This window comes from Primulina tabacum, chromosome 1, assembly GCF_025594145.1.
Source record: "Primulina tabacum isolate GXHZ01 chromosome 1, ASM2559414v2, whole genome shotgun sequence".
Classification (NCBI taxonomy): domain Eukaryota; kingdom Viridiplantae; phylum Streptophyta; class Magnoliopsida; order Lamiales; family Gesneriaceae; genus Primulina; species Primulina tabacum.
In genome coordinates this window covers 56,855,645-56,983,522 of record NC_134550.1, presented here as the reverse complement: position 1 = coordinate 56,983,522, position 127,878 = coordinate 56,855,645, and the positions used below count along the sequence as shown (strand labels likewise).

The 127,878-nt window shown below is 36.2% G+C and overlaps 18 protein-coding genes, 2 long non-coding RNA genes and 1 pseudogene across 29 annotated transcripts in view; 5 read left to right on the top strand and 16 right to left on the bottom strand.

The window, feature by feature from the left end:
- Window positions 1-6,404: 6,404 nt before the first annotated feature.
- On the bottom strand, window positions 6,405-10,694 carry LOC142553198 (jasmonoyl--L-amino acid synthetase JAR4-like). Of its 3 annotated transcripts, XM_075663288.1 has the most exons (6): window positions 10,506-10,655; window positions 10,238-10,358; window positions 9,493-9,809; window positions 9,306-9,407; window positions 7,662-8,449; window positions 6,405-7,103 (listed from the first exon to the last, which is right to left on the bottom strand). In XM_075663288.1, exons 3-6 carry the CDS (start codon window positions 9,795-9,797, stop codon window positions 6,565-6,567), a joined length of 1,734 nt encoding a protein of 577 aa, XP_075519403.1. In that variant the 5' UTR covers window positions 9,798-9,809; window positions 10,238-10,358; window positions 10,506-10,655; the 3' UTR covers window positions 6,405-6,564. The 3 variants fall into 3 exon arrangements, with proteins under 3 accessions (XP_075519403.1, XP_075519381.1, XP_075519392.1); XM_075663266.1 differs by lacking the exon at window positions 10,238-10,358 and having other exon boundaries at window positions 10,506-10,694; XM_075663277.1 differs by lacking the exons at window positions 10,238-10,358; window positions 10,506-10,655 and adding an exon at window positions 9,925-10,007.
- A 3,220-nt stretch (window positions 10,695-13,914) lies between these two features.
- On the top strand, window positions 13,915-15,145 carry LOC142514222 (uncharacterized). Its single transcript, XM_075619755.1, has 3 exons — window positions 13,915-13,929; window positions 14,035-14,263; window positions 14,595-15,145. The coding sequence occupies exons 1-3, from the start codon at window positions 13,915-13,917 to the stop codon at window positions 15,143-15,145; spliced, it is 795 nt and encodes a 264-aa protein (XP_075475870.1).
- A 4,952-nt stretch (window positions 15,146-20,097) lies between these two features.
- LOC142553182 (mitochondrial adenine nucleotide transporter ADNT1-like) lies at window positions 20,098-24,657 on the top strand. Its single transcript, XM_075663245.1, has 8 exons — window positions 20,098-20,487; window positions 21,293-21,341; window positions 21,444-21,607; window positions 22,193-22,230; window positions 22,748-22,860; window positions 22,963-23,076; window positions 23,613-23,960; window positions 24,304-24,657. Exons 1-8 carry the CDS (start codon window positions 20,330-20,332, stop codon window positions 24,385-24,387), a joined length of 1,068 nt encoding a protein of 355 aa, XP_075519360.1. The 5' UTR covers window positions 20,098-20,329; the 3' UTR covers window positions 24,388-24,657.
- Window positions 24,658-25,596: 939 nt separating this feature from the next.
- Window positions 25,597-28,283, bottom strand: LOC142553177 (uncharacterized). The gene is made up of 2 exons (XM_075663232.1): window positions 25,900-28,283; window positions 25,597-25,817 (listed from the first exon to the last, which is right to left on the bottom strand). The coding sequence occupies exons 1-2, from the start codon at window positions 27,800-27,802 to the stop codon at window positions 25,666-25,668; spliced, it is 2,055 nt and encodes a 684-aa protein (XP_075519347.1). The 5' UTR covers window positions 27,803-28,283; the 3' UTR covers window positions 25,597-25,665.
- A 764-nt stretch (window positions 28,284-29,047) lies between these two features.
- LOC142553164 (arabinogalactan protein 20-like) lies at window positions 29,048-32,703 on the top strand. Of its 2 annotated transcripts, XM_075663201.1 has the most exons (4): window positions 30,759-30,900; window positions 31,528-31,588; window positions 32,261-32,378; window positions 32,493-32,703. In XM_075663201.1, exons 1-4 carry the CDS (start codon window positions 30,818-30,820, stop codon window positions 32,597-32,599), a joined length of 369 nt encoding a protein of 122 aa, XP_075519316.1. In that variant the 5' UTR covers window positions 30,759-30,817; the 3' UTR covers window positions 32,600-32,703. The 2 variants fall into 2 exon arrangements, with proteins under 2 accessions (XP_075519325.1, XP_075519316.1); XM_075663210.1 differs by lacking the exons at window positions 30,759-30,900; window positions 31,528-31,588 and adding an exon at window positions 29,048-29,232.
- Window positions 30,216-32,327, bottom strand: LOC142553173 (uncharacterized). The gene is made up of 2 exons (XR_012821910.1): window positions 32,176-32,327; window positions 30,216-31,581 (listed from the first exon to the last, which is right to left on the bottom strand). It is a non-coding gene; the product is annotated as an uncharacterized LOC142553173 (long non-coding RNA).
- Window positions 32,704-32,844: 141 nt separating the features above from the next.
- Window positions 32,845-36,958, bottom strand: LOC142553146 (mitochondrial carrier protein MTM1-like). Of its 3 annotated transcripts, XM_075663179.1 has the most exons (10): window positions 36,488-36,957; window positions 35,894-35,968; window positions 35,524-35,637; window positions 35,086-35,145; window positions 34,832-35,002; window positions 34,593-34,683; window positions 34,375-34,466; window positions 34,154-34,303; window positions 33,718-33,776; window positions 32,845-33,306 (listed from the first exon to the last, which is right to left on the bottom strand). In XM_075663179.1, exons 1-10 carry the CDS (start codon window positions 36,716-36,718, stop codon window positions 33,174-33,176), a joined length of 1,176 nt encoding a protein of 391 aa, XP_075519294.1. In that variant the 5' UTR covers window positions 36,719-36,957; the 3' UTR covers window positions 32,845-33,173. The 3 variants fall into 3 exon arrangements, with proteins under 3 accessions (XP_075519294.1, XP_075519287.1, XP_075519302.1); XM_075663172.1 differs by having other exon boundaries at window positions 34,375-34,683; window positions 36,488-36,958; XM_075663187.1 differs by having other exon boundaries at window positions 34,375-34,683; window positions 35,894-35,963; window positions 36,488-36,722.
- A 699-nt stretch (window positions 36,959-37,657) lies between these two features.
- LOC142520267 (ethylene-responsive transcription factor CRF6-like) lies at window positions 37,658-38,782 on the bottom strand. Its single transcript, XM_075623270.1, has one exon. It carries the CDS (start codon window positions 38,671-38,673, stop codon window positions 37,771-37,773), a length of 903 nt encoding a protein of 300 aa, XP_075479385.1. The 5' UTR covers window positions 38,674-38,782; the 3' UTR covers window positions 37,658-37,770.
- A 1,798-nt stretch (window positions 38,783-40,580) lies between these two features.
- Window positions 40,581-43,774, bottom strand: LOC142553190 (ubiquitin-conjugating enzyme E2 28-like). The gene is made up of 4 exons (XM_075663256.1): window positions 43,433-43,774; window positions 42,425-42,552; window positions 41,984-42,088; window positions 40,581-40,954 (listed from the first exon to the last, which is right to left on the bottom strand). Exons 1-4 carry the CDS (start codon window positions 43,500-43,502, stop codon window positions 40,811-40,813), a joined length of 447 nt encoding a protein of 148 aa, XP_075519371.1. The 5' UTR covers window positions 43,503-43,774; the 3' UTR covers window positions 40,581-40,810.
- Window positions 43,775-44,163: 389 nt separating this feature from the next.
- Window positions 44,164-47,337, bottom strand: LOC142553138 (putative glucose-6-phosphate 1-epimerase). The gene is made up of 8 exons (XM_075663161.1): window positions 46,320-47,337; window positions 46,088-46,162; window positions 45,771-45,827; window positions 45,521-45,684; window positions 45,164-45,298; window positions 44,876-44,978; window positions 44,675-44,774; window positions 44,164-44,505 (listed from the first exon to the last, which is right to left on the bottom strand). Exons 1-8 carry the CDS (start codon window positions 46,428-46,430, stop codon window positions 44,297-44,299), a joined length of 954 nt encoding a protein of 317 aa, XP_075519276.1. The 5' UTR covers window positions 46,431-47,337; the 3' UTR covers window positions 44,164-44,296.
- Window positions 47,338-47,981: 644 nt separating this feature from the next.
- LOC142553130 (common plant regulatory factor 1-like) lies at window positions 47,982-52,659 on the bottom strand. The gene is given in 13 exon segments (XM_075663149.1): window positions 47,982-48,414; window positions 48,416-48,541; window positions 48,668-48,793; window positions 48,921-48,998; window positions 49,202-49,452; window positions 49,734-49,782; window positions 49,921-49,984; window positions 50,153-50,313; window positions 50,541-50,621; window positions 50,729-50,821; window positions 50,936-50,980; window positions 51,219-51,297; window positions 52,516-52,659. Coding segments are annotated over 12 exon segments (1,203 nt in total). The 5' UTR covers window positions 51,279-51,297; window positions 52,516-52,659; the 3' UTR covers window positions 47,982-48,345.
- Window positions 52,660-58,574: 5,915 nt separating this feature from the next.
- On the bottom strand, window positions 58,575-60,451 carry LOC142553123 (eukaryotic translation initiation factor 1A-like). The gene is made up of 2 exons (XM_075663137.1): window positions 60,087-60,451; window positions 58,575-58,941 (listed from the first exon to the last, which is right to left on the bottom strand). Exons 1-2 carry the CDS (start codon window positions 60,339-60,341, stop codon window positions 58,759-58,761), a joined length of 438 nt encoding a protein of 145 aa, XP_075519252.1. The 5' UTR covers window positions 60,342-60,451; the 3' UTR covers window positions 58,575-58,758.
- A 549-nt stretch (window positions 60,452-61,000) lies between these two features.
- Window positions 61,001-64,280, bottom strand: LOC142553115 (uncharacterized). The gene is made up of 3 exons (XM_075663125.1): window positions 63,569-64,280; window positions 62,876-63,001; window positions 61,001-62,713 (listed from the first exon to the last, which is right to left on the bottom strand). The coding sequence occupies exons 1-3, from the start codon at window positions 63,932-63,934 to the stop codon at window positions 61,238-61,240; spliced, it is 1,968 nt and encodes a 655-aa protein (XP_075519240.1). The 5' UTR covers window positions 63,935-64,280; the 3' UTR covers window positions 61,001-61,237.
- A 7,696-nt stretch (window positions 64,281-71,976) lies between these two features.
- On the bottom strand, window positions 71,977-74,948 carry LOC142553100 (F-box/kelch-repeat protein At3g61590-like). 2 transcript variants are annotated; one of them, XM_075663107.1, is made up of 2 exons: window positions 74,589-74,948; window positions 71,977-73,424 (listed from the first exon to the last, which is right to left on the bottom strand). In XM_075663107.1, the coding sequence occupies exon 2, from the start codon at window positions 73,404-73,406 to the stop codon at window positions 72,189-72,191; it is 1,218 nt and encodes a 405-aa protein (XP_075519222.1). In that variant the 5' UTR covers window positions 73,407-73,424; window positions 74,589-74,948; the 3' UTR covers window positions 71,977-72,188. The 2 variants fall into 2 exon arrangements, with proteins under 2 accessions (XP_075519222.1, XP_075519229.1); XM_075663114.1 differs by lacking the exon at window positions 74,589-74,948 and adding an exon at window positions 73,954-74,576.
- A 5,803-nt stretch (window positions 74,949-80,751) lies between these two features.
- LOC142553087 (uncharacterized) lies at window positions 80,752-82,991 on the bottom strand. Its single transcript, XM_075663086.1, has 2 exons — window positions 82,567-82,991; window positions 80,752-82,447 (listed from the first exon to the last, which is right to left on the bottom strand). Exon 2 carries the CDS (start codon window positions 81,639-81,641, stop codon window positions 80,880-80,882), a length of 762 nt encoding a protein of 253 aa, XP_075519201.1. The 5' UTR covers window positions 81,642-82,447; window positions 82,567-82,991; the 3' UTR covers window positions 80,752-80,879.
- Window positions 82,992-83,019: 28 nt separating this feature from the next.
- On the bottom strand, window positions 83,020-84,363 carry LOC142553093 (uncharacterized). Its single transcript, XR_012821901.1, has 3 exons — window positions 84,335-84,363; window positions 83,492-83,817; window positions 83,020-83,065 (listed from the first exon to the last, which is right to left on the bottom strand). It is a non-coding gene; the product is annotated as an uncharacterized LOC142553093 (long non-coding RNA).
- A 69-nt stretch (window positions 84,364-84,432) lies between these two features.
- On the bottom strand, window positions 84,433-87,258 carry LOC142553077 (protein ABIL1-like). Its single transcript, XM_075663077.1, has 9 exons — window positions 86,839-87,258; window positions 86,234-86,316; window positions 85,789-85,939; window positions 85,614-85,713; window positions 85,427-85,516; window positions 85,248-85,332; window positions 85,085-85,137; window positions 84,902-84,978; window positions 84,433-84,742 (listed from the first exon to the last, which is right to left on the bottom strand). Exons 1-9 carry the CDS (start codon window positions 86,929-86,931, stop codon window positions 84,575-84,577), a joined length of 900 nt encoding a protein of 299 aa, XP_075519192.1. The 5' UTR covers window positions 86,932-87,258; the 3' UTR covers window positions 84,433-84,574.
- A 6,877-nt stretch (window positions 87,259-94,135) lies between these two features.
- On the top strand, window positions 94,136-95,510 carry LOC142520259 (putative membrane-associated kinase regulator 6; annotated as a pseudogene).
- Window positions 95,511-114,854: 19,344 nt separating this feature from the next.
- On the bottom strand, window positions 114,855-116,583 carry LOC142520249 (WRKY transcription factor 22-like). Of its 2 annotated transcripts, none has more exons than XM_075623254.1 (3): window positions 116,031-116,583; window positions 115,771-115,881; window positions 114,855-115,607 (listed from the first exon to the last, which is right to left on the bottom strand). In XM_075623254.1, exons 1-3 carry the CDS (start codon window positions 116,522-116,524, stop codon window positions 115,181-115,183), a joined length of 1,032 nt encoding a protein of 343 aa, XP_075479369.1. In that variant the 5' UTR covers window positions 116,525-116,583; the 3' UTR covers window positions 114,855-115,180. The 2 variants fall into 2 exon arrangements, with proteins under 2 accessions (XP_075479369.1, XP_075479372.1); XM_075623257.1 differs by having other exon boundaries at window positions 115,771-115,883; window positions 116,036-116,583.
- Window positions 116,584-118,331: 1,748 nt separating this feature from the next.
- On the top strand, window positions 118,332-120,958 carry LOC142553057 (uncharacterized). 3 transcript variants are annotated; one of them, XM_075663064.1, is made up of 7 exons: window positions 118,332-118,443; window positions 119,423-119,521; window positions 119,606-119,668; window positions 119,739-119,786; window positions 119,878-119,931; window positions 120,358-120,409; window positions 120,509-120,958. In XM_075663064.1, the coding sequence occupies exons 2-7, from the start codon at window positions 119,438-119,440 to the stop codon at window positions 120,550-120,552; spliced, it is 345 nt and encodes a 114-aa protein (XP_075519179.1). In that variant the 5' UTR covers window positions 118,332-118,443; window positions 119,423-119,437; the 3' UTR covers window positions 120,553-120,958. The 3 variants fall into 3 exon arrangements, with proteins under 3 accessions (XP_075519179.1, XP_075519173.1, XP_075519167.1); XM_075663058.1 differs by having other exon boundaries at window positions 120,358-120,415; XM_075663052.1 differs by having other exon boundaries at window positions 120,358-120,421.
- Window positions 120,959-123,380: 2,422 nt separating this feature from the next.
- Window positions 123,381-127,878, bottom strand: part of LOC142553049 (uncharacterized) — a 7,995-nt gene continuing 3,497 nt past the window's right edge. Inside the window, exons 6-10 of the mRNA XM_075663040.1 lie at window positions 127,876-127,878; window positions 126,828-127,262; window positions 126,054-126,135; window positions 124,396-125,958; window positions 123,381-123,759 (exon numbers count right to left, since the gene is read on the bottom strand). The exon at window positions 127,876-127,878 is cut by the window's right edge and continues 314 nt beyond it. Of these exons, the coding sequence (XP_075519155.1) occupies window positions 123,608-123,759; window positions 124,396-125,958; window positions 126,054-126,135; window positions 126,828-127,262; window positions 127,876-127,878 (2,235 nt within the window). The 3' untranslated portion in view covers window positions 123,381-123,607. The remainder of the gene's footprint in view (window positions 123,760-124,395; window positions 125,959-126,053; window positions 126,136-126,827; window positions 127,263-127,875) is intronic.

Here is a 127,878-nt window from a genome sequence, read left to right as displayed (position 1 = left end):
TGAGACCATTTATTATTATTGATTAAATATATAATAAATACACGTCTAGTGGGGAATATTTCATCCTACGCACTGTCCATGAAAAGATCAAAGACCCAAATTTATATACACATACATAGGGTCCATCAGTTTTTTTAAAATCAATGACCCAGATCATGTGGGGTAGTGTGCAACCTTCCCATCAACATTGTTCGATTCTATACAATGTTTGAAATCTTAAATTGTTTCTATACATTTCATGCATCCATTAATTAAATGTTACTAGCAAAATTATTTAATGAGAAAGAGTTTGACGAATATTTACTTAGTACCCATCGATTGCGTAATTTATATCAATTCGGCATTTGAAATTTCCTTAGCTATTTTTATTTTACATAGACACGATGTCGATGTGGAAATGGATCGTAATTGGATAACATCATTGGTCGATCCATTATATCTTGTATCTTCTAACGGATTTATCTATATCTATATACTTATAAAAGTGTTGATAAAGGACATTGTTTTTCAATTGTGTAATGACAAAATTAACCGTCTATACACACTTCAATAATAGAACGTAACTCCTATATTAATTTTATCAAATAATTCATCTTTATACTACATTTAAATGTTTTGTCATTTTAATTTTCTCTCTACATTTTTTTCCAATGATTTTATTGTAATTTTGTAATTATATTTTTATTACAATTTCTAATTAAATAATAAATTATAGTATCACAAAATTATATATATATGAAAAAATTATAAATATATGTGCAATAATAGAATAACTAACATATTTTATGGGTTTTTAACAAAGAATTGAAAATAAAGAGTTTAATTTTGATTTTAAAATATAGTACGATTTCCACAAAAAATATGAAAAAAAAACATCTATAACGAATATATATGTTATAGGCATAATTATTTTATTAAATTGTATAACTAAAAAATTACATGTATTGCTTGTAAAATCAATCATCAATCAAAACTTTGAATATGTAATTAATGAAAAGAGATTTAATGATTAATAAAAAGACTCTAAGTTATTTTCTACTGTAAAAATAATATATGATATAATCTTTATAATAAATATAATTATAATTATCATTGATTAGCATTTGTCAAAGTATCGGAATTTTTACATATGATATTTAATATCTTTGTTTAATTATTTTGAAATCAAACTAATTAATTAAATAGATACAAAAATAACAATTTTTTATGAAAGTTTTTTTCTTTTTGTTATATTTCAAATTTTAATTGTAAAAATCATACCAATAGTTTAAAATCTATATTTAATAATTATTATATGAGTTTATTTGATATTTACCATATAATTTTATTTGAATGTGCATTTCTTTACATATGTTGATTTATTTATTATTTAAAAATTATTTAACAAAAAATTGATTGTCATCAATGTTAGTCTACGAAAGATCGATATAAAACTAAAAATTAAAAAAAATCTTTAGGATGTTAAATTAAATATTATGAGTTATGTTTTACTATCAATATTACTATTTCATTTGTTTTAATATTGTTTTTATGAGTTAGTCACATTGATTTTAAATTGACAATTATTTGTCTTTAGTATGCTTCGCTTTTGCAGATTATGATTTATACATTGATAGAATCCATAATTTGGTTGATTTTTAGGTTATTATGCTTTATACGTGGTGTTTGAATATATAATTTTTTTAAAAAAAATTTGTTTCAGTTTATTTTGTTCTATATATTATGTTCATTACAATACATTATATAACATAAAATCAATTGCTTGAATTTTAATTTGAGAAATAATTTTGAAAATAAGTTATATAAATTCTTATAAATCGTCTAATATGATAAGAAATTAAGCTCAGATAAATAACAAAATGATTCAAATTGTTTTTTTAGAAAATCAATTTTTTAAAATTTTTATAATATAATTAATATTATGTACAACACACGTGCATCATGCTAGTATATATAAATGTCCACTGTGTTGCATACATGACAATTATTTCAGAGTTGATGAATGAGTAATCCCTTCACTTGCTTGGACAAATAAAACATTGCTAAAATCCCATTTCTAAAAAATTTAAATATTTATTTTCACATTGAGAATGAAATTGATAATTTGTTTTTTAAAAAACTGTGAATTAATTGAATAAATCCATGCTGGGGAAACTGCTAAAAAATTGGAGAGGAGTTGCCAGAATAATTCTTCTCGTGTGCAATCGAAGTCAATAATAATTAGTCAATGGATGATTTATATGATAATGTTGGGGTGCAATATTCTGACCAAATAATTTTGGTAACATCATTGGTCGATCCACCGAGTGACGTAGAATCCAATAATAAAGTATTAAATAAAAATAAACAAATAAGAAATCGTTGACTTGACCTAAGTACATCTACAGGCTGTGCATAAGTCGTGCCTCCGTCTCTAATTATTAAATCAGTAAATATTTATCTAAATAAAACTTTGAAAAGTATTGGGATCCATTCATTTGAAATCAATAATTTTAAAAACATTTTAATTGTTTGTATAATTTTAAAACGGTAGAATTCCAATCCATATATTCTTATGTTGATATAATAATTGTCTATGTCAGATATATCGATCGAAGCATGATGTTTGAGTTATTATACGGTTTAAAATATTTAAGTTGCACTATTATCACTAGTTATAAGTTTTGTTAAAACGACAAACATTTGATTTGCATGAGAGCAAATGTCACGAATTCAATTCTCATTGATTGCAAATAGTGTAATTATTGACATGAAGTTTGTTGGTGGAATAATTTTCATTGTTGGTATAATGATTAAAACATGATGTTTGAGGATTACACAATTACTATTAACTATAGATTTTGATAATAGTACAAGTATTTATCCATAATCCTTCCAAATTTATCGTTTTACACTAACAACTTTCTTAGTGGACGCCCGATTGTTATTTTCTTGATAGCACTTAATATATTTACAGATTTTATTTTAATTTTTTGCTGCATCATAAAATATTTTTTTTCGCGAGATGTAAGTATTTGAATTGAGAATTATAATTTATTTTAAAAAATAAAGAACGAGTTTTAAATATTTAAAAAAAATATTTACTGCGGTGTTCTTGTTTGGGCCGTCAAATCTGGATCCACCAATCTACAACCTTCTCTGTCCTCTATATGTCGGACTAGTAAATGTGGGCTTCGGCGAGAGCCCATTCCTTAAAAGAGATTTTTTGTTAAAAAAAAACAAGAGAGAAATGAGATATTGGTTTCCTAATCCAATTACTTTTAAACTTGTCCTTTCATTTATTTAAATAAACAAATAAATAATATATATATCTAACATACATGTAAATATACCACTTCAATTGTGAATTTTCTTATATGTCCTTGTTCATTTAAGTTGGCCAATTAAATTATTAGGTTATCTTAAGGTTTTTTTTGTAATTCATTGTCCATCTTAAATGAATTCGAACATTAATACACATTCCTCTTTATTTCTTAAATTAAGGGTTTTTTTTGTAATTCATTGTCCATCTTAAATGAATTTTGACATTAATACACATTCCTCTTTATTTCTTAAATTTTATGCCAAAAAAATTATTTTTTTACATTTCCTTGTTCATTTAAGTTAGCAAATTAAATTAATATATCTTTTTAAGAGTTTTTTTGTGATTCATTGTTCATCTTAGATATATTTGTACATTAATACACATTCTTCTTTTTTTTCTTCTAAATTTTAAACTAAATTTATGATATAATCTTTAAAAAAAATTAATCAATATAATCCTTATAATAAATATGAATTATATTGATAGTTTATTATCATTTGTTATATTTTACAACTTTACATATTAAAAAAATGTACAATCTAACATATAAATTTTTTAACTGAGTATTACATATTATTTTATTTATATATGTTTTTTACTATATATATTTATTTGAGTGATATTATGTTAAAATTTTATTTCTCTAAAATTATTAATCACCAATATTAATTTATAAATGATTGATTCTGATATAAAATTAATTATCTATAATATGTATTCTAAAAAAACATAGAAAATTAAATAAATCCGCAATGTTTTAAAAGTTAGCAAAAGCAAAAGTGATATTTACCTTAATAACAAGTTTAATGATTTTATTTTAACATTATTATGATAATTTAGTAAATTAAGAGAATTTTATTTGACGTTTGTATATGTGTACTCTATTTAAGTAAATTTTAGTTTTGATTTTGGTAAAATTCACTATTCATGTTAATTTTATTTTTATTGTTTTTTATTTTGAATGATATTTGAATGAAAAATATTTTTGCTGATTTATCATTTAAGAGAGCTATGTTATGTCGCGGATTGAAGTGAATATATATGATTTATTGTCATGATGTATTTTTATTTATTGTGTTTTGATATATTTAGATTGATAAATACTTATAAACATGATGTTATTCAAACTGACTTTAAACATTATCTAATTCTCGTGATTTTATTTTTCATTATTAGTCACCTACGTGCATCGCGCGTGTACATTCCTAGTATATATATATATATATATCTATCTGATGACGTTGATGATTTGATATATATAATTTATTTATGAACCATCATATTTCATAGCTGTTCAATTCACTAATAATCATTTTAAAATTAGATTTCACATAAATCTTCTAATTTTCAAATAAAATACCCCAATTAAAAATATTTCAACCAAATTATAATTGTAACACTGCTAATAGACTAAAACTAATACCCACTTATATTTTTCTTTAAACTTTACGACAAAAATATAACAATAAATCGTGATTTTTTTCAAAAAAAATTATATTAAAAAATTCAATTTTTGGTCTTCTAGTTATTATTTGATTATTCTTGTGAAAAGACAAAAAAATGATATAGGAAAAATATATGAGATTACAATTTATAATAAATATTTAATATAAATGAATAACAGAGTAACATATCCTAACAACAAAAAGAGAGTGAGTATAAAACACATCAAAGGAAAAAAAACTGCATATTGCCTTAAATTTATACCAACGCAGGACATCTTTCTTCTCGACGAGCCCATTCAAGAGTTTGATAACACGACATTTACGCAAAAACCGAACCATCTGTTGACGAAACATCTGCATGCTTCGGTGGAGGCGATATAACCCCGACGATGTATCGAGTTGAGTACTATTCGACTTTCTTAATCCACCGAGGTGCGGCAATAGCATGAAATTGACCGATATTCACATAAAAAGTAATATTTTTTCATGGATGACCCAAATAAGAGATCCGTCTCACAAAATACGATCCGTGAGACTATCTCACACAAGTTTTTATCTTCCTCCATGCTCTTCATCCGATTTAGAGTGTTTCTTGAAGTTTTATACAGTTGTTGAGAAGGAGACATACAGATGGGGGAGCGTTGGCGTCTTTTGTTTTCATGTAATTACCCACTGCTCAGATTGCATGGATAGTTTCAAAAAGCTCGCCCAACCAAATGCATGTTCGGATTATAAATATTAAATTAATAACTCTTTGTTAAAAACAAAATAAAAAATCCATCTGGATTTATTTTTAATGTTGCGTGAATTATAAACACCATTTTATTAATTTTAATTAAGATCTTGGTTGCGTTTTAAACTTATCATTCAAATCTTCGTCTCCAAATCAAATGCTTTATTTCATGCGAGCTCAAACTTAGTGATTGTTAAATTATGAAAATTTTGCAACCTTTGTCACGTAAGTTAACTTATTTTTGAACCAACAACTTATATTTTTTGTTTTAGTCTTTTTCATCGAAAGCCTCTAATTAAGCTCACCGAATATTGCTAATTTAACATTTATGTTCTCTATCGTGATTTATAGTATATGTCACACACATTAATAAAATTCATTTAAGCAAAAATAATGAGAAAAATAAAGTAAAATGACACCAAATATTTCAAAATTAAAGGAAAAACAGCTTGTTGTTTTCCTATTCTTTTGTTAGGTAAATTTTAATGTCTCGTGTATATAGGTTTTGTTTTAGCTATATTAATTACGTAAGAAAGAATCATCAATGTCAAATAATAAAATTTGATTGATTTAGTATGGTTTTAATAGATAAAAATAAAATTTCGACAAGTTACAAAATTAAAAATCATAATATATAGACTTAAATTGTTATTTTCCCTTAGATTGTGGCTTGTGTGAGGCATTAACGCGTCGAATTAAATTATGCAGATAAATTAGCACAAAAAAGTACAACGTAATTCTAATCAAGTGTCTACACGTAAAAATAGTATAAAGCATTTTTTTTAAAAAAAAAATTATATAAAGCAAAGTGTCTATACATAAAAATAGTATAAAGCATTTTTTTTAAAATAATACAAAGCAAACCAGTTTTTTTTATGGTTGGCATATAAATCATTCGTGACACGGTTTCACAGATAGCGAGTTGATTTTAATTTCGGGATTGATCAAAGGAAAATAAATGACATAGTGGCATATTACATGATGTAATTCAATTTTATTGTCGTATGAAAGTAAGGTTATCACTACTAATGCAGGCCGATATTTTACATGCAGATAAACTAAATGAAAGCAGCAACTTCAAACTAATATGCAGTGCTGAAGTAGCTCTTGACGAAATTATTAGACAGTATTTGAAGCACAATCTTGTTTGTTGGCCCCACGCATCGCGGGGTTTTGAACTGATTAACAGCGGATCCTAATCCAACGTAGTGATCCAAGATCTTGTGAAAAGTACCTCTCTTCACGATTCGGAGTTCGAGGGCTCCAATGGTGTTCACCTTCCGAGAACTCATGTACCCTGCATCGACAAATGATCTGTCCAAACAGTTGCAGCATTCTTGGAGGATTTCATGATTCGGGTCGCCACTAGTTTCCCAGAAGATCACATAATGGGCAGGATCAGTTGATGTATCGACCTGGCTTGTAAAATCTATGACTTCTTGATTCTCCGCAGATAGCAGCTTGGCCGCGGCCTCAACTGATAGCTGTAGATCCTTCTCGGTGTTCTTGTCAATGTTGATTGTGAGAAGGAGATTTCTCCTGCAAACAAACTGGAGCTCGGGAGTCGAGTTGTGGAATCCTTTAACTTTCACTACGTCTCCTAATCTGTAACGGTACAGTCCTGCAAGAGTGCAACTTATAAGCATCATCTTTCAACAAACTTTGCGGTTGTCACTTGTCACACAAGCCAATGGTTCAGTACTTGAGCTACTCGAATAAATGTTACCGCCGACGACTTATCAGAATTAAAATATTTGAACGGTATCATTATTCTAGATGTAACTATTTGTGATAGTAGGAATCGTTCAACCCTCCGGAAGGACCCAAATGTAAATAACAAATTAGAGATGCCACCGATGCTGTTCATGCGATGTCTTTCATACAAAGGCACTAAATGTTGAAACAAGTATAGTTTTGCTTGCACAGCTTGTTTTGTCACGTGAAAATCAATCTTATATAGGATTAATAATAAAGAATAAACTATGGGAACACCAAGACCTGGAAAAGATTAAAATATGCCATCATACCATCCAACAACCACATGGCAAGCGGGTATCAGGAGTTAGTAATCAAAGTATGATTTTTTTACTGCCTTGTGATTAAAAAAACAAAAAACTGGTCATCGAGATAACGTAAAAAACAGAGGGGCATGATTAAGAAAAGAGAAACAATTGAGCACCTGCAAAATTAGTGACAATGACTTCGTACTCCTCACCAACCTTTACTTCGGTTAGTCCAACAGGATTCGGCTCGACGCTGTTAAAATCCTCGTTCAAAGGGATGAATTCAAAAAAACCTATATTAGGAAGCACAGCAAATGTAGTTAGTTCTGGTGGTAACTTTGGGTTGACATTCACTCCAATCCACCCTTCAGAGGATCCATAATCAGCACTTAATAACGGCAAGTTTCCAGCGTAATGCCGCAACTTCATTAGATAAGGCTCCATGGAACCTGTCATGATTCCATAAATATATTTTGTATTTGGAAACAACTCTGGGATCAATCCATTCCAGTTGCTTAATCCCAAGATCTTGTGAGAAATTGTATTTGCCGATTCAGGATCGGGCTTAAGAATCTTGGACACTGCCAATCGAACTGATGGGACCGTGATTTGGGTACTGAGAACTCCTCCTCGGATATCACTGACAAGTTCTTCCCAAACTTGCTCAAAAGTTCGGAAGGCGTGGATGATGCTGTGGGCAAATGTGGATGAAATGACTTGAACTTCGTCTCGGAAGATTAGCCCACACAAAAGATGACAGTATAAAGACTGGTGAAAGTCAGGGCCGAAGATCACTTCGTCGGGACTGCAAAATGGAATCTGCATGTCCCTCATTGTTTTCTTTATTTTTGAGTTACGGTACACATTAGTGGTGGCGGTTCCAGCTGCTAGTCCACCTTTTGTCATGAATTGTTTGCTACTGAAAATGAATTGTAAAGCTTTTCCACCCGCGATTGGATATTCTCTGCAAAAGTAATTTGTTCCACTCAAGCTTAAGTATGGGATACCGAGTGTCAGAAAGACACTACAGGAAAAATACTAAAGTGAGCTTGCATATGCATTTCTGTCCCGAGGTCAGAATTTACAAAACAGACCGAACCTTTAAATCCACAGAGGAAACTTTTAATCAACACCCATTCTGGCCAACAATCGTGCAGGATGGTAGACATAACACCTAGACTGAAAGATTGTGATTAAAGGAAGATCCATGTGCGAGAGCGGGGTGGGACTGCGCGCATGCAGTTCCTTGAGGTGAGGCGTTTGAAGGGGATTTGGGATCGAAACTTGTAATCTTAGTTAAACTACATATAAGATTAATAACTTGAGACAAGGTGGAAGCGACCGGATTTTATTCTCATCGGGAGCAACTAGCATTTTGGAATTCCTGAAGCTAAATATCATTTGAAATACCTGAAATGATCGACAATGGAGCAAATCTTGACATGTAATGTCACGTTTGATACTGTGAAGGCTATACTTCAACATAAAGAACGCTAGGAAAGGCAAAAGAAAGCAAATGGAATGCAACTGATTCAAACCTCATGTGATGAACGATATATATTCTGACATTCGATTTTTTTAAAAAATAAAGAAATTTTTTCAAATTAAAATTTTATACACAATTACTACTTTTCTTGTCCAGCCCAGTGTGAGCAAAAGAATTGAGTTCTGACTGCACACCTAGGATATTCAAAAATGCGAAAGAAATTTGTCTAATCAGAGGACCTCATGGATAAATTCAAATAACAAACAAAATAAGGTTCCATTAAGCCAACCTACAAAATTAAAGGGCCGGGATCAGTGGACACCATCAAAATTACCTGTTTCTAAACGCAAAAGAAGTCTTGAATATCTGCAGGGTATTTTCCATCAATTCATCATTAAAAGGCACAAACTTTGGCTTCCCTTGTGTTGTGCCAGAACTGCAAGAATCTCAAATTTCACCCAACTTCGAAAACTTTTAAAAACCCGTAAAGAGAGACGATGAATCCAGAAGAAGATGGGTACCTCAATGAAATGGTAGTAATTGGTTTTCCAGTCAAAATGGGTGAATTTTGGCCGTCGGCGATTCGCTGAATGTAAGATTCCAAGTCCTTGTGGGTGACAAGGGGGATACAAGCCCTGAAGCTTTCAGGATCAGTTCTTCCATTGAGACCCCATTCTTGCAAATACTCAGCCTCACCATTTTCTTCCAATATTTTCTTTAGAGCTTCCGTCTGAACTTCTCCAGCATCCCTTGTCATCGCTTCAAATTCTTCTATAACTGCCTCTGGATCAAATACTTCCTCCATTTTATCCAACATGTTAACCATTCAATTGAGCAACTGTAATTTAGACACAAATTCTTGTAAGATAACAAAATCTTGAAACGGGAAAAGAAAAGTTTACAAGCAGCTAGCTAGACATGCGAGAGGAAAATTAGCAATTATGAAACTTCACTGAGAAAATTGATGGGAAAAGGTAGAAAGAGAAGTAGTTGCGGCGGAACAAAGAAAGAAAATTATTTTATTACCATAAATGTAAGAAAATGCTATAAAATAGTACACGAGAATCAAAGGGAAAGAATTCCAAGGATCGAAAGCACGATGTGACGAATTGAAAAGACAGCTCGAGTGAGTGAGATGAGATTGAGGATAGCTTCTAGCCATCATCAACACATGAAAGCGACAGGATTTCATTTGAATTGTCAAGAAAATCAACTCCGGAAAGAATAACATCTAACTTTAAATATTCATCATGTATTTCTACTCACATAGTATAAACATGAGAATCACAAACTGTCCAAATAGCTTTTCCAGAAAAGTTATAAAGCAGCAACTTCAAGAAAGTCATACACAACCTAAAGTGCTTCTCCCGTATTGAATCTAACTACTCTGAAAACGACGATAAAGAAAGAGGATAACCCACACCATATATGTACAGAAAAAAGAAAGAAAGATTAATAACTAAATTTATAGATAAAAAGGTCTGAGCAAGAATATAACAAGAGAGTCAGAAAAGTCCATCTACAAACAACTTACAGAATTAGTAGTGTGCGATAATACAGAAAAGATCAGATTTTTCTTCGTGGGTAAGATGCAAGCGAAAGTTAGAGGCATAGAAGGACTTGAAATTTAATTGGAAATGGAGCTTAGGAGGCTAAGAATTGGAAGAAAATGGTGTTGCCAATGGGAGGTGAATGTGCGTGTATAATGAATGTATATATAGACATACACACACACACAATGGAGACATGTTTGTGGGGCAGAGAAATACCTAAAATGACCTTGTGTCAAGATTGGTGATGCTTTATTAAATATAGTGGTCATGTATTTCACTGCTATTGGAATTATCAGTTGACACTTGACAACTGAATGAAACTTTGAAATTTTTTTATTACTGTGTGTAAGCACATTAAAGTAATTACATATACAATATAAACATTATAGATAATCATATTTTTTTCATGTTTTCAATGAAATAGTACTACGAATCAACTCGATTCATATATGAATTGAAAATTAATAATTTGATATAAAAAATAATATTTTTAATGAATAGAGTCAAGTAGAAGATATGTATCAGAAAATTGATATCTGAGATAACAAAAACTTGTGTGAGACGGTTTCATGTGTCGTATTTTATGAGACATATATCTTATTTGGGTCATCCATGAAACAAATATTACTTTTTATTGTGAATATCGGTAGAATTGACATGTCTCACAGATAAAGATTCGTGAGACTGTCTCATAAGAGACCTACTCATCTGAGATAGTCTATGTGAATTTTTATATGTTTTTTATGAAAATATATATAGGAAAATTTCAAGTAACAATAAAACAGGTCATAAATTAATAATAAATACTTGAGGTTATTTTTTTCCCTCTAGATTATATGGTCTATGGATTATATGACATAAATAATGAATTATAATTAGTAGATTTTTTTTTGTTTTTTTAATGAAAAAATATATATATAGATGGGTATTTCAACTAACAAGAAAACACATCATAAATAAAAAGAAATTATACATTAGGTGATATTTTTTCCTTATAGATTATATGGTCTAGGTGAATATATGACATGTATATATACGATGAGTATGTATTATGTGAAACGGTCTTACGGATCTATATCTGTAATATGTGTCAATCTTAATAATATATGTAGTGAAAAATAACATTTTTCACGAGTTGGATCGAATCAGATATCCATCACACATTAACGCCTAATAAGAATTTTTATAATATACAATATATCAATTCAATGTGCCAACTATTTTATGTTGTGTGATTTTAATTAGTTTCTAAAATATCACGCCATCAAACGAGTAGTAAGTGGTTATATTATAATGGTTTGTATACGTTGTTACCCAGATGTTTTAATTGGAACATTTTTGACAAATTTTACAAGGGCCTTCAAGATTTATGTGACCTTTTTTAATAAAAATAATTAAAATTGAAAATTACGCTTGAATTCGAGAACCCATAACTTTGGGATTTAATTCCAAGAATCAAATATTATAATTCGTACACACTACGTCGTTAAAGCATTACTAATCGTACAGAGACATGTATTAATTTCACACACTCATGTTCACACGTACCTATCGAACTTCAGACTTCTGACCTAATGGACAACAAAAAGATTTAATCCACGTCTTCATTAATAGTTTATATGTGTTCTGTAGGACCGAGCGCTTGCCGTTTTAACCAAAACGTATAGCTGATGATAATCGTGCAGCACAAATCTTTTAAACCGCACAGCAGCTCAAGCACCACGGCTCGATCGCTCTACCAAGCATGGACAATTATTGCACCCAACAATCTCCCTCCCAATATGCACTCCTTGCAATCAATTAGAATCGAACTCGTGACCTTGGCTCTGATACCAATTGTAGAACCAGAGCGCTTATCGCTTTACCAAAAGCTATAGCTAGTGGTAATGGTGCAGCTCAAATCTTTTAAACTGCACAGCAGCTCAAACACCACGGTTCGATCGCTCTACCAAGCATGGCACAATTATTGCACTCAACATGTTCTTTTCATATAATAAAATTATAGTAAATAAAACTAATAAATATTTCACACTTAATCTCATGATAAACCAACTTAAATTTATAAAGTTTGAAACTTGACTTTGTGGCTTTAGTTCCGTGCGTTTTAGAACCTTGCTCACAAATGCGAATGAAACAAGCGAGCACTCGTAAGCAAATTGTTGTCGTGTGAAACATGATTAATGTATTCGCGGGAAGAAACTAAGGAATGTGCTTAATAGAGAGAGAGAATATAGCCCGTTTTTAAGGACAAGTGGCGCCACGATCGAGGATTGGATGTGTTTTGAAAATATGTACATATGGTGAGTGGGAGGTCAAATTAAAAGTGGCACACTAGTAAGAGGAAATGCCCACATACATAGTGGAGTTCGTGCTTTGTGGAAGCCAAAGAAGGGACTCTATCTCAGCGGGAACACCTTGCCTCAGCCACCCGATTTCAGCTGCAATTATGAATGCCAAGAACCTTGATTTTTTCCTTTTTTTTTTAAAAAAAAAAGAGCATTGTGTTTTCAATTATGTATGTTTGATTTGTCGCGTTCTTGATCGTTTGTGTTATCAAAATTCAATATTGGTATATCTTTCGATTTTTTACAATTTTAGTCTCTCTTCATTAAGAATGCACACTACACACGTCTAGAGACGAATCCACAAAATTTTATTAGGGGAAATTTTTGTTAACGATAATTATTTATAGAAAATATAAAAGTTGATAATAACTTCTAAACAAAAATGTAATTATAAAAAATTTATTTAGTAAAATAAAAAAAATAAAATTTTAGTTTTGAAATAAATTGTGTAGACAAAGAAGTTATAATATATAATATCAAGAGTATGTCTCTTGTGAGACGGTCTCACGAATCTTTATCCGTGAGACGGGTCAACCCTAACGATATTCACAATAAAAAGTAATACTCTTAGCATAAAAAGTAATACTTTTTCATGGATGACCCAAATACGATATCCGTCTCACAAAGTACGACATGTGAGACCGTCTCACACAAATTTTTGTCTAATATCAAAGTTCTCGATGTTTTATCCATGAAATATTTACAGCATTCAAGTTTGAGTAAAAATAATAATATTAATTAAAGTACAAATGAGAATAAAAAATTTAATGTATATATAGGGAGGCAAGGCTGATCCTTTATTTCCAGTCCAGATACGCTCGCCAGTAGAATCTTCAAAGCTAGATATTTTCCTAGAGTGGATTTTCTTTCAGCCCAACTGGGCCATAATCCAAGTTTTGTATGGAAAAGTATCTGGAGTTCTCAATCATTGATGAGGATAGGGTGCCGACGGAAGATAGGAAATGGAACCAATATTAATGTCTGGAATGATCCTTGGCTACGAGATGATGCAAATTTCAGAATACAAACGCCTATAATCCCTAACATGGAAGAGCTGAGAGTATCGGATTTGATGAGTTCAGACCATCAACAATGAGATATTGGATTATTATGTGAATTGTTTAATGATCGAGATGTCAAAGCAATATTGCAAATTTCGTTGCAGGAGACCAACAATCCAGATTTTTGGGTATGGCATTATAGTAAGTCTGGGAAGTATACTGTTAAGTCGGGATATTGGGTTGGCTTGGAGAATAGCTCTTTGAGTGAGGAAAATGGAGTGGCAAGAGAATGGGGGAAGATTTGGAATTTACAAGTCCCACCTAAAGTAAAACACTTTTTATGGAGGGCAACCAGAAACTGTCTCCCGGTCCGAGCAAGTCTTCAACGTAAAGGTATTCAAGTTCCTCTTACATGCGTTCAGTGTGAATGTGATATTGAGAATACCTGACATATATGCATTACCTGCCCAGTTGCCCAAAGCTGTTGGAGTGAAACCCAACTTGTGTCAAGTATAAACTCATGTTCATCTCAAGCTGAAAGCCTTGTAGAATTCATATTTATGATGCTGAACTCGCTAACTACAAAAGAAATGGGCAAGGTTGTTAGATTTTATGGAGCTTATGGAGACAACGGAATGAAAAACTGTGGAATAATCAACAGAACACACCTACACAGGTGGTGCATTTTGCACTACAGAATTTATATGATTGGTGGCAAGCACAGGAAAAAAAAAGAAAGTAGTGCATCCCAACTCCATCAGTGTTGATACCAGCTGCAAGAGATGGCATAAACCTCCTGCTTCCTTCCTAAAGTGCAATACAGATGCTGCGTTGTTCACTTCAAGCAACAGGTTTGGACTTAGTGGTGTGCTGCGTGACGAAAATGGAGAGTTTATAGCATGCCGAATGCAACACAACGCTGGAAATCCTGCTGTCAAGGAATGTGAAGCTCTTGCGCTACTCCAAGCTATTACCTGGATCAAGGAAATGGAGCTTGCAAATGTGATTTTCGAGCTTGACGCGAAAAATGTTGTCGATGCCATAAAAAATCCGATAGATGATGATACGAAATTTGGATCTATTGCGCGCCAATTCAAATCTCTTCTAAATCAAGGAGTATTGCTCTCGGTTCAGTTTGTTTATAGACAAGCAAATGCAGCAGCTCATGCCCTGGCCCGAGCGGCTCATTTATATGCTAGTCCTTCTACTTATTTTGAGATCCCGCATTGTTTGATCGAACATTTGGATGATGGTTGTAGTTCTTTACATGCTTAATGAAATTTCCTTAAAAAAATTATATTTACTTATTATTTTAATTTGTAAAATTATTGTAAAAATGAAAGAATTCTTATCGATTAGTGATTTGATTAATTAAATAAACATATTTCGTGGATAATCCAGATGGTGAGTATATATATATATTTGATAAAAGAACATTTTAAAAAAATAAAATTGAAGTGAGTGGCTGAGGCGGGGCTGAGCTTGGGGTGCCTTCTCCCCCCGGCTCCGTTAGACCATCTTTGAATACTTCAACATTGTATTGGTGTCATATCAGTGTAACATAGGAAAAAATCAATATTACCAAAAAAACAATGATATCGGATTATTACTTAAATTTGTCAATATAGAAAAAAATCTCAAATATGAACACGCACAACAAATTTTTTTTATTTTTACCCATAACCTTGATTTAACTTATTTAATTGATCGGATTAAATTATTTTTATAATAATTGAGAGCGTTTAAATATGTTTCGGTTTGCCAATGGTTTAGTCTCTCTCCCGGTTGTCGCCTTCTTTAGTGACTTGTTAGTCACCTAACACTAAAATCTCAAGTTTGAAACGATACATCAAGTTCGAAATCTAAATATAACAAAATACCACACCCCTGACTAAAAAAAAAAAGAAAAAATCGGTGGTTGGTTGGTTATTTTGACTATTCCGAATCTCTGATAATTATCGATTAGTTTGGTCTTTTATGGAAATCGAGTTGTCATCATCACTTCGTGTTTGGTGGGAATTTCGATTGTCATGGTGAGTCAATGAATAATTTTGGCTTCTTTGTCGTTTAATGATGGGTTCAGAATTAGCAAAATCAATGGGATAAACAAACTTTATTGATATAATTATGGTCGGACAAGATATGTTAAAACTTGAGATTCGAAGTTTAAAAGAATTGGACATGCATAGCAATGATGTTTGAAGATATTTCAATGTTATTCAAGTGATAAATTATGAAGAGGAAGTCAAATCGAGACCCCGGACCCGACCTACATACTTACTGCCAAGACGAGAATTCCAGAGTACCTCGCGCCCGAGCGGTAACATCTTACTGTCAGAGCGCCATACGTACTGTACAAGTTCAGAAGACCTGGCGCTCGAACGGCAGAATCATACCTCCCGAGCACGCCGCCAGCATGAAGAAGACCTAGTTTCCTAGTTTAGAATTTTAATTAGTTTGGTAACTAGATTTTGCAATATTTTGGTTTTGTAAACAATATATACACGGATTGTACACACTTTTGATAGATTATTGAGTTTTAATACATTTTGTGAGTTTTTCTCTCCATTAACTTTGTATACACCTTTGTGTGTTTCTCAAATCAAACTTATCAAAGTTTAATACTTTGTGGCGTTTGTCGATTGTTCTCCACTCGAATTTTCAAATACGAGTTCTTTGAAGGTTCGTTTGAATTTCAATTGTTATCTTCGTTAATATTTGTTGCTAAATTCTTCGTAATTTAGATATGAATATTACAACCTTACTTGTTCAAAAAGATCGGGACAACACAACCGTTTCTTTGTTCATCGAATCAAGGGCGTGACTCTGTTTTGAGCGCATTTGTTTTTCGTGGTCGAAAAATCGCATCAGTTATTCATTAGTTTTCATGATTTAAATCCGATCATACTTTATATATATAAAACACCCTCAAGTATATTGAAATATAACCCTACATAAGATAATTTTTCAAATTGAAAAATTGACCAATAACCACATCGTTGCAAGTAAATAACTTCTACAGTTCACATTGGTGCAATTGATTGTATTTTCTAGATGGCCAAAACCCAAAAATATTCATTCGATATAATTCAACTACGATGACTCCAAATTTTACGTTGAAAAAAATAAAAAAAAACTAAAGTCTCCAAAACAATGAATAATTTGTCCCTGAATAAACATTTGACATGATATATGATTTATACAAGCAACTGTATTAAATACGTGGCTGTATATAGTCCACGATAAACTTACAATGCAATGGATTACTCATCTATACTATTTTATTAAGTTTGAGATACTTAGAATAACTAACTTTGGTGTCATGGTCTGTTTTAATAATTATATATATTAATAAAATGTTAAAATTTTAATGCAAGTTATATGTAGTTATTGGATAGAGTCATTGTTTCTTGGGATTTAGGTTATTGGTTCAATTCTTATTGATGTCATTTTTTTATTTTTCAAATATTTTTTAATTTATATATCAAAATTACAGTGTAGTCTCTCATTATTTCTTATAATTATATTTTGATCCTCATTTAAATATAAATCAAATGAATTATAAAAAAAATATTATACAAGCACGCAATGTGTGCGTCAGTTACTAGTTATAATAATCGCTGCTGGCAATATTCAATCTGGGATTTTTCAAAAATAAAAATTAAACAAATAAGAAAAATATAAAATCTTGTGGGATATCATATTTTCATGTCATGGTCCAGACGACAATATCTCATCGAATCTCAATTTGGTTGCCAATTTTATTGTCTGTGGTTGAACATCGGCATGCCTATACAAATTGATATATGAGGCCGAAAGTTTTTCCATTATAAATATTTTTCAAAATGAATAGTTACATTAAGTCGAGAAATTAATATTTTTCGATAGACAAAATTCAAGTTGATTTCAAAGATATCATCACTCATAATTTTTCCCATGTCAAACCCAACATCAATTAAATCTAAAATGCAAACACAAAAAACTGTGAACCGTAGAAAAATAATTGCATGACTTTGGAGAAAATCATCCAATTGCCTATTTTGACGTGTTTGTAGCCATTGGCTAATGATTTAAATAAAATATTAAATAACATAGTTTGTATATTCCGACCATTGACAAAAGAAATATAGAGGGAAAAAATTAGGACAAAACGCTATTACTGTAGTCTTCGTAGCCTTTCGCTCTCAGGACGGATAATAACAACAAACAAGAAAAGAAAATTTTAAAAAGAAATTAATAAATAAAAAAAGAAAGAGAGAAAAAGGAAGCAAAGACAAGAGAATACAGCAGTTTGCATGACTTTCCGTTTATATTATTGTACTTCCTAACATACATGCAATAATCTTGAAACTATATTTATAAAAGACGAATATATTGAAACTATCAACTAATACAATTTGGGCAAAAAATATAGTGAAATCAGTTCAAATGTAACTTAAATTCGATAATCTTGTATGCGAAATCATGCTAAAAAAATCTATTTGATCTGTCAGAAAAATTCAGAAAATATTAATAAATAAATGTCAACTGTCGTGATCTTTTTGTATTAAAAAGAAGAAAACAAATGGTAACTTTATGTCGGCTAAACTATTTCCCTTTTCGCCATCTGCAAAAATAAGCGCCGGAATTTGTGATAGTTGACAAAACCTTCTATTAATGCTGTTTAGTTGGCTTGGATAAGCCTTAATAGTAATATATTAATTAAATATATATATATATATATATATATATATGATATAATCTCAGATTGAAAATTTGTTTCACAAAATTAAAATATAAAACCGTCTCACGAGATTTTTGTGATCATTATGTGTTTTATTCAAATTTTTCGTTGCGTTATTATGTTTATAGGTGTTTGGTTTCTTATTTGCATGCCGTGTTCTTGGAAATAAGGGGAAATGGTGTGTGAATTAATTCGTTGATAGAGATAATGCTTGTACTTTGGTCATTTTTCGAAGCATTTTTCTCTGTAAAAATAATATTGGTCGATTTCTATATAACGACAATCGTGGAAAAAAAAGGAGAGTAGAATTATTGATTTCAATTATTTGCAATTAGACACGTCAAAGTCAAATGTAATTTTCTTTATTAGCAAATGAGTAATCGGACAGAGTAATTTACATTAAAAACAAAATTTAGAAACCCAAAACTTAATTGGATCCATTGCCAGAGATTGAATTCCATGAGCCCAAAGTTGCACTACAAATAACATTTTGCTTTTTGTTTTAACAAATATAGGGTTTAGGGAGTGGTGACAATAGTACAATTAATCAATGGAATCAAATAACCAATTATGACTAATTACGATTGACTATTAAAAAAAAAAAAAAGACATAAACGCACATAAATGAGATATTCTAAAATGAGCAATGTGCTTATCTACAAAATAAAAACGTGAAACAAAATTCGAAATGAGTAATGTTTGAGAACAAAAATGAAAATCAAAACTCAAAAGTGAAAAGTGTTTGATAAATAAATAATTTAATTCTAATTTTTTTTATCAGCATCTCACTAACTTTTAAATTTCAATTAAATTAAACAGAAGTTAATCCACTAATTCAAACAAAATCCATTTTTTAACCCAAAATCCAAAAACCACTATGATTAGTGGATACTACTTAGATTATATCACATCGTAAATTTTAAATAATAAATAATTTTTTTTTTAAACAAAATGTCGTGGTTATGGTAATATAACGAAAATATTCTACAAAGTTTTGGTGGATTATTTGCGTGTAGCGGCAAGCCCACCACCACAACCAGATCGTTTTTAATAAGTAAGTATTAAGAGATGCTCACGTGTTGTAGGTATGTATTATTATTTTTAATTTGATTGAATAACACTAAATAATTAACACGAAATTATTTTTAATTTAGTAGAGTTGTTCGATTTAAAATAGGTTTTTTGTTTATGTTTTTTTATATGTGAAAAATATAGAGTGATTTAAAGATGTTTTTTTATAAGATAGTTACTCTATAAGTCTCACCCTTAATAACATAGTACAGAATTATAGATAATATAGATTACTCAAAATTTAAACAATCAATTAGTATGAAGTGAAGTTTGACTTATCTGTTGGTGCTAATTTGGATATGTGTTTAATTTTAATTTTGATGATGAAAATGTTCAGACAGGAGAAATCGAATCTTGTTTTACAAGGGAATCACACACAATTCCTCTCTACTAGTAATTAATAATAATGGTAATTATTTATTATCAAAACAGATAACGAAGCCATCGAGAAATGAAGCTTTGACCTCTCCAGCAGAGCGCCGTCACACATAAAAGCCCGGGCAACATTGGCCCCCAGATTTATTTTTCCCCCGCCGCCGACGGCCGCCTCGAAATCGACGATATGATTCATCTTCGCTTAGAATGAACGCTTCGATTTGATCACCGATCGGAGGATTCTTTTGTTTAATTTATTAAATTGTCTTGCGATTCTTTTGGAAGAGTTGATGGCGTCGGAGGAGGTGAAGACGAGCGAATCGGCGGTGTCTAAGATTGTGACTCTGGCGGAGGAGGCGAAACTCGCCAAGGAAGAAATCAAGCCTACCAAGTATCAACTTTACAGTATTTGCAAATCTCTAGTTGCTGGTGGTGTTGCTGGAGGCGTGTAAGTGATTTTCTGTTTATTATATAAATGCGTGTGTATAGTCCGTTGAGAGTCTGTTTAATACATGATCTTCTTATTGTGTTCTTTTGTTTATACTGTTAAATGTTTGTCATGGTCCTTCGAGCCCTTGGTGGAGAATACAGATGGCCGAAGAGTATATTTATAATAATCGAGTAGAAAATTTGATAATTTGCGATAATTGTGACCCACAGGGCTGTGTTCTAGATGTAGTCGCATAAATCCATCTTTCTGAAGTGCTTTGATGGTGTAGTCTCGCTCGAATGTGACTCAAATGAACAAACAACCAAAGTGCACAGTTCTGGTTATATGTGCATTTCTCGTGCCTTAGAAAAATAAGTAGCTGCAAAATTTTCGAGCTTTATATTTTATACCATTCCTCACAATTAAGGGTACCTGTCTCTTTTACCCACTCTCTCCTCTCTTTATCTGATAGAAATTAATCTGCAAGGAATTAAATTCACTTGGAAGTCGGAATGATGAATGTGTCACATAATTTTTTTTTAGTTGCTTGAAGTGGATGAATTACCTGCTCAATCTTGTGGTACATTCGGGCTGGAAGTATGCATCTGAAAATAACCAATTGAGAAGATATGTTTTCTCTACACGTGAGTGTAACTGAGGAGAAGACAGTCATTTGAAAGGCGCATGAGTATTGTTTGGCTGTTAGCTCTGGCTGCTGGATTTCTTTTCCTTTTCTATTATTTTTTCCTGATTGACCGGCTACTGAGTTTCTAATTTATGGTTAAATCAACGCATGTGACTGACTTGCTGCATGATCTTGCAGGTCGCGGACAGCTGTAGCTCCATTAGAGAGATTGAAAATTTTACTGCAGGTTTGTTTTGTTCAACTTATTGATATTTTCATATCCTCCATTCCTTCTCCAGCTCTCCAATCAGTGGCAAAGTTACATCACATAAGTTTAACTCTGCATCAGGTTCAAAATCCACACAACGTAAAGTACTGTGGTACTATTCAAGGCTTGAAATATATATGGAGAAGTGAAGGGTTTAGAGGAATGTTTAAAGGCAATGGCACTAATTGTGCTCGAATTGTTCCAAATTCAGCAGTAAAGTTCTTCAGCTATGAGCAGGCTTCCAAGTATGACCCTTAAAAAAGTGGAATGTGTATGCACTTAGTTTTTTCCCATCGAAAATATTCTGAAATCACACATCTACTGTTCTGATCTTGGTCTTCTACTTAAATTCATGTTAGCTCGTCCTTTGTTGGTTTATCGAATTCAGTATTGCTAATTTATATTTCTGGATCAAACATGATATAGGTGTTGCCAGATTTGGTTTATGGCTAGGCTCTTGACTACCACTGACCACTGTTAACATGCTTCACTTTCTTATCTTTCTTGTCCGATTAAGTTGTTCTTGGAATATTAAACCCGTTTAGCTTGTCCTGTTAATTCCGAGTGCGGGATTGGTGATACTTGATAGTGCTTTATCTTACATAACTAGGGACTCTGTTCTTTTTGTGAACCTGCCACGGAAGAGTTTTAGTTAACCTTTCTGATTGTTAGCGTGTGTAATTTGATTTGTTTTGAGGATTTTAAGCTATTAATGTAATGAGGCATTAATATGTGCAATGCAACATAGTTGGAGCTAATAAAAATTCCATCCAAATTAGATGAGTTTGTCATTCTCCATGTAATTTATTGGATTTGGTTTCTTGTTGCAGGGGTATACTATATCTGTATCGTCAGCAAACCGGAAATGGTATGCTTTTGTTACTATATGTAGTTGGTAATCAACTAGTTGCACACACATATACGCATATTGGCATTGTATTTTATGCTAATAGCTACCATTTGAATCAATGGTCTAGTTTTGATTTGTGGGGTGATAAATCTTTTGACTTGTTGAATTGTCTATATGGATCTTTCGATCTTTGTATAAACATAACCAACTCACCAGTGAAGTAGAGAAACCTGGGTTAACCCAAAAATGAGTTGTGAGGTCTCAGGGACACTGAATCTTCAGCTGTTGATGCTTTTGACTAACTAGTTTCGCCACATTAATGATTAGATTTCTTATTGATTTACAGATATTCTACTGAATAGTACAATGTTTCATTATCTCAGCAATCTACGTGATCATTGTCATCTCAATATCCTAAAATTAGTGAAGTGCTTCTGGCATAAAATCTGGACATCGTTTAATTTTTCTGCAGGGTGGGGATGCATAGGTAGTATTTAATATGTATTGATGAATTTCTTACTTATTTGTTTTGCAGAGGATGCTCAGCTGACTCCTTTATTACGCCTGGGAGCAGGAGCTTGTGCTGGAATTATTGCCATGTCTGCAACATACCCAATGGACATGGTTAGAGGAAGAATTACTGTGCAGGTATCTCAAACACTCCTTAACATGAGCTTTTCGGAGATTGTTGAGCTCTTCTGTTAACGAATTTTTCCAGCTATATGACTGTTATTTTCTTCTATGCTGCAGACTGAAAAATCTCCTTTCCAGTACAGAGGAATGTTTCATGCTTTATCAACTGTGCTTCGTGAGGAAGGTTTTCGTGCTCTCTACAAGGGTTGGCTCCCTTCTGTCATTGGTGTTGTAAGTCCCGGCATCATATGTACTTTCGTATCTCTGAGTATTGCCACAAATTTCTGACAGAGTTTTCCTTTTCCACTATGTGATGAAGTGAAGATCTAACATGCATGTTTTTCTTTTGTTAAAACCAGTAACATGCTCATATTATGCAAAATAATTTAATCAGTGTCACAATTGTACTTAAATGAGTGCATTTAGCATGTAAGAGTTGTCAGAAAATCAGAGATGATATTTCCTGAACGATTAAACTTTTCAAATTGGCTATTAAGCTGAAAAAAGTCCGGACTTTACAGGTTAAGAACTAGTGTTTACTATTTCTAATGATTCTGTGAACTTGGAGATGTGTAAAACGTAGTTTACTGCCTAGTTGACCATATAATGATTTGTATCCCATTTCAAATGATATTGAACTGCTTTTGAAAGGGAAGATTGTCATTGCGACCGCATGCATGTTATTTAGCATCTTTCTCTTGCGATTTTGTTTTCCCCCTTCTCTTGCTTTTTTTGGGAAACTCATTCTCTCCTTTTATTTTTCTTAGGTTCCTTATGTGGGTCTCAACTTTGCTGTGTACGAATCTCTAAAAGATTGGTTGATTAAATCCAAAGCCTTTGGGCTTGTTGGTGAAGATGATGAATTAGGTGTTGCAACAAGGCTTGCATGTGGGGCTACAGCAGGCACAGTTGGACAAACTATTGCTTACCCACTCGATGTTATTCGTAGAAGAATGCAGATGGTAGGATGGAATCATGCTTCTTCAATTGTCATTGGCGATGGTAGGAGCAAGGTCGCCCTTGAATATACTGGCATGATTGATGCTTTCAAGAAAACTGTGAGGCATGAGGGTTTTGGAGCATTATATAGGGGTTTGGTACCCAATTCAGTAAAGGTTAGTCTTCAATTATAAAACCTTGAACTTCCTGATAATGACTCTGTAAGAGGAATCTTGGTTTGGTGAAAGGATTGTGTGCTTAAAAATAAATGACTTGAGCATCATGTTGCTTGCACATAGTATGTGAAAAACGATGGCCAAATTAGATTATATCGTCTGTTATTTTTGAATGGCAATATGGTCTTGTCGTTTTTATAGTGCGAGGCATGTAGTAGAATGAGAAATCCGTTTCTGGTTAAATTTTCCTGGCATTTTCACAGGCGAAAATTAATCGACCATACAAGCATTTGCTTTTTTTCACCAGTTGCTTGTTTTACTAAATATTGCCATGCCTGTTCAGGTTGTCCCTTCAATAGCCATTGCATTCGTGACATACGAACAAGTGAAGGCAGTACTTGGGGTAGAGATTAGAATATCTGACTGACCCTGAGAGAGCTTTGACCTTCATTCATTGGAGTTGGAAAGAAAAAGGATCAACCGATACGTCCTCTTCTCTTCTTGGTGATGGTCCTATTCTGAGTTTTTGTTCATTAGTCTTATTTTACCTGTTTAACAGTGCCTGCTTTTTCATCTGGGTTGGTAATTTAGCTGCTTGGTCGACTGCCTGTTTCGATTAAGTATTAGCTAGTGTAAACATAATAATGCAATAAACCCCTCAGAAAAAAAAAGAATAAAACAATAAATATTGTTTCCAGCTTGCTCGGTATGTAGTTAGCTTCTGAATAGCTTTGTATTTTGATGGACAAATCTTCGTACTCCTGGTTTACAAGGTTTCGTTTTCCCGCCTCCTGGCTTCAGGGGTATATCAGCGCTGTCTCGGGTAATGTTAAAAGTGTTATGAGTTCAGAAGTTCACCCTTCAAATTTGAGATTCAAAAAACACGACTACGTCTCTTTTCACATTGTTGGATGAGTTGATTTAGCACACGCTTTAAAAATGTATAGATAAAATTATTTACTTTTTACCTTGCAATTGTTGCTTATAATTGGCATTTGATTGAGTTGCAAAATTCCATCCAAAATATTAAGTGATCGAATAAAGAATGGCGTTCTCTTCTTAAAAATCAGTCAATTTTGCAGAAAGAACATATAGTCATGGACTCATATAGAGCTATCGTTTTTCAAACCATTGCCACAACGAAAGATCATTACGCTGCTTTCATTCTCATATATTTCTGTAGGTACAATTGCAATGTCTTTGCTGTGGATGCATGCCAAGATTCATCTTTACAGCTGCAGTAGCTGACAAAATGAAGTTGACTCGCCAAAAACAAAAATTCATCTCCAATTTGCTTGCAAGCAATCTGTTCTATACAAGTACCGATAAAAGAAATTTGAAGCACTCAATTCAGCAGAACTATTGAATTAATTATTCATCACCAGAAACTGCAGAGAAAATTTTTTTGCAGGACATAATACCATCATCGTATATTATGATGTTAAAATCGATGTCAAAAATAGAAAGTGTGCAAACAACATAATTTGGCCTATTCAACTGTATTATTGGGTAAATGTACATATTTTCACGTCATACGCTCGAGACAAGATGACAATTTTCGAGCGTTGAAATTGTATGGAACACGGGGAAAAACCTAACCAGAGACGGAAAATCGAAAGTGACAAGGCTAGAAATCATTAGCTGTACCTACAAAAGTGTTTCTACTTTGGTTAGGATCAAACTTCTATTCAAAGGGCATGGCAGATCAAGACAGTTCGGAATCTGATACGTGACCGGATGTCCTCCTTGTTCTAGGACTCATGGTCATCAACTGACTTTCGGAATTCAAACGCAAACTGATACTACGTCCCCTTGGTGTTATTGGTGGAGGTCTCACCGACCTTCCCCTAGGCGTCCCTGTTAAAACGGTTCATAAAAATTTTCCCTAACAGAAGAGAGTAAAAAAATGCAACATAAGAGAATTTGGTGAATTGATAACCTGGTTGTTTGTTGGTCTTGACTTCTAATGATTTCTTTGATAATGAAAGCTTCCTGATCATAATTTCAGGAGAAGGCAAGGATCTTCTTTCTGTTGGCGAAGCGAAGGGGTCCTCCACTGTTATGTTCTCATCTCCATATGCTGAAGTTTCTTCACTGCCTGATTCAGAGTTATCTCTGTGAGTTGCACAGGTTCTCTCCCGCTCCGTGACTCTGTATACAAACATTTGGAATGGGATTTGGGATACAGACTGAAAATTTGAATACCCCATATAAGGAAAGCTTTTTACAATCCCTGCCTCGATGTCGACAAAGTCCACTGGGGGCATTGGCAGGTCTGTTTGGCTGAGTTCAGGATTCATTGCCAAGAAACGCTTGATATAGCGAAGAATTCGACAGAGAGATGAGAAACTAGGCCGTTGACTCGGATCCGCGTGCCAGCACTTCTTTGTTAAGTTTGTGATGTATTTAGGCGAATGAAACGGGAATAATGGCCTCTCTCCTGCCCTTATGTTGCGGCTCATTTTATCTCCTTGAAGATGGGCATCTTCGAAAGGGACTTTACCAGTTACAATCTCAAAACATATCATCCCAAAACTGTAAACATCACACTTCTCTGTATACTTAAAGTTTCCTCCATCTCCAAAATATCCCTGCTCAGATAGTACTTCTGGAGCGTACCAGATGACTGGAGGTTGTGCATTCTGATTTGTGGAGGTCTTCTTCTGGTTGAGACTAATAGAAGCCGATAGGCCAAAACCCGATACTTTGGCATGTAAGTATCCATCCGAGTTGCCATTTCTTGCTTTTACAAGTATGCTGGCAAGGTTCAACTCTCCATGGTAGATTTTCTTTGAGTGGAGATATTCCATGCCTCTCGCTATTTGCAGCATTAGATCAACTGCAACCGGAAGAGAGAAAGGTATCCGTTTTCTTGCCCCGCATATTTCCTTGATATAACTTGAAAGGTCTCTATTCATGAGTTCCATAACCAAGAAACACTCTTTCTTTTCCTCATCTGCGAAGCTGCAGATAACATGCATTATGTTCGGATGAGAAAGGCTTAATTCCTTTGAAATATCAGGAATTAACGGTTCGATATCCCCAAAGAAGTGCCTTAAAGCAAAGCTTTCACCGAGCCATTGAATCTCTTTATATTGGCTTCCACTCCCCAACCGCCTCCGTACCTGGTAATCTTTGGAGTTCACTAAAGTAGAGGAAGGTAACAGTTTATCCTCTGTCGTTTCTGAAGCAGTCAAGTTTGTCAAAAGAAGATCTGCTAGACGGTTATCCCTCTTCGAAGTTAAAGAACCTGATCTTTTCTTTTCTTGAATCATCTTTAGCAGTAACCATCTATCTTCGTTCCAAACCGAATCCAAATGAGTACTAAAATCTTGAGAAACCAAGTACTTATTTCCAAATTTCCACTCAAAAATTCTGGGGTCTTTCCAATCTTTCTGATACTTGAGAGAATAAACAGCCTTTCTCTTCTGTATCTCATCTTGATCCCAACCCGATATCTCCCCAGCCATTTCGATTGCTTCAATGACCACCGGAATGCAACTGAGCAAGTTGTGTATATGAAACTCAACACAGTCGGCATTCTGATAAAGATAAATGGCTTTAGCCCACCAGTCCTTCGGTTCCAAGCACTGCCTGATGTAAAATTCTCCTTCTTTGAATGTTCTAAGCAGATCCCTTAATGGATTTTCAATGATTTTCCATTTTGTGCTCTTCTCTTCGAATCTCAGGTTTTGTTTCATTTCCTCTGCAATTGTGTTATATCCTGAATTGAACATATCAACCAATAAACAGCATTGCCTCTGGTTAAATATGTTGTTTTTGAATACCATCAGAGCATTTAAACTTCCTACGGCCTCTCCAATCTGCCTGAATTGCTCCATTCCTGATATTACACACAGATCCAAGGATAGAATATTTGACGATGGATTTGGATTAGCTACACGTTGATGCCAAAATAGAATTTTGGAAATGGATCTATATGCCTGTCAACCAGCAATCTGATCATCAGGAACCGAACAACCTATTCGATCATTGAGATGAAACTGAGCTTCTTGGCCCTCATTTTGAATAAATTGTATCATTCAGGACATCAAAGGATTCTAAAGGTTCAATATGTGATCTTGGTTGAATCTACAATCGGGAGAAATGAAAGAAATGCAACAAGATTCGAGATTTCCAATGTATGTGTCCCCAAAAAGAACACATGGCAGATTTTAAGGATTGTTTTTGGAGGAGGCTCAGCGTGTCATTTAATTTGCATGTTTGGACCATTTAATTTAATACTAGTTTTTCTACAAAACTAATAGAAATGGGAGAGAAATTGGGTTTCGGAATCGAACCATTTCATTGGATAATCTCTCAATATAGAGTGCGTCAGGGGTGTCAATTCGGGGTCGGGTTGAGCAACAGTACTATTCAAACATTACTCAACCCGAACCCAACCCGAACCCGAGCTAACCCGAAAACTCTCAACCCGAACTTGAATCCAAATCAACCCCATCAACCCGTATAACCTGATTTTGAATTTTTTTTAAAAAAATTAAATAAAATTCAAAAAAAATAATACTTATATTATAATTTAAACATAATAATAAAATCTCTCTCATATATATGATTTAAATTTGAAAATTTAATTGTAGAAAAATAAAATATATTTACTAAATCAAATAAATTATTATTTTAAAAATAAAAAATATTCAAAATAAATAATAAATTATAAAATTTATGATATAAATATATAATAAATATTTTTTCACACATACAATATATAAAAATATAGGCAATATTTATTAATTATATTTTTTCGAAAAAAATATAAAATTTTCAGGTCAACCCGGGTTGACCCGAATCCAACTCAATCCGATCATTTTTTTCGGGTCAGCTATCGGGTCCAACCCGATCTGACCCGAACTCGAAAATCCCAAACCCAAACCTGATTTTTTTCGGGTTAAATCGTGTTGGGTTGGTGGGTCGTGTCTGATTTTGACACCCTAAAGTGAGTTGAATATTAATTTTGGACCATTAATTTCTGCAAGTTCAATGCCATTTTTCTTTATTAAATTTTTTTTTTCAAAAAGAAAAAAAAACCAATACGCAGATTTTTTATTTACTATGTTTTGTGTTTTTTTGCCACAAATACTAGCCTCAACTTTCACATCAATTCTGACTCCTATTTAAACTACATAACCGAGAGTTGTCCCTAATCAGATAACCGAAAAGTCCTCGTCAAATTCGATGTTCAAGCGAACGATTTATCCTACAGTTTGCCGAACACGGTGAAGGTGGACATCTGGGGATGCAGCGGTAGCGGGTACGTTGTCTCTTCGATTCTTGACAAGCTCTCAGGTCAGGTGCAACTCACCTCTGAATCACAGCTCAAAGTTTGAATCTTGATCCATTGCAGATGTGTTTGGGTGAAAATATTTAGATGGTTGCATGATTTTTGGAGCAAAAGGTTGTTGATTTGTCGGTTTTTGGAATGGAATATTGTTAAGATTATCACAGAGCAGCAACGCCACTGTGCCGTCTCTTGCTAAAGTCTTTAAGGCACTTCATATATAATAGCTGTTATTATATGCTTTATTAATTCACTTGAATTTAACATCAAAATTCTTGTTTTAATGGTGCCTTTTTACATCTATTTTCTTGGTTTCAGTTGTATATGATGCTTTAATTCAACATTTATAGAGATAAATTCGAACCATTTGAAGCTTCATCCCGGTTGAGTTTCCATTTTTTTCCCAGACTTCAGACATGAATTGTGTCGTCTTGCGTTAAGAAAGATGACCCATTTGGTTAAACTGAAGTTGCAAGTTAAGAATCAGAAACTCTTTGCAAAAAAGTAAATTTAGTAGATGACTAGTCTACGTCTAGTAGGAGGCAGCATTTAATGGGCTATTTTTTTGCTTTAGGTTTTTGTTTGTTGTAGAGAAGAAGTTTTATCAAATTTTATCGTTGCAACTTCCTTTGCTATCATTGTTCTCCTTCAAAAAGAATTACTTGTAAACACTAGCCTGTACAGAAAGACAAGCAAATAGAAGGCCCGATATTACCCTGTGTCGGTTATGAAATGATTTGAGTCACAAAAAGCTTCTCCACAGCCTCGCGTCTATGTCAAAAAAGGCAATAGCTAATATTGGGGGCATCATTCAACTCAATACATGAGCACTTTTATTAAAGATGATAATCATAAGTCAACCAACAATTAGTATACCCTGATATCTAATAGGTCAATTTACCAGATATACACGAACACCAATATGAGGCAGGTGCAAAACCAAAAAGATCCCAGAAGCACCTGATTCATAGCCGTACCATGTACCAGTAAAGTGAGAAACAAATATCCATCCACCGCAAATTATAAAGCTTTCTCTTCGAAAACAGTCTAACATAGCAAGTGTAAATATTTGCCGATAGTAGAACTTCTATGGTTCAGCACCCTAGGTCTTGGCCTCACCAGCAACCCTTCTTGATATGATTGGTAATGACACTGCTATTCACACATGCCTTGCATTCTCCGAATTTATCTGGATAATGCTTGCTTTAAGGAGAAAAGGACAATTTACAGAGTACGTTTACACTTCAGATACAAAATCATTTAGCTTTAAAACATACCAGATCATTAAACAAGCTTTTTAGTGTACCTGTCTGCACAAAGGTGGAAGTAGTTATTATTTGGGTATATAACAGTTGAAGAATATTTTTTAACTTTCAAAGAAAAGTTGCTAAAAGCTACATTTTGTGGCTCCATAATTTCGGTTTTCTTTAGCGTTTTCAAAAGTTGAAATAACTGAATTAACATCAATATGAAATGCCAAAGCATATTTTGAATTTGGCTTCGTACTTCTTATGACTGTTAATTAAAAGTTCATTTTGTGCTGCTACGATAATAGTCTATGATGAGTAGCATATTCCTTTTTTTCAAGATTTGGTGCAATATTCATCAGCATGGCTCGGATTGCCTTGGATGGCATTTCAAGTAAGTTTGAGAAATGACCATCGTGGCTACATTTTTTGATGGATACAATATCTCAACTTGTTCTGTAGTTTTGAATAGGAGCTCCACCGTTCTGTTAGTCTCGTGGTTCACGAATATGTGTTTTGATTGTTGGGTGACCCATTTTCGAGAAGAAAATATTTTGATTAGTATGAAACAGAACTTTCCTTAAAACTAGAATTTGCCTGAGGATTGGTTGGAAGATTGAAGCATCATTGGGCTTGCTTTATATGGTCGGTGCCTGGTTTTCTATGTCAAATCTTTTTCTTCCGCTTTCTTACTGTCTATTACATTTACTGCTCACTTTTTTTGCTATTCACCTCCTAAATATTTCATGTTTGAAAGAAAAGGTACAGAATAAAAGCAAAACGTTTCACTTCTTTCTTTTCAACTGTTATATTCCACATCCATGGCTATGTTGCTGACAATGGTGACATAATGTTGCTTCTTGTCCATTTATCCTCGGACTCCTACTTTTCATGCTGTCCTAGGCTAGGATCTTGTTATAGCTAGTCCTTGGCTTTTTTATGGGACTTAAGTGGTGTTGACCTTGCACATTTTCATCTGTTTTTGGTAATTTTTATCTGGGTGATGCCTGTGCATATGTAGTTTGCCCATGACAGCAAAAGCAGTCCTGGAAAGTGTCGGTGGGGCGGAGACCATCTTCCTTGTAAGCAACTTTGTAACTTGCAAGAGCTATTGATTTGTGTTTTTGAGAAAATACGAGTGGCTGGAATTCATGAACGTGATGTGTAGGAAATGGAAACTATAACGTAAGAATCCCACGTAAATTCTGACGAAAATTTGTTCGAGCATTCATATTTTGGCGAAAAACACACACATAGAGAAGGAGAGAGAGAATACGTGGATGAGTAACAGTAATTATAAACTTTGGTGTGGCAAAATTCAAGTTCGAGTCAAAGGGCTGCTACTATTGCCAGAATACGATGTGTTTCTGCCAAAGCTAAATCTTGGCTTCTTTTTTTTAGGTCAAGATAGCTAATTCTTTCATTTGAATTAACTTTTATTTGGGAATTTTCGATATCGTTGATAACTTACTCTTGTTGAAGTCAAGGATACGGGCCCTCGGGCTTTTGCTTTAGTATTTTTTTAAGATTTTTGAAATAGGAAGTTGAAAAATGGAAACTATGACAAAAATGAATTTTGAAATTGTGGTAAAAAGGTTGTTGGTCTGACAGCAGCAATTTCTCATCTGGCATTATCAGACAGAGGGAGAGACAGAGAGAAAGGTGGCACATGGCGGGACCCCTGATCTCTCTCTCATCGATAATGAACACCATAAAAACCCCTTCAACGATTTCCTACTCACGTTCATCGTCAGATAGCAATGGCATGGTTTCACCTCGGATTAATGGCGATCTTCGCGTTTCCCTCCGGCAATGTCATCCCGTTTTCTCGAGCGCTGGATTTGGCTCCTGCTCCGGGCCCTTCCAGCGACGGTACGTACCATTTCTTGCTGCCAAAATTCGTTCGTTCAAAACCGAATCATAACTCACAAAGTATGTTTTTGTTTTTCCTTTCTATTCTGTGATTGTGGGTGAAAATATTTGCAGGCAATGCAATTGATCAAGGGATATCCTGTGTACTGATGTTGGTGGCACTAGTGCTCACGTATCTCATCCACCCAATGGATACATCGTCTTCCTACTACTTTTCCTAAGAGTTGGTTTCTTGTACATAAGATATCGATGGATTGAACCATTTGGTTTTTGTTCAATGCAACTCTTCTGCTACCCATTTCATGCTCGAGTATTTTGTTTTTCATCATTTCATATTCCATGTTTTCCATCATTTCATATTCCATGGCATAGTATATTGCAATTCCATCTCCGAAACCTGCCTTAGCGAACGAGAGTTGGTTCTTGTTAAAGTGCTATGATATTAGTATGAGTCTGCAAAAAAACGAGATAAAAGATCGCAACTTTATTAACCACCAAAAAACTAACATACAACGCTGTATTGTATGCAACTGTACATACACTTTACATCTCCAACAAGATAAGAATTGAAGGCAATGCAACGACAATGATCCAACTGCCAATTCATAAATCAAGCCAACTTCCCATATGCTCATTTGTATCCAGCCAACTCCCAAAAGGAAGGTTAACTGGCTTCAAAACAACCATATCAAATGTTCAGATGAATGCATCAGCTGAGTATATATATCAAGTAGTATCTTATTCCTTAATCGATGTCATGAATTCCTGTTCAGAAGTTAGCAATCTCTTCCATATTTACTCCGTCAACTGTCTATTATGTAAGGCATGCTTTACAACTTCATAAAAAGATACCACAATCCCCACCGAAGGACCGGCTCGAGCAACTCGAGGCCCAGCCCCCGTAAATAATCCCTTTATACCTCCATCCCTACACAACAAGCCAAGGGATACTTCAGAATAGTCGAGGCTTTAAGCAGTAAGATATGATAACCCTAGCAAAATTCAAAAGAGAGACTATCCTTCCAATCTTTAGTATACCAATAAAAGCATTTTTGCTATATTGTTGCGACCGTTCATTATGAGTAAGAAAGAGTTGGATGAAATTTTTGCAAGGAATGGTTTCTTGGAACATCTTTTACCAGTTCATTCATGAATCCAGTTTATGGAAATTGACCGAGACAGAAAATTCTGAATGTGATGCATCAAAATAGATTTCATTAATGGCCAAGAACTTTCATCGGGTAACAACTTTTCCGCATGCGTAGGACTTTCTTTTCAAACTGTATAATGTCGAGATGTTATGCAAGAGTATGAAAGTGATAGGAAGTCTGATTAATACCTCCAGATTTCAACCAAAGTCTGCCTCGTGGTCATCGTCAATACTCGTTTGGGATCTTTCTGAAACGCCAGAGCATAAATAATCACAGTCGAGAAATGGAGGAATCACTAAAGAAATCATATTCAAGCAGATGTTGTCCATGGCAGGATTAACTTTCGTCTATAGATCTAATCTACATCCCCCTGCATTTCATATTTGGTTCCTGTCTCAAATTTTTCACATGCAAAAACAATCATGTGGCGGAGAAGAGCAATACACGGATACCACCAAAGAAAGGAAGAAAAACTAAAAAATTATTGCAAAATCAGGACTACTGATTACCATGCATTACCAAAATCTTGCATCGATTAAGTGCTAAATGTGCTCTCTGATTTCAATCATGCACCCATTTTATCAATCAACCATTACAAATTTAATATTAAAAAAAATTATCAACCTCTATTTGTCGCCGGGTGCGAGCAACATCTAGAGGACACGTGCTAGCAGCTGCTATGCTTCCTGCCACAAAACCTGCGCCGAAGTTTACCCCAAGGACACTGGGTAAACTGGCTTCATTACCTATCCCACTCAGAATTCTCCTTCGGAACTGCATAAAATGAGTAAACATAAAATATCATGACATTATAATTACACTCAGCGCGGAAATAAAGTTCTTACTGGCTCAAGCAATGACCAGCAAACAGCAGAAAATGGAACATCGCGCGCTAGTTGTGCGCCAAGCCCAGTCCATAGGATACGGTAGCTTTGAACTGTTTCAATTTTAACCATAAGTATACTGGTCCAGTAGGGAGAAACTGGAAATTCTCTTCCAAACACAATCATGAAACATATAGTTGATACAAACATAAAAATATAAGCTACAAATGATATCCTACAAGCTTGAGGATTTTTGATGTTGGAGACAGCATCTATCAAAGTTTTCCACACTCCTGGAGGTTTCACACTAGCTTGGTTGTGCTTGAATGCCTGTGACCAAAAAGATCGCCATAAATACACAAAAGAATGTCCTTGCCAAAACAAGTCTCCAATATCACATATACATGATTGGTAAATTAGGTGTATATTTAACATGAAAAGATGTGCTCTTTTCCCCCTCTTATGAAATATAAAGTACCTGCATACGTGTTCTGACAAGCTCAACGGGATAACAAGTTATGCATGCTACAGAGCGTGCTAAGGAACCAGCAACTAGAGGAGAATATGGAGTCATCGTTGGAGCATTCTGCGATGTAAGCTCTTCCATGTAATTGCAGAAAATATCATACAGAGGCATATAAATTCCCACCTACAAATAAGACACAAAAGGACTTCAGCATGAAGTCGTAAATAAATAATTTGCCCACCGTAGCATTTAAGAAAGAAACTTACAGTAGGGACTGCAAGGGCTAAACTGGCATTAGTTCCTGTCCACAATCGTAAGAATCCTTCCTGGATGATTTCACGTTCTTAGCTCATTTAACCAAATGAAGATAAATTTGGAAATGCCGAATGTTTTAAAGCCTCTAGATAAAACCAACATATATTTTAGCGCTTTGATAAGTTATATTCATGATATGGTAATAGTTCTTATATCCGTTTTCCATATAAATGTGGTATTTGAAGTATAAAATTAAGAGAACCTCAAATTGGCAAGCTTCAGAATTTATACTGACTTTAACTTGATTCAATTTCCATTTAGATAAGAGAATTGCTCATTTCAAACCAAAATAATATTTCTGAGAATGAATTATGAAGTCAGAAGACACCATAAGAAAATTTTGAAGATGCTTCAGATGAATCAAATGAAAAAACAATTACTTCACCAACCTGTCGCATCACTTTGTAGAATACATCCAAAGTTCCTTTGTATCGGGTGCACTCAGGGGAGCATGTTGGTTGGGTGAAAGCTGATGATGGCATATACTTCACGTCTTGCAACATCTGAATCCAAGAATGGGGTCCAAACCTCTATCAAAACATAGCTTGTGATGAAGGGAAGGAAAGGACTATTATAAGTGACCCACGAAGTGGAAGAGAACATAGGAATGCAACTAATAATGTTTACTGATGAGGAAGCCTAGTGTGCTACAAACATAAGCCACGGCGATGTTTACAAATTCTGGACCAGGAATCCCTTTGCAACTCGAATGGTTTGATGAATATGTGCATTCTGTACAAAAAATTTAGGCTCTCATACCGTGCTTGATGCAAAGCATGCCATTTGATGGAAGCCATCACAGGGCACCCCAGCTGCCTGAGCTTGCAACCTGACCTGGAAAATTAGCATATAAACTAAGCAGAAAAAATTATCAGCCAACACAAGTCTAATGAACAAGAAAGCTTCCTCTGTCAAAGCAAAAGGAAATCCACTTTGCAAATGCCACATTAAAAAAATCCAAAAAAAAGGACACACAACCACATTGAAGCACGCCCAACAAACCCATGAGAATCTGAGAATCTGATGCACAAGGGAGAACTGTTAGGTAACGTAGACTAAGAGGTTAAATGAGTCCAAAAGGGCAAAATCTGAAACAGAGAGGATCAGGGAATATCTCCAAACACAAGAAAACTCCACCTGGCAAATTTTGAACCTCCGGCTAAATGGGGGCCTTATGGCCATTCACTAACATTAGGTATCCATAGAATAATCAAACAATCAAGTAAAATGCATCAAACCATTTAGCTCGTAAATTAAACCCCATGGCATACTCAAAGCTAATAAAACTACACACTCTCCCCATAAAAAAACAACGAATACAAAATTCGACAAATGCATCATTTCGACAAACACCTTGGCAACATCAAGAGGGTTGACGATGATTGAAGATATCACGGCGGCGCCGGCAGCAGAGAACGCCCTCTCCCCAAAACTCAAATCCGCATCAGAAATCTTCGGGTTCGATGATCCTTTGGCTAAAGATTCCTCTTTCACCATATTATTATCATTATCCAATTCCATTTTTCTTGTAGCTGTCGCTGCTCCAATCCATGAAGGCAGACCTTGTCTGGCTGAACCCACCATTAAAAATCAAATATCTTCCCCCAGTTTCTGCAAGAATTGAAAGGAAATTACCAGCAAATATCAAGTAATTAATCGGTTTTCTTATTTAGAATTTGGCACTTTAATTTTCTCCAAAATAATATTGCATAGAGAAGAAAGAAGAGAATCTGGGAGAGTAAGAAAGGTGTGATTCGTGGCGTGGAAACAAGGGAGCCATACGCGGGAGACGGATCAGCGATTTCAACTTGTCCAACTCGAATCACTATTTTAATTCCAAGGCGGTGATCAGCAAACAAATCGAACCAAGTGTAAAATTAAATCGATTCGCATGAATCGGTTTTAAAATCAATTGTATAAAAAAAAATTGTACGGTTTTTTTTTATAATACGTGAAATCGTGTAACATGAGCAAGTATTTTACTTAATTGTATTATAATTAAAACATTTTACTATACAATCAAATAAAATATTCACTCTGCTTTCATCCATTATCACTTTCTACATTTTTCAAACTACAAAACTAATTCAATATAAAACTCAAAATTTAAAATTAATCATCTAAACTAAACCGAAATTCATGGTTTAGTTATAAAGTTTTCAAAGTTTGACTTGGTTTGAAAATTTATTTGAAATTGAACTAAACTGTAATCACACACATGCATTGAGATTGATCACTGTGATAATTGGATAGTTTTCTTGTAAGACGATCCCACGAATCTTTATCTATGAGACGGGTCAACCCTACTGATATTCACAATAAAAAGTAATACGCTTAGCATAAAAAATAATATTTTTTCATGGATGACCCAAATAAGATATTTGTCTCACAAAATACGACCCGTGAGACCGTCTCACACAAATTTTTGCTGTGAAAATTTAAATAAAATCTTAAAAAAATTAAACAATTGAACATCATTTAGAAATATGATCAAGCATATTAATGCATGTGATTGTTGTAGATAAATTGCACAGATGATACAAATACATCTACTCGACCAGGCTTCAAATACCAAATTACAATCTTTAAAACTCAATATTGACAACGGAAAAATCCAATGACTGCACAATTCAGAATTATTCATCCAAATATGTAAAGAATTCATTCACATCCCATGCTGAAGATTCGAAATCATCAAATCCATCAAACTTTTGCTCCACAGACCTAATTTCCTCGTAAACTATTGGCAAAGGAGATCGAAAATCAAAGCAATCTTTCAAGAAATATTGATCCAACGGTAGATAATCGTCCATCGAGAAATCCATTTCTCCCGGTTCAACCATTTTTTCACTAGCGTTCTTGGCCTCGGACCGAGCTGGATCTTCGGCAGACCGAACCGTGTCATGATTGTCGCTAAACCTCGAAACAGAGATGGGTGAGCAATTTTTCTCGTGACAGGATTCCTCCTTGCCGGAATCATAGCCAGAAACAGAAATCAATCCGGAACCACTCGCCACCGATGCCCTCTCCGGAGGTGTTATGAAGTTTGTAAAAGCTTTCGGGCCGTGTATTCGGATCGCCGCTTCGTCGTAAACCAGAGCTGCCTCCTCCGCCGTATCGTAAGTCCCGAGCCAAACCCTCGTCCGCTGCATCGGATCACGTATCTCCGCAGCCCATTTACCCCACGTCCGCCGCCTGACTCCCCTGAACTTCTTCCCCTCACCAACCAAACGATGCTCCTGCATCGGCCTCTGTTTCTTCTTCTTGTTCTTAACATTTACGCTGCTGTCATTACCATTTATCTCCATCCTAACTTCATTCATAAGCTTCCTCACTCGCCAATAATGGTGGTCCCTTTGACTTTCATCGCCCGAAGAATCGGTAGCTTCGTAATCAGTAACAGAAATTCGCACCAAACGTGGCGTTTTGGAGCTGAAGCTACCTTTGCATGTCTCCTTCAATGACGGCGGAGAAACCACCTTCGTGGTAATGGTTGTATGAACTGAATACTTGATGCGTTTCGTGTCTTTTGGAATCATTTCTCTGTTGTATCAAAAATCTCTGAATTGTCACATGAAGAAGTTGAAAAGCAGCGAAAACGGGACGAAGATTATTGAACTGAAGACCTTGAATGCGTAGAAGACGGATTAAATTAATTAACTCTGAGAAAAATGTATTTATTTTCGAGAAGTGACGATGAATGAATGAATTTATAAGAGTCAAAAAGGCCATGAAGAAGTCACGAACGCATTCAAAAAAAAACATTACAACACCGCGATTCGATTATGAAAAAATATTATTTTTAATTTCAAAATTATTATTTTTTCTTCTAGATATGGACAGACACGACCGATAGACTCATTCATTTTTATTAATTGATTGATTTAATTTGAATTTTTCAAAATAAAGTTCTCAAATTCTTTTTCATAGTTGATAAAGATAATTTGTTCAATTAAGAAAACGCACTTTTATATTTTATATATTTTCCCCCTTATCTTTCATTACGTACGTACGGTTGATGCTATAATTTTCCGTGATTGTCTTCCAAAAATAGTTAATAATAAATATTGAAGTTAGGTGTGCTTATAAATAATCAACCTTTCGAGTTAGAATCATTCGTACTTGCACCCCAAGCATGTTTCTTGCCATGCATATTTACTATAACATAAGAGCATGGAATTCTCTTTTATGCAACTAAATTAATGTATCAATTGTTATTTTAATTGATTGTATAAATTATAATCACAATACAAAATTTCACCCCAAGTTGAGGAAATATTTTGTGCTTACAACTCTCACACACTTACGTAAAAAAAATTAATAGTTTTATTTTATTAATCTTTTTTTTTATTTAATGTTTATCAGACACACCAAAAGAAAACGTATAAAAGGTCAGAAACATGCATAAATTGTCCCCGGTGAAATTATTAAATCAAAGATGACCAACAACCTACACCTTTCTGAAATGAATAGGTTGTGAAATGATATCATACACGTCAATTTTGCTCAGACTTATTACATAAAAAATAATATTTGTTCATGAATGATCTAAATAGAATATATATCTCACAAAATTGATATTTGAGAATGTCTCGTAAGAGTTTTTATGTTCTAATTTTTTTTTTTCCAAATTTTAGAATATAGTTTAAGGAAGACTGTTATGATGATGCATTGAATTCGAACTAATAATAGAATAAGCTTGGGCTTCAAGCAAAAATATTTCATTGGCCGACTCCAAGTTGATGCCACATAAATTATAAGCCCCATCTTCATTGAATTAAACGAGACGACTTCTGTAGTAATAATAATAATAATAATAATAAGCCGACTTCTGAATTATTCGGAGCAGTTGAGATTTGTTCAAAAAAATTAAGCATTTTGAGATAATTTGTCTTTGTTCTTTCTCTCTATTTTTTTTTTTTTTGGGTTCCTTTCACAGCCATATTACATATTACAAAAACTTACATGAGAAGTCTTCACGGATTGTATTTTGTGAGACAGATCTCTTATTTGAGTCATCCATGAAAAAATTTATTTTTTATGCTAAGAGTATTGATTTTATTGTGAATATCGGTAGAATTGACCCGTCTCACAGATAAAAATTCGTGAGACAGTATCACAAGATACCTACTCATTCCATATACATATTTTCTAATTTAAATTGAATAATTAATAAATTCATATTAAAATAATATATTCCTCTCAAAAGCAAGAATTTTAACATAAAAATAATATTTTCATAAATAAAATCAAAAAAATATTTATATGATAAAATTAACTCATAACACGATTGCATAAAGTTTCATGATGTCAATTTTGATTGTTACTCTATTTCAAGATTATGTTTGTGCATACATACCATTAAAGCGTAGTATAATGGCATGTTGGCACACTCTATTTTGAAAATTTTAATTCAAGGGTATATATATATATATATATATATATATTGAGCAAAGATGATCCTTGAATCCATTACAGTTTTAAGATAAGAACCTTGTTATTTCAACATTGAATTAATATAAATAAAGTGAGTCGACCTTACAGATTAAACATACTGAATAAATCATATAACCAGTCAAATATTACCAACAACCATTTCCTATAAACAATTCAAACCACCATTGCATCAGTTTAAGCAAAAGATAAAGCGACACAAACCAGCAGCCACCAATGAGACTAACCCATGGCATACTTTTGGGTCCAGCTCCTAGCAGTTTGCTCGTACTTGGATCTATCTGTCTTGTACATATGAGCGATTTCTGGGACCAAGGGATCGTCCGGGTTTGGATCCGTCAAAAGGGAACAGATTGAGAGTAAAACCTGGAAATGAAGCGAGGGAAAACCATGATCAAAACCACAGGAAATAGACATGAATTCAACTTCAAGAAACAGAGATGATGACTCAAAAGCGACCATGATAACCAAGAATTCTGAGAATATAGAATAGAATTTTGATCCGCTTTTCCACCAATAATTCATCGTTATTAGATGGCAAAATCCATATCATATAAATAAATTGGTATCAAATGGATCCTATATGCGCCCTGAACATGAGCAAAACTCTCTAACAGTCTTTCGCAAATAGATCAAGATCAAATTTTGGGTCAAACCGTCAAGGGCTTGGGAACCAAAGGGCAGTCCATCCTCCGTTTGCAGTCGATGTCCCGGCTTTGTCCGTCGACAGCTGAATGACAAATCTTTCACTCACTGAGAAGTGAAAACCTGTTACTAGAACATCCTGAAGACGGATGCGCAGGAAGCAAAAGAGACAAATGATCGAGAATATTATCGAGGAGAGTGATAAAGGCACAGAGACCAGTCCTAAAGTTGATCGAACTGTTAGGAGAGTCGATGTTGGCTAGATGCAGCGTCAGTTGAAGCTATGAAGCGCTACTTCAAGTCAAGTTTCGATCCTTCCACTTTTAGTTCATTGGGCTCTCTGAAATCTTAAGTTCTTCTAGAATATATATTAATTAAGTGTATATTTGTAATAAAATGTTAGAAATGTTTTTTTGCCACCTCTACCAACTCAGTCTTCATGTCTACCACTGCTTAACGGGCGACTTATAAGTTCCATCAAACATATGAGTGGTATTTAATTAATTGCTTATAAATATAAGATTCGGAAAAATTTGAGAGCCATAAGTACCTACACAAGTACATGCATACATTTGTGGCACAAGTGGCCGTGCATATTGTGAGTAAAAATGCCTTTCATAGTTCAGAGCGCCAAAATGCAGATTAAAGAGTCTCGTGAATTGTGTACCTACTAATACATAGAGGCTATCTACAACAAATATAAACTTGGCACAGCCGTATAACACAAAAGGATTCAAGCAATTAAAAAACCTTGGAAATCGTCAAGGCAGGACTCCACTGCTCCTTCAAGATGTCAAGGCAAATGCTACCATTACTGTTGATATTTGGGTGAAAAACTTTTGTCCGGAATGCAAACTACAAGAGTCCAACCACGAACAAATGGAGAGGTATGTTCGTTACAATTTCAACAAAAATATCACGCGGTGTACGTGAAAAAAAAAGCTTGAGTTCGTATGATGAGATACATTGTTATATGTGCATGTCATTTGTGTGTGTGTGTGTGTGTGTGACCAGCCCTCTACGTCCAACAGAATCTAAAAGGTTGCATCGAAAACAAAAGGTAAACAGAACATTCTTACAGATATTTACAATATCAAATGATAAAGTAAATAAACGTCCAAAATTGTTTTCCTTTTGCTAATAGCAAGTCAACAAACCAAAAGCTCAAAATATATCTCATTAATGTCATACCTTTGGAGGTTTAAATGGGTAGTCAGGGGGAAAATGAATAGTAACTAAGAATACTCCTCCTGCATAAGGGCTGTCTTGTGGTCCCATTATCGTAGCTTGCCAGTGAAACATGTCCTCACCAACAGGTCCTGTTACATGTAACAACAGAAAGGAATATCAAACTTTGATCCTGAAACGAAAAAGAACGAAGGAAATTGCAGGTGCCGAAAGCTTGTTCTGCCATGAATATTGTAAGAATAACCATGAATACTTACATGAAAAACCTTAAAACCGTCTATATCTGTGTTAATACTCATAAAACAAATAAAGGAGGGAGATTACAACTCAGCAATCAGTTTAAAAAAGTAAAAGGATTTGTAAGTGTGATTGGGATGAAAATGCATACTCCGAGCAAATTATAATTTTATGCAAGATCCATATCAAGGTTACAAAGTTCTGTTGGTTTTTCTATGGTCAAAGATGTGGAAATATAGTTGAACTGAATCTACTTTCAATCGATTTTTACAATGAAGTTTCGGTTGGGACAAAGAAGACTCAACATCAACACACCCACAAAAAAAATTCAATAAATCAATCATTTAAAAACAATCATCAGTACCCTCCTACTGAATGTTTGCCTGCACAGGAACAAGCACATATTATTGATAATTTTTCTCACTGTTTTTTTTTTAAAAATACCAAGAAGCCTAATAAGAATTTCACAACCAAGGAAACATATACATACACAAATAATTACAACTTGATCTCCACCTTAATAAACACGAGTGAACATCGCCAAGCCCACAAACAAAATTTCAGGGGCAAGATAATTTTTTTACTTGCCAAAAATGGTCAAAACAACAAAATCACGCAAACCCAACGGGCAAAATGTTAATACACATGCGGATCAACATCATAATGTCTTGGATCAAAGCATAATAAGTCAAAAAGCACAACCAAAAACAGAACATAAATAAGCCCAAAAATGAAAAAAGAAATTACAAAAATCTTGAAGGGTCCAAGATTTACCAGCACTGCAGGAGGTAGGAGGATCCTTCTGCAAATCCTTGAGCTCCTTCAAGATCCGTTTCGAAGCCATCAAGCAACAAAAAAATTCGATCTGTTGGATACTTTGACCAAAAGAAAAAAAGAAAAGAAAGATGACAAAGGGGATTGCAAATGTATGAAGGGAATTTAACGTGCGTGTTGCTAATGAAAGAAAGAGGATGAATGCTTGGCAAAGTTTTCTTTTTCTTTTCTGGTCGCTGGCAGCTGCTGATTCTTGACGCTACCAGACGACTTTAAGCTGAATAAATGCTTATATTATTTTACATTCGTTTTGAAACTTCAATGACAGTGGAGCATTTTCATTCCAAATATTTACATAACATATAATATATAATATTATAAAGAATGTGAGCATTCATGAAGATCTCTGCGAATATATTTACAGCACACGTGTGACATATTTTGATTTACAAAAGTTTACTATTTTCTTAGAGGATTCATATATTATTATTAAATACAGATTCTATATTCAATGTAGAATACGTATATTGATATCACACAATATAGGAGTATTTCCTTGAAATTTTTTAAAATTTATTGTTTATATATTATTTTCTGCATAGGAATTTAGAAGAAAGAGTGCCTATATTTAATTTAATCTCTTTGGTCTTTGCCATCAATGATATACCATAACTTCAATGCACTAAATAGGCTATATTTTTCCAATAAAATTCACATAACCATACCAAGTTTGGGTAAAAAATAAAAGAAAAAAAAAGAAATCGAAATGATTCTCAAATAGAAGCCATCTCGGAATACTAACTAGGACTAAGCATTGACAATATAATGAAACAGATTTTTTATTGTTTTGAATCTACACAAATATCAGAAAAAACCGAGACCATGATCAAGGTTATCACTGCAAAAGCTCGAAGGTACAGCTGCAAGCTCAACTCGCCCCGTCCATTCTTCTCCTGGCTTCAAAGTGATGTTCTTTTCGAATGATGCTCCATTGATGCAAATCATCTGCCTGTATTCTTCGTCACCAAAATCTGGCATGGCTTTTGATTTCTTTTCCCATGGATTCCATACGGCTACACGAAAAAATAACAGGTTTGGGAAAGTTCACGTTTTAAGGTTTCAAGAAGTGGATAATTGCCATATACGAAAATTAATTTCTCGATCCATTTGATGCTCGAAAATAAAGAAAATAGCTGTCAGCATAACAAATTCATCTTCGTGTGGAGACGTATTGTTTCTTACCAACATCTGGTAGCCCTTCTTTTCTCATAATATACGTTCTTTTCCTCTCATGATCAAGAACGGCAACACATTGTTGAGAGCTGAGATAAACCCGATCTACCTGAAAAGCCAGAAGAAAATATTCCCAGAGAAACGATTGTGCAATGTGTGTGTCAATGATAGAGGTGTCTGAACCTATGAAGGGTGTCGAAGAAATGGCACCTCTGATTCAAATGTAATGGCGTCGCCTTGTTCAGTAAATCGTTCTCTTTGACAAAGATTGTCCAAGTAGTCCAGAGTTTCCAAACCTTCTATCCTCACTTCACTGTGTATGTATCATACAAGAATATTATATAATAATGCCAAGCAGAATTTTTACATAATTATTAACAATTTCAACTCAACCCATTGTTCACTGTTTGCAAATGAAATGATGAAATGAACAGATGTCACACTATGTATCCTCATGGAATATGAATAACGAATGGGATATTTCAAGGACTAGTTTACCTTATGTCGGAAACGGATAAATAGGTATGATAAGCAAAAGAGTAGCTGAAAGGTTTCTCGTCCATGTTCCTGATGCGAGATATCAGTATCAAGTTTCCATTTGATGCCAGAGACACTCGAAGACGAAACTGGAAACTGGTCAAAAAGATGATATCTTAGGACAGGAAATATCCCTCTGCTAATCAAACATGAACTCACAAGGCAAAATATTTTAAGGTGCTATCTATAATAAATTATTGTCCACTTCCTTACTTTACAATCAATCGAAATCCCTGATCAAATTATCAAGGTTTCAAATATGCCACAGCACAATTAGACGAAAAGTAAAATACCAAGCTCATAACTTGAAAAGTTTACCTATGAGGCCAGCATTTCAGATCTTCTTCAGCTGGTATTAGCAGTAAATCAACGAAGGATTTACCCAGGGAGTCGTTTGGGGGCAAAGGAGGAGGATCATTTTCGATTGTCCAAATTCTGTTCCTCACAAATCCATGCTGCTCTATAGATCCGCAGTTTCCAAACTAAAGCATTCCATGATACATATATCAACTTGTATCACATAGTCCTTAAATCATACAAGATAAATGCATTTAATTCAATGTTTTACCTGGGGAAAACAAACAGAGATTCCTCCTCGCATTGCTTTTGGAGACTTAAATATGGCCTACATAATATTTGAAAGCCGACAAGAGGGATGTCGTTATTGACAACACTAAGATGCAACTAAAGGAAACCGTATTGTTAATACGTGTATATAATAATCTATTTCGCCTTTCTCTCCTTTAAAGTCATTTGTCAATACATCAACTGCCGGGCTTGCTAGAAAAGGTTTGTCCAAAAATCTTCATTTTTTACACAACTTCGATGTTAGAAAAATAATTTTTGCATTAAAAAAGTTGGTCGACATCCTGAAAGAAACCTCACCTTACTAGTGGTGAATAGAAGTTCTTCACCTCGATTATTCCTCCATGACAGCACTTGTCCTCCGTGCAGACTGACCTGAATTTTTCACACACAGAAAACTACAACTTCAAGAAAATAGCTGATGCAAACAGATTGAAGTTAAAATCAAACGAATCAACGAAAGGTTACACAATGTCATAGATTTTCGTATGCAAAAAACATCGCATCAACGAGCAAGAAGCACGAAAACTACTTGTGCAGATGCTCCTTGAGGATTCCGAAGCACAACATGGTCGATCCCATTCCAGTCCTTTGTTAGTTCAAATGCCGCTCTATGGTCCCAAACTGCTGCCGGATGCCCCATTCTTCAAAATGCAGGAGCTAAGAAAATGTGTTTTTTTGTAGTCAAGTCACCGAATTAATAACTAATTACCCAAAGTTCTACTTAACCTCTGGAATGGTAATAACACCAAAGGGTACAAGCTATCTCCAACACCTTTCTTGTGAGAATTTCGCCAGCTAATAAAGCAAATTTATTGCCTTCCACTACGGCTTTCAACAAACTACCTCAGCTTCTCTAAAACCCATGGACCTTAAACTTCCCAAATATTCTACAGATCAACAGATATGCCTTTACCACCCGAATTCCACTACAATATAGATTTAGCGTTCTCCCACGGAAATTTTAATCGTACCAAATCTCTCAGAAAAACCCATAAAAACCCTTCTAAACGATCAAATGAAGCACAAAACTTACCCAAACGTACAAATGCACCCCATTGAAATCTTACAAAACACCCATAAAACAGTTAAAACCGAATAACAAAACCCCCCCAACTCAAAATTCGTATCCAAATCCCACAACACCGATAACGCTTAACTAGAATCAAACCTCCGTCGACTCCACAAAATTTCACTGCAATTCGTTGGACTTCAAACGAAACCGCTCATGGCTTCACAAACAGCTACTGTGCATAAAGCTTTAAACTTTTACAGATTCAAGAAAGCCCATCTCAACAAAACGAACAAATAATCAACCTCCAAAAAAAAGAACCACAAAAATGCAGGTTCATACAATGCACACAAAAATACCGAAGAGCGGTGTCAACTCTATGTTCATCGATCCTTAACGATGTGAAAGATACATTATAAAGTAAAAACCATTAACTATTTGATAGACTGAATTTATTCCCTCCGAGGAAATAGTAGGAGGTGGGGATACGTGTAAGTACATGTGATTGTACAAATGGTCGAGGCGAATTCGAGAAATTTGATTTTCTTTATCCAAAAATATCGTTAGAAAATCTAACCAGGTCCAAAAAAAAGCAGCTAATCTAAATGAGTCTTATTATTGGAGTCAAAATTGCTACGTAACTTAAATGATTTGATAGGCGAAAAAATAATTAACTTTGGAAAGAAGAAAGAGCATAAAATATAAACTGGATAAAATTTGTCAGGTTCTGAAACACGATAAAAATAATAATTTGAAATAATTGGAAGGAAATAAAAAAAAACACCTTTAAAAATTACCAAGTTTACTTTCCAAATTTATATTAGTGATATTTAAGGGAAAAATTATTATCACAAAATTAAAATTTATTAATTATATTCAACTCATAACAAAAAAAAAATGAAATTATATATTTTAATTTTAAACACAACATTATAAAATAAAATTATTTCAAAAATAAAATATTATGAACTAAAATTATGGAGATGATATAGGCTACTCAATAAATAAAAATACAAATAATTTAATAATATATATACATGTATATATATACTTATATGTTTATTTTTTTTTATTTATATATATAGCGTGGGCGGGTTCGGAACAAGTAGTGGAATACCAAAACCCGCCCAGATTCACATGCCGACTCGTTGTCATCCCTAATCCCTGTGACTGGACAACTACTTTAAGAAATGGAGGGGTTTCATTTCACTGGTAGATGCTAAATAATTCCCAAGGTTTACCTCTCCATTAAATCTATATCAATGATACATTAAAGAACACCAAATTAGGGCAAGCCCAGAAAATCACCTCCATTGTTTAAGAGCTCTTACACAAGTATATATTATCAGATGTCATGTCTTTCTCTTCTTACATATATAAATCAACTAATCCTTAGCATCCAACCTTAAAAACGCATGCCGGGATTGCCAAGACAAATGATAGTTGCAGTGAATAAATTAGAGTTTCGAGTTCTAATATCACTTTGCATTTGATTGCTATTTGTTAAAAATGATTTAAGAGAGCTGTGCTCTTGGAAAGCTAGCAGCTACAGCAACGGCCCTCGAATAGTATCAAGAAACAGATGAAGCTTAGCTCCAGGACTTGTATTATCGTACTGAGTCACCATCCTCGTTGCTTCTGTCGGTAGTATTACAGTTATTGTTCACTCTTGCAAGTAGGTTCACCGTGCTAACCGGTTTCAGCCTAAAATTAGACGTCTTTTTAGCATCTTTTAGCTTTTCCTGCGGATTAGATCAGAGTCTTATATTTTGGGTAAATATATATGAGAGTGTGTGTGTGTGTAACATGAAATTGATTGATCATCAATAAATACTAAATAGAGACCGAATGCAACAAAAAGTCAGTACCATTAAAGTAGCGTTTTCAAGCTTCAGTTTCTCGGAGTTCTTCATTAGTTTGTTGAACTCGGTTTTGAGAGATGTATTCTCGGAAGTCAGTGCTCTAACTTTAATTGCTAGTTCCTCGGCCTCCGCCTGTACAAAGAAAATGTTGAGGTGATATTAGAAGCTACAAAACAGAAGACATGACAGAAAAGGAATCACTTAGTGGGCAGATCTTATAGATCTTGTTAAAGTAGCTAAAGCTTGTGATTTACCCCACCTGTTTTCTCAGTCTTGATCTTCGAGCAGATTCTCGATTAGATTGTTTCCTCCTCTCCCGTTTAAGTTCGCGGTCATTCTGCATCCCAAAATTCCAGTTTTTTATGATGAAACTAAAAAGTATATATCAAAAAGTTCACAAAGTGGCACCCACGGGAACACTACACATCATGTCATGCATGATTTGATTAAAAATAATATTAACATTGATAAACGGTAAGGCACGAGGCATGTTCAAAGAAGAGAGCGACATCGAGAAGCTATAAAACATTCAAAACACACCTGTGACCAAGTTTCACTTGGGATCAACGGCTGCTGAACATTGGTTGGAGTTGTGGGACCGGATACATTAAAATCAGAAGGATTCTTGAGTTCCAGCGCAGTGTTCATATCGACATTGTTCATATCGACATTTGATTCTGTTTGCACATTAGTTGAAAGAATTACATCTTTCACTTTCTCAGAGCCTTGACCTGCAGCCGCACCAGGTACTATACTTCTGCTCTGTTTCCGATCTTTGCCACTCCCAGCCGCTGTCAGGTTAAAGTTTGGATTGAGCATGAATTCTAATAAATTTAACTTCCGTAGCCACCTCAACTAACTAAAAATCTCACAAGAAACATGTGTAGGGATCATCTTATCATGGCAAGCCTGTGTATTTAGTGGTCCGAGTTCAATATAAAATCAGGATAAGAGTGGCTGGAGAGTTTCAACAGGCTTATCCTCTCCATTTTGCATGATCCATGTGGGATGAGGGTTAATTTGATGGGATGGATTACACTCAAGACATATGGTTTTACATAAGAAAGCTTACCACTGTTAGGAGATCCTTGTCGACTTCTTTTCTTGCCGCTTGGACCATCCTATTAGATTAACAGAGAAAACTTAACAGGTCGAACACTTTCCAAACAACGCAAATAAATAGCATAAAACTATATAACAGGTGGAATTCAATACAGTAGAGGGAGAGAGAGGAAGAGGGGGGGGGAGGGTTCCCTCACCAACGTAGCTTTACTGTTACTGTTATTCGCGTTGCTTCCATCACTAGAAGCTTCAGTCTCCTCACTGCATGATTTGAACCAAATTTGGCACTTCAGTCCATTTAACAGGTAAGGTAGGAAAGACCATTAGACGAAAAGCAGATGGTATCTGTTACATTTGTGGAAAATGCTAAACTACTGGTGCAACATTAACCCTAAATTTTAATGTCCTGGATTCAAGTCGTCCATATACCTTTTCGTAACTCTGTGGCCACCTGCAGTGTCATCATTATTACTATTTCCATTGCCTATTGACATTGCGAAACCATCAAATTCTTTCAACTGCTTCACAAAGTTTCCGTCCAGATTCCCGAATGTTTTGGCAGGCTTGTCCGTACTCAAAGCAGTACCACCCTATAAACCACACAACATCATCAGATATAGTTCTGGGACACTTGTTTGAACCTTTTATCTTGCACAACCGAATAACCGTGGAGCTTAGTGAGACAATAAAATAATCCCATATCACTCCAGAGACGAGTGGGTGAAATGCCCTTCATTATTTAAAAGAGTACTACAAAGTGCACATATGAATGATGACCGATGCAAAAATTCTGAGTCGAATAATATGCGGAACTTACTATATGAACTCCAGGATGTGCATAAACTCCTCCATGAGCATAAAATGCACCATATGGAGCTCCATAATGAGGGATCATAGACTGGAAGGGTTCAAGCATGAATCATAACAAAATCTAAATTAGTAGACTACTTAACTAATTGATTAAAAATAAGATTGGCCTTTGCACCCCAAAAGTCTAAGTGATACCTGAGGAGGTGCCCACATATAAGGGGGAGGAGCATGAGAAGTAGCGACCGAGTTTATATACGGAGGTAGAGCAAGTCGAGGACCATAATATGCCTGGAAATTAATTGAGAGTAACCGTTGCCAAAAATCCTTAAACATTTATGAGAAGAAACTTTTGCACCATTAACCACAATTTAAAGAAACATAATTCATGGCTAATGCAGATACCTGCATTGCAGCCCAATCAGGATAGACATGAATGCCATTCTGGTCCTGAAATGTGGTCACATTGAAAATCTACTTAGAGATCATCGTGATATGATTACATAAAAAATGTAAAACAATCACAGAATAAATTTTTTTAAAAGCATTAGTCTTTATATGAATACTTCAGATTTGTCCAAATCCCTACAGAAATATCTTCCGGAAATCCAACAGCAAATAGAGAAAGATTTCAACAAGAAATTCCTGTATGACCTTCTTTAACTACTAAGATACTTAAGATGCTCACCATTGCAGGTGCAACTATCGTTATCGGGTTGGAAGGCTTCCTGTCTTTGCTATCTTCCATGATATCTGATACTTAGAGCCTGCAAACATGGTAGCAAAAAAGGATACAGCCGAATGAGATGACTAACACCAATTTCTGCAAATATGGAATGCTTCCATGATTTAAAAAATCAAATCGTAGTGCAAGCAGATGCACAAAACTCCAGCTATACTATCGCAATTTGAGCCAAGTAACTAACTATTAGATGACCACAATAGAACTTCAAACTTACGTACTACCCATGTTGGATTTCAAGTCCTTGACAAAATCTTTCATCATCTTTCCATCCATATCATATAATAATAGAATTCAGATATATCATACATGAAATCCACAGGTTTGAATTCATTCCAAGCTCATTATTGAAATTCATCAAACCAAAACCATGCAACCTATGATGGTTGAAACGATAATATACGAAAAATGTTAAGAACAAAGGTCAAGCCGTCTTCATTTGTGCTGAGACCACATGAATGGAGTAGAAGTGCTCTCATTCCAGAGCCTAGAACTTGTCACACGACTCACATGTCCAGTCCCATAGGTGATGAATTGCAACACAATACTATGTTGCTACTTCATTCTCCATCACAGTCAAAGATTAGTCCTTCGAAGTGAGAAGGAAAGTAAAACTAAGGAACTCTAATTCCCATCACGATGACCATTGTGTAACAACGTGTACAAAATTTTGAGTATTAATTTCAACTATTGTGTCACAAAAAAAAATCGCAGTTATTCACTGAACCGGTCGGTCGAATTGCCCCCGATAACGGCTCTACAGAGAAGAAGAGCCAACAGGGACTCTCTCGTCTTTCCAGTTTCCACCACTTCCATCCAACCATCTATTGCTTTTGGTTTTAGACTTTCCACTCCAAGACAACCAAGGATGTAATGACAAATCTACCCTCATCAACCACCAAAATTCCAAAAACCAAGGATCCGAAAGGTTTCCCACCAGCGACTGTCAACACCCACGACTCAGACGTTCATATATGAACTGTTTTACGAAATATACCCTTTCTTGATCAGATAAATCAAAAATCAAATCTTCACTTTTTCAAGTCTAGATTCTTAAACTGAATTATTCAAATTTCACTCCAAGAAAAACATCAGCCGCAGAATCACGACAAGAAACTCGAAATTCACATAAAATGAACTGAACCGGGAAAAAACGCACTGTGATCAGCCAGCATTAACAAAAGAAAACCACAATAATTCCACAGAATATGTAACCATAAAATAAACCCAAAAATAGAATTACCACAATTCGAAGCGACCAGTAAAGAAGAAAGCTATTTAGCTGCTAAACTGCAAACATGTTTTTCTCTCTCTAAGCAGGAGTATTTCCAGACAGAAAAGAGAGAGAGATGGGAAGACGGGAAGAAAGTGAAGGCTTACGCCAAGGCACCAAACCACGTCACGCAATACGTGTCACCTTCGCAATAACTTGTCCGTATACATCCATGTGGCTGAATATTTGCATATATAAATAAATATACAAACTAATATTATTTTTCTCTTTAATATCAAAACGCATTTATTTCCCATAATTGGTTTTATTTCAACACATTGTAAATTACATCGATTGATTTAACTATGAAATTATATTACTCCGAAATTTCATTATATAGTCAACGAAATGTTTCGTATCAGACATCGGAAATATGATATTATAAACTATCTGGAGTCCATTATTAATTATATGATATAGTTTGTAAAGATGAGCTGAACGTGTTTGCTGGCCAGATGTAATAATAAATTTTTTTTTAAAAAAAAAAGTGAAAATCAAGTCATCAAAAGCAGCGGACTGTAGAAACTACGAAGAAGTTGGTGAGCTGGCACCAAGAAATTCGAGCTGGCTTGATGATATTTATTCCAACTCATCTTCTACCGAACACGTGTCTGCAGTTGGCTCGATCTACGCGGCCTATTAGCCAGCTTCCAATTCGGCCCACTTTATTTCTTATTATCCAGGTTAAATTCAGCGATATATTATATTAATCGAATTATTTTCGATAAAATAAAATATGACGCCAGCAATAAGTGTAGGCCGGAGGTAGTGTTTTGGAAACTGTCAAATTAATTGGATTTGATGGAGCCTTTCGGATCCGGACTGGGCCCCAGATAGTCATTATTTTTTCATATTAATTAGGATTATTTTCAAATTTAATCAATAACTTGTCATTTAAAATTACATTATATTAATAACATTTAAATAAATCAGATTTAGATTTAAGTTTTAATTTATTATTTTATTATAAATAATAATAATAAAATCAAAAATTCATTAATTTCAAATTCATCTTTTCAAATTACCTCGTTTCACATATTCCAAATAAATTATGATTTACCAGTGTTCTAAAATATCCGTTTAAGCTCCGTTCAAGCGCGCTTAAGCTTGAAACTCGACAAAAACTCCCCGCTTCGAAGAAAAACAAGAAAAAATGGTTGAATTGTGGTTTGAATGAATTAAACATAATTAAAATGTTTAATTAAATGTGCTTAAGTTTGCAAAGCTTGGAATCGACATTTACGCTTCGAGGCATTTTACGTTTTTTAGAACCCTGTGATTTTACCCAGCAGTGGATCGTTGATTGCTTAAGATTCCCAATCATAAAATCTGATCCAACGGCTAGAGTGAATCCACGTTCCATGCTTATCAGATGGAATGTGTCTATTTCAAAAAAGGAAAAAAAAAATGGATACGTGAATAAGCGGGGTCAAGTTAATAAAATAGAAGTACTTGAACTTACGTGTAACATCAACAGAGGTTGGGCAAAGTGGGGTCCACAAATAATGGATCAGTGGGCCCTCACTTGTCGTCCACATGTGCTCGAAGCACGTGCTTATTTCTTCTTCCCCACTGTGCTGCCTGTCCTGTCCCCGTCACCTCCCGCTTGCGTGTAAGATCAGCACAAAGAAACCAAATCATAATCTGAATTTATTTACCTCCAACTTGTTCTATTAAATATTTAAAGGATAATTACACATACCTCTCTCTCGATTTGTCACATTTACAAAAAAATGTTAGTCTTGCTTAAATGTCGAATTTATCTCAATGAGCTTTATGAAATATAACAAATAAATTCAATAAATTTTAAAGTTAAAGACACCTTGACAAATTTATATTTATCTTAGAGTAGATCTATTGTGAGACGGTCTCACGAATATTTAGATGTCAGATAGGTCAATCCTATCGATATTCACAATAAAAAACAATACTCTAAGTATAAAAAATAATACTTTTTCATGGGTTACCCAAATAAGATATTCGTTTCACAATATACGATCCGTGAGACCGTCTCACATAAATTTTTCTTTTATCTTAAATGATATCCTTTTAGGTTCGTATTATCTTACATTTTTAAGATATAATGTTACAAATCATCGGATTCATTTGTCATTTTTCACAAATTTCGAGAAAGTGTTTATTTGTTCATTTCACATGCTTCAAAAAAGATATATGTAATATTTAAATAAATTTGAAATTTTTTTGTTATTATGACAAATATAAAAAAAGATAGATGTAACTAAAAAAATTGTCTATTTTAACGTTAAATATATGTTAATGGGCTACCATCCTTTTATATTGGACCCTTCATAAGCCCAACTAATGATCAAATGGTAGAACAAGAAGTGGGAAAGACATTTATTGGTGATGTTATAATACCCCATCATATCTATTATAATAACACTTTAATTTTCTCACATTTATTTAACTTAACACTCATTATTAGTGGGTCTTATTTTCCACATCAATCTTTACTCTTACTTTACATTAAATAAATATGTTTTCAATTTTATTTATATTTTTTAAATGAAATAAATAATAATATTAATTTAAATATATTTATTATTTGAAATAATTTCTTCTTATTTTATGAGTCTAATTTATTTAAAAGTAAATTATTATTATAAATTTTAAATGAAATAGTATAACATAAGAAATAAATAATACACTTTTGGAATATGTAAAATATCAATTCAAAGATTGTTATTTTACTTGTGGAGTTAGAGCTGACGCCTGAGTAATTTGAATATGGATGGAGACATTTTAGAGGACATAAATTTAAGTCAATGTGTTTTTTTAATGGTGTTTTTATAATGAAGATTAGAGAGCACAATATGTCTATATATATTGTTATTAATATGCAATGATTATATTTCAATGACTAATTTGCAACAACTATAGACATGGATGTTCATGAAAGATAAGTTGTTCATATGTCATTTACGATGTGTCATTCGAAATGATTGTGTATTCTTAGTTGAATTTTGGCTAAGACAATTATTACTTTCAAATCTTCTAATTTGAGTTTTTTTGTTTCACTTCAATTTTGACCTTTTTTATGTTTGTATACATAGTAAATTTTACAAACATATTATCAAAATTTACTATCATGCCCAAATTTTCTCCGCATTTTATTTTTTTCGTTGTCTTCTAAATCATTGGACAAGTGTCTTATTTTAAATTTACATATAGTTTCACATCTTAGTTGGATGATTTGTTGTTTGCCCCCAATTCTAAGGTCCTCTTCTTTGTGTCAACAAGGTGATGGATGGAGTGCGGAGTAAACATTAGACGAACTTTTACAATTCTCCATACATGCTCGAGATTAATGCAATGTCATTATCTTTCTTGCGATATTTTCATGCACAAGCCGCTATATATCTTCATCGATGTGGCCGCTACGATATGTACTATAAACGCTATTGTAAATTGTGTTGAAGCGATATGTATAATTTTGGATGGTATTTTGTCAATGCAATAGTACAACACTTTCATTTTTTGCTAGATATACCTGCAGGACGATTCTCACAGTAGTAACTTGCAATATGTTCCTATAAAGCATCTGTCTTTTGATAATTGTCGATGATTGGATCATCGCTAGTAGTGACAAGCAATCTCGTTAAGAGCTCCTCTTCAACGTTTCTCCATGTTTACCACTTTCTATTACTATCAATGCCTGAAAAATCCGCCTTCTTCACATTTGCGAGTTCAAATGGGGACTCACGCTCGAACAATCGAGTCTCTGGGACTGAAATCATAGTGGGGCCACTTATTTTCTTTCGGTTATGTAACAGGCATATCGATTGCATGTAGATTAGAAAATCCATAAAATGAAGGCGACGTGAAATATCAATTGCTCGTATTTTGCAAATATTCTGGTGTAAGTGTTTGATATGGAGCTCGTGGGCAGTTAAGCAACAGATTCGAAAGATTTCGAATCACTTGGACATGTGGACTATATAGATAATTTGATGGAATAGAAGTATATGGATAATTTGATGAAATTTATAAATTTTGAGAAGAATTATTTGAGTGAAAATTTCCAAGTAATCCATTTTGTAGGAACTTGAAATCTATTGATTTATTTAATCAAAAAGTAACAAATATAAAATGATAGATTTTAAGAGCATCGAAAACAAGTGAGATGAATTTGTTACTATAATTTGAAATTCTTACCTCAAAATCCATAATTATGTGCCTTAACAAGTGCTACTTTTGTATCAAAATGCTCCCATGCTAATCAAATTAATATATTTTGAAATGAACATAATTTATATATAACTTTTCTGAAATCATATATGATAAAAATCTATTCCTTCACTAGAAGTATAGAATCTTGGACTACTAATTGATCGAATACTAATCAGCTCGAAATCTTTTTGAATGATATTCAAGAAAAAAATATTTTAGAAAAGTTGATAGAATTGAGAAAATCCTCCTATCTCGTTGAACTCATAAAGAAATACCCGGAAATACATACATATGGAAAAGTTTCATGCAAGAATCTACAGTGTTTTAGTAGTAGGATTAAGAACCTGAGGATTTCGTGAGGGTTTCGGGCTACCATTCGGCATCTCAGATTCGCCGGTGTGCTTATTTTCTTCTTTGATTCTTAGTTTTCTGTTGTGTGAACTTATCATTTCTGCTTCAAATCGCCCAATGTGTGTGTTCAGAACGATTCGTGTTTTCAGAATGATTCGTAAGAAAATATTCCATCGTGAACCCTTAATTTATTCCTTTTGAGTTCTATTCTGTATTCAAAATCTGATGTATTCTTATTTTTTGAAGATAAAGTCCTGTTTCCGTTTTGATTTGTTAGCTCGTGGGTAGTGTGTACGGCAGGCAGGCATTTCTGTATAACGCCAGTGTTGCTCAATTGTACTCCCCTTGACTCAAATAGGTCACACCTTTTTATGTGGCCGTGATATCAATGTTGAATTTTGATAAATTTCCTGGACTTTCTTGTATTTCGTGGATTTGATTTGAAGGTCTCGTCTTATTTGCTTAAAAAGGTAGAAAAAGAGGTGTTTTGGATAACTACCGGGTTGTTGACGCGCAAGACGATGAGCTTAGCCTTGGTCAAGAAATTGAAGCCCGTGAGTTCATCATTGGACTCTTTACGCTATCAATTCTTGCAGAGATGTTCCGTCAGCGGAACGGCAAAGGGTAAAAGTAAGATCAAAGCTGGGCATCCATTGAAAGATCGAAAGTTACTACAAAAAGGGGGCAGCTCAAGATTCCTCTGAAAAAGATTGACCCAGAAAGAGGAGTGAAATGGAAGAAATGGTTGAAAAATTCTTGACCGCCACTCCACGACTCAGATTCTTGAAACCTAAAGAAAAAGCTAGGGAAGCCGAACGAGACAAAATGGGGCTAGTAAGCAAGGGTAACGAGCAGGTAAAACACGAGCTAAAAAAACTGGGAAAGGATTTCGAGTCGTCCTTTATCATGGGAACTCCCGGAATGGATTTGATCAGTTTAGGTATAGTTGATGCTGATGAAATTCTGAAGTATGAGCTTACTGTTGAGGATGCGCGAAGACTTGCCAAGGAGTATAGTCGGTTTCGATGAGGAAGCATAGGGTGAGGCAGACTGCAGAGTCCACACTGCTGAGGTTGAAAAAAGAAACAACTGAGGTGCTACCCGAGCACTTGAGGGCCGCTTTTTTGGTTCCAGATTTGACTCCTTTTCCCATTAACCGATTTATGGCGACACTGACACCACCAATTTTGTTTTTTTTTTTTTTGCGATGTAATCATTGAAGCAAATCTTTAGATTTTATTTTACAAGTAAAAAGTTCAGCTGCAGACGAGAAAACAAATAATGGGAAGGACTTAATTAATAGACCTTGTTGAGCATCGCAGAAAGCCATGGGTAACTACAGATGATACGGGCTGGTGAACCTTTATCATGGCATGATTATGTTTGCAAAATAAAGGTTTTCAAACCAACTAAAATCAAATATTCAAGAAATAAGCGGAACATGTAGCTCGCCGGTGAAAAAAGAAAATCCAAATAACTCAAAAAACTGATACACGACATAGAAGCTACATATTATTGCATCCTCCATCAATGTTCGTACATGAAAATAGAAACACAAACACGAAACTCTAATAGTGCACATGTATAAATTTGTATCAAAGGAGAAATACGAGGCAACCGACAGTGAGGGCATGACGAAAGACAGTAGAAGCTCTATCCAATACAAAAGCACTAGAGTTTGTCAATATCCTCATCCTCGAACTCGATGTAATCGTCACCAGGACCATCATCTTCCTCATCAAGTCCACCAGCGATACCCTCGTTAAGCCTCGTGTTCTCAGGCAGCTCACCATAAGCCTTCAATAATCTTGCTTCATCTGGCATGTATTTCAGGATTACATCGGCCTTATCATCCTGATAGAAACCAAGGCAGGGCGAAAGATTAGAACATCAATCAATTACCCAGTACATTTGATCACCGGGCAAAATATGAAAACTCCAACAAATGAATTTTTTTGCTTATCCCCTTGAATGGAAACAATGAATAGTAATTTCATTCGAATTAATTTTGAAGTGTTCCAGTTCAAAGGCTCAAATTTAACCCGATGGAAACATGTTTTACTTCGTTCTTGTATTTTCAAAAGGAAAAACGTTAACTACTCTTGTCAGTCTGAAATCCATAGAACACACTCCTAAAAAATTGTACATTTTTTTGCTGGCCAAACCACTTACTGTGTACTCCAATACAAAAGCAAGCAATAGAAATGGCGAAGAATTTCAAAAATTAACACCAAAACCACAGTAAAACACATCAAGAAAAAGGAATAGAAACAAACTGAACCAAACTCAACCCGAGACATACAGAAAGAAAAGATTTAAAAAAATTCTCGAGGGAAGAGGAAAAGATCAAAATAAATCTTTTCTCGGAACTTTGAACCCAACACAGCAATAATTTGCAGAAGGTAGCAAAGTCATACATGCTGGCGGTCTTTCATGATCACTGATCAGGGGAAGGGGAAATTGGGAGAGAACAGAATCATCTTGGAATCCAGTCGAGGATCTTGTGCCCAGGTCATGGCAAGGTGCAACCCTTCTATAAGTGGTAAGCATGCATCTTGGTGTACTTTAAGGCTGAAGGAGGTTTTTAAAAGATTGCGTATTTCAAGTGAAATGTAAAATAACTGATTCATGTTTTTGTATAAACATAAATATTTACTTTGTTGTTGTGAATGAGCCATTTTAGAATTTAATTGCCATAACTACTTTTATACATTAAACTAAATTGTAAAATGCCATTCTTTGGTCTGGCTCTCGATCAAATAACAAGCGCAATTGGGCTTTGGGATAGTCTCCAAGGTCTGCGCACTTAATAGCTACGAACGAAACACTACAACAAGTAAAGACAAACCCTAATTCACAAATACGAACGAATTACTCAAAAAACGTCACAGAATTGGCAGAATCAAAACAGGCATTGGAACTCCAAACATACACAGAACCAGCTACCATCTCAAAATCACAAGGAAAAACACACAGTTCAGAGAGAGAGAAAATCATACTTGATAATCGCGAAGTCCGACGAGGATAATGTCACCGGCGGCGATCCAGACTTTTTTGTGCATCTTCCCCCGGATATGGCAAAGGCGCTTCGCGCCATCGATGCACGTAGCTTCGCATCGGCCGTTGCCGAGCATCCGCTGCACCTGCGCATATTCTTGGCCATCCTCCTTGAATACTAGCTCTCGCTTCTCATCATCAGCTTCGTTCTTCCCTCTCTTGCGATTCTTACCTCCCTTACCCTTGTTCTTCGGCATCGCGGCGCACAGAGGCGTCTCTCTCTCTCTGTAATTCTATCGTAACGTTGAGGTTACGGTTCCTGTTTGGAGTTTCCTGCCAACATTTGTGGGCCCAATCATGACATATGCTTTGAATTTAGCTATCGACGTCTAGATGAGTAGTCCATTGGCATTACAATTTACTAATTGGGCTTTGCTTTTCTTTAGAAAAATATAATAAAAGAAATGAAATATTCTAAAATTTGAAATGAGATTTACCCAGTCAAGTGTATTTGAAGTAGAGATGTAAAATAAGTCTGTCTCATCGTATTTTAAGTGGATTGAATTAACACTGTCGATTGACCCGCTCTGCCTGACCTCGATATTCACAATAAAAAATAATATTTTTAGCATAAAATATAATACTTTTTCGTGGATAACCCAAATAAGATATCCGTCTCACAAAATACGACTCGTGAGACTGTCTCACACAAGTTTTTGCTCTTAATTGCATGTTAGGGACCGACTCGTCTAATTTAACCGAATTAGGTGTAAAATTGATTAGACATTTCATTAAAATAAGTTGAGTTGTTTTTCAACCCCACTAACTTGTTTTGACCTTAAGTAAGAGAGCTTAATAATACAAATCAATTTTTTTTCAAAAAAAATTATGATATTTTTTCAAATTGTTTTTCAAGATGACCTTCAAACATAAAAACAAGGCGATACTTTTCGCATTTTATTTTGTTTTGTTAAAGTAGAAGAAAAGCTTGGAGTTCGTATTAAATTCAATCACAATGTGGATATAAAAGTTTATCGGCAAAAGGGAATCATTTTCTCTTTTACAAAAGAAAGGGGAACCTTCGTTTCACGTGTAGTTCTTCTCCACCTAAGCTTTCGACACTTCTACCAGGCACATTCTATTCTTCACAGCTTCAGTCGACTTGGGACAAATCTTTGGAAGCTCTGGCACGAGGTCGTTGGTGCTCTAGCCTCGCCTCCAGCAACTTTGCTTTCAGTGTATTGGACTTTAATGTTCGATCATGAAATGATGAAGATGATTCAGAAATGTTGGGATCTGCTGTTGTTGCCTCTGATATCCACTTTTTTAGAGGACTGTAAGGATCAGTAAATGTAGATGGATCAAATAAATGATCCATGTAATTATCCTCGTATTCAAGTTTCTTGATTTCTGATGCCCAAGAATGGTTTCTGGATGTCGAAACTCTTTCTCTAACTTCAGTTTTTCTTCTTATTCTTGCATTGTATGTCTCATCTGTGTTTCCTGCGCTTGCTTTTGATGAGTCCTTGTTTCCAAGTTGGTGCTTCCTCTCTCTGAGAAACTCTTGTGACCGAGCTTGCACGCTATGCCGATTGAAACCACCCTTGACAGCTTTTCCTGATAGGATGATATTCTTTGTTGCTTTCAATCTATCCTTTTCTTTGGGATAATCATCTGAAGTGATTTCCACCTCTTGCCGCCTGTCAAAACCATCTTCATTCTTCAAACTTGCCACTCTGTTTAACCGCGAAAAATGGACACCGATACAATCAGAATCTTCTTCATTTGCATTCCAAGGAGCACTCGAGGGGTCATTCAAGTGAATCGATTCAAAAGAATGCCTGAATATGTTACGTTTGCTAGCACTTTTGGAGGATACACAATCACATTTCTTAGCACAACCAGTTCGTTTTGCTCCAGGAAAGATTTCAATTTCAGAACTTAACCTGTCCAAGACCGAAGTCTTTTGCACATTATTATCATCTGCTAACTTCATCTGCATTCGCTCGTCTAGCCAGGCTTCCGAAACATGAAGGATCAATCCACTATCGCCATTCCTACCAATCTGATCCACACTCGATTGTTGATTCAAGAACCTTAACTGTTGTTCATATTCTCTTATGCCGCTTGCAAACTCATCACAGAGATCTTCAACCATGGCCAGCCTTTTCCTCTCTAATTCAAGTTCTTCCAAAGCATCACGTAATAAAATTTTCGTTGCTGAAAGTTCTCGAACCCTCTTATAACTAAGGTTTTCTGAGTACTTTCTCAATTTCCGTTCATCTTCTAACTTAACCTCCACCGACTTAACTAGATGTTTGACCCGATCTTGCTCCTTATTCTTCCTTGAAACTTTATTCCCCGCCACTCGTGTTGATGTGTCATCCAATTCCTTTTTATCCCTTCTCTTCCCTTGCAGTACTTTGGTTCGTGACTGGGATTCGTTCAGTTCTCGTTTCAGCATGTTTACTAACGACATATCTAAGGCATGCCTTTCTTCGAGGCTCCAAATTCTGTTGAGTACTTTAAGCAAATCTGTGGAGGTCTTCAGAGTATAACTCGACTCTCCCATTTCACTGTTCGAGTTTAGAGACCAGTTTGAAGTGAATGCAGTTCGACTGGGAACCATCTGATGGGAGCAAAAGATTACACACACTCATAAGAATTTTTTATATAGACCTCTTATAATTCAAAGATCGCAATTAAAATGATGGGTAAGTAAAGAATGAACTAAATATTTGAACATCATGAAAATACGATAGGCCCAGCTTTGAAGAAAACCAAAATATACCTCCAATGAGCTTTGATAACTAGATGGAGACACAGGCTGCTGAGCTTGCTCAACCCTCTTGACCCTTTGGTTGCGTTCTGCCAGCAACAATGCAACTTGATTTCTCAAACTAACGCCGCTGCTTTGCTGTCATATCCAGGAGTAAGAAAATTAGCATGGTATCCGGCCAGAATACCGGAGACAACCAAGGCAAGAGGTCACGGTACTCCGAACAGAGCAGAAAATCGTGTATTTAGAAATAAGTAAAATCGGCATAACAACCCATTCTTTGTTCATATCTGAACTGAACAAGAAACTTCACAAATACAAGCTCAAAAAAGAAAAAGGAAAAAAGAAACTCCACAAATAGTACAAAACAACACAGAACAAGAACAAGAACGTAAAATTCTGATCAACACCGTTGTTCTTCACAAATTGGCAACCATCCAGCTGCCACTTGGTAGTTATGAATTTAATGCGTTTACTCATATACGGAACCAACAAAAGCTGATTCTTCACAGCAAAACTCTACAAAGAACGTCGCCAATCAGATAATTAACCTAATGTTAGGCTCTAGAGTCGTAGTCTAAGAACAAACAAATAGAATCACAAATTGCATTTGAAATCTTGATCTCCACTCCATTGACAGTATGCATTCAAGAAACATTATATATCAAGCGCTCAAATGCAAATTAGAGGGTTTCAGTTTTTCACCTGCTCCGCAGAAGTTTCTGCCTGTGCTTCACCCACTTGTCTAAAAACTCCACAAGCTTCCTCTCCAAAATGATTCAATCCAGGGCCATATTTGCTCATATTAGCTACCCTGAGTTTGGGTTGAAACTGCACCTCCCAGAGATGGGCACCCAACTTTCTCGCTGAAAGATCTGGCTTTCTGTTAGTTGGGAAGTTGGAATCTTGAATGAGCAAGCCGTCAGGTTTAAGTAACCCAAAATTCCATGAAGGCGAAGGGGTGCAATTTCCCTCCATTTTACCCACAAAAATCCCGCGTTTCCACCTCCTCCCCACAAAAAATACTCCCCATTTACTCTCATCTCCCTTCATCTTCCCTCCCTCATTCATTAAATTCTTGACACTGTTTCTATACAATACAATTATACATGCAACCAGACACACACCGACAGCAAATTGACAGGGACTCTTCGTTTCTATAATTTCTGACACAAAATAAATCTTTCTCGACACGGGTTTTTATTTTCTTTAATAATTTTAGCTTCAACAGCATATTTTTAGATTTTTTTTAATACCCTTTTGCCTTTTGTGATATCTCTCTCCTCTGCCTTCACATTATTGTGTTTGGCTTTACAATTCAAACCCTCATTTGTCTCTGTAGACTGTACATTTATCTCTAAAATTAAAGTTTCTTGAACGCATTCATTGCATGCTAAAAATGCTGTGCTCAGAAGTCATGCTAAGTTGCTCAAAAGTGGAATGAGGGTAGAATCTATGGGGGTAAGATTAAGAGGGTAAATGTACTAGCTTTGCGGTAAGGGGTGATCCATGCCACGTGGCAGCTCCAACGGATCTCTGTTTTCTTCGACATGGGTTGGCCCATTTTGGCTTTTATCTGATCCTTAAAACGCTTACAAATCTAAATTTCCAGACAGCTAAACGTGGAATTTTAAAAATGAAACATCATGCGACGACATTATGCATTATACACTGTAGACGTCAAACTTTAGCATGCAATGTTCTGCGTTTTTTGCGCTTCTGAATCTCGCCTAACCCTATTTTCATATTATCGAATATCTAGAGGGTTTTCTATCATTTACAAAATTTTCTGGTTGAGTCTCATGTTGGTCTCACGTGCGGAATTTGAGATAATAAAACCAAAAAATAAAGAATAAACTGGACACCGAGATTTACGTGGAAAACCCCTAAAAATTATTAGGGTAAAAACCACGAACAAGATGAAAAGAATTCCACTATAATATTTTGTGATGTACAACTCACTCACTGTGTTTCCAAAGAGAACACACACTCTCTTAATACAGGAGAACAAAACACCTCACAAATATTATAGAACTAAGCACTCAAATGCTTATAAGATGAGAGAAAACTCGAAGAAGGGATAATTTCAGAATGAAGAGAGAAGCTCTATTTATAGAGCCTCTTGGCCGTGTGAATAAGCGTTAAAAACGCATATTCAAACTTTCCACGAAATTGCATAGCCAACCACGCATCATACTTTTCCTCACACGTTTTTATTTTTCTTTCTTTTATTGGTCCCCCCTACTTTGCCGACATTTCTCTCACTTGAAGATTTGATTGAGAATCAAACACATCTCCACACATCCTTTCAATCTTGTCATTCCATGCTGCTTACGTTTCCGTTAGGCCACTTAAAGATCTACACCACTCAAACTTATCAGTGTTCACTGGCTTGGTCAGAAAATCGGATATGTTATTTTTTGTATGAATCTTCTGCATATCCACGCTTCCTTCTTCTACTACTTACTGTACAAAGTGAAATTGAACTCCAATGTGTTTAGTCCTGGAATGAAAGGCCGGATTCCTTGCGATGTGCAAGACACTCTGACTGTCACAAAACAAAGATATTTTCTCTTGTTTGTGTTCGATCTCCTTCAATTCTTGGACATGATCTTTTTCGGGGCCTGCTACCAACATGTCGTCCACATACAACAGCAAAATGATATAATCATCACCAGACCTCTTGAAATACGTACAAGGGTCTGCACTCAGTCTGTTGTATCCAAGGCTCATGATATAGCAATCAAATCTCTTGTACCAACACCTCGGCGCCTGTTTGAGACCGTACAGAGATTTGTTCAACATGCAAACCAAGTTCTTTTTGCCTTTTTCCGCAAAACCTTCTGGCTGGAGCATATAGATTTCTTCTTCAAGATCTCCATGAAGAAATGCCGTTTTCACATCTAGCTGTTCTAGATGTAGGTCAAACACCGCACACAATGCCAACACTACTCTGACTGTTGTAAGTCGAACCACAGGAGAAAATATCTCATTGAAGTCAATGCCTTCTTTCTGAGCATACCCTTTTACCACCAATCTAGCACGATACCACTCCACTTGGTTATTGCCATCACGCTTGATCTTATAGACCCATCTGTTTCCAATGGCTTTCCTCCCTCGTGGTAGTGAAACAAGATCCCAAGTTTTATTCATGTCTAATACCTCCAACTCTTCTTGCATTGCTATCATCCACAAGGATACATCTGAGATTTGAATAGCCTCGTGGAAACTCGATGGCTCACCATCCTCAGATAATAGACAATATGCAATGTTGCTTTCAGTGACATAATCTGAAAGCCAACCTGGTGGTCTTCTGTCTCGAGTTGACTGCCTCACATTGGAAACCTCATACTCAACATGCTCTTGTTCTTCGTGCTCTGGTACTGCTTCACAAGAAACCTGACCTTCGTCCGTCTTATTTTCCACTTGAAATATAGTAGTTTCTGAATTCAATGTGCCTTTGTCTCACTTTACTTTATTTTCCTGGAAGATAACATCCCTGCTGATGACAAGCTTGTGAACAGTAGGATCCCACAAGCGAAACCCTTTTACTCCATCAGCATATCCCAAAAAGATACATTTTCTGGATTTCGAATCCAACTTTGATCTTTCTTGTTCATTGTACAGAACGTACATCAGACTTCCAAATGTATGCAAATGAGAATAATCTGTCGGCTTTCCAGTCCACATCTCCATCGGAGTCTTCAGATCAATCGCCACTGAAGGAGAATGATTGATAATATAACAAGCTGTTTTGACTGCTTCCGCCCAAAATGATTTTTCTAGACCTGCAGTCCTCAACATAGCTCTTGTTCTGTCCAAAAAGGTTCTGTTCATCCGCTCTGCCACTCCATTCTGTTGAGGTGTGTAAGCCGTCGTGAATTGTACAAAATGCATCAAATTCATTACTGGTATATTCTCCTCCATTGTCATTCCTCAAACACTTGATTTTCTTTTCAGAATCAAGTTCAACCCGCGCTTTGAAATCTTTGAAGATCTGGAAAACATCTGATTTATTCTTGATTGGATACACCCAACATCTCCTAGAGAAATCATCAATAAACGAGACAAAGTATCTCGCTCCTCCTAGGGATACAACCGGTGCTTGCCAAACATCCGAATGAATCAGCTCCAATATGCTTTTGCTCCTGGCAGTAGAAGTGTCAAACTTTAATCTGTGTTACTGGAAACACAATGCTCACAAAAAGGTAGTGACACTTTTTTAAGTCCCGGCAGCAGCTTCCGTTCTGAGAGAATTTTCAGCCCTCGTTCTGACATATGCCCGAGCTTTCTATGCCATAACACTGTTAATTCTTCTCCTGAACCAATTGATGCAACAGCTAGTTCTGCCTCTTTATGTATTTCTCCCAAAAGTACATACAGATTTGCAGCAACTTTTTCCGCCTTCATAATCACAAGCGAACCCTTCACAATTTTCATGATCACATTCTCGATCCGAGTTTTGCACCCGATATCATCCAATTGCCCCAAGGACAAAAGATTTTTTGTCAGTCCCTTCACATGTCGTACCTCCTGTATGGTGCGAATGGTGCCATCAAACATTTTAATTTTGATAGTACCGACCCCAGCGATTTCCAAGGCATGATCATTTCCCATGAATACAGATCCTCCTGAGACTGGTTCATAATGATCAAACCATTCTCTCTGAGACTTCATATGCCACGTCGCTCCTTAATCCATAATCCATGTGTCACAAAATTTGTGTCTGCCTTCTGCAATTGTTGCCGCTTCGCTGAATAATATTTCATCACTGCCTGAAGTACTAGCCACATTTTCTTGAGAACTTTTATCGATACTCGTACACTCTTTCTTGAAGTGCCCTTTACCGCCACATTTAAAGCAGTAAATATTTTTCTTCTTACTTCTTGACTTTGAACAACCTCGTCTTTGGCTCCCACTAGAGTCACGGTCCATAAATCTTCCTCTTATCATTGATAAAGCCTCTGTCTGCTTCGAATTTACCAACCTATCTTCCTTATTCTTGCGCCGGCTTTCTTCTCCGAGAACCGCAGTTAAGACATCGTCGAATCTTAGAAAGCCCATAAAAATATTGTTGGTAATGTTGATGATAAGTTGATCATATAAATCTGGTAGACTTTGAAGTAGAAGCTCCACACGTTCATTTTCCCCTATTTTATGCCCCATGAAAGTGAGTTGGGCAAATAGAGTATTTAGTGTGTTGATATGGTTGGTCATCGATGAAGATTACGCCATCTGAAGAGTATAAAGCATTCTCTTTAGAAAAATCATGTTGTGTAGCGACTTGACCTCGTACATCTTTGTCAGAGTATCCCAGATAACTTTGGCTGTTTTTATCTCAGAGATACTTGACATTATTTCGTCTGCTATAGCCAAGTGTAAATTGACAACAGCATTGTCATTCATCTCATTCCACTTTCCATCATCAGTAATCTCCGTCGATCTATCTCCAATAGCCGCCAAGCAATTCTCCTTTCTTAAAACTGCTTGTATCTTTATTTTCTACAGCATAAAATTGCTTTCATTGAACTTTGCTATCTCGTACCTTCCCGCCATTATGTCCACAACAACTTTAGTAGACCGGACAAAATAATCCCACCTTAAATAAAAAATCTCAAAAAATCTTTTCTGATGTGGAAGATCAGTTTAGGCTGCAACCAAAGAGCATACTCAGAATTTTAAGAAATTTTAAATCAAGGATCTGATACCACTTGTTGGTCTCACGTGCGGAATTTGAGATAATAAAACCCGAAAATAAAGAATAAACTGGACACCGAGATTTACGTGGAAAACCCCTAAAAATTATTAGGGTAAAAACCACGGGCAAGATGAAAAAAATTTCACTATAATATTTTGTGATGTACAACTCACTCACTGTATTTTCAAAGAGAACACACACTCTCTTAATACAGGAGAACAAAACACCTCACAAATATTATAGAATTAAGCACTCAAATGCTTATAAGATGATAGAAAACTCGAAGAAGGGATGATTTCAGAATGAAGATGGGAGCTCTATTTATAGAGCCTCTTGACCGTGTGAATACGCGTTAAAAACGCGTATTCAAACTTTCCACGAAATTGCATAGCCAACCACGCATCATACTTTTCCTCCCACGTTTTTATTTTCCTTTCTTTTATTGGTCCCCCCTACTTTGCCGACATCTCAGTTGTGTTCATTCTTTAAGTAATTTTAAACTTTTTATCTGTCACTCATCTCGAAAACAAATTGGTAAGTTTAAAATGATAGATTCCAAATCAATTATTTCAAATTCCTCGATTTCTTTAGACGAACAAAAATTCTATTACTCAAATATTTCTTTAAATCAAATATCTTCTTCGAGTTAAAGTGCATCTTTATGTTTGTAGATATAGCAATTGATGATACCTCGGGATGTCCCGGGACATGGATAGTACTCGGGTAAGGAAAATGGATTATTCCCGGGTCGTGGGCGATCCGGGTCAATAAGACGACAATTTGAGTAGAAATCCGGATCTCGAGCCGCCCGGGACATTGAAAGCACAGCTTGACATGGAGAATATGTGTAGCGGCCAATCAAAAGGCCGGGCCGTTGAACACCCGGGACATAACTTCCCCGGACATCCAATAGCCCGGGCTCTCATGTTAGTTCTCTGGAGGCATTCTACCCAGGCCACTTCGATATGAGTGCCGCATTTAATTATACCGACAAAGTAGGGTGTGGGCGGCCGACCTATCTCTGACACCAATCCAAGTAGTTGACAAAGTCAGGTATGCTGGATGTGACTAATATGAAAATTTGACATGTCATAATAATATGGTATTATCAGCCGTCCTATTATAATTAATGAGCAGTACAATGAACGAGGTCATCATTACATCTCCTACTATAAATACCAGGTTTTTTCTTTGCATTTACTCTTTATTCAGATCTTAAATACACACATTTATTGCTCATTTACTACACACACCAATATCACAATCATCACTTGGTTACATTGATCTTTTTTGCTTGAATCATCCACTGACTTAAGCATCGGAGTGATCACGCCGGATACCCCTCCGACGCCCATTCACGTGGTTACTTTCTTGGTCGCAGATCCTCTCATCTATCCCAGGAAGTAAGCTTCTGATCCAGACGTCTTGCTCTTATTTCTCCTAACATCTTGATAGCAGATTCGGTGGAACATCCGACTCGGCTCTTCCATTCGACCCGGATCGTATCAGTAATGCGATGCTTCGGATAAGATACGATAGATAATGTAGATTGCCAGGTAAATCATTTATGCTCCCTCTTTACCCACCAAACTCTATAACTCCCAATAGGTAGTATATAGTTCAGTTTATACATTTATTAGTAATTTTTTTTCTTATATGTCCCTATTAACTAAATATTAGATAACATTCAACTACTTTTTTCGATATAATGCACAAATATTTTAATGATTTTCTTAATCTGTGTGAAACAACAAACAAACGAACTCATATATTTGAGAGGGACAGAAGAAAATGAAAGAAATTTCAAACTAGTTTTCTTTACACCTAGATATATATTACCACAATAGCTATAAGCTTAATATTGAAACTGATGTTATGCCAGTTGATCGATAAAATATGCAACACAATGATGATTACTTCTATTTCCATCTGCCCTGCAAATATTGGCATATGAAACAAGAATAAAAACATCAACTGACACTTGGATTTTTGCCGACAATGTCCCCCTAGATATACTCAAATCAGGTACTGGGAAAATAGATGTGGAATTTGTGTGAATATTTTTTGTTATTCAAGAACTGGGGCGGGAGGTACTTAAGGAGAGACAATATAAGATAGCCAAGACAATGAATCTGTTCAATGTTGGTGGTGCAATCTTTTCCCCACAACTTGAGTTTGGCCCCAAGTCACCCAGAGTTTATATCTATATTTTCAGTTTTTTTTTTCTTTTGAAAAATTTAAATCTGAAGTTAAAAAATGAACCAGGAGCACCAGAATGTGCATGCATTTTGTGGGATAAAAAAGGTTGAAGGCAGTGGCCATCACAGTGGGCCTCCTTCAGACTCACCAAAAAAGACTGATAAATTAGGGGACCAGCCCAATCATATATCTTAGTTGAAAGTGGTCCAGACAAGACAAACTTCACATTCCGTGTCTCATTACTAATCCCACTCGAATCTTGAACTATTTGAATTGTGGACGATGATATTTTTTTTTTTGTTTTTTGAAAATTTAGAAAGAAATCTCATGCGATTATTTGTTGCAGCATATAATATTATTATTGTTATCATATGAAAATGGGATTGAAGATTTTAAAAAAAGTGACGGAATTGCTGCAACTACACGCCATAAATGAGCAATATAATGGACAGTTGCGGATAGAAATGGTCCCAAGTGGCACATGCCATAATCAAGAAAATGCACCCGTGATTAAATCTCCATGTGCGATGGCATTAAGGTATAATAAACACATAAAACACACACTACTCTGGTACAAGTGACTTTTTAGCTGCAGATGAACAAGAGTGCGGTAAACAGTGACCCAGAAGATCTGATGGCGAGTTGGGGCCAAACGCATACCTTTATGTCACATATTTGGAACGTTTTCGTTTCAAACATATAACTAAAAACCATTGGGTTCGCCAATGAAGTAGCAAGGAGAACTTTCGCATAATTATATTGTCATGTACTATATGTGTGTGAATGAATCAAAATCGTTTCCTTTATGATTCAGATGACTTGAACCGCGCTTGTACATATTCGAGCAAAGCAACTCCTATATATATGTGTGTGTGGGTATAAATCATTGTCAGCGCGCGTCGGCGAGCATATAGTGAATTAAATCAACAAACAGGCTCAAGTCATGATTTGAAACAAAATAAGATTGGGTAAATGAATCAAACTAATTTAGTTAAACTTGAGCACAATGTAATTTGTTTTTTGAATTTCTATGATTCAATCGAGCTTAAATACAAATATATAGACACTATTTTATTTGACACGATACTTTTGTGTAAAACTATAGTTGAAGTTGCTGTGTAACACGTAAATTCTGACTTGACATGGCAAATGAGAGTAAAGAAATTTCATTTCATGAGTTCCATGATTCCATCTAGCCCATATAAAGTTCTAAATGTAAAGAATAACGATATTCTTTCATATAGAGTTTTTAGCAGCCTCATCAGCTAATACATCAATCTATAAGACTCGCTGAGACTTTAAATCAACATTAACCGGAAAAACAAGGAGTTGAAATCATTGAATTATCATATATTTATATAATATAAGAAAATAAAAGTTCACCCGGCAGTGTGTGAGATACCATGCCAATTTCAATTCAAATCAGAACTAGGGAGTGATCTCCAGTCTCGGTTCAAAACAGAAACCTGTAAAGAGCTGAAGAGGAAATCGCTTTGCGACAGGGCATTTCTGCGACCACTTCCATTGCTTCTGGTTAATGTCGTAAACAAGAAGAGCAGGTGCTCCGTAACTCTGGATGTATATAAGGTCATCCGTCCCACTGCTAGCAAAAACATCATCAAACTCTCCGAAACCTTGAAAATATTTATGGGGCATTCGGGCTGCTTCTTGCCACTGCGTGCCGTTTAGAACCCAAATCCCAATTCCCTTAATGATGTCGGGTCGATCCTGTCTCCCAATGCCACCGACCATTATCAGCTTTTCCTTCAAGTTCATCAGACGGCCACATGTCAGAGAACATGGAACCGGGATGAAACTCCTCATTAACAAACCGTGAGGGGATCTGTTTCTCAAGTTGTACATGATAAGCCCATGACGATTCTCAGGAGCACCACCTCCTGTCGAGTAAATCAAGAAGTACAATACCCCATCACAAATCACACTCTCATCACCAGCTCTCCACCCCGTTAAAATCTCCGATAGAGTTGTCACCCATGTTATCGTCGATGAATCATACAAATGGATAGAGAGATCCCATTCAAAGAAGTTTCCAGGAACTTGCTTGGATTTAACAATAGAAACCATGTAATTATGAGACACATGGTTGAGCGAAACTGCCAATGCGCTGTAATCCGAAAATTTCGGACCGGGAGGCTCATTGAGCTCTTTGCAACATTTCGTTACTGGGTTACATACGTATAGCTCGCTTCTACTGTCATTATCCATGAAACAAACTAACCCACATGACGAAGCAATAAACCAACTTGACGTCTCAATGCAGGGGAGGTCAATACCATACCATTTCCTAAGTATGGGATCGTATGCATATCCAACAGGTTCATCTGAGCTGGTGAACATAAAGTACCAAGGTTTCTGAGCCAAAACATGAGAACTATTCCACAGAAACCTTTTCGATGTAACTATCTCATGCCATCTTTTACAAACACATCCTGCCCTAAAAATGCTAGCAATCGGAAGATAAGCCAATATTCGTTCTAAGAGATCATCAGGCAAAATTAAATCGACAGAAACAGTGGCAACTTCTTTATCATTTTCGTCATTAAACTCTAAGAATGAATCAAACTCCACCGTGTCACTGGAAAAGTTATCAATGGAATGGCTGACCCATGAGGTTTCACCTTCCATGACAAAGAATCTGCGAAACTGAAACAAGAATCTCCAGTAAAATTAAACAGAAAGAATTCATATTTTAAAAGAACATTGAAGGACTCCGACATCTAAAATTGTGTCATAGAAGATTCAAAATAAAAGGGACATTAAGTAGTATACATAACATGGAAATTGGGAAGAAACCAATTAAAAGAACTGATTCAGTGACAGATGTCACACATAACAAGAAATGAAAGAACAGATTAATATGGATAAAGATTTCTATAACATGTGAAATCCTAACCTATTTACAACTATCAAGGAATTAAAGCCACTAAACGAAATTTAAGAAACTGAATCCTGCTTATGCTAGGATCTCCCGGAAATGGGAACAGGAAATTTGAATAGCTCAAATAAAAATGAGGTGAGCACATGAAATAGGCAAATCTCAAATAGCTCAGTTTCTGGCAACTAAAATCCAAATTATATTAATTAACCAAAACACAAGAATACCATCACAAATATAAAGTACAGCGCAATAGTTAAATTTTGGACATAAGATATCAGACTAAAGTCTTTGTACCTATTTTGGGAATAAAGCAAGAAATATGCTTCTCGAGGCTGCAAAGAACAAGTTAAGAACCTAGAGGCAGAGGAGAAGATTGACGAAAATCTTACCTAGCTTTGTTTTATAAGTAAATATAAGAGGTAATCTGAGATTTAGAAATAAGAAACCAAATACTTAAAAAATGCCTTTTGGCTGAATAAAAAGCTTGCCTACAGCCCAGATCACATTTACAAGCACTGCTTGTTTCTTTCCGCGTAAAGATAAAAACATTCAGGGAGGACTGCACAGTGGATCTATAAAAACAACCCTTTTCGCCATATATATCAGCACCAATGAGATTGCATTATTTATATTCAGAAAACAACCATTTCATCAAATTTATTATGCATTTAATAAAGAGCAACTACTTTCAGAATTTAGCACATCAATCAAAATGAAAAGAACAGGTCACATAGTCTCTTGAGGGGGCAAACCAGATTTAACAATAGTTAGGTGAAAGAGAAATTACACCAAGAAACACTATGAAATGAAACATCAGGACACCAAACAACCAAATGGAAAAAAATTGTAGGCTCCCACACGAACAGATCTCACAAACACCTTAACAAACCTACTCCCAATAGAGGATAAGAAACAAATCAAGATTATACCTTAGCTGAAAAATCCCTCCTTGAAACAAAAGGGCCCTCCCAGATTCCTCAAGATTTTCCAGAATAAAGGTCAAAACCCGTAACTAAACACAAAAAACTAGTATTTTGCTCCGAGCAAAGAAGCTTAATAAATATTGAAAGATTGAAAGGGAAGGGGGGGAGATCAGATAATCTTCACGAGCAACTGGGAAGGCTTGGCCAGGTAAACATGCGTTGCATATTAAATATAACTAGAATTCTACAAATGTCACATAGGGACAGAAATGAGGGGTCTGTTCCTTTTACGTTCAACTGATGTAGCCTAAACAACAGGAAGTAAGAAATGGAAGACGAAGGCGCTCTTTTAATAGGTTTTTTTTCTTCATAAAAGGGATTTTGGTTTCGTTGACGTAGACAAATTTGAGTATATAAAAATATTTGAATTGTATTTTTATGGACTTTTCCGTTATAAAATCGGTTGTATATATGACATCGGGTTTAACTGGCTCTCTTCTTCGGATTCGATCTTCCTCTCCGCGTGTGTTCTAATATAAAAAAATCGATTGTACATGTAACATTATTTTTATTTTATATGTATTTGTATTTATCTAATTATAAAGATGTTTTACATAAATATTTTGAATAAACTAAAAATAAATAAATATTAATTAATAAACAAATTAAGAAATAATTATCGAAGTAAAAAAATGTATATTTAATTTATTTGAATGAATGATGTCATATATAGTTTCAATTTATTAAATCACTATTATGTGAGTTTTTTTAAAAAAGTTCATTTATTATACATGATATTTATTATATATTCAGATACGTTATATTTTTAAAATATTTTATTAAAAATAAAAATATTGCTGATTTGTAAAATTTATATTCTTCATAATATACAAAATATAACAAACTATTTTTTTTTAAAAAAAAACATTAAATAATATTTAAATTTTTTAACGTCAGATCCACTTTATTTTGAAATTCTGACTACGCCCTTGGAATGAAATACCAAAAACATGAGTGAGTTGTTTTTGACCACATTCAAAAGGCAAATAATGCTGTCTAACTCATCAACACTCATGCCTTCACCATTTCTTCTTCAAACTATTCTTCTCCTTTTTCTTTCCTTTTACTTTGTTCTTTCATTATTTTTCCTAAAATAAGCTAGCTGCTATGAAATGAAAGAAAAAGTGATTTTCCAACTTAAATTTAAAATGTATATACATAACAAAATGTTACATAATTTTTTAAAAAAAATTATAAATTGAATCACCAAATGTCACATATTCTTTTTGGTTTAACTAATTGGAGTCCATTACTTGTTAGTTAAAGCCATTTCGTCCAATAGACATGCTTTACCTAACCTCTGTCCACCCCACGTTTACTTTTGATGCAAGAATTGGATATGCAGTGTGGCAACCTCATATTATTATTTTTTAAATAACATTTTTTTTTTCTTTTCAGAATAATACAATTTTTTTTTTAAAAAAAACATAAGCTTATGATTATTTAATAAAAAAAATAAGAAATCATTTAAAAAATCTAAAAATTTACATTGTTAATTAATAATACCAATCGACATTGAAATTTCAATTATCAAGAAAAAAATGTGCACACAATCTTGGACTTTGCTTACCTACGGACAAAAAATAAATGACAAAAATTTGTGTGAGACGGATTCATTGGATCGTATTTTGTGAGACAGATCATTCATGAAAAAAATTTATTTTTTTTTGCTAAGAATATTACTTTTATGAATATCGGTAGGGTTGACTCATCTCACATATAAAGATTTGTGAGATCGTTTCACAAAATAAATTGTCAAACATAAGAAAATAATAGGTAGGAAATAAAATTAGTAAAATCAACTCGATTTGAAATTAATGGGAATAAATATATTTAATATAAGGAAAATATTAGGCGTACATTTAATGTTACACTCATTCTTACGTTTTGCGTAATAAATTATAAAAATACCTTTAAATTCAATTAGATCTCTTTTATTTTCTTTTTATTCGATGGTACCCTTTGAATAAAAAAATATATGTACAATTGACATAGCTCCTCCATCAAACTCTTATAGGCTACATCCTGTGAGATTCTTTTGTTTCCTAGTTTCAAATAATTAGATTATTATTATAAAATATATTTTATATTATTCTTATAAAATTTAAAATATATAAATTTATTTATTTTGTAGTCTCGAATAAATTAGTTACCATGATAATTGATATAAATTTGACTTTATATAAGATAAATTTTGCATATTAAATTCTTTAATTAGTTAAATATATAATAAATGACTAATTAAGTGGTTGGTAGGTGAAAATTAATCGTGTCTTATATTGAGTATCTTGTGCTAGCCTGTCTCCAGCTCCTTCAAAACTCCACTAATTCTTTTTAATAATCTCACATTTAAAACAAAAACATTGAAAATTTTGTGTAAATAGGTCATGTCACACCCCGAGCCCGCACCTGCGTGACTGCACAATGGGCCTCTATAGCAACTACTTCGTATTTGTCATCGCTTTTACGAAAATGATTAACACAAGTTGCTATATAAGTCCACTGTAGCTTATTATAAATTCATTTTAAATCTTTAAATTTTAAGATGTGGGACAATGATATCACATGTTCGTTTGCCGAATCCTAGTAATAATTTTAATATATCGCCTAATTTTTAGTTAAATATACCGACACTTTGAGTGGCTTCCAGTTTAGGTATTCATATAATAGATATTGCAAATAGCATATCAACTACATAAAAGGTTATGTGAACCCTTAAAATGGAAAAAATTGATGAGTTAGAATCCCAAATCTCGTTGATAATTGGTCCTTTTTTGGGAAAGTGTTTTTTTATGTCCAATTTCGGGTTTTAGCTGATTTAAGTTGTCAAAATTTTGTTTTGGTACACTAACTTTTAGTTTTCAATTATTTTGATTCAGTTAATGACATGATTTATGATAAATCATAAAATTTTGATGTCACTTCATCATTTTCGATGTCATACCACCATTTTTTGGTATCACATAATCAATTGTGTCTAAATAACTGAAAGGTAAAAGTTAATTTACGAAAACTAAACTTTGAAATTTTACTTGACAAAAAAAAAAAACACTATTTTCCTTTAATTTTTTGAGTAGGTCTCCAGTGAAACATTTCACATATATTTTTTCATGTGTCGAGTTTTATATGAGATTCGTCTCACAAAATCGATCGACGAGATGGTCAATTTTTATCATCCTCGATTTTATATTTATATTTGTTTGAAAACAACCCTAATTTTTCTAGGCCATGAAAATCCAAACAACCATTTTTCTAATCATCCACCCATCCATCTATTGTGGGCATGGATTACTTTTGAAACCAGCATGTGGATAGGCAAGGAACTCTAAAGTAAAAAAGATGCACAAATTAGTGAAATCTACATAACATAATACATGTGCTACCACATGCTTTGATTCATGCACCACCATAGCTATGTCACTTTTAAGCCATCGGGACCAACTTAATTAATCCCCACTTCCATACCTATATATCAATTAATGGTTTAATTATAATTATCTCGTGCTTTCATGGCGAGACATATATCGGGTTCGAAATCCATTAACCTCTCTTCAATTATATATATATAATAAATTTGGTAAAAACTTGTGTGAGACGATATCACGGGTCGTATTTTGTGAGACGAATCTCTTATTTGGGTCATCCATGAAAAAGTATCACTTTTTATGCTAAGAGTATTACTTTTTATTGTGAAGATCGGTAGGGTTGACCCGTCTCACTGATAAAGATTCGTATGACCGTCTCACAAGACACCTATTAAAAAAAGTGTAGTATAATAATATCGATGATACAAATAGGATGGTGCCATTGGGTCAATCTCGAAGTCCTATTTTCCGAGGGGGGGAAATTACAGATACGTAAATGACGATCGCATTTTATGGTTGACAAATAGTGTATTGCGACTGTATTAATTATTATTTTTTAAAATTAAATTATTAGTTTGTTTTTTAGTTAAACCAACACGAACTTAATCGTCAGCATCGCAACATTGTCGATCGATTTTGATGCGTGAAAAAACTAATTAATTAATCCGCATGCTGACGTAATATAAGGAATATTTCATTAACAAAAATAATCAAATATTATTATGATCAGGTTTTGGAGTGGCATTGATTATTCATTATTATTAAGTTAATTTGATAGTCATTTATTATTTTAATATTATTAACTTTAATATAACAGCAAGGAGAATAGAAGAAGAAGAAGCTATAGGAATATGCCATCCAATAATGTCAATCTCGATTGATTCAAAGTCCAGCATGAAATATCAAACTACTTAAATCATATATATGTTTGATAAGACTGGACACACACGCGATGTGCATTTACGTGAACAAATATGAGGTGATGTCTACCTATTTAAATGTGATGAAACTGTACATCCGATAGATGAATGTCATTTATCGTCTACAGTGAGTGTCCGTCGAATCTTTAGAGCAAAAATGAATTAATTTAATCTTAGGATGGCATATTTCTTGATACATGAGGCCACAGTACTGTACTGAATTGTGGGAAAAATTTAAGCATTTTTTTGTCAGGGAAACATGCAAGCTAGTGTGTTCTTCAGAACATTTCGAATAAAATGTATAAAACCCAATATTTTAATACCCAAAATCTCTCTCTAATTAAAACTGACTCATTTCTCACTACACTTCCAGTTTTACCTTTTTATTTTCTTTGAGAATACAAAGTAATTTGGCCAAAAAAGCATCCACGTTCGATCAACAAACTGACAAGAAAAAATACCCACATGAGATGCAATATCAATGAATGAATAAATAAATAATCTTTATTTTATTGTTATTCAGGGAAGCATATAACATTTGCGTATTCTCAAGAGACAAAGCTCAATATTTGATGTTTATTTTTGCCATTTTTATTCACTCACGACTACCAACTTTCCTTGTGTGGCGCACATACACACACACATATATATATATATATATATATATATATATGGCTTTGCGAGACGAATATCTTATTTGGGTTATCCATGAAAAAATATTACTTTTTATTGTGAATATCGGTAAAATTGACCCGTTTCACAGATAAAGATTCGTGAGACCGTCTCACAGAAGAACTATTTTGTGTGTGGTCGTACTATTGGTGATTGTGATTTGCCGGGTCTTCGTAGCATTCGTCCACTTAAATACTATTTTTAAAATTTTAAATCTTGGATAAGATTTTTTTAAATCATGAACATATAATCCATCCAACAGTTCCAATCGATACGAATGGTTTCAAGGTCAAAACCATACCCTCATATCATTATTAAATTACATTAAATATTAAAAAATTTTCTTTATCCTCGCTCCTATTTTCAAGATTTTAGAATTTTTTTTAAAATTGGTAAATATAAGTTCATTAATCAAAAGTTTAATCACGAGATATACCATGCACGGACAAAACATGCAAACAAGAATCAAGAAAATCGGCAACAAAAACAAGTTGCATAGTGTATACCAAAGACTTTAGAATTTGATGTTATCATTATGCATACACTCAATTTCATTATGTCTCCATAACTAATAAGTTCATTATTTTACCTTTAGTTTATTTTTTAATTCAATAAACTAATTTATGGAATGGAATGAATCTTTCGGTGACCTAACAAAAATTTGGAAGATGGTGGAAGATATCGTCATTTGTTGGCGCATACTAAAATTTTGCCATAGGAGGAAGATGTGTGCTTCACCGATTCAGATTCAAGAACACAAGCAACGTCATATCTTCATAAATATTTACTTTTTATAAATATTTTAATTAATACATTAAATTTGAATAAAATATGTTCTTATTTGAAATTTTCAATGCTCGAGTTCTGAATTTTCTTCCACTTCACTCACCATCAAGCTAAATTATCGAAAAACAAGAAATTAAGCTTACATAAATTATCTTCGCATTTATTGATTCAAAAACTCATTTTGTATTTTGTAAGCTAAGAAATTTTAGTTTGGATGAGTGGATGATTCTATATATTCTGAAGAACAAAATTCACTCTTTCTTTTTTCCCTGAAAAAAAAGACTATATATATTCAATATTTGAAAAGAAATATTTTCATTTTTTAAAAATAAAAATGTTATTATTAAAAAATATTAAATCTTGATGTGTCTATAACCATTGGTTTATTCGAACTAAACGGCCAACTGAAAATTTTCCAAATTCAGTACAACTGTCCGCCGCTACTTTATAAAATCTCAGCCGTCAATTTCTCATTCGCGAATCCGGAACGTCCATCAGCCATTCTCTTCGAAAGAATCTGCCCATAACTCAAGATCCCTATCCGACGGACAGAAAGGAATCTTACTTTGCATCACCAAACCGCAAAGCAATCCCCCACCGTTGGATTGGTTCCCTTTCTCCTTTCCCGCCCTTTCCTGGACGCAATTCCAATCCTTCAAGGTCGTTGAAGCCGTCGAGTCGGAGCTGTCCGAGAAGTCGCAAGACTCACCACCGGAGCTCTGCTTCGACCCGGCGCGGCTCAGCCTTCGCCGTCGCCGGGACTCGCTCTCCTTCTTCTCCATCAGTTCACGGAAACTTACCGCCGAAACCTTATCCAGAACTCCACATTCGGACGAATCGTAAACCGCGGCTGCAATATTGAGAACTCCTTGGAATCTACCCGACGGCCGGCGGATCTGAACCGCGGTGAATGAAGGGGTTCCTCCGCCACTGCGCCTGATGGGATCCATTTTCTTAAGACACGTGCTAAGCAGAAATCTGACCGTTCCAATGAGGAAATCTTTAATATACCCGACACCGAAGATCTCAACAGAAACGGCGGACGTATCGCCAGAAATAAATTCATCAGAGACGCGAAATAGGAATTTGTCGTTCCAGGTAGGGTTTTCACCACCAAGGGAGTCGATCCGGGTCTTCAGCTTGGCGGCGGGGTTAACCCAGGCGACGGCGTAGGTCTGCAAGCGGCGCAAGTTAGTTGAAGGCGGCTTCAGTCCCTGGGCTGAGATCAAGTTAATCTCCAGAATCTGCGTCTCCATCGGCGAAATAATGTCTCGCCACAAATCAGTGCCTTTTCGCAAGAAATATTTCCATCGAGAACCGCATTGCAGAGAGCTAGCAGGTGAAGAAATGGGAATAATGAGTAAAAAATTTAAAATTTGTGGGCTTGATAACTAATATGGCCTCTCGAAATACAGTATTGAGTTGTTTTGGGCCGATCTTATATTCTATGGACTTAATCTAACCATGTTTTCACCTAGGCCCATATTTTTAGCCCTTGTTCTTCAGTTCTTTACCAGATATATAAAAAAGCCGTGCCGGATAAGATTTGATAAAAATTCAATTAGAATTCGCGATAAGAAAATTAATTTGTCGGTCGAAGCTCATATTTATTGGGGAAGAACTGGTGTTTCAGCCTTTGTGATAGAAACTCGGTTACAGTTGTGACCCATCGCCCTAACATCAAAAAGTTCCCAATTTCTGATAGAGGTCTTTCTCAAATCCAACCAACAAAGATTGGATTTAAGCCTTTAACTTATTTCACCGTTCAGGAATGAAACGAAATTTCATTCATCTGTTCTTGACCAGACTAGATCAACTTCTACATCAATATTGCAAAATGGAGCTTAAAAATTCAAGGAACTTGCTTGTTCCAGAAGCATATCATTTTATAACACCACCACTTCTTCACAAGTAATCTGAGTTGAAATCAGCAAGCTTCAAACAAATGCCACCTCAAATGACAAGTTCCCAGGCTGCTGTGAAGCTCCTACTTGTTCACATCGACAACAAGAACCGGAGACTTTTGACGTCCAAACCTCGGTCATAAATCAGTATCGTGGAGCTGCACAGAACCCAAACGTACAGCATAATCAGACAAAAGATCCAAATATACGAGTATACAGATCTAAATGACGATTTGTTATGAATAAAAGGAGAAGTATTTTCAATGTTCGATCCTACCTCTGCCAATTGTTGCTTTGAGTAGCCGTTCAATGGAGTACTTATGCTTCGTGATATACATGATTGATACACCAGGTATCTGACAACATCCTTATATTTTTAGGTAAAATTTTAAATTTGTAGTAAACAGGACTGACAATGGACAGTAAATGCTAACTCAGAAGTCTCAACAAAACAAGTCAAACGGAAGGATAGAGCAAGTATGTTGCAATTCAGGATAGATTCGGAGTTCAAAAACAACAGCCAGTTATATGATTGCATCAATGTGTATAATAGAGAACAAAAGATGAGCCCTGATTAAAAACAACAGAATCATATGACTGCAAATTTAAGTCGCACGTTATGATAAATAGACATTCTTTTATCAGATATAAACCTACAACCCAATTTATTAGCAACTATTATAAACGGATAGAAACATGCACCAATTGAAGAAACTCATCCACCAGAACTTACATTTTGCATATAAGCAGTCCATCATTCCTTTCTCCAAATCCAACTGCATAAGATTCAAATGGAAGGTTAAAAAAGTAGGTCGATTATCACAATACTATTAGAAACTGGATAGGAATGACCGACAACCCATAAAACAAATAAGATGATACACAACAGCATGGCTTCAGACAGCATGACAGATACACATAAAGGAAAACCAAATGATAGAACTGCAACGCAAGCCTCTATTCTCTCAAGTAGCCAGGTACAGAAGTGGAAAAGGTGCCTAAAATCCCTCCAAAAACTATGAATATTTTTCTTTGTCGAATCCAAATAACAAACATCCAAATCATCACTTACTGTACGAAATAACACGTACAGGAAAAAAGAATCTAATCACATAATCACGAATCTCTCCCAATCCTCAGTAATCCAGAAAAAATATATAATTTAACATTACAAGAAAGAGAAGAAAACTTCTAGCTCTCACTTTATTTTGGATGGAGAAATTAATGAAGTTAGTATCAACTAAGACTCTGTATGGCGGACCCAAAGCAGTGTTGTGCTTGAAGAAAGAGCTGATGAAACCTGAGGCCAACAGTCAAAATAATGCACCACCTCAAAAAATTCAACCAGAAACTTCCGAACAAAACTGTATATCTTATAACAAAAACATAGAAATAAAAATATTCACAAATTAGATAAAGTACTTACACATTTCTCGGAAGATTTTCCTTGCTCAAGTCTTTCTTATTAGAGTTTAAGACCTCCTCTTTGTAACTGAAGAATGTGACATGAAGTACATTAAAATCAATCCTCAGAGAAATCATTACTGTGATCAGACAAACGCATATAAAAATGAAATCTTACTGTTTAATTGCTTTATGGGAGATGGTTTTCTTCACTACGGCAAATTTGGGGGTTTTCTTAGCTTTTCCCATCTTTACAATGATCAGCGAAGACGGAATCGATGATAGTTCAACAAAGGGGTTTTCAGAAGGTTTTAGTATCAGGCCAAACCATTTCTTTCTTACCGGCCCAGTTCAATTTCTATCATATTAAAATATCGTGATTTCGATTTTTTAAAAAAATACCGCAAGTAAATTCCTTTTTTTGGTAATTTATTTATTTATACATGACACTAAAGAAAAAATATTTAGTATATGCTGAAATATTTTTCTAGCCACAATAAAAAATCATGAATTAATTAATCTTAGTTTTTGTTTTGTAGGGTCTATGTATAATCTTTTTTACGGAAAAAATCATTTTTCTCCAGATGAACTTTTAAATCCACTCTTGCAGGCAACGGGCTTGTTTGAATTGAGAAGCTCACCTGAAAACAACACGCACTTTGGTTTAAAGTGCCAGAGCTGCAAGAAGAACCAAAGATGGGATGGAGAATTTGGGACTGTTGTATTCTGCTCAAGAGAATTCTCAAACATCTCTCACTTGATGATTTATTGATTAATCCACAAATAACAATTAAATAATGTTTGACCAAGAAATGACAAAGCAGCACGTTGAATATGAACAAATTTCTACCAACATGGTGAAATATGTGGCGAAAGTGATACTATCCTAGAAATAATGCATTTGTCTTCAACTTTTGATGGGTCTTTGGCTTCGAAAAGAAAGCTGAAAGTACGCTCTTGCTACGACCAGGTGGACGTGGGCGAACATTCTCCCTTGGAATGTCGAAGGATCTAAACGGAGGTATAGGTTTGGAGCCCTCCAAAGACTCCTGCAAAATAAATTTTTTCCATCGGTTTCACAGTTTTGGACAAAATCGGCAAAAAGCTATACAAGAAACACCAAAGTTCATGATTTACCATCATTCAGATGAACTAACATCAAATGAAGAAAGAAATCAAGAATGACTTCTATAGAAATTGGATATTACCCGTCGTGTAACCCCCAGTGTTTGCATAGCCACGGTAGAAGCGGACATGGATTTCATCCAAGCTTTGTCATTCGTATCTACTTGACAAGGAACAAGTTTTCACAAAATCAGTAATGAAAGGTTAAAATCTCTCATCTTTTAGTCAGATTCACAGCAAAGCTGAAAAGTATGGTTTATGCATACCAGATAAGTTGATTGCTCTAGATGTTTTTCCACTCGTTTTCGAGTCCTCGGTGCTGCAAGGGTAGGAAAATATTACACATCCTTCGTGCTGGATCAACTTCATGAAAAGATAGGAGAGATTTTTATTTAGTCAAAACCAGGACAAAAAACTTCAAGGACTAACCTCATGATACCACGTGGAAAGCCTTTCAAGGTTGATATGGTTTCTGATGCTAAATGCCAAGAGAGAGTAGTTGCAGCAGAAGCAACTAAATCAACAGGCAATTTGAACACATAACATTATTAGTTTATTACAAGCTCTATATAACTAAGAGAAGTTATAACACTTGTGAAATCAACCACCTGAAGGATAAAGGAGACCTCTTGCTTGCATAGGTTGCCTAGGATCTGTCTGTATCTGTGGGCTGAAGTGCACCTTCTTGTTGACAGAGTCTAGATTAGAATCAACAAAGATAGAATTTGATGAGAGGCTCAAAGCACTTGAATCTTATAATAGGCAAGCAGTATTCAAAGCAAGCATTCATCTTACTTGGCAAAATGTAATGTTTGTGATGCCTTGGAATGATAGCTAATAATTGCTGCTGCCTAAGACCTTCTTCATCCGTGAATGTTTGGCATGTTAGAAGTTGCTTAAAAAGAAAAAACTTATTTGAGCCTCGATCAACTTTTAGAGAAATCTTCAGTAAGATAATAGAAATATTTACCTGATTTAGGCATGTGACTTTCAGATCCATTGATGAGATCTCCAATGTCTGTTGCTCCAAAACATCACTTAACTTGTAGGCAACAGTACCAAGGTGGTCAATAGCATTGACAAGAGCTCTTACAGCATAGTCCTTCAAATTATCCAGCACCCTTATAAACAACAAGAGGATACACAGAGGTAAATTCATGTGGCAAAGTAACATTACTTCTCTTTCCCAAGGAAAGAGGAAGACAAAGATATCATGGTCCAAAAAAGTTGTCATACATGATCCAATGAAATACGCTATCTGGAATTAAATATCAGAAGAGCACCACATTTCTCCATTACTTACTCTTTACTTACTCTCAATAAAAAAGAGCCAAAGACAACCAATTGAACACGGAAAGACCTCCGAAAAAACAAAGTTGAGCAATATCACATAAGATAATCTGTTGAAGTCTTACATTTGCTTCTGTTCACTATGGAGATACGATTTCTCGCAATACTCTGCTGCAGAATGCAGTTGAGGCCGAAGGTTCTTGAGTTCCTGCAGAGCCATGATAAACAGTGAATAACCCTTTGCTAAAGTGGTGGAAATTGTGAATGTATAGAACCCATGCATGAGCATAAAAAACGCAGAACGCGGATATCATACAGAAGCACAACTGCTATCACCAATATTGAAAATCATCACCTAAATCTACTAACGCGATGTAGAACAGTACACACTTCCCCATTTACACAACTCTGGATTTCCCATCGCTGACATGCAATTTTGCACCAAAATAATCATCAATATACAGGGAACAAAAAAATTGAAGAGAATCGAACTCAACGAAGGTGATTTACATATCTCAACTCTAAATCCAGTCGCAGAACTCTGACTCAAATTTACTTTCCTTCTGTCAACTAAGAAGCGAAAAAGACAAAATGAAGTCAAACTAAAGGCAAGCACAAATATTCACATCCATATACTAATCTACTCCCAGATCTGATCAAAATTTTCCAGCCAAAAACTCAAATATGATAAGAGTAACACTAGTTATTATCATTATTGCAAGAGAATCACCTGTAATGCCGTCACAAAACTCTTGCTTCTCTCCATCGACACCTCATCAAACGTCTTCGGTTGATTCCCCATCCTAGCTTTCTCCACCTCCATAGAACTCAAACTCAACCAAAACAAAAAAATAATAATAATAACGCACTCACAATAGCAGAAACCTCATCCAAACAGCTATCATCACACAGAAATTACTTCATAGAACTCATACAGAAACACATTTATCAGGCAATAATTGCCGGAATGAAACGTCAACAGCGTAGATTTGGAGTTAAGCGAGATATTAAACGGGTGTAGGTGGGTCAGCTGAAGTGTGTGTCGCAGAAGCAACCCCGGGAAGTGCGTTGTAGTTGTGCTAGTTGGGTTGGACAGATGGGGAAACCAAAGAAGCGACGTCGTTCCAAGTGAATTTTCTAAATTTCTATTTCTGCGATATTAAAAGCGTGGGACTTGGGAGCTGATCCAGATGCATTTCACAACATTTCCTAAATTTTAGGTTCTTTCTATATTACCATGATTTTTTCGTAACATTCTTCGTAGATGATTTCATGCCCGGAGCGGAGATGTAGTATAATTAAAGTTGGACATTTATCTTATATGTGGTGTCCATTTAATATATACGGGTCGTATTTTGTGAGACGAATCTCTTATTTTGATCGTCCATGAAAAAATATTACTTTTTACGCTAAAATTATTACCTTTTATTGTAAATATCGGTAGGATTGACCCGTCTCACAGATAAGATCCGTGAGACTGTCTCACACTAGACCTACTCATATATTAATAAATGTCCATTGTGCCATTCACACAATCGTTGTGGATACTATTATAAGTAATATATTATGAATAAGTACTTAATAAAATTTTTGTGTGGTAATAGATATTCCAGTAGTACTTGTTGATTTCATGTTCAAGAAAAATTATATGATCAAAATTATGTTGTGGCATAGAAAAATGCTTTATGTGCTTCATAAAGTAAAAATAAGCCTAGATCATCTTATTAAATCCACGTCTAAGCCAGTTGAACCAAAAAATAGACCAACAAACCAATACCGTCGCGATATAGATGAGTATAATAAGTGGCTGGATCGGGATACGCTCTTTACAATTTTAAGTTGCATGCAAGACACTTTGATCAGAAAGTTCGAAAAATATCACAATTATGAGAGGCATTGAAAGTTAAGCATGATACCATTTCGACTACTAGATTGAGGAATTTGGCTATCAAGTTTAATCAATACATACTTCACACTAAGCATTTAATGATCCGACATCTTTATAGGCCGAGGATATGATTAGAGAACTTTTGAACGCCAGTTGTGTAGTACTATTAGACGAGCAACAAGTCTTGGTCGTCCTTAGGTTGCTGCTTGAGCAGGCTTGGGACATGTGAAACCCGTGCTACCGCACATTGAGAAAATTCAAAATTTAAACGTAGTAAAGAACTGAAACAACCCGTCAAGGTGTTCTTGGCCAAAGTTTGCTGCACGGTCAGTTACATATTTTCTAGTTTGTAAGTTTTTATGGGTTGTGCTTACGACCAACAACCCAGGATACATCCATGTTTCAGAAAACTCCTAAAAAAACAGTTACACGTGAAAGAAATCAGAACATAAGATCACATAAAATTCTCTTTTTTATTCGTATAAAACTCTCTCGTTCTTGTTTCCTTTCGTTCTTTTGGAACATTACCAGCGTTTCATAGGGTTTAGAGTCTTGATTGATTAGATTGATCTAGTAGTAATCGAAAGCCAACAAGATTCACGTAGATCAAAAAAAGTTTGTAGACGAGTTCAAAGATCCGAGGAAAATCAAACTTTCAGAGTAGGTATATCAAATGATTGATTCTATATTTGTTTTTGCAACAGCGGTATTAGAGTGACGATAACTCGATTTTCCCAAAAACATCTTAATTTATGATTTAAGATATCATATTTTTAATATACGTGTCAAATGTTGCTCGAATGATTACTTGTTTTTTTGGCAGATAAAACATCAGGAAATATGTTTTTCACGGTAGTCATGGTCGTTTAAAAGCCATCGATAGTTATACCCGCTGTCTTTGTCCATGCCACTGCTGGAATTCTACGATGTTTATTAAAAAAAGGCAATAGAAAGGAAAAGGCAATGCCTTAAATTAGCGACGAAGCTTCTCCGTATTCATATACAGCCATCCATTGCTCCGCTGCTGGAAACCGGAAACATGGGCTGTGGTTGTGCCCGAAAGAGGCCGTGACGTTGTTGGCCAAAGAAAATCCGGATGAATTGTGGCCCATGAATAAGACGTGCGGCGGCATTCAGACAAGACGCCGATGATGGATGGTGTTTTTCTTCTATCTTTCCCTAATTCCTCATGGGCCTACGATTTTGTTTCGATGGGTTTCTTCTGCGCCAATAGTTTACTTATATATGGGCCATTGTCCTTTTTCTATCGGTTTCTTGATTTAATGACGTATATAATTGTATTGAGAGAATCGATTTATGACAACTCAAATTTCACGAATATCTTCACGGTATAAATATTGGTCTTTGCACGGTGCTTATATCCTTATCCATATGCTCTTTAAGTAACTTCTCATTTTGCAGTTTTTATGTGATGAGATTTTTTTTTTTAATGATGTGATGAGATCTTGAAAACAATAAAAACCTTGATTATAAAAATAGTATATATCAAAATTTTTAAACATTTCTTAACTGCATAGTATCGTAGCTGAACAATTTGATAGTCTCTCTAATCACAGTGTTAGATCGGTTCATTTATGTTCTTTTCTCCAAAAAATCTGTTAGAAGCTACTCATTATCCGTGCAACCTCATGATAACGACGAACACCCCCCGCCCTCCTCGGTTCAAGGCGTCACATGCCCACCAGCTTTTGTTTGGTTTGTCTCCGAACCACACCACACTAGAAGAGTTCGTCTCTGATACTATTTGTAATGTCTCAGATTTGACGATTATACTCACTATATCAACACTGGTATTTTTAGCGTGCATATGTTCTTACTCACACGCTCTCTAAAAACTTTGACTTTAGAGTTTTTATTTGATGAGCTCTCGAAAAGAAAATGAATATTGATGATATGAGTAATATCTATTAAATTTTTAAGTCATCCTCAACTACACATCTTATACTTGAATAATTTTGGAATCTCTCTCATTCTGATGTGGGATTGGTTAATAAATGTTTCATTCACCTAAAAGTCTGTCAAGAGCCATTTATTGTCCATGCAATCTTACAGTACTGACGATCGATCACCCTTGCGCTATTCGGTCTACACATGTTTAATTTGGGTCCTATTGAAATTTTATGGGGTAATTTAATTTTGATTCTAATTAAATATAATCGAGGAATTGAATGAAATATGAATTTATGTCCTGGTTATATTTTATTGGGCAATAAGATGACTGGATTTCACGAATAATTTATTCTATTTCTGTAGTAAATTGGAGATTTAAAAGTTCTTGAGTTTAGAATCATTTTTAATATGTTTACTGTAAAAATCATCATGGCTTAAGAAATTTATATGATTTATCACATTATTTGATTATGCGTTAAGTGACTTTATTTTTGAAGTCATTGTATATAATGCGTGATTTATTGCATTCATGTCAATCATGACTTTATAATTTGATGTTTACGATATGTCGTAGATGTGATTGCATTTATTTCAGTATATAAACTTTCCTAGGGGTTATTCGGTACGATATGCCGAGTTTTTCAAACAATTGTATATCGTAAAAAAAATATGATATTGAAATATCGGATACCTTATCGAAATATTGATATACCGGAATTTAGGTAATGAATATATTTATACCGATACCGTATCGGTATATCGAAATTTCGGCACGGCATCGGTATACTGAAATATCTAAGCCCAACACAACAAAATAAAAATTGAAATCTTAAAATTCCCTAATTTATAAATGAAATTTTCGGTATTTTGGTATATACTGAAATATCGAAAACATTTAAAATCCATACCGCATACCGTACCGAAATTTTATGATACCGTACCGAAAATTTTGGTATACTGTTCATTTCGGTTTCTTCGGTATATGTCGGTATGACATGTGCAGTATACCGAAATTTTCGGTATTTTCCCCACCACTAATTACTCCCTGAAGTCAGTCGAAACTTGCTTAACAACACACAATCTTTCCTCTTCGATCTATCTTATGTTTATAAGGCCATTAATCCTATGAAGGACAAGATTCGATAGCAACTCCTTGGCATGCCCAAAAACTGTAAAAATTTATATATATTTGACAGCCCTTGATCTAGTGTGAATTCAAGCATGAAAACAGAAACAAATATCAGCACAAACAATTATTAGCTAGTCCGGCCAGATGAAAATGACAAGTCAATAGTTGGATGTTGGTTGAAAACCTAGTAGGTTCGGTTCGCTATTATTTGCTTTAGTACGTGGGTTTCACACCAACAGCTAGGGACCCTTGTCTCCAGCTCTTTTGTTCCTTTTCCATTTACAAGTATTCGTTAATTTGTTACTGCATATTTAATGTGAAAAGAACAAGACCTTGCTCTTACAATCGTGCGATGATTCTAAGTTCAAATCAGTGACCACTAGCAGCATAAGTGGTGGATGCCAAAGTATTGGATTTTATTTTACCTTGAGTGTACATGTCACCTATATATATTCTTATTAATCATATAATATTGTGTGAACCAGATATTTTCCGAACGATATATAATGTTGTCCATCATCCGTGTCAACATCTGTGTCCACCATTGAGCTAACACTCGCACAATTTTGATATGCTTAATTCATCACGTGAAATAGGTGAGTGTCGACTCAGCGGTGAACACAGAGATGAACATGTTTGATGAACATCGTATCAAAATTTTATATTTTGGATTGGAAGTGGACATTATAGATTGCTTAGATTTTCTTTTGATATTTCAACATGAGTGGATCATATATGTCTGTGTATCTTATTTTTAGATTTATGGAATATGTTCATCTTTCACAATAGTCCTGTCATCACCAAGATTGAGCCTTTTGGAGTACTGTTTTGACTGCATGGGACGTTACCCGCATTAATACTAAATATTTTTGGGATTGAAACTTAAATTTTTTATTAAAAATATATAAACATTACACCTTCGTACATTTATCTATAATAAAACAATAATAATTATTATTATCTATAATTGTTTGCTAAAATATATAACAAGATTAGGGAAAAAAAATTTAAATAGTAAATTAAAATTGCACTATAAAAAAAATCCCGACATAAATCATTAATCTTTCAGTGGTACTCCAGAATTATTTTGGATTGTGCGTACAATTTCAAGTTATTAAATGCGATTCATACGAACAAATAAGGAAAAATAACATAGTTAGGTGCGAAGGGAAATAACTTTTTGTGTTCATTAATTCATTCGATTTTAGATATTTATCCATTAATATTTCAAATTTTGGGTTTTTACGATCTTATTTTTTCGCTATTTTGGTAAAATTGCTAACACGACATTGAACAAATAAGCAATTTTCAATTCAACGGCTGCATTTTTTGGTGTCACATCATCAATGTAGCAAAATAAGATTGAAAGCCAAAAAATTGAAGTTAGTGCAAATAACTAAATTTCGAAAACATAGTGGATCAAAACCCAGAATATGAAAAAAAAACTAAACTAAAAAATATTATTTTTTCATACAAATTATATATGCATGAGACATTAAACTCTGAGTACTACGGCTATTTTTATTAATTATTAACTATATTTTAATGCATATACTAGATTATTACAATCAGTTAATTTCAATGGCTAATGTTTTAGTTAATTTTCAAATACAATTAATTATATTTTTATGTAAAATCAATATGTGTGCATGGTTCACTATGTATAATTAATCTGTGAGGAATGATTAGGCTAATTTTTTTGTTGGTCCTATTGTTTTTGTGCAATTTTGATCATCTATATTATCAAATTTCAATTTTAATCTGTATTTTTCGATTTTTTGAATTAGTATTCATTTTTCATTTGGAGTATTGATATAAGACTACACACATCAGCGCCGCATTGGCGTACATTAGTTTCACGATGAAAAAATGACTAAAATTTCAAAAAAAAAACATTAACGGACTAAAACTAAATTTGCTTATATATATGACCAAAATCATAAAAAAGCAGATATAGATTAAAAAAAATACAATTTCCTTTTTTTTATGCTACGACTTTTTTTTTTTTAATACAATGGTAGGCTGAATTTTGGAAGCATGTAAATGGCAACTTCTCCTACATTACATTAAATGTTTGGCCCAATTTGATTCAATCTTTCACATAATTAAATCTCCTGAAACTAATACATTGTTTAATAATTGATCCAACCTTTGATTACATATTGACAACTAAATTATACGTTCATTAGTCATTATATATCAAAATATCTCTTTCTATCATTTTGTCAATTCACAAATTCACCGTACCTTCGACTCAAAAAAGTACAATATATTAAAAAAAAAACCCAAATTTTACCAACTTAATTAATATATCGGTCAGTCGTATAATATCTCGAGGGCCCGATATTGTCCATTATTTAAGGATTTAAACTATGATATATAACATTTGAGTTAAAAAAAACTTTTAACAATGGTCGATGAATAAGATAAGGTAGGTTGTTTTATATATAGAGTATGTTTCTTGTGAGATGATCTCACGAATCTTTATCTGTGAGATGGGTCAATCTTACCAATTTTCACAATAAAAAGTAATACTTTTAGCATAAAAAGTAATAGTTTTTCATGGATGACTCAAATAAGATATCCATATCACAAAATACGACATGTGAGATCGTCTCACTTAAATTTTTGCTATATATATATATGCTAAATTGATTTGACAACCTCTGACTTTTTGTATGGAAACAACATTATTTACTCGGAACATTTAATTAAGGTCCCTTGATTGGCGCGGATTCTCCATTTTTATTAGCTTATAAAATTGAGGGAAAAATGTTTTTTGGTAACGTATATTTGCTATATATGTCATTTTGTTATTATATATTGATTGCACTTTCATTTTTATTTTTTTTATAATTTTAGACATTTTTTCACGTGTATATTTGTTATCTATGTGATTTTGTTATTATATGTTGAACTTTCGGTTTTATTCTGATATTTTTATTTTTTTTGACGATTTTAGTTATTTTTTAAACGTGATATGTTATAAAAGCGTGTACCTAGACTAAAGTTCGATTTACCAGATTCTTGTTATATAACCATCGAACATGCCATGTGGGGAATTGCTTAACTTTAGTTATTACCATATATAATGCAGCAAATAGTTATGGGTTACCATGAACTAAGGCTATAGTATTGAAGTCAATTCAAAGCATTTCTCGCTTAAATTTCCAACGAAATATCAATATATAAAGCATTTAATTTTGTGACCCTAATTCATCCTTGCTTTACTTACACAGCACTTGGTTCTTTTTGCACTATGGAGAATTCTCAATCACTAACAGCGACTGAAAGTTTTTCATACAGTTGGTTGATAGACAGAAAGCCATCTTCTGTTGACGAGTTTCTCAGCAACTTTACGCCTCGAGTCATCGAAAGATTGGGAGAAAAAGAGGAGAATTTCAACTTTGATGTTCCTGTCACAGCGTTTCCTGTGTCCCTAGTTCATGCCGATGAGATTTTCTCAGATGGGCATATCATGCCTTTGTTTGTAGACAGATCAAAACCCGAAGTGTTTAAAGAGGCTTTGATATCTACCCCGCCATCACCTGTTTCGTCTTCAAAAGTAGTGCTCCATTTGTTGTTGACAAGAACCAGTATTACATGCTGGGGAGATGGAGGAAATCATCTAAAAGGATCATACAAAAATGTTTTGGGTTTGTGAAGCCGTTGTTCGAAACGATAGGGTGCTCGAGAAAAAGCAATAGAGTGGATGATCTTGAACGAAAAGTGAATGAAATTCAAAGCCGGGGGGACTCACTCGAGACGTCACCTAGACCAAGCTCGGCTTATTCGGTTGTTGAATGGGATGATCTCAAGCAAATTGGCAAGAAAGTTGATCTTTACCATGCGCTTAAAAGGGTCAAGAGTTTGAGCAGTTCACCGCAACCTTCACCTCGTTTGAGTCCATCGAATTCTAGTAATCTTCTCAGTATGTGTGATGTTGAGAGCTCAATCCATGAAGCAATTCTATACTGTAAAAGATCAATAGGTAATAAAAATTCTACATATTTTAGCTGATTCAATTCTTCATATGTTTTAGTTTTCTAGTTGCAGATTTTTGTCAAGTCTTGATTGATATAACATTCTTTCCAATATCTCAGAAAATTGAAAGGGGGCAAGAAACAAGAACGCGAAGGAGATCAGTGTAAAGAGATTCAAGAAATGCAAAGCAGGAGTGTTACAAGAAAATGCTTGTAGAACACTATCTTCGGCCCTTCTTGTTTTACGGCTTGGTTTAACCAGTAACTTTATTCCCAGAACTTACAAAAAGAAAGGAAAAAAGAAAAATAAAATCCGTTGTAGAAATCTTCCCACTGTTAATATTGGGAGAAATTTGTTAAAAAAAAATGAATAATTTCTTATTAAATGTCGTAACAGATTAGACTATCTTCGGCTTACAGGGTCCTCACATGTTTCTATTCTCTCTTTTTGTTACTTTGTGGGAATTGTTATTCATTTTTCGTGAAGCTCATTCAAAGAAAATGAAATTTGGGCCACCAGCATTGGTTTTGCATGTGATGCAATTTACGGTAACTGAGGTAATAGTTGAAGATCCTGACGTTAATTCTGATACATTTGATGTTGAATCTGATTCTTAGCTCCGAAAACCACGATTTCATCGATATACGTACATCTATAAATCAAGTCTCCTTTTCATGTATATAACATATAGACATGATGTAAGGACTCCTATTCAATCAACTCATGGGTGCGCAAAGATCTGCGTGATCATAACTTGTTAAAAAATAAAAATAATTTTGGCAGAGAATGAATACTTTTAGAGAGAAAAGATTGGAAATTTGGGACCAAGAATTCACAAAGAGCTTCTGGTCAATTCCCACTTTGTCCATTTTTCAACATCTAACCATCTTTTTTAGTTCGCAAAGGAGTTTCAGAAAGAAATAGTATATTACAATATCATGAATCATCACAACAATTTTACAAAAATTATAATCTTTTGTTAAAAAAAAAAAAGGATTCCCGGCTGTGCAAGCAAAAGAAACACAAGTTGAGTACAAGATAACAACTAGAGAGAGACAAAGAGGACCATGAGGAAAAATGTTACGATAATAAGCCATAAAAACACCATCATTTTATGTTTTCTTGTGCCATTTTTTATTCGTCTATCCTCGTTACACATGGTTGTATCTTTATCCATTTTTTATGAAACAACACGATTATTAGTCAAGATTATCTTTAATTTGATGATAAATGCATCTGAAATTAGACAAGATTATATTGAGGGGACCAACCCTCGAAGACATCCTACTTGTCCTCATGACTAGATGTTCTTCTATCTTTATCTGGACCAAACTCCATGAACAATGACTCGACTTTAGTCGAAAACTATGTGACGAGAATAAATTAATATAAAGAGGAAAATGACTTACAGATCGGTTTGACATGATTCCCTTCCTATTTCACGGAATCCCCTCTATTATGTCGTCAGTTAGAAGAAGTTTGTTAACATTTGTTCCGCGGGAAATATTGAGAAAATATTAGTCTAAATGTCAAAACTCCTAGCAATAGTGACGCGTATGTAGCTTGAGTTATCACGGATGATGGATAGTTAAATTTGGAACGGAGCAAAACGAATGAGAGATTAATAAAATGTAGCTGATTTCAGCGAGTTTGGGTTAAATGACTTTGATGTGAGAACTTGAACAGAAACCTCAAATGAAGATTTATCTCTTTCTGCCAAATTTTACACCAATTAATCTAGACAAACAACATTTACTTGGCAAGAACAAAGACACTATTTGGCTCAAAGCAGGGACCAGAGACATTGGTATCAGAAAGAACAAATCATGTCTAAAATAGCGACTTTCGACTTTTGCTTCTGCAACAGAAAGTAGGGCAACTTTAACCAAGGTGGTCTTTCACATCTTCGTGGTTTACGCGTGACACATGTTCTTGTTCGAGTTTAGGTTCAATGGATTGCGATTGTGTATACATTTTCAATAGCGATGAAAGTGCTGCAAATGCAAACAAACTTAACATTACAGATATGAGACATGGATATCTAGTACACACAAGAGAACAAACACAAGAAATTAAAACATGGCACGATGAATATTTGCAGATATTAATCCATGGCCACTCATTTTGGGACCATTTTGTTTCTTTTGCTTTTGGGTGTCACATGGAGTAATTCCTGTTTGATTTTATGGGATAATATACAAATGTTTTGCTCCTCTGAAATGACCGGAAAGCCCAAAATGTATGCATAATATGATACAGTATTTGCACCTACTACAAAAGATGAACTGGACGAGAAATATTTTCTGTATTTGTAATAGATCGAATAAAAATGAAAGAAGCAGATTTATCTTTTGTCCGAAAAATTGGTCAACTTAAAATTAAGAACATAAAGTAGGGTGTCATGAGTTGGGCCAAGAAAAGGATTACATGATTTAGGCTTGGAAATTCAAATGCAACTACACTTCCCAATCTTTCTCATATAAAGTTGACAATTTAGGCCGATTTGGCATTAAAGTTACCTTTCAATCATGTCTCGTTATCATCAATAAATTGGAATTAATCAAGAAATTTAAAACAGGTTTCAATCCGTCGGAAATCAGAACCGAACAAGTGTAAATTTTTAGTGAAAAAATAAAGCAGTAGAACAAAGCTTATTCATGCCCACTAGAGTAGGACGATTTAGCTTGGAATTTGGCGTATGCTACGTAGCCTAAGGGTTCAAAAAACGAATCAAAATTGGAAATTTGAAGCGTCCTTTGATAAGGCCAGAAATCCATCTACGAAGGCATACACACTTCGTATTGTTAGAGAGGGCTCGTTAAGGAGTCCATTCTCCTCCGCTGGGACCGTCCATTAAATTAATAACAAAATGTCCAAAATTGGAGAATCTGACCGGAATATTTCACTCCGGTTCGGCTATCAAAAATCAAAATAGATATTTGATATCTCGAGAATAGGTTCGGACTACTCTCGATAGCCCGCGGAAATTCGGACCTAATATTCAGAGAGTTTCGGAAGATCATATTAACTACCAGAGCTCATCAGGAGGTCGTCTCATTCACCTGAATCCGTCAAATCATCTAGGGATTTGTTCGAGACTCCATTTATCCAGATTCGTTAGAAGGCCATCCGGGAGCTCATCCTAGCCGACTTCCCATACTTCCATAATCTCGTCGTTTGAGCTCCCGGGCCGAACCCATTGGGCCACTTCAAAAGTACAATGGGCTGGTTATCTAATGGGCTTTGTCTCGTTTTATTTTTTATACCCTACAAGTTGAAGACCATTATGCATCCCTTGGTTTAGCTTTTTCATGCAACATGCCACTTTCCATATCCAAGCCTGTCATTTCGAAATAATTGGTGGCACGAGCCCACGAGTTACATTTTAGTTATGACCAATTTCACTAATATTACAACTAGTTATTTGAAACTTGTATTCTAAATATATTTGGATAAAATAAGTTTTTTGATAAATAAGAAAATTGAGAATGAATAAAAACAGATAATATAATTCATACAAAAAATACAAGATTTATTTCCAACCACTTGACTTTAAACTCTACACTAAAAAGAATATTTTCAAAATATTTTATATTATTTTACTCACAACAATTAATTTATTCCACAAATATTTTTAAACATGATAATTAAAATGTCAATAATGTCTTAAAAAATTCTATATCAATATTCATTAGAAATTTTTTTAATAAAATTTACAATTTTGTTGAAATAATCTAATATTATTAAAATTTAAAATCAACACATTATAATTAACCATTATAACAAATAAATTCTAATAAAAAATGCAAAAATTTAATAAATAAAAATTTGACGCTATTAGTAGAACATTATAGCTTTGCATCCACCAAGTAAAATACCGGCGGTTTCCAATCACACTAAAAACTAAAATGGCTGCCCACGCCCAAATATTTCTTCAATTTCCAAATGCACCCTCCTTCATTGTCTCCTCCGCCCATCGGAGTACTGAGACAGTGGCACCAACTCCTGCAACGGCGTGGATAGCGGTGTGGGCAATGGAGAATTCCGGCATACGGGACACGAAGCGTTAAGCTTTAGCCAGGCATCCACGCACGTGACGTGAAAGTTGTGCTTACAATCCGGCAACATCCTCAGCATCTCTGCCTCTCTGTAATCGCACAAGCAAATCGAGCAAACGGTGTCGTTTCCCCCGTTTCCATTTCTCCTCCAGAACACAAACTTCGGGTAGGAGTTGATAACCGCCTGCTCGATCCCCACGACGACGTAATTTTAGGATCTATAAATTTATGTCAAACAAGATTGTGTCATGAGTTAAGGGTTGACTTCAAATCTCTAGCGTGGAAAGGGAATGGAAGTTGAAAGCAGGATGATATTGCTGGAATCGGTGATGCTAGCTGGGAGATCAGATCTTCGCTTGGGGAGTTCAGATCAAACCTTGGTACGCTGGCTGGGAGGTCGGCACGTCATCCGTGGAGCTCAGATCCAGCACCTCGAAATCAAGAAACACAAACAAGAGTGTTAGAAGGGGGCCGGAAGGTTGTTCTGGCGCAGCCCCTCCGACGCTCAAGTCAGAGAACGGAAAACTGAGAGAGTAATGTGTGTGCATAGAGAATGTGAATACGTGAAAATTGAATGAATATAAGAGTCAATGAAACCTGGTATTTATAGGTGAACCCCAGAGTCCTAGTTTTGGTAGGTTTATATTTTCAGAATCTTCGGAAGATTTGATTAGATTCTGCCCCGATTTGATTTAGATATCGTGCCAGATTTAATTAGATCTTTTAATGGGCTTTTACCTTTTCGGGCTTTGATCTCCGTGGGCTACGCGCTTAATATCTGATTAAGAGCTTTCGCAGGTATGCGCCCGCCTGAAGCCAAGACCGTGAGAGAGCTCGGCTCGGGAGCTCGGCCAACACGTCTCCAATCGTCCCAATATCGCCATGTCGGAGGTCGGCTCGGCTTCTTGTTGGGAGGTCGGCCGCCCTCTCCAATCGTCGGACCTGCTGATTTTAGGAGGTCAGCTCGGATGACCTCCCGGATGACCTCCCATGGGCGACTTCAAGTGCTCCTCTGAGTGCTGGGCTTCCCCCGAGATGGGCTATCGAGAGCGAGCCGAGCCCATCCTCCATCCGGGGGTATCACGAGTCCCTCCCCCAAGTCGAGCTGACGTTGAAAACCAGAAGCTCGTAGTGGTATGAGCTCTCGGTGGCCCATGATTACTTTGAGCTCAAGATCATTGAACTGTGCTGAGCTTAAGATGACCGAGTGGCTGGGTGAGCTGACGTTATAAATCAGTGGCTCGTGGTTGCGTGAGCTCTGGGCAGCCCTGGGCTATAGTGAGCTTAAAAGCTTTTGGACTGTGCTGACCTTTTGTGATAACGTGCTGGTTGTCCTGCTGTGAGGGGCAAAACCTTTAGCCGAGCCAAGTCTTTGGCTTTTTTGACTGTTCTGAGCTTTGTGCAGGGCCGAGGCGCTCCACTTTTGGCCTTGTAGGCTACCGACCTAAATATGAACCGTCACTGCCACCTGTCAAGCCAACGGCTAGTTGCACACTTCTCGAGATGATCCTAGCCGTCCACGTCACCCGAAATCAACGGTTCGATCTCCTCAAGGTCCCTCTATAAATACCATCCAACCCCACTCGACCAAACTTTACATTTCGATCCCTCATCTCGGCTCCGACCCTCCAACAGAATTTCAAACCATATCTTAGCTCTCCCGATCTTTAGTAGGTATTGTTATTATGGTTTCCCCCGCCCATTCTTCCCTGTCGACCTCCGAGGGGCTATTCCGAGAGGTGGATCGTTATGATCCCCTTGCGGAGGTCCTCTCGGGGTCAGATGCGTGTCCTGAGACTGAGGGGGTCAGCCCCCGCCTTGTTACTGGTGATGATGGCGCAGCCCTGAACCAGCTCAGCCTAAGTTACCCCGAGGAGCCGATCAGGACGTCCGACCCTTGGTTTGAGCTCCATCCCTCGTGGCTGGATGTCTCGGATGAGCTCCTCATCCGAGCTATCTCTTACGCCCCTGCTGATTATGATTTCCTATTCCCTCACTCTGAGGAGCGAGCTAACAACCCCCCTCCTGGCTACTATACCTTTTATCAGGACCAACTAGAGGCTGGCCTTCGATTTCCCTTTCCTCCTTTCTTCCAGCAGCTCAGCCAGTTTTATCAAATTCACCTCGGCCAATTCACCCCCAATGCTTTCCGTACCTTGTGTAATTATGTAGTTCTTTTCAAAGCCTTAGGCTATGAAGTCGACCCTATTTCCTTCTCCCATTTTTACCTCCCTAAGAGGTCAGAGGAGGGCCCCTTCTACTTCTCAGCTCGACCGAACTGTCAGTTTTTCGAAGGGGCCTCGAGTTCTAATAAGCACTGGAAAAACCACTTTTTCTTTGTTCATCCCTCCGATCAGTGGGACATCTGTTCTCAGTGGAGGGTTTCTCTTCCTGAGCTCCCATGTCCCCTCTCGGGCTTTCGTAAGAGCAGCACCTTTCTTGGACCATTCGGGGCAATCAGGGGTCGGCGTTTCCATACACCCACGCTCTTAGCCGAGGACCTCTTGAGTTATTATGGGCTCAGCTCGGCCAAAGTCACATCCCAAGGCAACGAGGGTATGGAATTTTAGCCCGGCCTCTGCTGATCCCCCAAGCTTCTCTTCTCATTTTCATTTTCATTTTTTTTTTACTGAACCGCTCTTTTTGTCTCAGCTGCCAGAGTCATGAATGCCCTCATCAAAAAGGCTGAGGCCCGGAGGCAACAGAAGGCCAGCTCGGCTGGCGCGGATAAGGGCAAAGCCGTGATTGCTGAGGCCAATGCGGAGGTCACTGTCGTTTCTACCGCTGAGACTCGAACGGTTCCCCCAAGCTCTTCCTGGAAGCGTCGAGCCCCCGAGACCCCCCGCTCTCATGGACAATCGGTAAGCAGCGGGGAGCATGACCCCATCCAAGCTGACGTTTTGCCAATTCGGCAGATGAGGTCAGCCACCTCCTCGCAAGTCCTCCGCTGCCGCACTAATTTGTACGACATGTACCGAGAGGACCTGTGCATCGTTGGGGCAGGGCCATCTCCTATGGCCGGAGCTGTTCTGCGGGACATCGCGTCGAAGGCTGACGCAGAATTCCTGGATGGGCTAGACTGGTCTGAGCTTGTCAGGAGGTCCACCAACGCCAGTGCTGAGGTAATTTACTTTAGGTCGACTCCTTATGCTACTTTAATTTGGCTAACATATCATCTATGCAGGCCGCCCTATTGAATGCCGAGGTGGCATTCAGAGCTACTAATTTCCGCAAGCAATCCTCCAAGGACGTCAGGTCCTTCCAGTCAACCTCTGCCGAGCTTGAGAGCAAACTCGCTATCCTAACCGAGGCCCTGGAGAAGGAACGGGCCAATTCAAAGAGGAAGGAGGCGGATATGCGGGAGGGCTTTGCTGCCGAGACCCTGAAACTGAAGAACGAACTGCGCTTGGCTGAGGTCCGCCGGATGCTGCCCAGGAGGAGATGAGGGCCGTTAAGGAGGAACTTAACGTGGCGCAGCAGGAAATTGTTTCAGCACGAGCTGACCTCGCCAATGGGTCTGAGGTCTTTAAGGAGGGTTTCTTTAAGTCCGAGGAGTTTTGGGACATCGTCGCTGACAAAGCCCTCAATTTCGTTTATGTAGGCTTCGATGGTGCCGTGGCCCAGTTTAGAGAAGCTGGCTATCCTCCGGAGGGGACCTCCGCCGATTTCCTGGACGCCAAGAAGGTTGTGGAGAACCTTCCTCCTGATGTATGATCAGGAGCCTCCCACCAATATGTACCAAATTTGTGCTGAGTTTAATTTATACTTTATTGTGTTATGATTACCGTCTCTAGTGAGGGATCAGCTAGTCATTTTTAGGTCAGTCCCAAAATAGGAGACTGATCGTCGTGCCGAGAGGTCGGCCGGGACGTTAGAGCTCGGTCCTAATGCGTAACAATGATTCGGCGGGGCCAAATAGAGAGGGATCGGCTGGCGCTTGGAGCTCGGCCTCACGCTTAACACAATAATGAACCATTCGAGCCACGCTGAGAGAGGTCGGCTGGGCTCTTGGAGCTCGGCCTCACACTTAATAAAATAATAAACCAATGAGGTCACGCTGAGAGAGGTCGGCTGGGCTCTTGGAGCTCGGCCCAACACTTAGTAAAATAATAAACCGATGAGGTCATGCTGAGAGAGGTCGGCTGGGCTCTCAGAGCTCGGCCAAACACTTGACAAAATAATAAACCAATGAGGTCACGCTGAGAGAGGTCGGCTGGGCTCTTGGAGCTCGGCCCAACACTTAGTAAAATAATAAACCAATGAGGTCACGCTGAGAGAGGTCGGATGGACTCTTGGAGCTCGGCCCAACACTTGATAAAATTGTAACTTGGTAGGATAAAACATCGATAAGCTCGGCTCGGCCATGGGAGCTCGACCAGCCCCTTAACCATCATAACTTGGTAAAAATAAAACATTGCTGAGCTCGGCTCGGCCATGGGAGCTCGGCCAGCCCCTTAACCATCATAACTTTGAACCGTAAAATTTATGCCGAGCTGAGGTGAGCTAAAGGACTCCTGGACTGACTGAGGGTGAAAACCCTTATCATACTTGGCGTGACCAAGATGAGTTGAGCTCTGGGCTCTTCACCCTTATCATACTTGGCGTGACCAAGATGAGGTGAACTCTGGGCTCCTGAACTGATTGAGGGTGAAAACCCTTATCATACTTGGCGTGACCAAGATGAGATGAGCTCTGGGCTCTTCACCCTTATCATACTTGGCGTGACCAAGATGAGGTGAGCTCTAGGCTCCTGAACTGACTGAGGGTGAAAATCCTACATACTTGGCGTAACCAAGATGAGGTGAGCTCTGGGGCTCCTGAACTGACTGAGGGTGAAAACCCTTTTCATACTTGGCGTGACCAAGATGAGGTGAGCTCTGGGCTCCTGAACTGACTGAGGGTGAAACCCTTATTATACTTGGCGTGACCAAGATGAGGTGAGCTCTGGGGCTCCTGAACTGACTGAGGGTTAAAACCCTTTTCATACTTGGCGTGACCAAGATGAGGTGAGCTCTGGGCTCCTGAACTGACTGAGTATGAAAACCCTTATCATACTTGGCGTGACCAAGATGAGGTGAGCTCTGGGCTCCTGAACTGACTGAGGGTGAAAACCCTACACTCTTGGCGTAACCAAGATGAGGTGAGCTCTGGGGCTCCTGAACTGACTGAGGGTGAAAACCCTTTTCATACTTGGCGTGACCAAGATGAGGTGAACTCTGGGCTCCTGAACTGATTGAGGGTGAAAACCCTTATCTGCAATAATAATAATTTCTAACAAAAATGCATAATTTTATTAATGTATCTGAATAAAGCACTCAAAACCTGACGTCCTTGCATCGAAAGTAAATGACCTGAACAAAAAAAAAGAACTAAAGTTTCTAACAATATCTAAGCATAATATTTGCGAAGGTGATAAGCATTCCATGGCCTCTTCAATTTCTTCCCTGTCCAGTCTTCTAAGTAATAGGCACCTGAGCTGAGCTTTTCCACCACTTTGAACGGTCCGTCCCATTTTGGATCGAGCTTTCCGACCTTCTCTTCCTGAGCCTTCTTCCAAACTAGGTCTCCAACCTGGAAGCTCCTCTGAATGACCCTCTTATTGTAGGTTTGGGCTATGCGTCTCTTGTAAGCTTCCATCCTTATGGCCGCGGCTTCCCTCTTCTCTTCCACGAAATCCAAGTCTGCTGCTCGTCTCTCATTGTTTTGCTCATCATAGAATATCATGCGAGGCGTCTCTTCACCGATCTCCGCCGGAAGCACGGCTTCATTTCCATAGATCAGGCTGAAAGGCGTCTCCCCCGTGCCTATCTTAGGAGTAGTCCTGTATGACCAAAGCACGCTGGGGAGCTCTTCCACCCAATTACCCTTTGCGTTCCCAAGTCTGGTCTTCAGGCTCTGCACTAGGGACCTGTTAGTGACCTCCACTTGGCCATTGCACTGAGGGTAGGCCACAGAGGTGAAGTGCTGCTGGATCTTCATCTCTTTACACCAGGCTTGGATCCGGCTCCCTTGAAATTGTCTTCCATTGTCAGATATCAACTTCCTCGGGACCCCAAACCGGCAAACAATGTTCTTCCAGAGAAATTTGAGTACCTCATTTTCAGTTATCCTAGCCAAAGCCTCAGCCTCCACCCATTTTGAAAAATAATCTATAGCAACGAGCAAAAATTTTTTCTGAGCCGGGGCGGTGGGAAAAGGTCCCACAATGTCGATCCCCCATTGGTCAAACGGGCAGGCTGCCACGATACTTTTCATTAGTGCAGCTGGTTGATGTTGGAGGTTAGCATGACGTTGGCTGCTGTCGCATGAGATGACGATGGCTAGAGCGTCTTTTAACATAGTGGGCCAGAAATATCCGGCCAAGAGTGCCTTCCGCGCTAGGAAGTAAGATCCCAGGTGATTTCCGCAACAGCCTTCATGAATCTCCCTTAGCACATAGTTAGATTGCTTGGGACCCAAGCACTTGAGAAGAGGCCGAGAGACTGACCTCTTGTAAAGAGTTCCGTTGATCATTATAAACCGAAGGCTCCTTCGCTTCATCTTGTATGCCTTTTTCGGATCTTCGGGGAGCACTCCATCTTTCATGTAATCCGATAGCTCGGCGCACCAGTCATTGTCTTCGTGCTCAAGAGAGGGGTAGTGCAAAGAAGGACTTAGTTCTACTTGGACTACCACCTCTCTTGATTTCCAACTGTGAAGTGAGCTTGCCATTTTTGCGAGGGAGTCGGCTCTCTCATTCTTCTCCCTGGGGATCTGTTTAAAAACCAGTTCTGTAAAGAGTTCTTTAGCGGCCTCCACTGCTTTTACGTATTCTATCAGTCTTTCATTCTTGATGTCATATGATCCATTCATCTGGTGGGCCACCAGCTGAGAATCAGAGAAGATGTGGACCCGAGCAGCTCCGACTTGTCGTGCTGCTCCTAGACCCGCCAAGACCGCTTCGTATTCTGCCTCATTGTTGGATGCCCTAAAGTCTAGTCTTACCGCTAACTTTAGTTCATCCCCTTTCGGAGAGATCAATAACACACCAACTCTGCTGCCTTCATTGGTGGATGAACCATCCACATATACTTTCCAAAGATCTTCTATATCAACATGCAAAGTCTCAGCAAGAAAATCGGCCAAAGCTTGTGCCTTTATTGCGGTCCTGGGTCCATATTGAATGTCATACTCTCCCATTTCGGTGGTCCATTTTACTAATCTTCCCGAGATATCAGCATGAGTCATTATCTTCCCGAGGGGACTATTAGTGAGGACCATAATGGGGTGAGATAGAAAATAAGGCCTTAGCCTTCGAGCTGTTGTGACCAAAGCCAGAGCGAGCTTCTCCACAACTGTATATCTGAGCTCCGCTCCCTTGAGGGCATGAGAGATGTAATATACGGGGCTTTGTTCGGTGCCTTTCTGTCTGACCAAGACTGAACTGACAGCCATCTCAGTGGCCGAGAGATAGACATATAATGGTTCCTCCGAGGATGGCTTGGCTAATATGGGGAGCTCTGCCAAATGCTTCTTTAGATCATCGAATGCCTTTACGCATTCTTCATCCCACTCGAACTTCTTAGCTTTCCTTAGGACTCGGAAGAAGGGCAGACTTCGATGCGCCGCTCTTGAAATGAATCGTGACAAAGCGGCGATTCTCCCGGCAAGCTTCTGGACCTCCCGGAGATTCCCAGGAGGTGTCATAGATTGAATAGCTTTTACTTTCTCAGGATTGGCCTCAATTCCCCTTTCCATTACCATGTACCCAAGAAACTTCCCACTCTTGACCCCGAAAGTGCATTTTTGGGGGTTCAGTTTTAGCCCGTAAGATCTTAGAGTGGCAAAGGTCTCCCGGTGGTCCTCTATGAGATCAGCTGAGTTCTTGGACTTTATAAGAATATCATCCACATAAACTTCCACATTTCTTCCGACCTGGGCTGAAAAAACTTTGTCCATGAGCCTCTGATAGGTGGCTCCCGCATTTTTTAACCCGAAAGGCATCACCACATAACAGAACGTCCCTTCGGAGGTGATGAAACTTACTTTGTCCTGGTCTTCCTCTGCTAGGGGGATCTGATGGTATCATTGATAAGCATCCATCAAACATAAGTACTGATGACCCGCGGTGGAGTCAACTAGTTGGTCTATCCTCGGCAAGGGGTAGCAGTCTTTCGGGCAAGCCTTGTTAAGATCTCTAAAGTCGACGCACATTCTCCATTTTCCCGAGCTCTTGGGGACCAAGACCACATTTGATAACCATGTTGGAAAAAAGACCTCCCTAATATGCCCTGCCTTGAGGAGCTCGTCAACGTGCTCTTTTATCACTTTGTCCTTCTCGGGACCAAAATGCCTTTTCTTCTGCTTGACTGGCCGAGCTTCAGGAAGTATGTTGAGGCGGTGTTCCATTATCCTGGGGCTGGTCCCACAGAGCTCTTGTGAGGACCAAGCAAATACATCTAGATTGGTTTTCAAACAAGTCAACAGATCACGCTTAGTTTCGGGATCAAGATCAGCCGCCACTCTGACACACTGTTGGACCCCTATTTCTACCGTTTCTGGATCCTCTTCTGATGTAAGTTGAACCTCTCTTCTGGAGGTCATATTTGGTTGGGTCACAATCATCCCTACTTCGGTCCGAGATCTTTTGACTTCCTGCCTTACCTCATCTACATAACAACGTCGTGAGGATTTTTGATCTCCCCCCACGACTCCTACTTCATTCCCCACAGGATATTTCAGCTTTTGATGGTAGGTGGAGCTTACAGCTCGGAAGTCGGTCAGGGCAGGTCGGCCAAGGATACCATTGTAAGAAGAAGGGGCATCCACCACAGTAAAACATGTCATTTTTGTGATGCAGTGCGGTCCCGTCCCTAAAGATAAAGGGAGCATGATTTGTCCTACAGTTTGGAACGCATGTCCTGTGAAGCCAAATAAAGGCGTAGAGATATGATCAAACTCGAAACCTTCCACTTTCATTTGGTCAAGGGTTCTTTTGAAAAGAATATTAACTGAGCTTCCGGTGTCAACAAAGATTCTTGCGACGTCATAGTTGGCGATAGTAAGAGTGACTAACAAGGCGTCGTTATGAGGCGCCACAACACCTTTCAGATCATCCGGCCCGAAGCCAATGATGGGGTCATCTTTGGGGGCAAGGTCTAACCCCAAACTCTCCAATCTCCGACCATGAGCCTTACGAGCTCTGCCTGAATCTCCGTCGGTGGCGCCGCCCGTTATCATATGGATTATACCTCTGGTCGGATCATTAGCAATCTGCTGGACCTGAGGTCCTTGATGTCGCGGGGGGTCATCTCGACCCCCCCGGTTGGGTCGGTTCTCCCGGGGTGGTGGCCTCTGATTCACCCCAGGAGGTCCTCGATCCCTTCTATCATCTCGGAACCTTCCTTCTGATCGGGCTAAGAGGTTCTTCATGTGAGTATCTCTTTGCATGATTCTTTGGACCTCTTCGCCCAATTTCTGGCAATCATTCGTAACATGACCGTACTCTTGATGGAACTCACAGAACTTGTCTGAGGGAGGTAAACGCGGCCCCTTTTTGGCTTGTTTCGGGCGCTCCAGCTTTCTTCTTTCTTCGCAAATCGCCATAGCTCTTTCCAAACTCATGGCCAACGGGGCATACGGGAAAGGTCCAGGACCTCGGCCCCTTTCCTCTGTTCTTTCTGCAGGCCTCTTCCTACTTGGTTCCACTTTCTCCTTCCCCTTATCTTTATCACCGGGTCGGATATCCACTCGCCTTTGCCTTTGTGCGTCCTCAAGGTTTACATATTTCTCAGCCCGGCTCAGGAGCTCATCATAACTTTGGGGGGGGTTTTTTCACCAAGGAATTGAAAAATTGCCCCCCTCTTAGCCCTTGCGTGAAGGCGTTCACCAAGGTTTCTGTTGCTGCCGCAGGGACCTCCAAGGCTGCACTGTTGAATCGCCTAATGAAGTCCCTCAGCGAATCTGCATCTCCTTGTTTTAAACTGAACAAACCTAATGACGTTTTCAAATATCTTTTGCTCGTAGCATACTGGTTCATGAAAAGGATGCTAAATTCTCGGAAGCTGGTAATGGAATGTGGTGGGAGCAGATCGAACCACCTCTGAGCGGGTCCTACCAGGGTGGTGAGGAAGACCCGACATTTGACACCATCTGAGTATCGCAGGGCGGAATTGCTAAACCTCCCCAGGTGTTCTTCAGGGTCAGTACTCCCATCATAATCTTTAATGGTCGGCTGACGGAAATTAACGGGGAGGTCCTCATTCAGTATTTCAGGAGAGAGTGGGCTTTCTCTGTCCAGCAACGGAGGTCGGCCCCCCATTTGCCTGCCAAGCCTTCTGACTTCCTCCCAAATGGCTTCTATGTGCTCGGGAGGAGGGGGAGGAGGAGGAGGGGGAGGTTGTTGTGGCGGTGGTGATGGAGTCCGGTTTCGACGGAGGGCCTCTTCCACAGACCGATTAATCAACTGGGCCAACTGGTCTAAACTAAGATCAGCCACGCCTCTACCTTGACCCCCTTCAGGACCTCGATTGCCACCTGCACGGCCCTGGTTGCCACCTTCAGGACCTCGGTGGCCACCTGCATGGCCTTGGTTGCCACCTTCGGGACCTCGGTTACCACGTGCAGGGCCTGTTCTTCTACCTGTTCGTCCCCACATGTCTACGTCTTCTCAGTATTTTCCCACAGACGGCGCCAATTGATATTGCTGGAATCGGTGATGCTAGCTGGGAGGTCAGATCTTCGCTTGGGGAGCTCGGATCAAACCTTGGTACGCTGGCTGGGAGGTCGGCACATCACCCGTGGAGCTCAGATCCAGCACCTCAAAATCAAGAAACACAAACAAGAGTGTTAGAAGGGGGCCGGAAGGTTGTTCCGGCGCAGCCCCTCCGACGCTCAAGTCAGAGAACGGAAAACTGAGAGAGTAATGTGTGTGCATAGAGAATGTGAATATGTGAAAATTGAATGAATATAAGAGACAATGAAACCTGATATTTATAGGTGAACCCCAGAGTCCTAGTTTTGGTAGGTTTAGGTCTTCAGAATCTTCGGAAGATTTGATTAGATTCTGCCCCGATTTGATTTAGATATCGTGCCAGATTTAATTAGATCTTTTAATGGGCTTTTACCTTTCCGGGCTTTGATCTCCGTGGGCTACGCGCTTAATATTTGATTAAGAGCTTTCGCAGGTATGCGCCCGCCTGAAGCCAAGACCTTGAGAGAGCTCGGCTCGGGAGCTCGGCCAACACGTCTCCAATCGTCCCAATATCGCCATGTCGGAGGTCGGCTCGGCTTCTTGTTGGGAGGTCGGCGTGGGAGGTCGGCCGCCCTCTCCAATCGTCGGACCTGCTGATTTTAGAAGGTCAGCTCGGATGACCTCCCGGATGACCTCCCATGGGCGACTTCAAGTGCTCCTCTGAGTGCTGGGCTTCCCCCGAGATGGGCTATCGAGAGCGAGCCGAGCCCATCCTCCATCCGGGGGTATCACAGGACAAGAAGAGAGGAACGCAGTTTTGTTTGTTTTTATGATTCGTCAAATGTAAGTATCGAGACAGCCTGGATCCGTATCTCATTTATTTATACCTGAAAATTAAATTTTTTGCCTACACGTACGAAGATGGTTGGCCAATTTCAGTTCCAATATTCTAAGAGGCTGTGAAAGTAAAACTAATTTATTTTTTGCTCTGCGGAAGGGGGCCTCCTGAGTTTTGATACCGTTGCTTCTTAAAAGCACATCAGTAAGTCACGCCCGATTATGAGTGTCTCATTTAATTACAACAATAAAATATAATCTATTTTTACTTAAAAATAAATGTATCACGATAATACTTGCATATGATGTGATTATTTGTAATAAGAAGATTACGAGGATTCTAAGCCGTTGGATCATGGCAATGTTGTGCACAACACAATGCATATTCAAAATTAATTATGTGTTGAAAAAAGGACAGAGAAATCCGACTCAGTCTCCACGGTCCTCCCATCTGCATCAAAGGAGTTCCGGAATTAAAAGATGTCATTACCAAACTTAGTCTTTCAACAGGATATCTTCTATTATTAATAGTAAAGTATAGCGATAGATAGATGGTGTAAAGCCCGAGAATTAATCACTGTAATTAACGATGATTTATTTACAATTTTATGTGAATATGAAATGATTAACCGAGACACAATTTGAGATAACGTGTAAAAAGATGTATGTGCGAGGATGAGCTCTCGCGCATATGCGCGACCAGCCAGGCGCATATGCGCGAAATGTCCAGAGGACCTCGCGCATATGCGCGACCAGCCAGGCGCATATGCGCGAAATGTCCAGAGGACCTCGCGCATATGCGCGACATGAACCCGCGCATGTGCGCGAGGGTGGCAGAGAGTTGGGCAGAAATTTGAGTACCTCGCGCATATGCGGCGAATGAGGGTGCGCATATGCGCGAGGCACTGTGCACATCACGCGCCGAGACATATGGTCTCGCGCATATGCGCCGGTAGATGTCGCGCATATGCGCGAGACGTGTCGCGTGGAGGGTGCGCCATTTGCCTTGATGCATGTTACGTATATATATATATATCTATATAAGCAAATACGTAAACTTCAGAAAACGAGAAATCGAAGGGGAAACTTTGGGGAAAAATTGTCCTTGAATCTTAGGATCGCAATTGTGTAAAATCCGTCCGTCTGATTTTGAATCTGACTTCGGTATTGTGTTCATATCAACGCAGGCTACAACTGGACGTAAGTTTTACTACGTTTTGACATGTTTTGAAATTATGATATTGTCAGAAATTCATGGAATTCATATATGATGTTCTGGACATGTTAGACATCATAGAATCGAAGTCAGATTAAGAAACAGACTGATTATGGAATTGTTATGATTTCTGAAGTTAATTGACTGAGATATGATATCAGATTGTATTGGTATCGATTATTAGTTGAGGGAATTATTATCTGGTGATGTTATATTGACCGGGATATCGGGATTGTGCGGTTATACCGTTGATTTTGAATTATTGATCAGATTGGAATTGGTTTGAGCGGTATATTAATATGATATTATTGATATTGCCAGATCGAGGGATTGACAGAGTTTGAATTCCAGACCGAAACCACGAACGAAAGGTATAAGTCAATGTGATATCCGGAGATCGACTTAAGTCGGTTTAGACTTGAGTTTTTCTAAATCACATACTTTATTTTATTGCATTGATATTTGCATTGATTTGATTGATGTACTTGTTCTCTTGATTTATAGATAGCAGGTATTAGACGAGTAATCTTGTGACAGAAGTGCCTGATAGTGGCGGGATCGCCACGGGCACATTGCACGATGTCACAAGATAGTGTATGGGCGATAGTGCCAAAGTCTGTCACCGGATGATTGGCTATCGATGTGGATAGAAATGTGGCTTCTTCTATTACTGGTGATCGGTACTGTATCGATGTGGATAGAATCGTAACTCTTCTGTTACTGATGATCGATATCATATCGATGTGGATAGAATCGGAGTTTCTTCTATTACTGGTGATCGATACTATATCGATGTGGATAGAATCAGAGATTTTTCTATTACTGGTGATCGATATCCTATCGACGTGGATAGAACTGGAGTCTTTTCTATTACTGTTGGTCGATATGGGAATGCCAACTTCTGGAAACCGGGATCCCTAGACTAGGATTGAATCTAGTCTGAATTGTAGAGTTACGAGTATTGTCGACAGTCTGATATTGATTATGTTTCAGATTTTGATACATATTGCTGTTATCTGTTACATGCTTTATATTTGTTTATATGATTGCATGTTTCGTTGATTTATACTGGGATTATATTCTCACCGGAATTATCCGTTTGTTGTCTTGTTTGTATGTGTACATGACAACAGGTGGGACATGATCAGGGTCCAGGAGATGAGGAGAGATCGTGATAGAGTGGAGACTTCGGACTTTGATGTATATAGGGTTTTGGCACTTGATAATTAGATGTTGAACCTTAGTTTTTACTGATTTGTAGACGGTACAGGACTTGTACTTTATTTTATACTGAGTTGTATATTAGTTTGATTTCACTACATTCCGCATTAAAAAGAAAAAAATTTTTATGACCCTAATTACTTGATTAGTAAATTGATCCTGATGACGATTAAGAACTGATTAGTGTCCGGGTCCCCACAGATGGAGTGTGAAATTTGTGACCACGACGAAACCAATATTGGGTTGGGCCATTTGCCGTAACAGATTGTTATTTAGGCCTAAAACATCGTTATTCAATTTATCTAATGCAATGGTAAGAGTCAACAAAAATTTCGGTCATCGAATATATCTAATGCAATGATTAAAAAAAAAAGTCAACAAAAGTTTCACTCGTTCAAGATATCGAATACAATGGTAAAAAAAATCAATATGACGGTAGAAGATTTATATGATACATTTGAACGCACTATTATGCATCTTAATCAGAATTTTAGTATATATTTGTTTTTTTTACATGTTCTCAATATAATTATAATTTTTAATCAAAATTCATTCATCTAATGAATGACGGGAAATTTGATTTTTAAAAAATATCGTTTTTTTAAAAATATTATGGAAAAAAATTTATAAAATTTTATATTGAATACAATGGAAAAAAAAACGTTAACGATATAATTTTTTTATCTTCCTTTTATTGTTATCTCAAATAGTACAAACATTTTTATGCCATAATTTTTTATAATAATATTTAAAATTTAAATATTTTCATTACATTATATAAAAAATTTAAGTAATTATTCAAGCACCCATACTTACTGAATTTAATAATTAATTACATAAAATAACATTTCATACATCACACGTATGAAATACTAATATATAAAAGTAATACAAAACCTAATTGCGTAATCGAAATGAAATATAATGATATAAGTAATGTAGATATTTAAATCTAGTTTAGATTCTTAAGAGAAATCATATTCGAATTTGAATATTAAAAAAATAAAAAAGACTTTACATTAATATTATATTCCTTATATATCCATTATTAAACATTTAATAACGGATACATACATGATGTGATTATTTCTTTTTTAGCACTTTCATTTTGACGATATCTCACTATATTTATCGGACAACTCTATATATATATATATAGACATGGGGTTCTATGTGTACTTCATTTGATGGTTTCAGATTTGGCCTAAAGTTGTCAAACTAGACGATAATGGTTACAAGAACATCACAGTAAATGAAAGAATTCAACGCCCAACCATAATTGACATTTGATTTTCATATTAAATTAATTTTGGTTGACAATTAACTATGGAATCAGGTTGTGTAACTCCAATGTTGGGGGAAATGTATTGAATTAGAAATGCCTTCTTTTGGAAGACAAATAATGCAGTCGAGCTATCGTCGATTGCATACAAGGGATTTTATTTCAACGTACAAGATGTAAACAATTTAATTCTTGATTGTCCAAAGTTTTGACAAATAATGAAATCGAGCTATTATTGATTGTTTCTACACAGATCTTTCACCTTGATGAACTTTTACACCTAATAACCACATTTGGTGGATTGCCTTCGTTACTTATGTAACTCGTGAAGCGACCAAATAAGCCTTAGCGGGAGTTATTACTACATAGTCGACTTGGACGAGTATAATTTGGCCCCCCGACATTTTTATCCAATGTTAAATTACAGTAGAAAGTCAAATTGATGAAACCTAAATAATTACAAAACCCACATATCAGTCATTCTTTTATTTTTGTTTTTTAGTTTTATTCAATTTATTTGTTCTGTTTATTCAGATTTCGTATATAAAACCAAAAGGCAAACCCAACAAACAAATAAGAATCTAGAATTTCATGTAATTTTTACAAGGAATTCAAGCCAGCATTCTAAAATTCTTGAAACGGGTAGGCCCGAATCTTATTTTCCTTTTTGTTTTTAAAGTCAAAGGCTCTTCTATATGATACGTGTTGTGAGATGATGACAAAAAATATTGTGATCTCGAGATTCTTTACGGCAGTCGTCTGGGTTGCCTAGAAAAAGGAAAAAATGAAAAAAGCACAATATGTCAGAGGGAAAGTAAATCCTTTTTCCTTCACAAAGTCAACCGCCGCCGGCGTTGGTTGTATGCCGGTCGAGCTAAGGGAACTGTAGGTCCGTCGGGAACTGATCGTCGATACATTCTCCGGGGTCAGGTTCAGCTAAATCCTCCAAACCCTCGAAGAAATCATCTTCCAACGCCATGTCAGAAACGCTTAAATCGTCATCCTCAGCTTCTGCCAACTCCTCCTTGCTGCTCTCTAACATTCCAGGCGTCTGAGAGAGGTCTTCTGGCGGTGACGTTGGAGGAGAGGAAGACGGTTTGTCAGGGTTTTCGGAGCTGGGATTTTCCTCCGCCGCCGCCGGCTTCTGGCGGTTGCTGCAGGCGAGTGAGTTTCGGTGTGTGGGAATAGGGTGGTTGTGCTCGGCTGTGTAGGTGACGATAAACATTCCCGGGTTGGATTTATTCCGCTCCACTTGTTTTCTTGCCATACAGCCTTTCGCGGTGCTGCATTTATAGTATCCCCTGTTTGTCAACCACAAAAAGAAAAACTATTGTCAATCAAATTACAAATACTCGAGAAACGCCAACTTTCTGAAAATAGGCAATAATTAAAATAGAAACATAGTTTTCGAATTTAATGAAAAATGAAAGAGGAATGATTGAATTGAAAATCGAAGAACCAAACCTTGGATAGGGTGAACCTTTAATGGGTTTTTGCCCATATTTTCTCCAAGACCACATATCAGATGATAAGCTCTCTGCCGGAACATGACAAACCCTCTTCAAACTGTTCTTCCTACACAATAATCAACCGAGAAAAAAGAAGAAAAAACCGAAACTCAGAGCCGGAAAAGTGAACCACCAACACCGATATTTTCTCCCGTTCTCCAACAAATCATTTCAAAGCTATAAATTTCAACTTCAAGTGTACAAATATAATTTTACCTAATTCTTTTGGCCGACCTCGAACTAGGATTCTGTGAAAGATTAGTAGCTTTTGAGGCATTAGCAACAGATATGAGCAGCTGCTTTTGCGTAATCTGAGTCTGTTGGAGTAATCGTTGCGCTAGTTGCTGCTGCTGTTGCTCCGACGATGACAGCCCTTGAAACCCCCCAAGAACAGAGAGCGGTGAAATGGGTAAACTTTTTGGAGAAATAACAGATCGTATTTGTGGAGATGGCTGCTGTGATCTTGGGAAAAATGGTTTGCATAGATCATGCAGGTCTTCAATATTGAAGCTCTCCCTCTTGTGTTGAAACAGATCTTGACAGTAAGCAGCGGAAGTGTTGGAATTTTGTTGGAAATTAGTGGTAAAAAGATAATCCGAGGGATTTGGGATAGCGGCGATGGTGGCCGTGGAACTGGCGGTGGTGGAGGTGGAGGTGGAGGTGGAGCCGCAGCCTCTTACCACAGCGTGCAGATCCCAATCGTCCTCCATTTTCCTGCTTCTTTTGGTCAGATATGAAAAGACAAGAGAAGGCGCAGTCTTTGGGTGGGGAAAAAGAATAATGTAGGGTTTCTACAATATTAATAAAGAGACTCAAATAATAACTATTTTTTGGTCAAGTTTTTTTCTTAGATTCAAAATTGTTTTTTTATGTATTTATTTCTTGAATTTTCACATTTTATAATTACAAAAAATAATGTTATTAAATTTCATGTTATATTTAATTTAATTTGTAAAATATTATAATTAAATCAAAAACTTTGAGAATAAATTATGTGCAATACATAATATTCATGTATTATGTCGCACGTAACATGTGTGCGTGATCACTAATATTTAATAATGGAGAGCACTTATGGTTGACGAATTGATGTTCCGAACAATTGAGTGCGTTAATTTTTCAAAACAAAAAATATATTTTTATGATATATTTAATCTCAAATAAAACGAATATAATAATTTGCACTCAGTTACATGTATTTATTGCATTTAGCAACTTATCTGATTAAGTGGGAAAATTAAATTGAACAAAATTAGAATCTTACACTATGTAATTTGATTATGCTTTCTTCTCTGACATATTTAGAAAAATATTATTTTTATATATTATTCAAAGTAATGTTAGATATACATTTATATGAACATATAAAATGACATTTTTTTAGAATAAAAAAAGATTTAATCGGATTCAAATTTTTTTTTATAATTTGTCAGTATTAGTGTAATTTTATTTTATTTTGAAAAAAAAAAAATTTGATATTTGAATCAGATGCTCTGATTCGGTTGACTTTTGTTTAAGTCAAACAGGTGAGAGAGATAAACAGAAAGCCCACGCGGCTTTGTGTGCATTGTGCTTCGAGTGCGGTACTTGCCGACACAGAGAAAAAGGCGGCAGAGCCACGTGGGCGGCTTCCTCTCAAGTACTTTCTTTGAAATTTAGTACTCACTCCACTATTATTTTTAGTATAAATAAAATAATAATTTTTGTTAATAAATTTTATTTTTTTGATTTAATTGCTGTTGGAGCTGATGGAGAAGAGTTTGTAGAATCAAAGTCCTAATAACCCTTGATCAATCATCATCGGCAAACTCGTTCTCCTACTTTAATATTACAAATGAAAACAAGAATTCAACACTCATTCATCCATCAAGTAGTTTCATCAAATTATGAAATTGACCGAATGTTCCTATTTTCAGGTTGATTGGTCAGTTATATGTGTACTCCGATCCAGTGACTTTCAAATTCCAATGTACGGTCAAGTGCCTACTTTTGCAAGCATTCATTATATTTTTTTTTACCAATATATTTGTAATTAATATATTAATTATTCCTAACAATTTTCTATGATGTTATTAATTCATTAAATAAGAATAAAATATGAATTTATTTATATGTTTGGTTTTTTCGACTAATATTTTTAATCAGACTATAAAAACATTTTTTATATATATATTTGAAAGAGAATTCACTATCCACAACTTTATATTATTCAAAATGATTAAACCATGATATTTAATTTAAAGTCATCCTCAAATAAACTTTTTAAATTTATCATTTGAAAAAAAATAAAACAAAAATTTGTGTGAGACGGTTTCACGGGTCGTATTTTGTGAGACAGATCTCTTGTTTGGGTCATTAACGAAAAACTATTCCTTTTTATGCTAATAATATTACTTTTTATTGTGAATATCGGTAGAGTTGATCAATCTCACAGATAAAAATTCATGAGATCGACTCTCTGTTCATTCGAAAATAGTATGCAATTATAAAAAGATATTCAAGGTCAAATGTGTAAATTTCTCACACGCCTTCTCTCTCTTCAAGGTAACTTGTTCTCCATTTTGATTCAATCGTAACGCCAGCACATCAACGAACACAATCGATCTAAGGAGCTAGCGGCGGACTTGAGGTAAACTTTATCTTTTTGATCTCTCATTTTTCAGTTTGCATGTTTGTTTAATTCTCTTATTTTCTCAGTTCATATGTTTGTTAATTCTCTAATTTTCTGCATAAAGTGTGATTGATCGCTAATTATTCACACATATAACTTGTTTTCATTTTCATGTCTGTATGATTATGTGAAGATTGATTTAATTATTTTTCTTGAGATCTCTCGGGATCTGTAATGACGTAGCTGAATATGCTGCAGCGGTTTTATGGATGGTGAATCTTTATTTTTCTGCGAATGAATCTTTGATGATAATGCATCACAAGATAGCTTTCCTACGATCTAGGTAGTTATTTTTTGGTCAATCAACTGCTTATAATTGTATGTAGCTCCAGAGTGCTAATTTTGGCTTTTTTTCTTTGAAAAAAAGTTTACTTCTGGATTGTTGGAGCGCAGTGAAGATTGAGAATGATAAAAAATGGTTTATGAGAATGGAGAGTTCTTCCTACCAATTTGTTTAGTGTGTTAAAGTAGTGACATAAAGTGGCGATTACCTTTGACTTGTGACTTGTGAGGAATTTATTGTATTCTTCGTGATTTATTAGAACTACCAGGAATTCCATTTTTTGAGTAGTTGTGTAAGATTGTTACCATACATTTTTAGAACACATCCAATTTGACCATGGGTTCAATTAGTTTTACCTTAACTGTAAATTCTTCAGCCTTTATCAATCAATCCGAGGTTTAAAAATTTATCAGTTTTCCTATCCGTGAATTTCATGGGCGAGTTCATAGTGGAAAGATATTAACTTTTTTCTGTTATATAGATACCATTTGTTTACATTTGTTGACTTTGTCTTGTTTTCAAATATTAGTTTTCTTATGAAACACTGATAATTTTTTCTTTTTTGAAATGGTATTTCCATCTCGACTTAGTGAACTTTTTAAAGATTAGTTTTTCCTATGAAACCACTGATTTGTTCTGGAGGAATTTTTGTAGGCTTATAGGGAGATTATGTCAGGAACTGAGGAAGTAAAAGAACAAACAGATGGTGCTATGGAGGATGCTGACAAGTCCATGTCATCAACACACCAGGAGGTTGTGCTCACATCACGTTCATTTTGGGGTACTTTTCAACTTCTTATTCATTTAAGTCTTATTCTATGTTAATGTTATTTTCAGGATGAAGCCGTCAAGAAGAAATATGGAGGAATAATCCCCAAGAAACCACCACTAATTTCTAAGGTAAACTTCCAGCATATGTTTCGAAAGAATCTCGATGGTTCTTTTCTGAAATGTAAATTTATGATGCCAGGATCATGAGCGTGCTTATTTTGATTCTGCTGATTGGGCTCTAGGGAAGGTACTTGCTTTTTTGAATCTGCGCCTATTTTTCCATGCTTGAAACCTGAAATGCATTTTAGCCTGTGTTTACTAATGTTACATGGGCACAGCAAGGTGTTGAGAAACCAAAAGGACCACTCGAGGCTCTCCGGCCTAAGTTACAGGTAATTATCGATATGAAAATCTATAGGTGATATGTATTATGAAATCTACTCATTTAGAGCTTTTCTTCTTTCCATGCTAAATATTCTGCTGTGAATACTTTTGTATTCTTTTGGTGCACTATGCTTGTTATCTGTATTTGGTTACAAAGGTATATAAAATTGGAAGTCACTTTCCAATCCAAGTAGAAGTAGGATTTTCTTGCTTGATTTTGTTCATAATGATATTGCAATGCCAAAACGGATGCAGCAAAGATAAAAGTATTCATGAAGAAGGGTAAGAAATTGAATGTGACTGCACCGTGATACTTTTTAAATTTCATCTTCTAAGAATTGACATTGGACCTTGACCATTAAGAGTCTCTGACGAATTTCTTTGATCACATTTACCTTTCTACCGATAATGACTTATTTTCATGTGATGTTCAGCCAACTCAACAGCAAACTCGGTACCGCAAGTCTCCTTGCGCTCCATCAGAAGGTGAAGGTGAAGGTGCATGATTTGCTATTTTTCCATGTTTCAACTTTTACTAGAGAAATGCTGTATAAAAGATGAGGGAGAAATTTTTTGTGTGCGTAGACGGAAATACTGCCCAACCAGAGGATGGAACCCCAAGTTCATGAAAATATGCTTTTGATCTTGTGGTTACGGGGGAGATCGGAAATTTGTGTATGCTGACATAAATAAATGATGATGATCAGTCAATACCTGCTACGTGCAGTTGTACTTTCGGCTGCTATGTTTTTTCCAGATTGACCCATCTTACATCCCATCTTACTTTGGTTGTAGACTATTTTACTACTTTCAAATGAACACTCAGTATAGAAGTTGATGTTTCAATCCATCTGCTATGCCCCCCTACTTTCTGTTTCTTTTTTCCCATTTTGTTCTCTAGGTATTGAAATTGTTGCAGGACTAACCTGAGATCCACATATTCATGCTATGCTTGGGTTTGTTTTATGATGTTTTTGTAGATACGAAAATATCTTTCTTTTTTGAGTGGAATGTGATATATAATTTTTTTTTTGAGGAAGCACTCCATATTTAAAGCGTGGCATAAGTTGTCATAATATAATATGGTGCTACTGTGGATGTGGAACGTGCTCTTTAGTCTTTCCTAATAAAAAAACAGAGGGCAAAATTTGATGTTCCAAATTTCCCATAGCTATTAGCCAACCACATTCAGATTTCTTCCGATATGGACACCTCTCTCTATCACTTCATAATAAATCAATACAAACATATTTAAATTCGCATACATTGAGTTTGTTTCTACCCCAGAGGTATTAATTAAACGTAAGAACAGATCGAATGACATGATTATCCTGTGTTGTGAAATTTATAGGTCAGATAGCCGTATGTCAGTTAATTATAAATATAATATTAAATACTATATTGATCATTAAATATAGATTTCACAAGACCATCCACAATAACAAAGATATTTCTTTCAAATATTTGTGGACTCTCTGATCCACGTCATTAATCAAATATTTTTCTACTTAAATATCTCATATTTCACAATCAAATATCACACCAACCAAATATTTATGGATTCTACTGTCACTTTAATTAATATTTTATTTTCATTTAAATAAAATCATTTCATCATTTTAATTATTTTTATCTATTATTTATCAAAATCCAACGTTCTTAATTGATCAGAGAAAAACGTTGTACAGATTTCATTCAATCGTCCGTTTATATTTCACATAATAATTAAATAAATATTTAAAAAAAATGAAATAAAATAAAAAGAAGCACCACCCAAAGTGAGTGAAGAGCTTGGGTCGAGAGCACAGTGAAGAGCTTGACCTTTGAGCTTAGGTTGAGCTCGACCCAAAAAAAAAAAATTTCGACCAAAAAAGAGCTCGACCCAAAAAACAAGCGCGTCTCAATCACGCTAGCATGAAGAAATTAAAAAAAAAATTGTAATACCCGATTACAAATTTATAATAAGGTATTATTGTGACACACAAATCAATGATGTGCAGTAATGAATATTTAGATGGAAGAGATATTTGGATTACATAGCTTACATTGTATCAACAGTTGTGGATGGCCTAATATTATTCTTGTTTTACTTTAAATATTTTTATTGAATAACGATAAAAAGTTAATGTGTTACCAGCCCAGCTAGGCATCAACTCTCCGCCAGTCACGTGTACGGTCACGATGTGCCCTCCTCTCCCCTATATAAAAGCTTCAACACCGTCGTCTCCCTCTCCCATGTTAGCATGGCATCGCAGAAGAAACCGCAATTGCTTCGCGTTTTGTTGGACTGATCACACATGGTGTCAATGTATCCCAATCCCTCCCCGTCTCAGGATTTTACCCACTTCTACGGTTTTTATATAGGGCGGGGATCCCATGAGAACTGGGATCAATGCTCATTTGCTTGAATCTTCGTCCTCGAGGACCCGAATAAGATGACCCGGAAGCCATACACGATTATTAAATCCAGAGAGAGCTGGAGTGAGCAGGAGCATGACCAATTTCTTGAAGTTCCGTCTAATTGGTGCTGGTGAAATCATTGTCCCTGTGTTTCAGATGATACTGGAACAGCTGGTGGTACCATGGTTAAAAAATGTAGCAGCTCTAACCACGCAACGAGTCGTGGATCGAAAAAACTTTGCAAAGAAACTGGAGGTCTGTTTTTTTGTGCCAATATTTTGGTTTACTTGTGGATGCTTAACTCTGATATCTCGCAGCATATCCTCTTGTTTGGGTTTTATTGACTGTTTTACTTCTTTTGGGTGCTGGATTTTTCAAAAAATTCTAAATGCCAAATATATTAAATCACTCAAGACAAGTAATATAGTCGGACCAGTAATTTCAAATGGAAAACAGTTATTAGGGCAGCATAAATGCAGACAAGAAGAGTTTATCGTTATTCAGAAAGCCTCAAACCTATGAGAGTCATAGTCGGGCCCAACAAAGCCAATGTCATGTCTTCCTAAGAACATTTTACTAAAACTCTCATGCTCTGACCTTGCTTTGTTTACCAAACCTGTTTTGAAGAGAAATTCCATGCACTAATTCTAAACGGAACCAAATCCATCTGAGAATGGAACAATAAGTTTCAGCGTTCTCAATTCAAACTCAAACGAAAACAAAGTCAAGGACCCAAGACAATAATCCTTTAGCTTAAGGTGGTTTATGGGCCAAATGGGAGTCCACTTGTCTAAAAATTGTTTAAAAATGAGGGTTTGAATAATGCAATGACATGTTTTGAATACAAGATTTTCACAAGGATGCATTCTAAAAACTAAAATTAGCTTAAACAAAAGTACGTGTTCTGTGCTCAATCTACAATATAGAAAATTTGCTCAGAGCGTCGATTCATCATACATACATGGACTTTTAATTACATAACTAGAAAGAAAGACCAGCTCTAACTTGGCATTCAACAGTTGTGGCTTAGCTAAACAAAGAAATATAACAGGAAACATAAGAGAAAATAAGATTCAACTGTCACAATCATCATATCCATAACAAAGTGAGGAAGTTCTTGTATTCTCCAATCCCATTCTCAACATAAATTCAAGTTACAGAGGAATGAAACCATATTCTACAAGTTTGCTCACCAAGATGGCGGGTACCAACTGTTCTGCAATGGCAAAGATGACATTTTCCAATATCACCATAGCTCGCCCTTCCATGTGTGATAATGTTCAACTATCTATATTGGAAATCCAAGTCTGGTTCGTACCCATGACTTCCACGGTTATGGCTAGGAGCAAAAGGGTGGGACTGCTTTAAGTTCGCACGACGCTCCATTTCGATTAACATCTGAAAAGACTCGGAAGGATTGCCTCCAGAATTGATATCTGGAGCCAATTCAACCGGCAAAATCAGATTGAAATTTGGATTCTAAAACTTCAAAGAAAATGACTATGTTACTACCAATAAGTATTTGAAGAGTAACCGATGTTTTCTATTGCAAGTTACTGAGAAATATACAACAGTAATAGCTAGGTCACCTAGGAACTAGAGGAAACAAATGATGAAAAATAACTACAGGAGTGTAGGCTGAGAACGATAACTAATTGCTCATGCTAAGAGCTAAAAAATTAGCAATTTTGTACATCATGAACTGCTTCCTGGGAGAAGAAATTCTTAATTTAGATCTTTAATATAGAAAAATAAATAATGCATAAAACAGCAACTCCTATAAATATAGTAACCAAGCAAAATTCTTTGTTATTCTTATAAGTTCACAAGTTCAGCTACTCATTCTTATCGATATTTTTTAGGAGAAATGACACACAAGAACAACACATAAAAATATATAACTTAATGGCCACCAGTAGATAAACTGTTTTTTACAGTTCTCTTCATACATTGAAGTTGGAATAATGGACATATCTCTAAGACCCTAACCTATTGTAAGCTCAAGTTAAGAACACAAAACAGGCACCCCAGTTTCGCCTATTGTGGTAACATTACATTCGTAAAAGATTTACCTGTATAAGGCACCCCATGGCTGCCAATTTTTGGTGCATGATGCCCAAAAGAGTAATTTTGCATCTTATTAACTTCTGGCAAAAAGTAAGCTGCTTGATTGCCACCCCTTGAAAAGTCAGGTAACAAGTGAGGAGGATGGTTTCCGGACATTTGCATCTGCTGATGCAAAGCTGAATGATGTGATGGAATCTCAAATCCTGCAAACCTAACATTCTGGTGAGGAAAAGGTCGGTTCATGTTTGATTGAATTTGACGATTGACTAGAGAATCGTGGTTAAACACGGTTTCAGGACCCCGTAACTTCATCTGGGGACTCATGTGAGCAGGATGTGACTCCAAGTGATGATATAATGGCCTCACTTGAGACATTTGTGGCATATGAAACTGTGGCAAAGATTGCTGCATCTGAAGACTGCGATAGGGAATGTGAGGCTCCACTTGCTCATAAGGATCACGTATAAAGTTCCGTTTTTCCGAGCCTCCCATGAGTTGGTGATCTTTAACAGAACTGATAGCAGCCAGTTTGTCCATGATATCAACATGTCCATCTAAAGAAGAGTTCACATTGCTACTCGAACTACCAATTGACATAAAGTTTGACATCCAGTGGTCACGAGGATCGCTTGAAGAAAAGGAGCTCAATTCAGGCAGCTGAGTTTCAGCACCCTCTTGAAACCCAATGTGCATTGGAGCTGCTTCTGTATGATGCTTTGATGAAGTTATATCAGTTAGGGAACCATCATAGCCATTCCAGTTCTCAGCCTTAGTCAGCTTTGTCCGCTGTTTGTGATTTGAAGCTGAAATACCATAGCCATGACTTGGTCTTTGCAAGCCAAATTTGTTGCGTCTAGGGGAAGAAAGGCCATTATCTGAGGCTGGAAAGGGTAATCCAGGAGGATCAGGCGCATCAACTTGAGCAGACCCGATTGATACCCCATGGACAGAAACAGGTGCTTCAACTGATTGTAGCTCCTTCATAAAAGCAGTTCCAAAGAGTGTTTCAAGTGTCAGGCTACTAACCGAACTGGGGACATCACTGTTATTCTCTTCCCATTTAGGCATATTGACTGTTGTCTCCACATTGTATTCTTGAGAACCTGATATTTTCTCTCCAAAATTTATATCCACACCAGAGTTTACACCCCGTTCAGTTCCCTTTTGCAAAAGAGAAAGCAGGTGTATAGATGCATGACCATCAACATGCGCACTTTGTTGTTCAGTATTTGTACTACTTGAGCTCGAACCTTTTAGGACTGAGAGCCCAGCTGTACTTTTTGCACTGTACTCTGATAGAATTATCAGTTCAAGGTCTTCACAGGTAAGCACGGGAGGAATAGTCTCCTCATCGTTATTAATACTTAGCTGGTTATAGACACCATTATCAATAGACGTGATGTCTAGTTTAGACCGATCGGATTGTTCCGACGTTTTGGAGGAGAAATCAGGTGGAAAACGCTCAGCTGCTTCTAAGTCAGAAACTTGACATCTACCTTTATCACCACTGACTATTAGTGATAATAAATCATTTGGCCTCCCTGATGACACATCAACAAACTTTACTTCTGCGAGATTTTGAAGATAGAAAAATGAAAATCAAATCAACACAACAGCTACAGAACTTTAACAATATTGAAAGTGAAGTACTTGACCATCACACCTTCATCAAAAAACCATTGGGCAAACTTTGAAGACGGGACAGATTCGGGGCGCCGTGTATCATCAGGTTTACTATCATGATGCTGAACACATCCAAATTAGAGTAAGCAACAGTTCACACTACTCAAAATCACATGAAAAGATGATTAAACAGCCTTTTTTTGGACCTAGAAGTGATTAATCGCCTTACATACCCAACTACAATCAAGAAAGACTGGAAGACTGATTATCGGAAAAAATGCACAAGACTGAATAAATCAACAAGAACATCACTATATCAACTCATAAATTGATAAACATAAGCACGAAAAAACTTGCACAGACAATGACATCTGTTTTAATATAAAATTTGGTAAGCAAAACCATTATAAAAGGTTTCTACTAGTTCCACAGGCATATGATTAATTTTTTAGGTAAAAAAGAAAATGCAAGAATAGATGATGGAATACATTGTAAAAAAAACAAACACGTGATGGAATCAAGAAGGGTAACAGCATAGGGATCAGAATGGGATAGGAAAATAAAGGGACGTTTTGTCAATATCAAAATTTTTCACAAGCCATTGCATCGCTCATGTGTGCATATCGCTCCGCACAAAATTTCCTTAAAGAGAAAAGGGAATTCCCGGTTTTCAAATTTGTGAATACATATTAGCTACTTTAAATTTAAAGAACATAATCAATCGTCTTCAGAACCAGTGAGATGTAAAATTACAGAAAGATTGCAGGAATCAAACAAGACACATGCAACAGAGATGCGTTTAAATTTGAATAACCTCAACTGAAGTAGAACCACCGGAATTCATGGATAATGTGCTGCCGAAAAAGTTCTCCAATGCTGAAGTTGAATAATTTTGATTGGATTCACTAACAGTGTCCTCTGATACTTTGGCATCAGTATAATCTGATACTTTTGCATCAAGTTCGACTATCCCAAAGTCATCCAGGGTTCCATGAAAATTGAAATGACTAGAGCTGTGGAATATATGATCTTTTATGCCATGTTTTGTGGGGTGCATATCCAAAGTTGGGCGTAAATTCATAGCGTCATCTTTGTTTAAAAGGTGAGGGTACTTCATTTTCTCTGCAGGCTGCCCATCAACTAAATTCATATCCTGAGACAGCTGTTGCTCTAAATCATCTTTCATATTATTTTGGATAAGGTTGGCTTCCGATTCTGAGAGGCCTACCCCAGTTACAGGTTTTCTGACCTATAAAATGCAAAATAGATCTGACTATTCAGAACAACCAATTTCACTGGTTTTGTGACATGGGTCTAAAATTCAAAGAAAAATTGTATGAACAGAACCTCAAGAGAAACCTCCCATACACAAGGGAAACTGGGACATTAAGAAAAGGGAAGGGGGAAGGGAATCATGTAGGTATCACAGTTGACATAAAGTAAAATTAATAAATGGTTACTCCTTTATCTTCATTGAGGCCATTAGTTTGCAACGAAAAAGTGCCAACTACCCAAGTTAACAAATCAATCAGCACGTATCATGGAGGTAGTCACATAAAGAAAGAAGGTATTTATATCCCACCTCAAACGAAAAAGTGCCAACAACCCAAGTTAACAATTCAATCAGCACAGATCAAAGAGGTAATCACATAAAGAAAGAACGGATTTGTATCCCACCTCAAAACATTTTATCATGAGACAGAGAGATCTAATCACACACGTTAAAGAGCACACAAATCCATTTAAAAAAAGTCCATGAATGAGATCATGAATGTTATGAAAATCACTTGAAGTTGTTCCAAAGCATATCGGTATTTTTAATCAAAGAAATAACATAGAAAGGAAAAGTCGAACTATCATACCTC

Coding starts and splice junctions, on each gene's coding strand:
- LOC142553146 (XM_075663172.1), bottom strand. CDS start 36,718: ATGGTGGGTTCAGCCAGACAAGGTCTGCCTTCATGGATTGGAGCAGCG. Junction 33,777..34,153: donor GCACCCGGCGACAAATAGAG/GTTGATAATTTT, acceptor CTGGCGTTTCAG/AAAGATCCCAAACGAGTATT. Junction 33,307..33,717: donor ACTTTGGTTGAAATCTGGAG/GTATTAATCAGA, acceptor CTTGTTGTGTAG/GGATGGAGGTATAAAGGGAT.
- LOC142553100 (XM_075663107.1), bottom strand. CDS start 73,406: ATGGAAGGTGAAACCTCATGGGTCAGCCATTCCATTGATAACTTTTCC.
- LOC142553057 (XM_075663052.1), top strand. CDS start 119,438: ATGTCAGGAACTGAGGAAGTAAAAGAACAAACAGATGGTGCTATGGAG. Junction 119,522..119,605: donor TGTCATCAACACACCAGGAG/GTTGTGCTCACA, acceptor TGTTATTTTCAG/GATGAAGCCGTCAAGAAGAA. Junction 119,669..119,738: donor AACCACCACTAATTTCTAAG/GTAAACTTCCAG, acceptor TTATGATGCCAG/GATCATGAGCGTGCTTATTT.
- LOC142553198 (XM_075663266.1), bottom strand. CDS start 9,797: ATGGTTAACATGTTGGATAAAATGGAGGAAGTATTTGATCCAGAGGCA. Junction 9,408..9,492: donor ATTACTACCATTTCATTGAG/GTACCCATCTTC, acceptor AGATTCTTGCAG/TTCTGGCACAACACAAGGGA. Junction 7,104..7,661: donor CATTGTCACTAATTTTGCAG/GTGCTCAATTGT, acceptor GCACTCTTGCAG/GACTGTACCGTTACAGATTA.
- LOC142514222 (XM_075619755.1), top strand. Junction 14,264..14,594: donor AGCAAGTCTTCAACGTAAAG/GTATTCAAGTTC, acceptor TGGCAAGCACAG/GAAAAAAAAAGAAAGTAGTG.
- LOC142553087 (XM_075663086.1), bottom strand. CDS start 81,641: ATGGAGACGCAGATTCTGGAGATTAACTTGATCTCAGCCCAGGGACTG.
- LOC142520267 (XM_075623270.1), bottom strand. CDS start 38,673: ATGATTCCAAAAGACACGAAACGCATCAAGTATTCAGTTCATACAACC.
- LOC142553123 (XM_075663137.1), bottom strand. CDS start 60,341: ATGCCGAAGAACAAGGGTAAGGGAGGTAAGAATCGCAAGAGAGGGAAG. Junction 58,942..60,086: donor TCGGACTTCGCGATTATCAA/GTATGATTTTCT, acceptor GGTTTCTATCAG/GATGATAAGGCCGATGTAAT.
- LOC142520249 (XM_075623254.1), bottom strand. CDS start 116,524: ATGGAGGACGATTGGGATCTGCACGCTGTGGTAAGAGGCTGCGGCTCC. Junction 115,882..116,030: donor AGGTCGGCCAAAAGAATTAG/GTAAAATTATAT, acceptor ATTATTGTGTAG/GAAGAACAGTTTGAAGAGGG. Junction 115,608..115,770: donor AAAGGTTCACCCTATCCAAG/GTTTGGTTCTTC, acceptor GTTGACAAACAG/GGGATACTATAAATGCAGCA.
- LOC142553190 (XM_075663256.1), bottom strand. CDS start 43,502: ATGGCTTCGAAACGGATCTTGAAGGAGCTCAAGGATTTGCAGAAGGAT. Junction 42,553..43,432: donor TCCTACCTCCTGCAGTGCTG/GTAAATCTTGGA, acceptor TACATGTAACAG/GACCTGTTGGTGAGGACATG. Junction 42,089..42,424: donor ACCCATTTAAACCTCCAAAG/GTATGACATTAA, acceptor GGACTCTTGTAG/TTTGCATTCCGGACAAAAGT.
- LOC142553177 (XM_075663232.1), bottom strand. CDS start 27,802: ATGGAGCAATTCAGGCAGATTGGAGAGGCCGTAGGAAGTTTAAATGCT. Junction 25,818..25,899: donor CAAGACCAACAAACAACCAG/GTTATCAATTCA, acceptor CCGTTTTAACAG/GGACGCCTAGGGGAAGGTCG.
- LOC142553115 (XM_075663125.1), bottom strand. CDS start 63,934: ATGAATGAGGGAGGGAAGATGAAGGGAGATGAGAGTAAATGGGGAGTA. Junction 63,002..63,568: donor CAGAAACTTCTGCGGAGCAG/GTGAAAAACTGA, acceptor TGGATATGACAG/CAAAGCAGCGGCGTTAGTTT. Junction 62,714..62,875: donor GTTATCAAAGCTCATTGGAG/GTATATTTTGGT, acceptor TGCTCCCATCAG/ATGGTTCCCAGTCGAACTGC.
- LOC142553077 (XM_075663077.1), bottom strand. CDS start 86,931: ATGGAGGTGGAGAAAGCTAGGATGGGGAATCAACCGAAGACGTTTGAT. Junction 85,940..86,233: donor CATAGTGAACAGAAGCAAAT/GTAAGACTTCAA, acceptor GTTGTTTATAAG/GGTGCTGGATAATTTGAAGG. Junction 84,743..84,901: donor CACTGGGGGTTACACGACGG/GTAATATCCAAT, acceptor TTTATTTTGCAG/GAGTCTTTGGAGGGCTCCAA.
- LOC142553182 (XM_075663245.1), top strand. CDS start 20,330: ATGGCGTCGGAGGAGGTGAAGACGAGCGAATCGGCGGTGTCTAAGATT. Junction 20,488..21,292: donor GGTGGTGTTGCTGGAGGCGT/GTAAGTGATTTT, acceptor ATGATCTTGCAG/GTCGCGGACAGCTGTAGCTC. Junction 23,961..24,303: donor TGGTACCCAATTCAGTAAAG/GTTAGTCTTCAA, acceptor ATGCCTGTTCAG/GTTGTCCCTTCAATAGCCAT.
- LOC142553164 (XM_075663201.1), top strand. CDS start 30,818: ATGATGAGTAGCATATTCCTTTTTTTCAAGATTTGGTGCAATATTCAT. Junction 30,901..31,527: donor TGCCTTGGATGGCATTTCAA/GTAAGTTTGAGA, acceptor GTGCATATGTAG/TTTGCCCATGACAGCAAAAG. Junction 31,589..32,260: donor GGGCGGAGACCATCTTCCTT/GTAAGCAACTTT, acceptor GTTCATCGTCAG/ATAGCAATGGCATGGTTTCA.
- LOC142553138 (XM_075663161.1), bottom strand. CDS start 46,430: ATGGGGCATCCGGCAGCAGTTTGGGACCATAGAGCGGCATTTGAACTA. Junction 45,828..46,087: donor TTCTATTCACCACTAGTAAG/GTGAGGTTTCTT, acceptor AATATTATGTAG/GCCATATTTAAGTCTCCAAA. Junction 44,506..44,674: donor AGAAGGGCTACCAGATGTTG/GTAAGAAACAAT, acceptor TTTTTCGTGTAG/CCGTATGGAATCCATGGGAA.